We start from the raw sequence: 112,617 nt of genomic DNA, 5'->3' as shown, positions 1-112,617 counted from the left end.
CTGAAAAATGCGAGTGACATGCGTGTCCCGCAAATTGTGCGGCCTCTTAATGGTTCGACCTCGAGTTGTGGGGTGGGTCAGCGTGACAGATTCGCGCAAACAATGTCGGTGAAAAATTGTAAAATTCGGGTTCGAGTTATTGTAAATCTCTGGTATCATATTAGTTTTATAATATTGATTTCCCTTATAAAAAATGTGAAAAAAATAAAATAGTGATATATAGTAATTGCATCGACTAAAATTAGATGCCGTCTAATTTCAGTTTGAAAATTGATAAGAAGTGATCTGTAGTAATCGCATATACTAAAATTATATCCCGTCTAATATAAGACCAAAATTGCCACGAAAAACAAAACTAATTTTCACTATAATCAATTTAATATTTTGTTCAAATATATTTTTCGCCCGTTTTAATTATCTTGTACTTTAAATTTATAAATTAATACGATGTTAATACTATTTAAGAGGATCCCCTGCGCCATCTAGTTTTGAAACACCCGCCACTAGCGACACCTAGTGAGTGAGTTTGACACTTGGTATTAACGGTATTTTGTTAGAGCTAGAGCCAAGAAAATACATTTGATGGTATTATGGTATTTCCTATCGGTACAGGCGCGGTCACACTGGGGATGTGCAACAAGTAGAAATTGCCGCATAGTTTTTAATAGCGAATCGCGAACACATAACTAACGGTGCAGGATCAAAGTTCGCTGAACAATAAAACAAATAGTTATCGTAAGCAAAAAGTGACAAACCTATAACCCAATGTCGGCAACGAGATTTCTGAGTGCCGTTGGCCAAATTTCGCGACAGCAATTGCTGCAGAATAAGTGCACAAGAGGTGGGTTTATTGGAAGTTCTTCGGCTTATGAAAAGGGAAAGTGCAAATTGCAGCTAATAATTCCACATTGGAATTTGGCCCCTTGGAAATGGGCAGCACTCTAGCGGTATCTCTGTATCTGTATCTGTCTCTCTCCCCCCTTACCGTGCTCGCCGAGACTCCCCCGATGCCGCATAACTGGACTTTGCACTTTGTACTCTCTCTTGACGTATAGCTTCTGTCTCTCGCTTTCTGATTTCCGATTTCGAGTGTCCGTGAGATAATGCCCACTAATCGCTAACAACGATCTCTTAACCCCACGCAGCCCTGCCCATTTCGGCGCAGCTCCTCCAGAGTCGCCGCCTAATGTCCACGAATCCCGCACCGGTGGCCAACAAGCATCTGCACACCAAGGTGGTCAATGGCGTGCTCGTGATCAAGTTCGATTCGCCCAATGCCAAGGTGAATTCCCTGGGCTCCGAGGTGAGCGATGAGTTCGAGCGAGTGATCAAGGATCTGGAAACGAATCCTGCGGTGAACTCCGCCGTGCTCATTTCGGGCAAACCGGGCTGCTTTGTGGCCGGTGCTGATATCGGGATGCTGGAAGCGTGCCAGACGCCGGCGGAGGCCACGTTGATCTCGCACGGCGCCCAGGTGATGTTCGATCGCATGGAGCGCAGCAAGAAGCCCATTGTGGCCGCCATCAGCGGTGTCTGTCTGGGTGGCGGTCTGGAACTCGCCCTTGCCTGCCATTACCGCATTGCCACCAAGGACAGCAAGACCAAACTGGGTCTGCCCGAGGTCATGCTGGGTCTCCTGCCCGGCGGCGGTGGCACCGTGCGCCTGCCCAAGCTTACCTCCGTGCCCACAGCTCTGGATATGGAGCTGACCGGCAAACAGGTGCGCGCCGATCGCGCAAAGCGACTGGGCATTGTGGATCTGCTGGTGGATCCCCTAGGTCCTGGACTCCAGCCTGCTGAACAGAACACCATCGAGTACCTGGAGAAGACTGCTGTGCAGGTGGCCAACGATTTGGCCAGTGGCAAACTTCGCGTAAGAAGTTTTACTTCTTATTAAAGTTCCAGCCTCTTAACTTGTTTTCCACCATATTCGACACAGGTTAATCGCGAGAAGAGCGGTCTGGTCAACAAGATCCAGTCCTTCGTCATGGACACTGACTTTGTAAAGAACAAGATCTTCGACACTGCCAGGAAGCAGGTGCTCAAGGCCTCGAATGGCCTCTATCCCGCTCCCCTGAAGGTAAGATATTAACCAACTCGTACCATAATTGTAAGTTAACCTATATTTTCAAACAGATTCTTGATGTGATCCGTGCTGGCGTGGATAAGGGATCCGAAGCAGGTTACGAGGCGGAACGCAAGGGTTTTGGCGAGCTGTCGGCCACGCCTGAGTCCAAGGGCTTGATTGCCCTGTTCCGTGGACAAACGGAGTGCAAGAAGAACCGATTTGGCAAGCCCGAGCGTCCGGTTAAGACTGTGGGAGTTCTGGGAGCTGGTCTGATGGGAGCCGGAATTGTACAGGTCTCCGTCGATAAGGGATACCAGGTGGTGATGAAGGATGCTACCGATGCCGGTCTGGCTCGTGGTATTGGACAGGTGCAGAAGGGCTTGGAGACGGCTGTCAAGCGCAAGCGAATCTCTGGACTGGAGCGTGATCAGACTCTTGCCAACCTGCGCCCCACTCTTGATTACAGCGACTTCAAGAACGCAGACATCATCATCGAAGCTGTGTTCGAGGACATCAATGTTAAGCACCGTGTTATCAAGGAGTTGGAAGCAGTGGTTCCCGAGCACTGCGTCATTGCCACCAACACCAGCGCCATTCCCATCACCAAGATCGCAGCAGGAAGCTCGCGTCCCGAGAAGGTGGTCGGCATGCACTACTTCTCGCCCGTGGACAAGATGCAGCTGCTGGAAATCATCACACACCCAGGCACCTCCAAGGACACGGTCGCTCAGGCTGTGGCAGTCGGTCTCAAGCAAGGCAAGGTCGTGATCACTGTTGGTGACGGACCTGGCTTCTATACCACCCGCATCCTCTCCACCCTGCTGTCGGAAGCCATAAGGTTGGTTTGCATTCAAAAATGACCGAATCGACATCTTATTTCTATTTATATTTTCATATCAGACTGCTGCAGGAGGGCGTGGACCCCAAGGATCTGGACCAATACACGAAGAAGTTTGGTTTCCCCGTGGGTGCTGCGACCCTTGCTGATGAGGTTGGCATCGACGTGGGTTCCCACATTGCCGTTGACTTGGCGAAGGCATTCGGCGAACGCTTCAGCGGTGGAAACTTGGAGGTGATGAATGATCTGGTCCTGGCTGGTTTTCTCGGTCGCAAGTCCGGCAAGGGCATTTTCCTGTACGATGGCCAGAAGAGGGGCACTCGTCCAGTGAACAACGATGCCGTCGAGATCGTCAAGCAGAAGTACGCGTTAGTCTCAAAGGGTGCCAATACCCCCGAGGATCTGACGCTGCGCATGGTGTCCCGCTTCATCAACGAAGCTGTGCTGTGTCTGGAGGAGAAGATTCTGGACAGCCCGCTGGAGGGCGATGTCGGAGCCGTATTTGGCCTGGGCTTCCCGCCATTCTCTGGTGGTCCCTTCCGGTGGGTGGATCAGTATGGAGCAGGCAAACTGGTCAGCAAGATGCAATCCTATGCTGAGCTGTACGGAGCACCCTTCAAGCCTGCACAGACTCTGCTCGACATGGCTAAGGACCCGGCGAAGAAGTTCTACCCCAAGACTGGCTCCTCGAAGTTGTAGATCCGATCCAATCCGATCCCAGCCTCCGTAAAGCCGCCAACGAAATTTAGCTTTTAGTGCGAAGACAGGGGCAACGCGTGTCCTTGTGCATTTTTCTCAGAAAGGAAACCTTTAATGGTCCACTGCTGCCTAAAAAAAAAAATGGGGCTAGGCCCTTTAAAAATCCCTCTGATGAAGTTGTCGAGATTTAAATTAAAGTTTACCATGTAATTTTCCATACTTTATCTTGTTTATTATTTCACACAGCAGTTTGATATCGATCTATCTCTTTATCCCTCTTTGTTTTACTTAAACGGAAATTCATTTGTACACAGATTCTATAGTTTAGGCTTCAATAGCAGCATATATACAGTTTTCTTAAACTAACATAGTTTCGACCTGTACGAAGCAGCCAAATGAAAACACGGAAATCATCATTAGCATTACTAAAATCCGATAATCTTTAAATCGTAACAAAACAGTTTTCAGAGTTTCTCAACTGCTTCGTTCAGTTCTAAATGGCTTATAAGGAGGCCCCATTACTTCTTGTTCGTTGAAATGGTTTCGATTTTAAAACACTGCGTAAAATTTTGTTTTGGAATAGTTTGAAATGAAATATAAGTATTTTTTTAAATTGTCATGCAAGTACTTTCAACTCTTTGTGAATAATGTGTTTTAAATCGAAACAAATCGTGGATTTTAAGAATTTAAGGCCTTTGAAAACATCCCCACACTATTGAGTAGACACAACACATTAACAGTGAGCGGGCTGAAGTAGCTCAGATTCGAATTAGTACCCATTCCGGCTTCAGTTCCCCCTTAAGCTCCTAACTAAACTTATCCTATTCCTAGTTAAGGATTAGTGACTTTCCGCTACTCTTTCTATTCCTTCATTGCTTCCTCCAATCGCGTCCAGAGCTGCGCCTTTGATGCCTCACAGATCCCGCATTGCTGCTTCCTCCACTTCCGTTGACTACGCCCGTAACTCCTCCTCCGTTGCTGTGATCCTGGGCGGGATATCGAGTAACAACATCATCAATCAGCTCCAGGATGCCAATCTTGAACTTGCGACGCTGCTGCGGAGTGAGAGCTGCCAGATCGGGAAGAATGCTGCGGAAGAACTCCATGTCCGCCACTTCCGAGGAACTCAGTCCGCCGTAGACACTTCCTGCATTCGTCATCGTGCTGGTGGCCTCGCATTCCGTCTTGATTCTTTTCGTGCTGCCCGGTTCGAAGGACGCTGGATGGTGTTCCATGGACAAGGCCAAAGGATGCGGATGCGAGTGCGGGTGGTAGTGAAGAGGCGGTGGTGTGCCGTGTCCACCATCGCTGTAGATGAGCTGCGAACCCGTCTCCGCCAGCTGCACATCTGGAATGAAGTTCTTCATGCTGTCCGCACTGGCGGTATCGCTCCTGGCTGGTGAATTGCCTCTGCCCCCTTGATGGACGGAACTGCGAGTGGGCGTGGACGAAGTACGATGCATACCCATGGTGTTGGTCACCGCGGGATCAAAGGCGTCGATGGTCTCCTCATCGTCCTTCTCCGATATCGAGTACTTCATCTCCAAGACCTCCATACTCTCGCCGTTATTGCCGATGCTGTTATTATTATTATTGATGTTGGTGGCGCAGTATTTGTGCTCCTCGGTTGCATGGAGTGCCGGGTGGAGGAGGAAGGGCTGGTGCTGCAGGTGCTGCTGGGACAACTGGTAGAGAGTGGCCAGGCTGTTGTTCCCCTCCAGGGAGTTGCGGCTGGACTTCAGGAAGGGCAGTAGGAACGCCATGTGCTCGGTCAGGTAGTATGGCTTGTGCTGCGGCTCCGATCCGGATTGCTGCTTGATGTAGCGGGAGAGGCAGGCGCGAAGGTTTCGCCATCGCTCCTTGCAATGGATCACTGAAAGATATGAAAGTGCTGATTAGGTAAAGAATCTATAGTTATTTACTTAAGACTTACCGCTCTCTCTGGTCTCCTTTGAAATGAGCACCCAAGCCTTTTCCTGGTTATCCCTGTAAAAAAACGATTGATATCAGTTGAGAACACTATTTTAAAATAACAAAAATCCAAATGATCAGTATTAAGTGTTATTATCTCCACAAATGAGTTAATTACGACCATTTTTTAATTAAAAGTAAATATATTTTAAATGAATGTATCATTATGAATAATGAACGTTACAGTTAATTAATGAATCTGAAACGTAAGAATCTGGAAGATAGTATCTTCTGGGATTTGAAGGACTTGCGGCTCACCTGTTGCGGTACTCGGGCACCTTCTTGTCGTAGAGGCACTTGTGGGTGCGCACCAGGTTGACGAAGCGGATGTTGAAGTCCTCGTCCGCCTGCATCACTCGGTTGGTGGAGCCAATGGAAGCGCCCGGAGTTCCCGATCCCGAACCGGAACCCGTTCCCGATCCCGTTGGACTGTGGTGGTTGTAGGCAGTGGTGCCGTTGGCGGTGGCTCGCTCCTCGTGCTCGCTGCTGTGGTTGTTGCTGCTATTTGTGTTGCTGCTGCTGCGCGTTGAGGTGGTCATATTCGATGGCGGTATTGTGCCTGAAAGATACGCAGCAAATGAAGTTCATAAAGTTAATTATGTTATGAGTTATGAGGTATGTTAAAGCACGCACCGATTAGCAGTGGCTTTGGCGGCTTGCTGTCATGTTACACGTAAAGTGCCCAAGAAATGGCAACTTGAAGTTTCGTTAGCCACTCCAATATTTGATTTTTAGACTTTCCTATCTATGTATATATATACATATTCCTATTTATTTTTGAGCTGGCAAACAAAGAGCATTCTCAACGACTCTTTTTCAGCTTTTTTTTGCCTTTTCTGCTGGGGTTTTGTGTTCGGTTTCTTTTCGTTTTGTCGTGTTATTTGTTTGTGTTGGTTTCTGTTCTGTTCATTTCAGTTCTGTTCTGTTCTGTTCCGCTGTCTGTTGTTGCTGTCTCAGCAAACGAGGCATAGAGCTTTTGCTCATATATATTTCGTGAAACTTAATAAAACATTGTTGTAGCCGTAGCCGTTGTCGTCTTTGTAGTCGTAGTTGTAGTTGTAGTTGTAGTTGTAGCTTTAGTTGCCATTATTTTGAGTACAGTTTGGCGAGCTGGATAGGAATAGGAAAGCATTGCGTTACGTTGTGTTGCGTTGTGTTGATGTTGACGACAGCCAGCAACTTTGTTTACTTTTCATATTATTATAGCCACAGCAGCGACAATGGCAGCGGCCATAAAAATAACAGGCAATTTGGCTGTTTGTGCTGCTTGTTTGTGTTATTGTTGTCGTTGCCGTTGCTGTTGCTCTTGCTGCTGGCGTCGAAAGCTGAAAGCTTTTGCCTGCTCCACTGATAACAGCAGCAACAACAACAGCACAACTGAAGCAGCAACGGCAACAACAGCAACACGATGCTGCAGCAGCAGCAATTCACTGCAGCAACAGCAAACTCACTGCTGCAAGCAATGTTGTGTTGCAATATCCGAAAACATGTTGGCCAAAAACCAAATCCACTGAATAGTCACGAATATGTGTGTGCGAGTACCCACCGCACACTCACTACTCACTGCTCGCAAACGATTCGCTCTCGCACCTGCGACTACCTGTTTCGATTCTAATCAGCCCGCTCCACCTGTCCACACAGTCGACAGTCCACCACCCCCTTCTATCCTTCTATAAGCGGCGACACTTGGGCCGCTCTTAAATCTCCGACAGTTTTCCCGCCACTTTCAGCACCTTGCGGCCCACCAGTTTGGCACAGCGAAAAACGTGCGCACAGTGGGCCAGAAACCACGGTGAAAAGGCCACGTTGAAAAATGTAATAACAATTTTCACAGGGTGAAAACCCCTTTATCAGTTTTTAAATCATATAGATTTTTAGGTACTTCGGTTCAGACTGAATCCAATCACTACTCTATTCTATTTTGATATAATTAAATAGCAAGATATATCTTTTAATAAAACTCCATTTAATTCTGTAGATATTTCTTTCCACTTTTGTATCGCTTTTGTCCCACTGTGCGCTGGCAGCATTGTTGTGTTCTTTGGACAGTCATCATTATTATCAGCGAACATCATTATCAAGGCGAACGTTGTTCGCGTGTTTTGGTTTTACCCGTTGTTGTTTTTGCTGTTGTTTTTGTTAATGTTATTGTTGGATTGCTGTGTGGCGGTGTGTGCGGTGTGGGCGGTGGGTAATGGAATGGGAATGGCGACTGGAAAGGGGCAGAAAAACAAGCAACCTGGGCTATATGGCCATATTTATTGTATTACGTCTATTTAACATAAACATATCAGCATGAGCGCACTAATTCCTTGAGAAATGTTCATGTTTATCTAAGAACAACGGGGAACGGCAAAAAGTAAAGCAACGTACAAATCGAAAAACACAGAAACAGAAACTGAAACAGCAACAGCCAAACACAAAACCCAAAGAAAAACAAAAACAACAACAAGACGAATAAGAAGAAGAGAATTTATTTCTAAAGCTAACAAAACACAGACACAACTTGCAGAAATCCCCGGCACGCTCTTTGTTTCCCTCCACCAACAAAAATACATACAGTATATTGTATATTCCGTGGCCCAATGACAGCAACAACAACAACAAACGCAATAACTTTGTTAGATAGACCAACAACAACAATGCACATAATACACACACATACACATACACACACACACTCAGGCAATCGCACACAAGGAAACAATATGGCATATAGAATTTTTCATTCTGCTGCTTATCAGGCTGTTGATGTTGTTGTTGCTGTTGCTCCTCTAACTTGTGATGTTGTGCGAAGGAAGAATTCGTTACCTTTTGGAATTATATTCGTTGAAATTGGCAGTTTGTTGGATGGCCAATAACTCCTGTTGCAGAGGCGATTTCAAAACGCGACAACTCCTTGCGCACAGCGATTTCAAAACGACACGATACACGGCACACAAATAAAACGGCGCCAAAAATATTTTTGTTGCTGCTGCTGCTGCTGCTGCTACTGCTGCTGCTACTGCTACTGCTGCTGCAGCGACCGACGACTGACGTAACGTTCAAAAATGTTGAATTCGAAAACTCGCGGTCGAGTCGTCGACGGTGCACGGCGCTCGGGAATCGGCGGCGGACTGTTGGATTGTTGGCAATGTCGTATGTTTCGCGTTCCAAGCGACGAAGGCGACTAAACACACAGAGAAAAACGCACAGACACGGCCACAAATGCGACTGCTGCGCTGCGAGAGCGAGCGGTGCACTGAGAGAAATAGCCCAAGTAGTCACTTTGTAAATTAAAAAAAAAATATATAATTATTTTAAAATAGTTGTGTTTTCAGTATTTAAGCTTATTTACAATATGTTTTAGCTGGCCATAAATTTATTTACAGGAAGAACAAAATAAGCTATCTCCTGATTTTATCATTTTCAACGTAAGCGGCATTAATTATCTATGCATATAAATAGTACCAATGAAATGCGTTTTCTCTCAGTGTATCACCCAGTATCTATCGGCTACGTAGAACACTGAAGCAACAGCAACAACATGACACGAGCGGACGGCGGCGAGCAAACAGAGAACAACAGAGACCCCGCTCTCCGCCGCACACACACACAGATACTCACACGGACACACACCAGTGCGCCAATACAAACACACACAGCTGGCTGCTCAGCAGCAGGCAACTTTTTATTGTTGTTGCTGGCAACGAACAACAAATAAGACAAACAATGCACACACGCACATACACGTATGACGAGTGTTTTCGAGTCGGAGAAACGGCAACTGCGCGGTACGAAATGCAAAGATACAGATACAATACAGTTGGGTGAGGGGTGAGGAGGGGAGGGGTACGGCACAGGCAAACAAAAATTGTTGCACTGCATCACGAATGTTGCCTGTCGTCAGAGGCAAAGTCACCCCAAAAGGATCTCTCAAAGGATCATTTCAGCGTACTTCTATGTATATGTACATTCATACATACATATGTACATACTTTATTTAAATCTGTTGATTCAAATGGTTTTTCAAAAGAAAGATCAATTTCAAGATCTATTCCAATATATTCAATAGTTATATACATATATATTCATGATATTATAATATCAATTTTACAAAATGATTTTCTTTAATTAATAATTCAAATACTTACTTTTATGTATTGAATCAAATTATTTTTGTGGTAAATTATTAAATAAAAATAATAATTTATTATTGTATTGTTTCAATTTATTCTAGTAGCCACTCACTTGTATACAATATTTCCCAAAAATATGTAAGTGAACAAGTGACAGTCGCACATTGCGAGTACACATTTTTCACGCTGTAATCCTCACAAAAACAACAAAAACCTAAATAGTTTTACCTGAAAATGTACCTACGAATTTCCAGTGATCATAATCCCAGTGTACGCTGCTTTCTCTTCTTCTTCTTTGCTCTAACTCTCAGGAAACATTGAAACAACAACAGTTGCTTACTCAGCACCGCACACAAACACACACATACACTACAACAGCTGCCTCGCTCTCAGAACCAACAACAAAGCGAGCAAACAAAAATCATTTTGTTGTTGCACAAAAAGCTTTGCAGTTTCTCTGCCGCTGCCGACATCGCTGCTTTTGTTAGCTGCTGCTTTGTGCGGTTGTTGTTGCTGCCCGTGTTTCCAACAAGCTTTCCCAACAACATTTGTTTACATTTCAAATTTATTAGGCGAGCTTTGAACACGTTTCGTTGGCTTATCGCTAGGTGGCGCTTGCTACTTCCGGTACACATTTTTTAGAGTATTTTTTTGTGTTTTCAATGTTTTTTACTTTTCAGTGCCTTATTCTAGAAATAAAATAAGTTTTTATTAAATGAATCAAACGTGTATCAGATTCTTTACAACACACAATCTACTAGGACTAAATGACTTTCGGCAAAATAAATATTTTTATTTAAGCACTATTCTTTTAAAATATTTTTACCTTACTTAAGAACATACCACTTTCATTTGCCTCCGACTCTCATTTGAAATGGCATTATTCAAACACTCACATTGTGATTCACACGCGAAAAGCTCGACAAAGCTCAAAAGGACTCACTCCTTAGGCCAAAACTGTCAGTTGGACGGGTCGGCTTTTATGTGTTCCGCCTGACAGCAGACCACCAACCCAGTTATTTGCAGCACTTTAACGATTTGTTTACAACTTTGTTGCCCTGCAATTTACCGCTAGCATACGGAGCTGCCAGCCAGCCCAGCTTTTCACCCCTTTCCGTTCGCCTGGAAAAGCTTTTCGCGGCGGGCAGGATGTCTTGTCCTGCGTGTGCTCAAAAATTCAATAAAAAGGAGGCTCGTTTCAGTTGTGGCCTACATGCCACAGCAAGGACGAGCCATCGGTTCGCGAGCCGAACGCGTGCCGAGGAAAACTTGGTCACCGGGTGGGAAATGGGAAAAGGGGCGTAAAAAGGGGGCGGGTGGCGATGGTAGCAAGGAGAGAGCTTCCAAGTGCAGCGGAGCTCAGTTGCCACAGGACAGTCGAGGCGAGTGCTCGTCCTTGGTCGCAACGGTGGCTTCCGGAAAAGCGGTCCTTCGGCTCTCGAGTGTCAGGATTGTTTTGGTTACGCGACTGCCCCGCCAGTGTTGGTGACCATCTGTGTGCGCTTAAAAATATATTCGCCATGAATTATTTAGCCAAAACGCGTGCTGGAAAGTTTTGAAAAGTGCGAGGAACGACGGCAGTTGAGTCAGCGGAAAGTTTCGACTCAAAGGACACTGCAGCGGCATCAAGGATGCAGGCTCCATTGCACTGGGATGTGGAATGCATTTTCCGAAGCGCAGTATGTGACTCTTTCTTATTTCAGTGAAAAACCCCCCTACATTTCCACGCTTTGTCGCTCGCTTTCTCTCTCGCTCTCTCTCGTTCTTTCTCTGTCTGTCTCTCCCGCTCGCTCACTATTGTTTTTCTCAGAGTGTAGAGTTTCGATTTCGTTAGAAAATCGAAACAAAAGCGGGCCAGGCGCTCGAGGAATTGTGGGTGTCGTTGCTGCGGCTACCTGTAGATGCCACATGAACACACACACAAACACAGATACGCGGGCAAGGATGCGAGTGTGTGCGAGTCCTTGAACGAGGCTTTCGTTTTTCGCCCACCCACATGCCACATCCGTATCCGTATCCATGTCCATGGCTGCCTTTCACTGCCCGCTTCCGACTCTAATTAACTTATAATTCAAGGTCCAATACGCCACTGCCACTGAAGGTTAAACATGACGACCCAGCGATTTTCGGTTTGGGGTTTTCGTAGGAAACTTTTAAGCAGCCCACTGGCAGCTGTAATTGAGTGATTTCCGCGGAAGCTGCACTAAAGTTTTGCCAAGAATCGACGGGAGTCAAGTTTTTGCCGCGACGTAACTCGAAAGTGGTGTAATGCGATAGAGTGGAAACTTAACCAGGAATCAGATCATCTAGCAGTTAAGCGCACACAAGCCGTAATTTTATTTGGCTGCCAGGTCCCCAGAGACTCGTTGGCAATTAAGGCTGGCTAAACAATAAGCCACTGGTCGCAAACGCAACAGAAAAAACCCAAAAGCAATTAACGTTCCAAAGTGGAAAACCCGCATTACGCATACGCCACGTCGGCAGTCTGGCAACTTTGAGGTGCGACCTCCGCGGGCTGTTGAAAAGTGGAGGGGGGCGCCGGAAAAGCTCTTTCCCGCTGACCACCGGCGGTGCCATTACACTCTCACCTTCCCAAAAAATGCAGCAGAGAGCGGTGTCTTGTCGTTATTTTATTTTCTTTTTGGCTGCTCTGCCGAAAAAACATTTTCATTTCTCGCCTGAGCAGAAATTTCAATGATTTCCCTAGCTCAGTGTGAAACGAACCAACAACTCAAACGAAACGAACGCGAACGCGCGCGCGAGAAAAACAAACTAGAATAGAATAGAACAAATTAACCGCTCCCCCGAAAAGCAAACCACCCACCCAACCAAAAAAAGAAAAAAAAGAAAATATAAAATATAAAATAACACACGAACGCTGAGGTCGGAGGCCCTAACCCAATGCTAACTGTAAACAATAATCGAACCAACGAATTTTCAATTAACAGCGAATGAGTAATACCTGAGCGATTTATGCATGAATCTCAAGCGCTGCGAGCAACAAAGAATCCACAAGTAGCTGGCCCCACGGATAGATAAATAACTGCACAGATAATTGCTGCTCCTCGGTACTGCGATCTAAAAATAGACCCCCCCCACAAAAAAAAAAAGAAACGCGGAGACAATTGCAGGGCACTGGTGCAAAGTGGATGTGGCAGAGTCGCCGGGCGGAACCTCGAGGATCTGTGAGTAGATAGCATAATGGCCCCCAATCTCCGCATCCCGATCGCCTGGCTGCGAAATCGAAATAACAAACTTCAGTCACCTTGTGGTCTGCGTCACACACGCGGATACTTTGGGGCGCGGAATGGGAGTCGTGTGGCAGTAGAGTGAATACAGTAGAGCTTCAATCAAAATGTCTGATGTCCTAACTTAGCTACACATAATATTTGCTGTCTGCCCTTCATAGTCAAATATTATGTATTCATTAGTTGCTGTCTGCTCTTCATAGTCAAAAATTATTTATTCATTAGTTTTGTGATTAAAAAATGCATTCATATGAATTTCGTATAAAGGTCGCCATATCTTGTGAATGCAAGCTGATTAATTATTCAACAAAAATAGCTTTATAGTCCTGGTGCGAAGCTCCACTGTGTGTGTCATTTGCCGCGTTGTTACTGCTGGTACTCTGGTACCACACGGCGTATGGGTGATGGCGAGTGGGCCAGCGGTTGGATGAGTGGCGCACACTTTTTATAGCCAGCAACAGTCACACAAGCCGCACAATCAAGCGCTCGTCTCGGTGTTTATGTCAATTTGAATTTTGCATGCGGCCACCAAACTTGAATGTGTCCTTTGTGTTGCTGTTCTTGCTCGCGTCCTGAATGTCCTGAGATGTATGGTGTGGCATGAAGGGCGGGTTGGCTTGGGGATACCGGAAGCCAACTAGAACTGCGCTTCATTGCAAATTTGTGTGCGACCTTTTGGCCTGCGAGTGTCTGTTGGCAGTGGGCGGCGCACTTGTGGGGCGGAAACGGATATCCCGTGTGCTCTTTGCCTAGCTCGCCTTCGCCGCCAAGCGCGTCTCCTGTTTGTCATTTCATCAACCCTCCTCCTGGCTCCTGGCTCCTTGCTCCTGGCAGCTCCTCCTCCTGCTGGTGTCCTTGCACATTTTGCTGCGCAGGAAATTTTAAATCGAGTGAGTGCCCACGGGTTGTCTGGTTGCACTTTGCTGTTTCTGCGGCTTTCTTGTTTGCTCCGCTTTCTGGTTGAGTCTAGATTCTTCTTCTCCGATTTCGCATCCTGATGGTCACTGGGTCAGATTTGTTGGTTCACAGGCTTCACAGGAAATGCAATAAAGGCAAATAGTAATTACTGCTTCCTTTTTACTTGGAATACTTACTCAATAATAATGAAATCATAACACTGCTTTTTTTTTTTTTTTTTTTTTTTTTTTTTTATTAATTTAAAATCTGTCCATGTGGACAATAATTAAATGTTTGGGTGGGGGGGGCATTAACTTAAGGGATTACAAAGTTGTAGATAGGTCGGGGGTTCATTGTAGTGGGTTATAAGTGGGGGAGATCAAGCGGGTGTTTCCTCTGGAGGCGCCTGGTGGTTTCACTATTGTCCAGGAGGTTGATAGCCAGATGGTTTGGGTGTTTGTCTAGACGCTTGGCGTATCTCGCACTGAATCGGGAGATTTCCTCTGCTACCCACGGTATTCCTAGCTCCTTATGGATTGTCGAGTTCTCGTGGTATGGGTGAGCGTCAGAGATTAGCCTTAGGCACTTGTTTTGAAAACGCTGTATGCGGATTCGGTTAGAGACGCTTGCAGTGCCCCACAACTGAATCCCATAAGTCCAAATTGGCTTCAGGATGACTTTGTACAGGAGGAGTTTTAGGTTCTCCCTAAGTTTGGACCTTTTCCCGATGAGCCAATGGAGTTGCTTGAGGCGCAGGTCGGCCTGGTGTCGTTTGGCGATTAGGTGGGGGCGCCAAGTGAGCCTCCGGTCTAGCGTCAATCCGAGGTATTTCGGGGTGCTTGAAGATGGAATAGTTTCCCCGTTGAGCGTGACTGGGGGGCAGTCTCCTCTGCGCAGGGTGAAAGTAGTTTGGGTGGATTTGTCTGCGTTCACGGCAATGTTCCATCGCTTCAACCATGGGTCGAGGGCATCCAGCTGGCTTTGAATGATGGCTGATGCTTCTTGGGGGTCTGAGGCGGAGGCTAGGAAGGCGGTGTCATCGGCGTATGTGGCCACTGTTAGGCTTCGGGAGGGTGTGATAGGAAGGTCTGCTGTATAGAGTGTGTACAGTATTGGTCCAAGAACGCTGCCTTGGGGTACTCCGGCTCTTATCGGCCTAGGCGTGCTGGTCGCTGTTCCACAGCGAACTTGGAACTCTCTACCCTCGGTGAAGGATTTGAGGAAGGCGAAGTGGGATCCAGGAAGGTGCGACTTGATCTTGTAGTGGAGACCAGGGTGCCAGACTTTGTCGAAGGCCTGTTTGACATCCAGCATGACGGCGCAGCAGTATTGCTTCCTTTCGAAGGCCTCCAGTATTTGCTCTACAAGCCGGTGGCATTGCTCTGGTGTTCCGTGGGAGCGCCTGAAGCCAAATTGGTGATCGGGGATCAGACCAGCCTCGTCCAGTGCTGGCAACACTCTGCGCAGAAATACTCTTTCGAGTAACTGGAAAGATTCTTATAAAATTCACCATTCTGTATTCATGGATGTTTGTTGCATTGGAAATGATAGAAATGTATCTTCTAAGAGGCAGCAGAAAGTAGCAAATGCAAACACTGAGTCAGATCCGCAGTGTAGCAAAGGGAATTGTTTCTCCGGTGACTGGACTGCTCCTGTTGCACATCCTGTCTCCTGGCTCAACTTGCCACTCGGTGGCTCGTGTGTCCTCCCCTGCTGGGCCTAGTTGCTCATTCTGGTCTCTGGGCGGCACAACTTGCATATTTGCCAAGATTTATGTCTGCTGTCAGCCACACGCACTCCCATCCACACACGGACCTTATGTAACAGCGCCCAGGAGCAACCTAATTTCCGTTGCCGCTGCTGGTTAAACAAGTTACAGCCTCTCGTTGCACATCCCTCCGTGGCCCCATGTGAACTTGCCAATCGGTGTCGCCACGCAGCAGGATAACCAAGCTCTCCGGATGCCGGATTTTAAATTCCAGATTCTCGGCTAGAGAAAAAATCAGTATCAGTGAGTGCGCGTATCTGTGCCAAAGTGCTGGCCTAACTGGCAGCGGTCCTTGCCTTCGAGTTTTAGTGTTATTGTTATGCCTGGTTGCCGTTGTAATCCTTCGGCCTTCACTCACACCCACAGGCATAAATACATGGCCCTATTTGAGGGCTGCCACTGCCGCTGCCACATCCCATAAACACCTAACGTCGATGCTGATGTCGATTGCTGTTGTCTCCCCCGACTTTCTGGCTTATCGCGACCATCCAGAGGCACCGGCGCTTAGGATATCCGCACTTGGGGATAGAATAATAGTAGCGGTGGCAAGTTTAATAAGAATATCGAAACATTTCTTTAGATTCAATAGGAACTTAGATCATAGTTAGTATAAAAGTTAGTATTGGTAGCATTCAGTTGTTTGCCTTGCACCGCCGAGTACTGTTGCTCGTATTAAAATTTTCCAAGATACCGCCACTATTGTTTTACCCCGCGGTGTAGATGTATCTCGGTGTGGGGGCGACGAGCAATTTCCCTGCGTAAGAGTGTTGGCTGACTTCAAGCAGCCTCAAGTTGCTGTCGCTCGTTGTTCTCGTTATTCTTATTATGTCAACCGCCCAGCCACTCCCCCTCATAACTGCCATTTGCGTAAGTGTAAGTGCATAGTCGTGTATGAGTGTATGGGTGTATGAGTGTATGAGTGTGTGCGTGTAGGTGCATGTGTGTTGATTCTCAATCCTTTTGTATTTGCCGCAACAATGAATGTTGAACACACACACACACACTCACGAGGAAGGGGAGGGGGCAATGCGAGTAGGGCAGACTCGCCACATGTATATGAATATTTCATTATATATATCGGATTTCCAGGAGTGCCCCCTCCCCTCCCCGCCTCCTTCGATCCAATTTGGCCATTCCCCAGCTGAGAGAAGCCGTCAAGTCCTTCCCAAGTGCCTGTCGTTCGGCCTGATTTGAAGTGGAACTGCTTCTGAAACACATCAGTGCGTTTTCTCTAATTATTCAAGTGGAATTAAAATGTAATACAAGCTAAGAAGAGATAATCCTATTTGAACATGCCTCAGAGTTCTCGCCAAATAATCAGATTATGAGCAAAGATGTTCGATGATGGATGAAATGTAAAATTGTGTAAACCTGTAAAAATTAAGACAAAATAGAAAATAGAGAAAATATCAATAGTAAAGGATAATGTTCAAAGGTCAAACCTTAGAAAAATCTTTAATACGATTTTCATTTGACTTCCCTTCAATGTATTGTGCTTAAGTTACCCATTAGCATGCCGGTATCCGGCTTCTTTGATGGGGGAAATATCATCAATCAAGTCCGCTCGTGATGCGCATCATTTGCCTATCAGTGTCCGAGTTCCCCGGCAATTTGCCACCATCTCCACCGGCCGACCACAAGATTCCATCTCGGATTTGGACTGCCTGTGGATTGTTTTTTGGGCTCGGGAAAATGTTTTCATGTTTCGATTTCCGTCATTCGTCAAACTTCCAGCGGAGGTCAAGGAGAGAGTGGGTGACTCAGACAAGTATGTATTTCTGAAGCTGATTTCCGCCATCGTTCCATCGTTCCATCACCGATCTCTGTCCAGAATGGAGGAGCAATGTCTGGACGTAAAGCACGAAAGATGAAAACAAATAAAATGTCTACGAAATTGAACAGATATCGTAAATAATGGAATTCAGCAACACAACAAGAAGCACAAATATTGCTTGGCAATCAAAAACAAATTAAAAAGAACATTTTAAATTCATAATCTGCCAGCCAGGAAATTGAGATTCCTCTGCATTGGACAGCTGTTGCTAGGGGTGTGGGGTTTATGAAATTGATTTGCTTTTAGTTGGAAATCTCACTGAGGTTCAATGGCAAACGTTTAAGACAAAAGAATCCCATTTTCCATTGCCTCTTTAAGAATTTACTTTAATGAGTATTTACAAATTAAAATTTGTATAATGCTTGGTATAGAGTATGCAAACTGCTGTTTGCCAGTCCCCTGTTTGTGTTTTAATTTAGAAATTGTATAACCTGTTTACTTTGGAGCAGTACCATCATCCACTCCCTTCGGCTTCGGCTGCGTGTCTGTGTACTCCAGTTAATGGCCTGTGACGTGTACGGCAAACAGGCGAATGGAGTGGATGGGTGGGTGTTCGCACAGAAGGAGCTACTTTGCGACTGCGTTTCCCACATGCCCGAGTCAGGGGAGGATTTCCCTAAGCTCCTTGCCCAATGGGGGGGAACATGGCCAGATGTGGGGTAATTGCATTTACAGGAAAGTGGGGCACATGTGACGGTCGACTGCATATTAAGTGGCAACTGGCCAGGGCACTTCAGCTGGGTCATAAAGTGCATGCCCTGCTATTAGCTCTGTTCGGCAATAACCATGGCCGATATTATCCGCAAACCATTGTCAATTATCACCTATTAATACCAGAGTTCTTTGGAACGGAGGTCGTGAGTCAGCCGCACATTAAACGGCTGTCATTCAGCCAATTACCTGGCCCAAGGCAAACAAAGCAAAGTGAATAGAGTATACACCATTGCGATCTATAGCATCCATCTATAGACGAATAAATGGATGGACGGATGGATGGATGGGTGCATGGCAACGATCACGATTCGCGCGTTCATTCATATTTCTTTAGGCCCAAATATTGCTCATGCTGGCCAATAAGTGTATGCGGTATGTAACAGCTGTTTGGGGCCAAGAGAGCGAAAAGAAAAGATGCAGAAGCGACAGATTCTAATTCAGTTGCTGTGGTCCGCTCTCTTGGCAGCTTTTGCTAGCTTGTCGCTTTCCAGTCTCTCGAATGAATTCAGCAACGGGGATCCCTGAAATGAATTTCCAATAAAAACGCACAGAGAGAGTGAAAAGTGAATGAGCGAGTAAATTGGCTTGAATATGCCGTGGACAGTGGCGGGCATTTCTTTTCGCTTTGCAAGCGTTTGGCGTTTGGACGTGTCGCTCGAATGTCGCGTCGGAATCGCACAAGAAAGTTAGTTTAACTGGGCGTATACGCAACGGGGAGCCATCCCAGTCGCAGAGGTTTCGCATACGCCCTGTGGTGCGAACGGAGGATTAGGAGGAGGAGGAGGAGGAGCAGGCACATTGTGTGAGGGAACTCGCTTCTCCCGTCGTCGCCATCGCCGTCGTCGTGTGGCTATCGTTACTACGCGATCCCCATACCGATACCGATCTCGAACTGCTGCCAGTCGCTGCCCGCCGCTCGTGCGTTTCGTTCCGCTCGCTCTAGATATCCGCACACATCCGCACATCCGCATTCGCACATTCGCAGCCGGAGCGGAATCGGCTTCTCCAAAATACAAAAAAAAACAAACAGCTGACCGGATGAGCGTTGTTTTTGGAATTGGCTGCGTTTTCGAGGCACGAAACCGTTCAAAAACTCAAAAAACCAAACCGAACTCAACGAACCTCAGTATTTTCAAATTTCTGCTATTTTTAACGTGTGTGTGTTGGTGCGGCTAAAACACACACGCACACACACACACTCACACGCTTTTCCCATTTAACATATTTTTTTCTCAACAAAATTGCCCGAGTTGCTCTGCTTTTGTGCGTGTGTGAGTGGAAAATTTCGTTGCGTTAAATAACTTATAAAACAATATGGATTAACGAACATCACGAGCTGGTTGCAGAAGTCAATTAAGGAAATGAATTAATTGCAGCAGTTATGTCTCAAACTTCATCTTCATGTTCTTTGAACAAATTGTTGCATTTCAGTGTGTTTAAATCTGGGAAAAAACACGGTCAGCCATGTAATCGAAAGTGAAAATCCAGTGCGATCAATAGGTCAAAGAGTTAGCAGGATGTCACTGGCCATTTTTCGCCTGCCACTTGCCATTTTCGAGGAAAATGCAGACAGCGACAAAAAGAAAATGAAAATAAAGTCAACTAAAATGAAATCGTGTCAAGAGAAAAATAAAAAAGAACCGAAAGTGCAAGGGGTGGACTAACTACAGTAGTCGGGCCTGTTGGGTGTTAATACTTAATTTATGTGAACCTATAAATAATTTCAATTTAGAGAATGTGCTGCTGTTGACTGGCTCGGCCATCTTCTATATAATATAGTGCGAGTTGTACGAAAAAATATGCTAAAAATACCGAAAACTGAACGCTGCGTGTTCGCTTACGTATGTGTGAGTTGGCCACTGTGTGTGTGTGTGCGTGTGTGTGAGTGTGCCTGCAAGTGTTTGTGTGAGAGAGTGCAGTGCGAATTGATTAAAGTGCAGGCTGTCTGAACTCAGCTGAACAAAATGCAAGATGCTAAACGCATGCAACAAACATCATCATCAACAACATCGACGTCAGTCAGTGGACTATTATTTCATTTTCTATCCATCTAGCCCAAGGCAGAAATAAGGAAAATCGAAAAGAACTGAAAAGAAAAGATTCGAAATGAAAACGCGGGCGGGGACAGTTTTGCCAACTGAAAATGAAAAAACACAAAATGAAAAAAAGAAAAAAAAAATGAAATAGACTTTGGCAAGCACTGAAATACGGTTGAACAATATTACGAATATTTTCGTTGCTCGAATTCGGCGAGCATTTCAGCATTTCAGTTCATTTCAGTTCAGTTCTGTTTTGGGGGGCTGACTTTTGGTTTTTGGTTTTGCTTTCGTTTTGGCTTTGGCTTTGTTCGAAAATCTTTTAAAATAACAATGATACATGCCGCACGGTCTTCTACAAATTTGTTTTTTGGCCGCTGGCCTGGGTATAAATAAATGCTCATACGTAAATGTTCTTTATCAAAGAGTGATAATGTGGCCTGGGAATTATTTACTGAGGCATCTCAGGATCGATTGCTCTATTTGTTCTCCAAGCAATAAAGTTGCCCACCTCTTCGATTTTCCATTTTCATCTCGTGGGCAAACATTTGGCACCTGACTTAATGGCAGTGGTGGGGAAAATGGAGCTAGTTTCACCTGGAAGTATATTTATTTATAAATAAAATAAATAAATTGTTAGACTCACATTTAAAGCCTAAAGAAAATAAATAAATAATAAATATTTTATATCTCATTTGTTTAGGAGGTTTATAAATGTGGGTTATACTTATATGTTAGGATTTTTACCTTTACAGAACATATTGCAATTCTTAGAAAGTTGGAACCAAGTGGTTACATTGTCGTTCCAGGTAGACAAGAGAATAGCTTCTCCATCACTGCCACTTTCCAGCAGGTGTGCAAACATAACTCACTTGGCCATAAACACACTCCGCCTGTTGCTGCAATCCAATGCTGGCCAAATCTCTCCAGCTCGGTATCGGTTTTGTTTAGAACAATGCCCGGGATGAGGGAGAATGTTGGCCAAGAGAGGAGAAGTGAGCTCCTGGTTGCGTGTGTTTTCATCATCATAAATGTTTAAACAAAACATTGCCAGACTCCGAGAAGGGGAGAGATATATAGAGACACCCTTCTTTGTTCGCCCCGCATTTCCCATTCCCAATTTTCCGTACTTTTCTTTCCTTTTCTCGATTCCGCTCAGTGTGTGTACGCTGTCTATTAATAACAAAGCTTCTGAAGAATTCGACTCTCCTGGCGTCTTGTCTCGACCCATCTCGTTTCGAAAAACCCAAATCGTTTTGGCGTCGACCGCAAAAGAACAATAAAACCGAGTAGCAGCCAGAAGCTAATGCCAACACACATAGACCAAAGCCAAAAAATGAAATCTGAATGTTTGCTGAATACGTCGTGTTGCAAGATGATTAAAGTAAACAACACCCTAAAAGTCCCATATTTCAAACGGCAGTGATGTAGCACTATTCATTACAGTCTATTCATTGCAGCAATTCGTCTGAATTCCCGATTGAGTGGAAGGATTTTTCATGTTTGCAACTCTCGAATGGGGAATGCTGCAACATGGCGTATACGCAATGTTAATTCGCATTGAGGAATGCTGCAACATGGCGTATACGCTACTTAACTTGGCCCGTCTGTTGATTTTCATAGACATGCCTTTGGCACATTCATTCAAAAACTCACCGAAAAGCACTTTAAGAAATCATGTTGAATAATTGTGTTTTCCATTTTATTTCCACTCGTTGAAGCAGAGGAAAACTACCAAAAATATGAATTAAGTCCGTGCTGTGCAAAGACTGATATTGCTCATCGCAAAATTCCACCGGCTTCAGTTGGAAAACACATGGCCCCTGCTTAAAAATTGGGAAAAAACCCAGAAAACGTACGGAAAACCCAGTGACAACAAAAACCAAAGACGCAGACACACAAAACCATGAAGACGCTGAAAGTGCTTTTCGTGGCATTCGCCTGCTACTATGCACTTTTCGTAATTTTCTACTATTGCTATCGCGCGTACCTCTGAACATATAAATACATATTAGTGTATGTATATACATATATACATTTGAGTATATATGCCAGCGAAACAGCTGAGTGGAGCTGAGCAAACCACCACCACCCACCCACTCGAGAGGTGGTCTGCCATTGAGAATTTCGGCCTTTGACGTGGCTCGTGCACACACCAAAATTCCCATATAATACGGTCTATATGCGACGATAGAATCGCATAGAATAAAAATATAAAAACGAAACTCGGGGAGAGTGACTGAGAGTAAACTGCAATCGAATGCAATTACATCGAATCCATATTGCATCGTCACCTCACATCGTCATCCTCTCGCCCTCGTTTTGTATCCAAGGTATTTTCCAACCCCATCACCACCCACCCCCCCGCGGAAAAGCCCCCTGCATTCAACCCACTCATTTCGGATCATAAAAATCGCGTTTCGCGCGTGGCAAGAAATATTGGAAGACTTTCGGCAGATGGAAATCAATTAAAAGCGCCTTATAAATCAAACGCAATATGCATAATTCCCCAAGTCGAATAGTTCCACTTCTATGATTTATTCAGTAAAATCCAGTAAATGTTTATGCATACGACTGGATAGACTTTTATAGTCAAATGCATAATGCGCTTAATTTCCTGGAAAACCTTTTGCTTGATCTATCCGAAAATATTCAAATTTGATTTATAAACTATCTCATTTTCCCAATTGCAGATCACTCGCCGACTTCTTTTTGGTAAATGACCAAGAATGGCCTACGACATTAGCATAGAGAATCATAGCCGCAACTGTCAGAGGACATTGACATCGGACGATCGGTTTATGCAACTTTGAAATCGAGTCGAAAAACCCAAAAGGAGGACAAACAACAAATTGCAACTTTCGCGTTTCAGTGAAAAAACCAACAATTTAACCACACAACACAACACACACACATTTAATAGCCCTTAAATACCACTAGTTTAAGCAGAGCAAACGAAACCAAGCGAAACGAACTATTAGACACTAGATCACAACCAGGATCAGATGAGGCAACAGCCGGCGCAGCGGACGAGCGGAAAATCAATGAGCAGCAGGCGGCGGCACAAAAAGCCCAAGGCAACAACAGCAGTATCCACAATTTTGAAACGCCCCGAACTTTAGAAACCCCAAGTCTCGAGCATGCAACAGGCTGGCCAACTGACGCCGCAGCAGCAACAGCAACAGCAGCAGCAGCAGCAACAGCTACTGCAGCAGCAGCAGCAGAATGGCGGAGACCTGGCCGCCTACGCCGCCTCCCAGGCAGCCGGCGGTAGGCGTGGCCCCATAAACGGTGGCCGCTTCGACTTCGAGGACGGCGGCACCTACTGCGGCGGCTGGGACGAGGGCAAGGCCCATGGCCACGGCGTCTGCACGGGTCCCAAGCACCAGGGCGCCTACGCCGGAGCCTGGAACTACGGCTTCGAGGTGTCCGGATCGTACATCTGGCCCAGGTGAGTGTGACTTACTTACATACAATATCGTAGGGAAGGCTTGTGAGGGATCACGGATCACATATCAGTGTAGCACCCACTTAACTTGATAGCTCTTGACAGGGTATAAGTTTATCTCGAGGGGGAAACCTCTGCATCATAATTGGTATCGGGTTAGTGAGAATCCCGCCTTCTATTGGGCTGTATATATCTTTATATAGCATTTGAAGTATGTGTAGGTAAAAGAAGTGACTTTAAACTTGCTTTTTCGCTCACAGCGGATCACACTACGAGGGTCAGTGGCAGAATGGACGCCGCCATGGACTGGGCGTGGAGCAGATCGGCAGGCAGATCTACCGTGGCGAGTGGTCGAAGGACGGGCACAAGGGGCGCTACGGAGTGAGGGAGAGCACTGTGTCGACGGCCAAGTACGAGGGCACCTGGAACGAGGGCTACCAGGACGGGTCCGGATGCGAGACCTACGCTGATGGCGGTAAGTGATGGATGTGTTGGTTGGATGTTGGGATGATGGCGTGGGCCCTGGGGCGCCATACGCTGCGTATACGTAATGTGCATGAGATCATTTTGCGTTTGGTTTTTGGCTCACTTTCAAAATGCGCGAATATGAGTTCGTTCCCTCGCCGTTGCTTTACTTTTTGACGCTTTTGTAATCATTTCTGGGAGCGCACACACATGCCCGTGTGTCCCGCACACATCCTTACACATCCATATCCATATCCACAACCATATCCACAACTATATCCACATCCGTATCCACCGACGTAGCAGCCTGACGTCATTTTTTATTTGCCCGCGCAGTTCAATGATATTTGGCTTTGCCGCTTCGGTTTTCGCTTTTGTTACATTTCTTCTGCATGAGTGCGGCTTTTTCTGGGTAAATTCGCAGTCAGGGTAAAACACATGGCCATATGTCCAAGTGCCGCCCGCGGAGCTGGCCAACTTCTGGCATTGCCACCATTATGGAATTGTTTTGGCTGCGTCCAAAGTGCAAATGGAAATGCCGACCTTTAGCCAAACAAATTGGCCCATAACTATCAATTAGCATTAACCGAGGGCTAAGAGGCATTTCCTAATCAACTAACGTAACTTCTAATTCCACAATTAACCTGATCAGAAAAGGCACTGAGAGAATTGGAATGGTAAAACATTTACCAATCAATATATTGCATTTAACTTTATTTAACTTATATTTGTAACTTACTCAACCCAACTGCAACCGACTGACTGAATGTACAGCTTATTTCAGTTTATTCAGGTGTTGATTTACATATTTTTCCCGCATATTAAAGTGCGGTATTACTTAAGAGCCCAATGCCATCGGTCTGAAAGGAAATGGCACGTGCAGCCATTAATAGAAACCGTTGGGAAACGGATGTCATTTCACTTAGGCCAACTGCTGTCCTGTGTGAAGAAGAAAGGGGATAGTTGGCACTGCGGTCTGCGGCTGGGAGTTGCATTAGCATAACAATAGTTCGAAGTGGACTGCAGTCTTTTGATGCACTCTTTGGCATTCCAGGCAAATACCAGGGTCAGTGGCAGGAGGGGAAGCGACATGGTTACGGCATTCGCACGTCGGCGCCCTTCGGTTTGGCCTCCCATCACCGGCGCAAGAACCTCCACGCCTCCCTCAGTTCCCTGCGGAGTGGGGAGAACGGGAATGCGGCCAAGATGGTGGAGAAGGCGGAGGAGATTCGCGGCGGATTCGTCCTGACGGCCAAGTCCGATAAGCTGCCGGTGAGGCGCAACAGTTTGACGGACAAGACCGGCAAAAAGGGATTCCTGATGGTGCGTTTCAATGGGCATTACTTATCCCAATTCCTGGCACTAAGCTAATTTTTCCATACTCTGAACCTCTGAACAGAACCTGAAGATGCGCAAGCAGCGCAGCACGGGTGATCTGGAGAAGCGGGGCACCATTGCATCCGGCAGCATACGGTCCACCATGTCCTCGGCCTCCTGGATCAGCACTGGATCCGAGCAGTCCAACCTGACCACAAAGTAAGTGTCGCCAGATGTCAAGTCAAGTAAAAAACTGACCCTCATTCATTCATTCTTTACAGATCCAACCACACCGAGTCCAATGCTAGCTTCACCATGGAGGACGAGCAGCTGGATCCCACGGTGGTGGAGACGTACATGGGCGAGTGGAAGAAGGACAAGCGCTGTGGTCACGGCGTCGCGGAGCGCAGCGATGGACTCAAGTGAGTATCCAACTATATCCACATACTTGAATGACTATGTGACCACGTGAATCGCTCTCAGGTACGAGGGCGAGTGGTACAACAACCGGAAGCACGGCTACGGAGTGACTACCTTCCGCGACGGGACCGTCGAGGAGGGCAAGTACAAGAACAACATCCTGATCACCAGCCAGAAGAAGAAGCATTTGTTCCTGGCGCGTTCGCGCAAACTCCGCGACCGAATCGCGGCGGCTTTGAGTTCGGCGCAGCGTGCCCTCAAGATGGCGATGCAGCGCTCCGACATGGCCATCTCCCGCATGGCCACCGCAGCGGCGAAGGCCCAGAATGCGGATGCGGCGGCGGAGCAGGCGCGCATGGATTGCGAGAATGCGGTGCGAATGGCAAGGGAATTCGCGCCCGACTTTAAGCCGTCGGTGCTGGAGCGATTCGAGAAGTTGCGCTTCCGGGAGCGCGAGCGATTCCGTCCGGGAACAGCGGCCGCATCCGATGCAACTGTGAAAATGGGCGTGGGCATGCAGACGCAACAGCAGGTGCAGCAGCAGGGTCAGTTCTCGCCCACGAGCAGCAGCGGTTCGGATGCGTATGCCACGCAGGCGCAGCGCCAGCAGCAATATCTCAACATGCAGCAGCAACAGCAGCAGCAGCGTCGCATGTCGCAGCAGAAACATGAGGCGGAATGCCCGGTGCCATCAACGATGTACTCGCAACAGCTGCCCGTCTCACCGCAAACGGATCTCACCGGCATGGTGAGCCAGGGCCAGCCCAGTCACGCCCAGGTGATCAGCGCCATCAATCAGATGTACCACCAGCAGCAGCACCAGCAGCAACAACAGCAGTTGAACCAGCAACAGAGCAACCCGCAAATGAATCCTGCATATCAGTTCCAGCAACAGCAGCCGCCCGGCCAGGCGGCCAAGATCAATCCCAATCTCAATTCGAACCTCAAGCAGAACCAGGCAGCGAATCAAAACCAGACACAGATGCCATTTGGCGCGGGCACCAATCAAGTGCCCGTCTCCCCACAGCAACAGCAACTGCTGCAGCAGCAACAGCAACAGCAGCAGCAACAACAGCAGCAGCAGCAACAGCTCCTGCAGCAACAACAGCAGCAGCAGCAACTCCTGCAGCAGCAGCAGCTGCAACAGCAACTCCTGCAGCAGCAACATCAAGCTCTGCAGCAGCAGCCCTCGCTCCACGCCTCACCCACCCACAATGCCTCGAATCTGCTGCGCCGCGCCTCCCAGATGCAACAGCAGCAGATCCAGGAGACGGCCACCGCCGCAGCAATGGCCGCCAATGCCGCCGCCATGGCCGCTGCCCAGCAGCAGCAGCGCAGCGGCAGACCGCCCATGCTGGGCCAAATGGGCCAGCAGTCATCCATCGATCACTTCGATCACTACAAGCGGCCGCCCAGCCGCGACTCCTCCATCGATCGCTATGCCCGGGCGGCCAGTCGCTTGAGCGGCGCCTTTGCCGGTTCGCGGCAAACATCCCTGGACCGATCGGGTCTGGCCGATCCGGTGACCAATGGCGGCACCAGCACACCCGACGGACGCCCCCGGGCGGGCTCAGTATTCCGCGGATCCACCCCGCAACCTGGAGCCGGCACATCGACCATGACGGGCAACGGCACGCTGCCCTCGGGCACCGGCGGCGGTCGTCTATCGCGGGCGGGAACACCCAGTTTGGGTGCCGGTGGACGGGCGCCCAGCCAGGGCAAGGCGGAGCCGCTCTTCTCGTCGCCCAACCAGCCGTTCGAGGACGTGCTGCTGCGCCAGCGGACGCTCGGCCAGGACATCATTCCCTCGCCCTCGCAGCCCAAGCGCACGGAGAGCCTCTATCTGCCGGCCAAGCCAGCCACGCCGGTGGGCATGGCCATGGGCGGTAAAGGAGGCGGCGGCGGCGGTGGCGGCGGCAAGAAAATGAAGGTGAGTGCTTAGAAATAATAACAATTATGACGCACACTTTGATGTTTCCTGTTGCTAAGAGTTTTGTCTATCAGGGAAACTGCAAAACAATTTGTTTAAGTCCCAGGACATATCTTTCCCTATAGAACCTCCACCTAGTTTTTAGTTATCACCTCTAATCTCTAGAGAAACACACGAGAGTAAGTGAGAAACGCAGAATTCCCGGGCCGGCCGCCTGAAATATATTTCATAACACAGTTAATCCGAGCAATTAACTTAATTCGTTCTGTGCGGGGGAGAAAGCATAGTGATGGATGCTGAGAGCCAGCCGGAGACTTGGTGTTCATTTTGAACACCGTTTCTCGGCCATCTCGGGGCGAACATGTGCCCATTCTGGACTATTTATAGCCGCGGGCACGAATGCACGCCAGCCAGCCGGATCAGCCAGGTTGGAATGCATGCGTGCCGCTGAATCGCGCAGTTCTCGGAGATCCCAGAGAACTCAGCCAAATCTCTGAATTTCTCCCGCTGACTCTCCCTCGGAATGAACACTAAAAATGCTCCACAAGTGGCCATTGGAAGGCCGGCGACATGGCAATAAATAAATCCTCTCGGGAAGTGTCGCTCGCCTGCTGGTCGTTGGGTTTTTTTGTGTGGCCCCAATGGCGACGATTTGCCGAAATGTGATGGCTAGTAGCAAACGACGCGTCGGCCCCAACGGATTAACAATTGAATTTGTAGAGCAAACATCATATAATTATATATACATACATATATATATGTGCGGCATTCAAAACAAGAAGAACACATAGGAATTCTGAAAGCAATTTTGTGCGAAGAGTCAGTCGGCGACAATATCCGTTGTTGTTTTGGCTCAGTGCCGTCGCGGGGTTGTGGGACTATTTTTGGCCACGCCAACGGACGCAGTGACTCTCCGTGTCTCCGTGTATATCGACGCTCGGGTGTTCAGTAAGGGCGGAACGCCATGTCCAACTCGTTTACAAGTTGGAACCGCCTGTAGCAGAAAGATTACACAAATTGTCCAACGTTATGCAAGCGGCTAATTAGCTGTCGTTTTAGTCACAGAACTTTTTCGCCTGCAAGTAAAACCAGTTGATTGCTATAGTCGAGAATGGACTGGTATCCGGAGGAGGATGAGGAGGACCTCATGTTCTCGCCGGCCTTGTTGGCCAGACGAGCCAGCGAAAGCTGGATCGTTGAGCCGCCCGTTGAGGTGGAGAACGCCCTGCCCACCACTTGTTTGCAATGCTGAACTAATTTCCGGAACACTTCTCTTCTGCCACATTTCCATTTGCAGTCGGTGCCCATCAATGTGACGCTGCAGCGGAAGAAGTCCATGCCCGATTTCCAGGAGCTGCCGCGCGCCACGGAGGCCATGAGCCGGGAGGAGGTGTCCGCCTTGGGCTCCGCCCGCCGGGAGGCAGTGCGTCGCCAGATCGAGGTCAACGAGCGGCTCAAGGCAAATCCCTTGCTGTATTTGGTCAGTCCACAGGTTAAGGTGAGTGACACAACACCGATAGTCTAATTCGCTTGCCAAATGCTTTTGATGTTTTCGTGATTGAAATGGATTTACAATGGGTGCACTTAACTTGTAGGAATTTCTGTAAAGAAATGGCTTGCTAGGTATTTTGACGGCAATGGTGCATTTAGACATAGACATAGACCAATTAAAGATGTTCTTAATAATTCTTAATGCCTTAGCCAAGAAGTAAGAAATACTGATAGAAAGCTTTGTAAGGTAGCTTGTCGTGATCTCGGCCTAAAAGTAGGCACTTAATTAGGTCGTGCTTAAGGTCGGGAAAAATGTTAACTAGGCTGTCAGGAAGAGCATTTCTCCAACTGCAATTTTTGGAGTTCAGACTCGGGGTCCCGACCCGAAGCGGTAGCCACTGGGCATTAATTGCGTTTATACCAGCGAACGAGAAAGTGCGTCCGTGCTGTCCGAGAATTAAAGTGATCTCTCAAAAAAATACAGAAAAAATGAGAAATTCAACAAGTCAATAATTCAACCAATTCAACCAAACCCCAGTGAATCGGAAAATTTATATTTCGATTAACTTTAGTGCCAGCCCCTAGAGGGTAAGTTTTGTGCGTGTGTTGTGGTTCAGAATTTTTTTGTTAAGGCCATAAAATTACAGGTGGCACCTAGGAAAATATTTAATTTTCAAGAGAATAACTAATGCCAGTGCGACCAGTGAAGGAAACATAAATTTGCCGACCAGGAGGTCTAATTCTGGATTGCATCAGACAGCAGCCACCGTTAAGCGCAGGAAAATGATTTAATTGAATTCAATAACATTATCTACATATATACCCATTTTTACCTTACACCGCTTCACACCTGACCGACTGCTTGTTAAGCAGATCGGCAAACAGTCAAGCAGATCAGCATAAGATATTCCGATAGGAAAAAAATAAAAATTCACCTTATGTTAGGAAATTAATTTAAGTTATGTTGTAAGAGAATAGAATTCATTTAGGGCAATTCCTTCCTTTTCTTTCCTTCTCCCTTTATTCCATATTCCTTCCTCTTCCCACATGAGCGAAAGCCCGCCTAAAGTGGCGTGAGCACAAGAAGGAAGTAAAAAGAGAAGAAAGAGTACCGCAGTAGGAGAGCGGCTCAAAAGAGCAGATCAAAAAAGAAATAGCTCTCTTAGAATTAAAAGGCGGTGTAAGCTGTTTTCTCTTCCACAGGCAACCACTTGAAGCGCTTCATCGTGGGAAATGCAGAGTGAGTACTAAAGGTTTTATTTAAATGAGAAAGCAGCTGCCGGAAGAAAAATCAAACAATTAGCTACTGCGGCGCTACTTGTTTTCCAAGTTCACAAATAAATTCAAAAAAAAGAAATTTTAAAATGGAAATGAAAATTGCTCTTGTCTAAATTTTACCCTTGCCCCAATCTTCGCTTTTTTGCTTAAATCTTAAAAGAATAAAAAAAAACAAAAAATTTAAAAATTAAAATGCACATCCCTATATAACCTACTTCCCCTATTCTTAAAGCCCAGCATAAATATTCCTTTTTTTTTGTTAAGCAAACAAAAATTTTACATTTTACATATATATCTCTGGCGATAATGTCTACATGAACGCCACATTCAAAAAAAAGTCTTTTAAAAGTTAAATCTAGATGTTTAAAATTTGTAAGTTAGGGTAGTCATTTAGGATAGGTTGTATAAACCTGTTTCTGTTAAAACATTGTCAGTTTTTAAGTTTGTTGTATGTTAAAAATTAAAGTTTATAATGTTTAAATCAGAGTAAATCTCTCTAGGGGTGCCATGCGTCGACGGAAGGTGTATGAAGTGTAAAGTATAGCATACTTGTAGGGATCACCAGTTAAGTTAAATGGTTAGTGGTGGTCAAGGTGGGGTGGGCGTCGACAGCTTAACAGCTGCTGTCGTACGAGTGTGCTATGTCCTTGTTTGTCCTTAGTCCTGTCGTCCGATAGTCCTTTAGTTTTTTTTGGTGGAGATCAATTCCAAAGCACGCGAAATAAATAAGAGTGATACGAGACGAGCATGTAGTCGCGATGTTAAATATTCCCCCCTTTACTCTACCGAGAATTGGTAGCCGGAACCAGCGCGTGCTTGATCGCCCAACTACAATGTACCATCTGCTCGGGGAAGATATACTCGTAGTTCGCTACAGTATTCTTATTATTTATCATAATCTTATTTTGGCGCCCAAACGTGTGAGGCCCGATTCTGTCATGGTGACAGATCGATCCGGCGAGGCCAGATCAAAAATAAACATTTTTTCAAACCGTCAATAACATCAGACGTTCGTCCCCAAAATCTCCACAAGTTCATTAACAAAAGTATGTGGTCGAAGCATAAAACAAATCGCGATCTAGAAATCCGAAAATTGCTTAAATCAGGCAGCTGGAAAAGTATTAGTCATTTGGCTCTTACGCCGCTACTGAATCGGAACACATATTGTTTTATTATTATTATTATTATATTAAATTGTCCTATTGACTGCTGGAAGAGTTTCAGCTATTTAGCTTTAACGCCGCGTCATAATTAGTGCATTTAATGTTGTAATAATTTATTTTGTTATTTTTATTTCTTTTAATTTTGTTTTGTTCGTTAATCTTTTGTATAAAATTAAAAAAATTAAATGTATAAATTGTACAAGCCAATTGTTGTCTTTTGCCTTTTGTGTTTTGTATAATTTGTCATTTATTAATGAAATTCAAAAGGTTAATGTACATAGGATGTTAAATGTAGGACTAGTGAAAAGTTCACTAGGATTTCAAAGAATCAAGGAACCACTTGTTGCCTTTTGCCTTGTGTTGAGCCAAGATATTTGTTTTCTATGTCTAAATAAAACATCCTTTACCTTCCATTCTAGTAATTTTCTGTTTTAAATCAGTAGTGTCAATAGCGTACATTTAAACCACGTCAGGACTTTAGTAACAAGGAATTTTACACATCGATACCTGAAAACGATTGCATGGCAACCCGATTTTTATTTGTTTATTTATTTTCTTTTACCTTTTTTTTGTGCTCTCAATTATTTATTTAATAGGATAATTTTTTTTATTAATAGTCCACATTATTTATTTATTTATTTTATTATATGTTCTTGAGTGTATAGTATAGGTCAGTGTATAGCATAGGTTCATTAGAGATGCCACTAGCACACAGCACCGAAGACTTATCTAAAATTGTAGAAAATATATGCCACATCTGCGCTAGAACTATTTCTTATCCTAGCCAAATTTTAACCACCAGTTGCGGACACGAATTTCACCGAACTTGCTTTACTGCGAAATCGGGGAAAAATAAAATCTGTCCTGTCTGCTCTAGTTCCCTTTCATTACCGTCCACCGAAAACTTGTCCGGGGACCTAGAAAACCAACCGTCAGGGTCAAAACTTAAAACTCCAAGAGCACAACCGAACGTTCTGACTAGATCCAAAACCAGTCAAGAAAGGCACCAACAAAAAACGGCAATGTCCAACCCAAAAAACCAAGAACAGCCTTCACCTCCGACTGAACCCACAACCGATTTTCAGACAGCAATGGCTGAAAGCATAAAATCGGCTATCTCGGGAGCCATTACGGCAGCCTTGGCCCAACAATCAAAATGTTTTGCAGACGCTTTGGGCCAACACACAAATAGCCTGACCCAAGCGATCACTGCGGGCTTTCAAGCTCAGGCATCAAGCCTTTCGTCTAACCAAGTATTCCTAGACCCAATATACGACAGATCTAACGGAGTACCACAAGGCTCACCAAATGTAGGTCCAACCCGTAGCGTTAACCAGTCACCTGCGTCAGCAATGACCTCCTTAAGACCGGATAAGATCGCCCAGATAATGTTTAACTGGAAACTACGTTTCTCAGGAAAGGGTCCAATGGCTGTCGAGGACTTTATTTACCGAGTCGAAGCTTTAGCCGGTCAAACATTGGACGGTAATCTTCAACTCGTGGCTCAAAATGCCAGTACGTTATTCGAGGGTATTGCGAGCGATTGGTATTGGCGTTACCACAAAAGTGTAACCGTTGTGCGCTGGTATGAATTATGCGCCGCACTCAAAGGGCAATTTAAGGACGACCGAACTGACAGAAATATCAGGGCCGAGATAGACCAGAGAAAGCAACGCGGAAGCGAATCATTCGATGATTTCTACCGGGTAATAGCGACTCTTGCGGATAGACTATCGCAGCCCATGTCAGAAGGAGCTATGGTTGAAACCTTACGAGCCAATCTCCAACCCGATATTCAGCACGAAATTTTATACGAGCGTGCCGATACCGTTTCAGAATTAAGAAGGTTGGTTAGGACTCGGGAAATCTTTATGCAAAGCGTAGGGAAGCCTCAGGGGTTTCCACAACGCCAAGTACCGAGGCGACAGGTTTGCGAGGTCCAATGTCAGATCGAGTCAGAATCGGAATTCGAAGATTTAGAGGAAGATCTAGAGTTAGCGGCCATGGAATTGCAGTGCTGGAACTGCCAGGAAAAGGGTCACAGGTATCAGGAGTGCACCGCGGATAGACGTGTCTTCTGTTATGGTTGCGGTAAAGCAGATACTTATAAGCCGTCATGCAGTAAATGTACTAGTTACGCTCCAAAAAACCAGCAAGGGCGTGCCACAAGGGCACGCAGACAGATGGTTTCGAAATCAACGATGACAAACTAAACGATTTCAACCAAACTAGTAGCAGCGTATCTACAACCTTTGAGGTGGACCAGGTCCAACAAAAGCTAGAGGTCACAGATACAAGCCGATCAAAAATTCGCAGGGAGAAAAGAAAAAAACTAAGAAAGGAAGAACGGAAGCTGCTTCTTTCAGCCATGGTGGGGCAACTTCGCGACGTTAGGCCGTATGCTCAGGTGAAAATGCTTGGAAAAACAGTAGTGGGCTTATTGGATACAGGAGCATCAGTTAGCTGCATAGGTGGTAGTCTGGCCACAGAGCTGCCAGGTCTAAATATTGTATGCCAAAAATTTACCGCAGATGTTAGAACAGCCGATGGACAATCTCAGAAAATTACCGGCCGAGTAACCACTGAAGTGTCCTTCCGAAACGAGAATAAAAATATCACCTTCTACGTAGTTCCATCTTTAGCAGGGGATCTCTATTTAGGTATAGATTTTTGGAAGCACTTTCAGCTGCTACCCGAAGCTTTCTGTGGCAACAACCAAGTAGTGGCAGCCTTAGAGGAGCCTTCGGCTCGAGAGCTTACTCAAAGCCAGCAGAAAACGCTGCTTCAGGTTGTTCAACTTTTCCCGTCGTATGCCTTAAAAGGATTAGGAAGGACCCAATTGATTACCCACTCCATTGATGTTGCTCAAGCAAAGCCAGTAAAGCAAAGACACTATGCCGTATCGCCTGCAACAGAAAAACTGATGTACGCCGAGTTGGATAGGATGCTCAAGTTAGGGGTTATTGAAGAGTCATCCAGTGCTTGGTCCTCCCCAGTAGTCCTGGTGCAAAAACCAGGAAAAGTTAGGCTTTGTATTGATAGCCGAAAGTTAAATGAGGTGACGGTAAAAGATGCATACCCAATGCCCTTAATAAATGGAATATTGAGTAGACTCCCTAAAGCTGAGTTCATTACTACCTTAGACCTTAAGGATGCATTCTGGCAGATCCCGCTAGACCAAAGCTCCAAGGACAAAACAGCGTTTACCGTGCCAGGGAGACCCCTTTACCAATTTGTGGTTATGCCTTTTGGGTTATCAAATTCTCCTCAGACTATGTGCAGGCTGATGGATAAGGTGATACCCGCAGACTTGAGAAACGAAGTGTTCGTTTACCTGGACGACCTACTAATAGTCTCAGACACGTTCGAAAGGCACATAGAAGTTTTACAGGAGGTTGCCTCTTATCTACAAAAAGCCAAACTAACCATAAATGTGGAGAAGAGCAACTTTTGCATCAAAGAAGTAAAATATCTAGGACATGTGATTGGAAATGGAACTGTAGGGACGGACCCAGATAAAATATCCGCCATAGTCGAATTTCCAAGCCCGCAATCAATGAAGCAAGTTCGTCGATTTTTAGGGATGACTGGGTGGTACAATAAGTTCATAAAGAACTTCGCAGCGCTAGCCTCCCCAATTACAGATACTCTAAAAAATAAACGGAGATTTGTTTGGACCAAGGAAGCTCAGGAAGCCTTTGAGGGGCTAAAGGAAAAAATGTGCACTGCCCCAGTTTTACACAGCCCGAATTTTGACGCACCTTTTTCCATTCATTGCGATGCAAGCAATACAGGAGTTGGTGCAGTCCTGATGCAGCAAGACTCGGAAGGAAACGAGGTTCCGATCTCCTTTATGTCTCGGAAGCTGAACAGGTGCCAATCAAACTACACGGTGACCGAAAAGGAGTGTCTGGCAGCCGTGTTGGCAGTAAAAAAATTTAGGGCATATGTGGAGGGACAAGAATTTAGTATTATCACGGATCACGCTTCTTTAAAATGGCTTATGTCCCAAGGAGACCTAAGTTCCCGTCTGGCCCGCTGGTCCCTAAAATTACAAGGGTTTAAGTTTAAAATCAGCCATAGAAAAGGCAGTCAGAACGTGGTGCCAGACGCCCTGTCAAGGACCTTTACAGACGACCTATCCGCTTTCGAAGTAGCAAGTTTAGTGGATATGGAGGCCAAAGCATTCAGGGGAACGGAGTACGAAAATTTAAAGTCAGCTGTCTCTTCAGGAACACCCAGATTGTTGGATGTCAAGATCAGCAACGGGTACTTGTATCGCCGCGCGGAACGCGCTGCAGACGAAAAGGTTGGAGATGAGTCTTGCTGGAAACTTTGGCTTCCCAAAGAATTAGTTCCCGACTTGCTAAAAAGAGCTCATGAAGATCCCATGGCAGCCCACTGCGGAGTAGCTAAAATGTTGGAGAAACTAAGAAGATATTTTTATTGGCCAAATTTAGCAGCAGATGTTAAGGAATTTGTCAGCAAGTGTGCGGTGTGTAAAACTACCAAACACCCCAGTCAGATCTTAAGGCCACCCTTAGGAAATACTGGTCATTCAGACAGGATCTTCCAAAGACTTTATGTCGATTTTTTAGGACCGTATCCGCGTAGCTCAGAAGGGAATATAGGATTGTTCATAGTTGTCGATCATGCTTCAAAATTCCCATTTCTTAAAGCCGTAAAGAAGTTCACAACGGAGGCTATCCTTCCCTTCCTGGAAAAGGAAATCTTCCACTGTTTTGGCGTTCCGGAAACCATCATTTCCGACAATGGGGTACAATTTAAATCCGTGGCTTTCAATTCCCTGTTAGAAAAATATGGCGTGGCGCATTCTTATACCGCTATTTATGCACCGCAAGCCAACGCTTCAGAAAGGGTCAACAGATCTGTTTTAGCTGCTATTAAAGCTTACATAGACCCAAATCAAAAGAACTGGGATAGTAAGCTCAGTAGCATCTGTTGTGCGTTAAGATCGAGTTTACACTCAGCCATTAAAACAACTCCCTATAGAATGGTGTTTGGGCAGCACATGATTGTAGACGGGAAGTCGTATCGAGTTATTAGAGAACTAGGACTGCTGGAAGATAGAACGGTGCAGTTTGATAAAGACGACTCGAGGGATATAATCATGCGTACCGCCCAGGAGGCGATGGACGTCCAAAGGCAAAGAAACGAGCGGTCCTACAATCTGAGAAGCCGAGAGGTATCTTATAGACCTGGACAGGAAGTGTACCGACGGAACTTCCAACAAAGCAATTTTTGCAAAGGGTTTAGCTCAAAACTGGCTCCGGTCTTCATAAAATCAAGAGTTCGGAAGAAGCTAGGAACGGCTTATTACGAGATCGAGGATCTCCAAGGAAAGGTTGTAGGCAAATACCATGCTAAAGACCTACGGCAATAGAAAGTATCCGCCCGACAAGCTTGAATCTTCCTTGTGGTAATACCTTACCCCAAGTTAGATTTTGGTAGGGGGGAATTGTAAGGTAGCTTGTCGTGATCTCGGCCTAAAAGTAGGCACTTAATTAGGTCGTGCTTAAGGTCGGGAAAAATGTTAACTAGGCTGTCAGGAAGAGCATTTCTCCAACTGCAATTTTTGGAGTTCAGACTCGGGGTCCCGACCCGAAGCGGTAGCCACTGGGCATTAATTGCGTTTATACCAGCGAACGAGAAAGTGCGTCCGTGCTGTCCGAGAATTAAAGTGATCTCTCAAAAAAATACAGAAAAAATGAGAAATTCAACAAGTCAATAATTCAACCAATTCAACCAAACCCCAGTGAATCGGAAAATTTATATTTCGATTAACTTTAGTGCCAGCCCCTAGAGGGTAAGTTTTGTGCGTGTGTTGTGGTTCAGAATTTTTTTGTTAAGGCCATAAAATTACAGGTGGCACCTAGGAAAATATTTAATTTTCAAGAGAATAACTAATGCCAGTGCGACCAGTGAAGGAAACATAAATTTGCCGACCAGGAGGTCTAATTCTGGATTGCATCAGACAGCAGCCACCGTTAAGCGCAGGAAAATGATTTAATTGAATTCAATAACATTATCTACATATATACCCATTTTTACCTTACACCGCTTCACACCTGACCGACTGCTTGTTAAGCAGATCGGCAAACAGTCAAGCAGATCAGCATAAGATATTCCGATAGGAAAAAAATAAAAATTCACCTTATGTTAGGAAATTAATTTAAGTTATGTTGTAAGAGAATAGAATTCATTTAGGGCAATTCCTTCCTTTTCTTTCCTTCTCCCTTTATTCCATATTCCTTCCTCTTCCCACATGAGCGAAAGCCCGCCTAAAGTGGCGTGAGCACAAGAAGGAAGTAAAAAGAGAAGAAAGAGTACCGCAGTAGGAGAGCGGCTCAAAAGAGCAGATCAAAAAAGAAATAGCTCTCTTAGAATTAAAAGGCGGTGTAAGCTGTTTTCTCTTCCACAGGCAACCACTTGAAGCGCTTCATCGTGGGAAATGCAGAGTGAGTACTAAAGGTTTTATTTAAATGAGAAAGCAGCTGCCGGAAGAAAAATCAAACAATTAGCTACTGCGGCGCTACTTGTTTTCCAAGTTCACAAATAAATTCAAAAAAAAGAAATTTTAAAATGGAAATGAAAATTGCTCTTGTCTAAATTTTACCCTTGCCCCAATCTTCGCTTTTTTGCTTAAATCTTAAAAGAATAAAAAAAAACAAAAAATTTAAAAATTAAAATGCACATCCCTATATAACCTACTTCCCCTATTCTTAAAGCCCAGCATAAATATTCCTTTTTTTTTGTTAAGCAAACAAAAATTTTACATTTTACATATATATCTCTGGCGATAATGTCTACATGAACGCCACATTCAAAAAAAAGTCTTTTAAAAGTTAAATCTAGATGTTTAAAATTTGTAAGTTAGGGTAGTCATTTAGGATAGGTTGTATAAACCTGTTTCTGTTAAAACATTGTCAGTTTTTAAGTTTGTTGTATGTTAAAAATTAAAGTTTATAATGTTTAAATCAGAGTAAATCTCTCTAGGGGTGCCATGCGTCGACGGAAGGTGTATGAAGTGTAAAGTATAGCATACTTGTAGGGATCACCAGTTAAGTTAAATGGTTAGTGGTGGTCAAGGTGGGGTGGGCGTCGACAGCTTAACAGCTGCTGTCGTACGAGTGTGCTATGTCCTTGTTTGTCCTTAGTCCTGTCGTCCGATAGTCCTTTAGTTTTTTTTGGTGGAGATCAATTCCAAAGCACGCGAAATAAATAAGAGTGATACGAGACGAGCATGTAGTCGCGATGTTAAATATTCCCCCCTTTACTCTACCGAGAATTGGTAGCCGGAACCAGCGCGTGCTTGATCGCCCAACTACAATGTACCATCTGCTCGGGGAAGATATACTCGTAGTTCGCTACAGCTTTTATAAATTCTAAATACCTTCAGCCAAAAAGCAAGAAAAAGTAATAGATAGCTTTAATTAAATTTATTATTTCATCTTTTGACCATTGTTGAAATATTTCTTTAAGCTGTATTATAAGTGACAGAAATCTACAAATCATGTTAAATAGTTTTCGATCAAAATAATGCATCGGCCTTAGTGAAAACTTGTTTTCATATAATTCAAATAAATAACTAGTATAAATGTGCCTCATTATAAATTCTAATCGTATTTTGACTTCATACAGAAAACATTTACAATTAAATTGAAATTTTATTTCAAAACAATCTTGAACCATTAAAACCATATTCTCAATTTAATTTAACTTGAGAATATTAGATTAAACAAATAATTGTTATTATCCAGGACTGGTTTGTGCGCCAGCAGCTGATGCTGCTCGTCCTGATTTTCAACGTGGCGTTGGCGCTGCTGTTTGTCTACATGCTCACCTAGCGCCGGAGGATGCACAGGACGACGCGGGACAGGGGCGGATTCGGGTTGGGCCACTCGGGGCAGCATCAGCGACTGGCTTGGAGTGGCGACTGGCCACCCAGTGGGTTTGGCAGCCACCGATAGTTCCGGATTCGCCGTTGGACCTGGGAATTGGTTGGTCCTAATTGGTGGCCCATAATTTGCGTCGGGGTGAGAAGGGCTAATAGGTTTTTAGCATTTGCAGTAAAGAGTTGATATAATGAGGAACTTATATAAGTATCTAAAGTACCATAAATGTATATCATATGTTTAACATGAGGAAACACGCTGGAGATGGGAAAAAGAAATCGAATTACAAGTCTAGACTGCAGCCAAATAATGGATAATTAAATTAACTAAATAGCGCAGAACTGCAATGCACAAAACGTAGCAAACTAAATACATACTCGTACTTAAACCGCGTGGCTGTGCAGCCAATCATTTAATTTGTCGAGCCAATTAAACTTTGTATTTGTGGCTAACCAGGAGAGCTGGAGATGGGGAGATCGATTAACTATATGCAAATCAATTTAACGAATTTTTCTACACATTTAATGTAAAGATAAAGGCAAAAAGAAACAAAAACAAACAACAATTTCCCCTAATCAATGTTTAATCATGATAAATAAACGCGTAATATATTTAATCTACGGCTACTTAATGTAATACATAATACGAAAGCAAAACTAGGCAAATGCAAGGCATCCAAAAACCGAAAACCAAAAACAAAAACAAAAACCAAAACCAAAAACCAAGAAACTTTTCCTATTTGCAATTGAAAATGCATTAGTCAGCAATTTAATCAAAACAAAAGGCAACCGAATAATACAAGTACTCATATTTATATATTTAAAGTGTAACGATGTGACACCTATATTTGTATAATTAGCAAAATTTTGTGGGACCGAAAACAGCACCAACAACTAAAGGAGCAACAGCAAATGTATCTACAAGATATCAAGTATCTTGTGCTCCGCTCCGTTTTTGGTTTACCAGTTGAACATTTTCGAAACGAAATTGAATTCGGGAAGGTCTGAGGAGATTTATGGAATCCGAAAATAATATTCTTTAAAGCAACGGATCGAGATTGTTAATGAATGAAGCTGTATATATACATTTTAAAATATCGTATAACTATAACTATATTTTCTTCTCGATAATTTACGTTTAAATTCATAGCTGGGACGATGTCATTATTTCAAAGTGTTGCAATTTATCGTTTTTAGTTTCACTTCATTTACAAATGTACGAATATGTTCTAAATATTATGATTTAATTTTTTTATTTGTTATTTTATATGCAAACATTATTGAAAAGAAATAAAACCGCACATTCGCATCTTTGCAAGTGTACTCTGCAAATTGTTCTTATTACTCCGTTGTTACTTTGTTAAATATATCCTATCAAGTGCAATTATAGTGAACTACATATAACTTTATAACTTTCTGCTTTCATTGGCTATTTTTGTGTGTGTGTGCCTATAGCATTTTCCCAATCCTACATTCTTTCTAGATCGTGTCATTGTGAAAATGCAAATGATAAGCTCCACAAATGTAGAACCTTACCAAATGAAAGACTTGAGCTGGTGCATAAAATTTGAGAAAATACAAATACCAATTTGAAAAACAAAAACCATTTTGATTCGCCTTGATCAACGGTTATATAAGCGCTGTTTGAAAACATTCATATTGCATAAACCTATATATATTTGCATACAAAAATTAAGGATTCTAATTTGTGTATATATCTATGCTTATCAGATTGGCAAGCATAACCAAGAATTAAGCTGGCAAAAAGCGATGGAATCTTATTCAATGTTATCGACAACAAGAAGGTATATCAAACATGAACGCAAATGAAGAAAACTTTTTAAATGCGAATAATAAAATGCGTCAAAGCCGAATAATTAATGAGCGTTTTTCACAGGTAATAAACTGTCTTGTTTCCTAAATATGACTGGTTATTAATTTATTTGTAGGTTATTTTATCCGAGAATAATTTTGGGAGTCATCAAATCGGGAGATTTGTTTACCTGGGGTTGAATTTGCCTGCCGGTTGGTTTATCTGGATGTTAATTTTGGGTTTGGGTTTTCTGGAAGTTATTTTTTCTAGAGGTTAGTTTATCTAGAGCTTGGCCAAAAATCAAGCTTTCAAAAAGCGTGCTATTTCTTATTCAATATTATCGCCAACAACAAAGTATATAAAAACAAATTAAATTAAAGGTAGGAAATTGATTAATTCAAATCGAGGTACTTTTTAACTGTGTAAAGAGTATTCACACACATAGCCCAAAAATATGCAACATGTTCCAAATTTGCTTAACCAACTTCACTAGTAAGTAAATCATATTTTTAAATTTTTTTAAAATAATTTAATCATCATTTAGTCAACAGGAAAGGGGGAGTACTCAATAAATAATGGGATACCTAGAAAACATTCTAGCCTAGACTTATGCTAAAAAACAACAGATGGAACTTCAGTAGTCCGCATAGCCCCTTCCTTGGTTGCCATATCCAAAGTCCTTCAGGTAATTATCGATGGCCAGGTCGAAGGTGGACGATGGCTTATCGGCTCCAGGATCGGGACCGCCATATGGCTTGACCTCCGGTTGAGGTACGGGATAGGCCTCCGTACGGGGTTGATAGGACTCAGTTTGGCTGGGATATGACTCTGTGATGCTGGGGTGGGAGTCCTTTTGGCTGGGATAGGATTCCGTGGGACTTGGATAAATGGGAGTGTGGCTGGGATACGACTCCGTTTGGCTCTGCACAACGGGATAGATTTCTGTCTGGGGCGCCGGGTATTCCTTGGGTGCTTCAACAATCGGATACGATGTGGACCTCTCATAAATGGGCGACGGGGTGGCGACCACAATCTTCTCCTCGTAGGGAGTCTTTATCTTGGCCACCGACACGCCCGATGATGATGAAACCGCTGAGGCGGCATACTTAATGCTGGAGGCGATTTTGGGTGCTGGCGCCACTTTGCTCACGAGTGGAACCACTTGCTTTTCGTAGCTTGGAACCGGGGAGTAGTAAACGGATGGAGCTGGCTGCAGCTGAATCTGAGGACGTGGTGGAGACGGCACACTAGCCGGATAACCCTTCTTGTTGCCATAGGCGGTGCTCAGCAGTTGGGCCAGCTCTTCCAGCGTGTAATTAGGAGCCGCTATGTTTGCCACCGCTGGCGAGGAAGCCACCGAGGGAATGGAAGCCGGTGAAGCAGCAGATGCCGCAGCCGCCTGTTCGTAGACCAGTGGATAGGGCTTATAGGCCTTGGGTCCGCCCACAGGTCCTACCAATCCCGCATAGGAGTCGCCTCCATACTTGGGAAAGTATTTGCGCTGATGGACATGTGTGAACTCCACCTGACCACCAGGCGCATACTCCCCGATGGAGGAGATCTGGGTGAGCGGCTGCTTGGACTCGGAGGAGACCACCTTGCGGCAGAACTCCTTGCAGCCCAGCTTGCACTCGCAGTAGCACTTCTTGTACGCCGACGGCTGGGTGGTGTAATCCGTGGGCGTGCTTGGGCCACTGGTGGTGGTTGGGTAGACGGGTCCCGGCGTGGTGGTGGTGGTCGGTGTCCCGGGAGTAGTGCCTCCAGTCGTTGTGGGCGCCACCGTTGTGGGCACCTCGCTGCACGGCACCTGTTCCCACACCTCCTGCTCACACTCCGCACAGTATTCCGGGAAATGGGCTTGGGTCAATAGTGCCGATGCCATCAGCACGGCCACAAACAATAAACTGCAGCGTTCGAACATCTGAAGGGGGAGGGGGCGGTGGAAATATTAATATATGGATTTAATATGGGTCAGAGAACTGCATCGGAATGGGAATCGTTCCCAATCGATTGACCCCGTTAGCCTACCTTTCAACTGAATTTCTCCCTCGCTCGCGATCACTTTCCCCACAATTGCTGGAATTTCTGTCCCGGATCGCCGATGGATGGCACTTCTTACTTGTTGGCTGTTGACTGTTGGTCGGTCGCGTGCGAAACTCTTTCATGCATTTTGCTGAATAGCTCTTAAATACGCTGCGCTGGCCGAGAGCTTCTTCTTCGCGTTCTTACAGCGCCGAGCAAATGGGTCGCGGAAGCGTTGACCGCGTCACGTTCCAAACGCCCCAAATGCTGCGGAATGGGGCGTGGCCGTCCGGAATGGGCCCGGGTAATGAAGCCCGGTAAAGACAATCGCCAGATGCCGCCGCTTCCGTAATACACATTCAAGCATTTCTGCCCGCACTCGTCGATAGCATCGAGTGCTCGACAAGAGTTGTTTAATCGCGAACATATAGCAAACATATTTTTGTATGACCTTTGGGTCGCGGCATCGTGACAATAACCTTTAGGAAAAAGATCAACTGCATAATGTATTTTTCTTCTCATAAGCATGGATTGAAAATCCTATCGAAACCCTACTTTCATAATTAACCAAAACCCATTCCGAACGCAATGAGCTTTTTTTCGGTTCTGCACAACATTTTGCAGCGGTTTGGGGATTTATAATTTCTGGGTCTTGGCCTAGTTCTGATATTAACGTCTGGGTCGATTGACTTATCAATTTTTGGTTGTAATTTCGTGCAACTAAAGGTTTACACGTACCCAGTGGATAATAATACTTATGTATGCGATTGTGCTGGATACCTGAATAATCTACTTACAACTTGGGTACAAAAGCTGCACTGATTTGATAATATCTTGCCTATGGAATATTTTACAGTCTTAAAATAAGTAATTACCTGTATTAAATATACTTTTAAAATAAGAAAAGAAATAACTTTAACAAATAAAAATTGGGTACTAGAAAATTACTTTTTGTCTTAACAAATATAAGCTTAACTATTTTCTTTTCATGTTACTCATGAAATACAATTTCAAATATTAATTTTAAATATTAAAATAGCAAATAACTATATTTTATTGTAAGCTAGAAATACTTGAAAAAAGTAAAATAAAATTATAACGATTGTTCAAATTACCAGGTACAATTTATTCATTATCCAAATCACCAGAGATCACATAAAATCAAATTTCCAAATTTCTATGACGTGACTAATTTTTGGTTAATTAAGATTGGCCACACGACTTTGGAAGGGTAAACCTCGGTAAACCTGAAAATCCGAGAAGAAACTTTGCTCCATGGTTTCCTTGTGGTCACGTCTCCTTACGATGGAGCTGCGCTTCCTCAGTTTCTCCGTGCGATTTTGTTTTAGTTGTGTCTTTGGTTTAACTGTCACTTGAATTTTCGATGGTTTCTTGGATTGATTTTGATCTGAAACAGCTTGAGCTGCATCCGTGCGACTTGCCATTTCCACATCAATGGTCTCAGCTGCACTTCTGCCACTGGTAAGTCGCCTCAGCATCTCCTGGTAATGCGGTTGATCCGCAGTTATGTACTCCGGTTCGTCTTCGGGATTGAGGATCTGGTAGTTGGGGGTGCCCAGTTCGAAGGTGGTGAATTCACCGTGCTCCACTTTGTTCTTCAGATGCTGCGGCGTATATCCATACTGCTTGAGTGGGGCCATCCACTTGGCATCCGCGTCCGGAACTGCATCCTTCGAACCGCCAAGGCAAAAGCCAAGGGCCAATAGCAATGTGACCAGTAGTTGTCGTGTCTCCAGGCAGCCGACCATTTTCGCACTGATGCTCCATTGATCCGATGGCCAGAGCGTTAGCCAAATCCAATAGAATCACTATCGACGACGTCGACTGCGGCGGTAATTGGACGCCCCCAAAGTGGCAGCAGCTACGTGAGATTAGAGTCATCTATGGGCCATGTCGCGTCTGGCGGCGATAGCATTAGTTTATGCTTATCACAGTATCGCAGCCACCTGTATCATGACGCATCGTTTTATGAGACATCAATTCGCAAATGTTATGATACGACTTCACTGAGCAGCCAAACTCACAATCGAGTTGAACTAAGTGAAGCATTTCATTCAACACTTTTTTTTTAAGTTTAATAATCGCACACTTTTTGTGCCATTCTTGTGAACTGTCATAATGCGGTTATGCTTTTTCTTTACTGATCTGCAATTATATATGTACACATGTTTATAAGACAAGCTCAGTAAGAGCTAGAAGTATATATATATACTTAACACCCTATTATAACTTTTTCCCATAGTTGCCGTAATAAAAATCCAAGTTTTTTTGTGTTCCTCTGCGAACAAATTGAATGGGATGCATATATTGATAGTAGGTTAATGTAAGCTGTCTATGTACACTCAATTGTCTTATTTGTAACTAAACTACGATGTATGGCAGTGAGTTTTCCCAGGTCGAGGCGGGGATCCTAATGGGTTGATGCAGCTGAAGTCAGTCACTAGATCCTTTCAGTACTTGTACTGTGCTGTGGGTCCGGACACAGAGACATAGTTACCGGCGGACAACTCCTGCTTGATGATGGCCTTGGGAGCGGCGTAGTGGACGAGCGGCGCCACCGGCAGCACAGGAGTCAGGATCTTGGCGGCCAGGAGCTTCTTGGGTGGCTCCGGCAGCGGTATCTTGATGTCCGTGGGCTCACGCTGGACAATCGCCTCGAAGCCGTTGTGATCGTCCGCCTTGTACTGCACTATGCGGCGATAGCCATCGGAGTCGATCAGCTCGTAGACGCCCTCAACTTTGTCGTCCTTGCGGGTCTCCTTTTGGCTCTTGATGTCGCCGGTGTGGGGATCGTTCACCGACCACTGGAACTCGTAGGCCACTGGTCCGTAGTCCGGCTCCGCCTGCAATTCAATGGCCCAAACGGCGCTGGCCAGGCACAGGCACAGGCACAACAAATAGGTAGCCTAGAGGGAAGACACCACTGTATGCATTAGAATCCTTTGTATCGCCACTCTGTGCGCCACTCACTTTTCCCATCATTTTGTGTGGTATTTGGTCCTTTCAGAACTCTTTGGGTATTGAAATGCACGCGGCAAAGATCGAAATCGAAGTAATTAATCTGGGTAGTCCTAGGCTGCTTATATACAAGCCAGCCAACTGATTACCAGGCCAGAGCTACGCTTCGCTCCAACTTGGATGTGGCAATCCACCCAAAGTGTCGTGTCGCTTGGCGGCACGCGCCTCCCAAACAAGATCGCTGGCCAAGTGGAGTGCGCTCATTAGGTGAGCCCCGAAAAATTATAATTAAACAAGAAATATGCAAAATGTGGTTCGCACTAGCCTGTGCCATATGCACTGAGAAAAACTAAGAACTAAATAGGCTGTAGGTCTAATGAAAAACGAAGTCATTTTTTTCCTTTCTGTAGCAGTTAATATATTTAATATCTAAACAGAATAAACGGGGTTATACGTGTAATTAAATTTATTATTTTTAGAATATTTTTCAATCCACCAAATCCAAAAAAAAAAAAATACCCATTAAAGATTAAAAAACAAATTTTCAATAAAAATTACACTCAATTTTATGTGCTAACCATCTATAAAGACTTTTTAGAGTTTATTTTACATGTGGAACATTTTAATTTCCTTTAGCGGCACACATTCGATAAGCAACCAAGTGATTATGCCGCAAGTGGGAGAGCTTGGTGATCTTAGAGGTGTCGCGCTAGTTTGTCTGGTCCAGCCAACAAATGTGGAGATTAATTTACTTTGTCAATAATTTGCAACATTAGGCATTGGGCAACAAGGCCTCCGGACTGCATTAAGTCATAAAAATAATTGTCATGTTTTAATGGATAGTGCGCCACGCTGTTTGAAGGAGTTGGGGGCTGGAACCTTCACGGCTCAGAGGCCAGATCCTTTTGGCAGGTGATCTGTTCGCAACTCGTTTGATGGCATTAGCAAATATTTTAATTAATCGCCATTAGACGAGTTTCCTCTGCGCGCGTGCAGTCCAAGAAACCAGGTTACTCTATCTCTAACTCAAAAGTTTTGATTTAACGCAGCCGCAGAGCGTGTTTGTGGAACCTTAAAAGCAAACTCTGGTATGTGCACTTGTTAGGCGTAGTTGGCGCGGAATCTGGGTTAGTCCAGTGTGCGTAAGTCTGGTGATCAGTTTCATCAGCTTTCGTATGGCTACTTGTCATTATGATCTATTGGTTGGTATTTTATTTTTTGGCTGGCAGTTCTTATCCTAATCAGCAGGCTCGCTTTCTTTCTCCAATTTGGCTCGTATTGTTCGTTGGCAGCGGGATCTTAGCAATTCCCGTCTTAGGGCATTGCTCTCGGTTTCCACCGTTTGAATGAGCTGAAAATAAGGAACCATCAGAAGCATATCATTAAAGGCAATTACGAGTTAAGCATACACTATGCGTAAGGGCAGCTCTTTCCATGGTTTCTGCGTCGGCATCATCATCCTTTGGGTCGGATTCACTGCTTGAGGAGCAGCGACGTGCCTGCAGAGCTTTTTTATGCTGTCCGGGATAGTCTTCCTCGTATTTGGGCGGAGGATCGTCATCGTTGGGAATCGAAGCTGGAAGACTGGTCGCTCCTGCTGCTGAGTTTGCCTTAAAAGTGGCCAATTCGTCGCGTAAGCTTTGGTTTTGCATTTCCAGCAAGTCCACCTGCATATGAATCATTATTGCTTAGTTTAACTAATAAGTTTGGATCGGTCTTACGCTCTCAAGTTCAAAATCCATTTCGTCGATAATGTCGTATGACTCATCAAGGGCTCTTTGAAGTTTTTCCACTTTGGCCCTCAGCTCGTTCAATTCATTGGCATCGCTTTGAACCGATTGTCTTTTCTCCAACGCCATTCGTTGTTCTGCAAAAGAACTTATAGTATGGCAATAATTCTTAGGATAAATCAAAATCTTTAGCTGACCTGCATTTCTTTGGTCCAAAGAAGACTTCATCACCAAGCCAGTAAGTGTCTTCTGCCGCTTGAACATCTCCTCCAAGGCGCGACAGCGTTTCACCTTCTCCAGATAAGCGTCATGCAGCTTGTTGTACTTCTTCTTGTGCTTCTGCAGTGTTTCCACCAGACGATCTCGTTCCTCCTCCAACTGGAAGGCCATGATCTTGGCCTCCACATTGATGGCCGCATTGGTGCTGTGGCTGGCAGACGCGCGATTTAGTCGATGGCGCAGCAAAATGTTCTCCTCCTCCAGCTCAGCACTTCGAGACTTTGCTGCAAAGGAGCTTCAATACATTGCGTATACGCAACTTTATTGCTCATACGCACCGGCTGCCAGTTCTGCATAGAGAACCTGCATGGTAGATGTGGCCCTTTTCTCCATCGGATTGATTTGTATTACTTCAACTCGTATTGGTACAAATTACTCAGCTACTGGAAAATCTTTTGTTGCTGAAAACAGTAAAGATAAGCTATCAGCGCGTTGAATAGCGTGAATATCGAGCAGAGTTACTTTGTCAAGTTGTTCGATTGTTTACGAACATAAAATATAACATAAAATCATTCACATAACAATTTAATTTGCAACCATTTTTATTACCATTTAAAAACCTTAATTAAAAAAAAAATGTTTAATATCGGTAGCAGGAAGAGAAGTGATAAGTTATTTAGGGAGTTAAATGATACTGAAATCTGGATTTTTTTGCTCGTATTTTTGTAATAATGTTATTTTACCTTCTATTGTTAATAAAAATTATAATAAATTTAAAGAAAAATGTTATCTGTAATTGAAGTACGTTAGGTTTGAGTCTTGGCTATTACATACTAGAAAACATCATGGTCACACCATTCAAGTAGTTTCCAAATTTGAGTACCATCTAGTAGGGGCGCCACTGAGCCACAATTTCAAATAACTACAAAATTATTTATTTTAAATACTATTATTTCGAATAAAAACCAATATATTTATTTATTGCAGTTTTGGTTTATTTTGTTTTTCTTTTTAGGAGTCTCATTGTTTTCATTTCATACATTTCCTTATTTAGTTTACTTGCAATATTTCTCTAAGTAAAAATATGTATTCCTTAAACACACTTTTCGCGTAAACATATATATGATATATATATATGATTTGTTGCACCGAAGACTCACTTTCTGTAGTCCGCTTTAAAATCGCTCTTCAATAATGTATAAGTTATGTTGTACAAACACATATCCCAATACGAATTATTAGCTACGCGTAGGTACTTATTAACGTACAATTGTATACATATATATTTATTTATATGGATGTATCTATTTAGTGCTCGAGGAGCCCTCCTCTGCCTCCTTTCCTACTATATGTATGTGGCTGGCTGGTGTAAACATAGAAATAGTTGCTACTAATTAACCTAGATTGCATCACTTAGTACTACTGGGGTCTTGCACTCGGGCAGTGCGTAGGAAAACAACCGGATGGAGCGGTTGGATTCCCATTTCAGTTGAGATACTGATTTTATCCGCGTGTATATTTAATTGATATTTTTAAGGCATTATCGCATTTAAAGTACATCATTCGGTTTTAAAATCTAGGCTAGACTTGATTTTCTCGCTACAATTAAAACAGGGAATTTAGGATTTTTCGTAAAACTAATTCCAGACCTATTCTTCATTCGAACCCATCGCTTGTTTGTCCACAAAGATTCTCTAAATGATGTATTGCATAAGAATTACATTCAGCGTATTTTCACTTTCTATTCAACGTTTTCGTTAAATTTTTTGTTTTCTATACTCACAAATTGTTTCACAGCACAATTTCCATTGACAATGGTTAAATGTTCGTTCGGATTATTAAAACATTGTAATTCGCTATTCGTTTCCATTTTTCTTTCGCCAACTGATTCTCAGTCAATCGTTTAACTTCGAAACCGAGATTGCACAAAGTCGAAATAAAGCGAAACGTACGCAGCAGTTCAAACACTTAATCGACTTTTTACGGATCTACACTCCACTAAAATACAATAAAAAATATTCCTATCACAACGAACTACTCCTACCCTAAAATATGCTAGTTGCTTTCTAGGATTTCTATTCTAACGCCTGGTTACATAAATATTATCTGCAAGGATTCGTAATCGTATCTGACTCGGATTCGAATTCTGGTTGAATGTTGCATATATCAAAAGATTTCTATTTTCAGATGCCTTCTATTAGTAGATTTGAACACTCGGTCGTAAGTACAATGAGCAGCTGAGGGATGAGTCACTTCATCAGGAAACGGCTATGAACGACACACACTCAATGTACGATGAGGCAATTGCCGCCAGGAATGGAGACATTGATGATGTTGCCACAAATCGATAGTCCTAGCTTAAAGCTACATGGCTTAGCACTAAGCACACGCGGAACGCTCCTCCTCTTCATCATCATTGTCTTGAATGAGCTCGTTTCGATCGTCATCGATCTGTATCTTGTGGTGCGACGTGTTTCGCGTGTGCTGTGGATGTGCGTGCCCTGACACGGAGCTGGAGGGAGCAGACTCCGACAGCACTTGATAATTTAGATCCTTGGAGTTGGTTCGCCGATGTCGCAGCACACTTAGGCCCGTGGTGCTGGCCTCCGTTACTACCTGACCAGATGCGTTGTTTGCAGGAGTACCACTGGTAATTTTGGTGTTCAAGTCCTTCGAGTTGTTGCGGGAGTGTCCACGTGATCCAGATCCGCCAGCTTCTATTTCATTAGAATTCTTTAGCTTTCCAATATCCGAAACCACATTCTTTAAAACATTCACATTCTTCTTGGGATTATGGTGTGAATGGGGATGACGTAGAAAGTCCGCATCGAAGCGTATGTTATTGGGCATGTATATTTGGTCGTAGCTGTGGTTCCGGGAGTGCTTTTTAACGAAATGTCCGCAGCCGGTGGTCAGCTCTTCGTCATCGTCCTCTTCGGCGCAGTCCTGCGGTCGGAGCTGGTTCTGAATATATCGGATGGGTTGGCTGGAGTCCTGTAGGTCTGTCGAGTGATTGCGCGTGTGCGCTTGGAACTTTTTGAGATTCTTGTATTTTGTGCTGGCACCACCAGCATCCTGACCTGCCGCATCCGCAGGCCCGCTAGATGAGTTGTGATCCCGGGCAAAGCTCTTGATCATCTTTACGTCACAAGAGGCACTTCGGAAGTGTTTCTTGGACTTGGTCTGTGGCTGGTTGCATGTGTTTGCCGGTGTCACCACATGACCGCATTTGTCGTAGCTGTAGAAAAAGCAATTAAATAAGATCATAATACTTGAATTCAAATGCAGGATAGGTCTTACCAATAATCCATTTGCATGGTGCGTGAATCGTTGCGGGAATGACGAAGTATCTCTGTAGGTATGATCAGCTCTCCTCCACCACCAACAAAAGCAGTTGACGGCTCGGCACCCGACAGCTTTTCTTCAAATACTGAAAATGATAGAAATGATCATATATGCATATTTTGAACTAATTAGTAAATATAGAGCTAATCTTACATTTGTCTAGGCTAATGATGGATCCGATTATGGGATCGCTGGCGTTAAGCGGCTTCATTTTCTCAAGCTGCTTGCGCCTGCGCACCAGCCACCAATCCACCATAAAGATAACCAAGGCAATCAGCTTTACAGATGCACACAGTCCAACATATCTGCAAAAAAATAAAAATATATTTAAATAAAATTCATATATATATATGATGATCTATCCATACTTGTATCGGAACTTTTCAATGTCGTAGATGAGACAGCGACCGCCCTTCTCGCCGCAGGACGACTTCCAGAGAATGCATGTGGAATCGATCAGATTTCCGAACAGAATGGGAGCCGGTATGTATCCGAAAAGTCGAAAGATTACAAACTGCATGCCAAGCGCGAAGGAACGTTCCTCCTCGGATACCGATCGCAGCACGATCATGAGCAGCGGCATCTGCGTAGAGGCCACCAAAAAGGTCATGAAAAATAGCAGTATGAGGAACGGATAAATGGTGCGGCATGGCGTGGCACATGGACCGGCGGTGGCCACCGGAACCACCGTCACCTCGGCGAAGTTCTCGTTGGCGTTGAGCGCCTGGGCTTGGCTGCCACCAGCGCCACGATAAATGCTGCTCGAGATGTTGGCGCGAACACCTGTGAAATGTAAATATTATAAATATAATAATATATTATTATGGAATATTTAAATGAAACTTACAGGCGCAGTTGGTGTAGTTGGTGTTGGATGTGGATGAAAAGGCAGTGCAGCCGGCGTGGCAAGGACTAAAATAGGTGAGTCCATTGTTGCCGCACACCGGCTCCACCTCGCTGGTCAGGCACTCACAGCCAAAGTTGCAGGCGGCCGTGAGGTTCACCTGGAAGGGCTGCTCCAAGGTAGAACCATGCTTGTTGCTGGTGTAGTAGGGAATCGTGGTGCCAGCCATCTTAAGATTGTCGCAACCAAGGAAGAAGAGCATCGCGTAACAGGCCAGGCAAATGACGTTAGTGATCAGGACAAATTGGACGGCACCCTTGGGCTTCAGTTGGAATCGTTTCAAGATACAGCCGCCGAGGAAGATGCCAATACAGGCTCCTGGTACGGCGATAGAGCCAGTAAAGATGTTGGCCTGGCTCTTGCCCAGGCTGAACTGCGTCTCTAGGTACTTGGGCAGAAAGACCACGAAGCCAGAGACAATCATCAGCTCCATACAGGCTCCCAGGCAGGTCACGATGTATACGGGATTCTTCACCAGACGCAGCATCGACTGTGGAATATCCTTGATGTCCTTCCCGTAGCCCGTGTCCACCTTGGGCGGCGGCTGCGACTGGTCCTCCTTGCTGGTCACGGCCACTATCTCCAGCTTCTTCACCTTGCCCATCTCATCCGTCGCCACAGTTGCTCTAGAGTTGTTCGGCAAAACGGGTTGCACTACGCTGCTCTTCCGTATCTTTTTCTTTTCGCGCGCGAGCACTTTGGGGAATGAGAAGAAGGGCACGGCCACCACCAGCAGAATGACTCCGCATAGCAGGAAACCGCCCCACCACATTCCCACCCAGCGTCTGTCGCCGGGAGCTGCAAGATATCAAAAGGTTTAATAACATTCTTCAGTTTTACTGAAATTTGATAGATATTACTCACTGATCGATATGGTGGTGGAGGAGAGTGAGTCCATGTGGAACGACAGCAGGTAGGCGCCAAGCAGGAATCCCACCACTGGCCCAAAGGCTCCCATGCTGTACATGAAACCGATGTACATCGAGGAGCTCTCCGTTCGCACGTGATCGTCCACGTAGGTGGTGCCCAGCGTAAAGAGTGGGCTGCCTCCGCATCCGAGGAGCAGCTGGGCGAGCACAAAGAGTAGCACCGGCCCAGTGGTGGAGGCCTTGCCCTCCAGGCAGTTGTCCTCGCGCAGCGTGTGCGGCGCCAGGGGTTGATTGGACAGTCCGCTGGACAGGCGACCCAGGTCCATGTCCTGATCTCTAACCAAGGCACTCTTGCAAATGTTGTCGCTGGTCTTGTTGACGATCGCTATTCCCGGATTGGGCTCGCCCGTGAAATGCGGCACCATAAACACCAGCGAGCCGATGCCCATGATTACAGCTCCGATGCCAATCCACACGGGAATGTGACGTCGGCTGCCCAGGTAGCTAACGAAGATCACCGTGATCACGTTGCCGATCTCATAGCTGGAGGCTATCAAGCCCGAATAGCTGGAGGGGATCTCGAAGCGCTTCTCGATTGTGGTGATCACAGAGTTAATGTAGCCCGAACTGAGGGCCTGCTGCATCATCACCAGCAGCGAGAGCAGCACCACAAAGATCTTGATGCGGGCGAATCGCTGGATTCCGTAGGGTCTGCAATTGAGAATGCCGCAATCGCCCGATCGGAACTGCTCCTCGTCGAAGTCCTCCTCCGGATCAGCCGGACATTTACCCGCCGATGCCTGTCGACTGTGGCACTTCACCGTCACGCTGTCGGCCGCCACTGGTGGTCCACCTCCTGGCTGATCCCCGGCCACGTAGGATGTGGGATGGGGCTGGTTGTCCTGGTCTAGGGCCGCATCTATGCTGCTGTCGTCGCCGCTATTCGTCTCCGAGTAGAGGCCGGTCATCTGGTACATCGATTCCTGCCGCCTGCAAGTGATATTGTTTCTGTGTTCAGATCAAGAAGGATTGGACAATAGGCGCTGATTTTGTGCATTTTTTAGTGGGTTTTTGCCATACCCCAAGCCAAAACTCGTTGAAAACGTTCAATTTTAACCTAATTTCCAAACATTTTATGACAAGCCGCCTATTGGGATATTGTTGGATATGAGTGATCTATCTATGATCTATGAATTGTCTATTGATGGTGTGATATATGTACTATATGTAACTATCCTTAATCGTGTAAAAGATGTCTGTGCTCAAAGCCAAATTGTTAGTTTCCTATCACAACTTATTTGCTTCTACATAATAAATTAACTAATTAATTGAACTCGTTTCGTTTAGAGCAACGAACGCTTTGGTTTATGTGAATCCTGTATATATTGGTAAGTAATACAATCCCAAACACATGAAGAATTTCAAGCAAATTGTGATTTAATCACGCTGTTACGTCCGTTCGATGTTATATAAAAATTTGATGTGGCCCGCCTTGGCCCAGGGTATTTAAAGTTTCAGCCTTGTTGTAGTATTCAAAGTTTTTTTTTTGCCAGCCTGATCTAAGGACGGCCTAGAACTTGGCGATGGACGACGGTCCAAGGACGCCCGAGGGCGAGGACACATGGCTCACCCAATGCCAAGCTCTCTGGGCTGTTGGCCAACACAGTGGCACCCGAACGCCCTTTCCCCTATCCCCTACCCACTTGGCTTTCTTGGCCTGGCAGCTGCAACCACACACTCTGGCTATATCCTGGTACTTCGCGAGTTCAGGACTTTCCGTTCTCCGTACTCCGTGCTCCGTTCGACGGCTTTTCCGGAGTTCCATCGACTGGCAGAGCGCGCGGATGACTGCGGCGAGTCGCTAGGCGAGCCTTCAAGCTCACGTGCTCACCCTGGACTTGTTTGTCACGCTTTCCTTTTCCTTGCTGCTTGAATATTTCAAACTTGACCGACTCAACGTAATCGACTGTTATCGATTGGTTTTGACGGTATAAAGGCGCTGCAGTCTTATGAATTATTAACCCCACCCACCCACAAATCCGCCCACCCACGTGCTACTAAACGTGCCCTTAGAAGTTCTGTTTTTTTTTCCCCGCCTCATTCTGAAGCTAATTATTGATATGGGGCAAAGTATCGGCAAACAATATTGGTGTTTGTTTGCCCAAGGCAAGTGTCAATAGTAAATAGAATTTCCACAAAGGGTGGCCTAATGTCTCAAAAAATACAAATACAAATACAAAATAATAATAATAATAACAACGTATTGAAACAAGGAAGCTAGAAACTGTCAGCTGGCAGTGGCAATGGCAGCGATTTCCTCACCTGTGACCTTTGCGATTTGCCGTGCCGGCATCGTTGGCAATGTGGCCATTGCTGCTGCTGCTGATGGCGCTGCCTGCTCCCACATCTGCCACGCCCCCCACGGGCATTGGGGGAGGCGGTGGGTCGGATTCCTGCTCGAAGGAGGGATTCGTATACTGCTCGATGTGCTTGGCCGACATTGTGTAGCATTTAACCAACTGGCAGCGCAATCATTCACTCGCTCAATCGATCAGCTTTGAGGCATATCCTGGAACAGAAGGAAGTGAAATAGCGGGATAAATGACTTGGCATGGGAGTTAACTTTCAGGGTTCAGAGGTTGCACCACGCAACTGTCATTAGGGACTTTCTAACACACCCACACCCACACCCACACCCACACATAATCCCCCATGGAGTACAAGTCCCCAGTTGATGACGTCGACAATTACTTCCTGAAATGCTCGCCCTATTGCCACACTAATTGTGCCCAAGCAGAAGAGTCGCTGCAACATGCGACCAAGATGGAGTGGAAAAAGTAGGGGACAAAAGATAATTACGGAAGGCGGTGACACAGCCACCACCTCCACCCACACCACCCACCTAAGACCACCAGTTCCTCTCCCATTGGCCCACCCATGTCACTGGCCCAGACATCCGCAGGACGAGAAGGATGCTCGCTGACGCCGTCTTCTATTAAAAGCAAGCTCTGCACTCAGCCACTTGTCCATGTGAGGATGTTGACGATGTATGCCCATCCTTGGGCTGGCGGAGGATGTCCTTATTCCAGATGCAATCATGACACCATCCTGATGGCTTAAAGCTGCACAAAACTGATTCAAGGGATAGGTATGGTACCAGTTCTAACTAATATTAAAATTGGAACACATATTGAAATGTGTGCAAGCAGTTACTAAAAATGTACCTTGTTGAGATGAGCTAAATGGAATAATATGGGGACATTTTCATTACAGACCAGTAAACTTATAAGTTAAAGATGTTATGACATCCCTGTCTTGAGAAGGAATGAAGCCTGCCCATTCCACTGCAAATGCCCCATTTATGACCCATTCCCATCTCAGATAGATGCGTGACAAGACCGCACAACCCAACTGCTCAAGGAAGGGTTAATGAAACTGCTATGCCCTCGTCAAGATGCAAAAAAGATTCCAATGGCGTCGTCGTCGTCATCATCGTCATCGCAATAACCATCCGGGTGAGAGCAGTAACAGTTGCTCACTTTGTCGGCCGATTTTCCTTTCATTAATATGCGATACTGCCAAGGACCAGCTACTACTATAGCTACATATACTCGTATCAACAATAGGGGCGAAGCCACTTGAACACGCCTCCTCGCACGCATTCATTCGATGGAGGGGAAAAAAGGAAGCAAATTATCGATTGACTGAGCCTTGCAGCTCGCAAGAAATATGAAAATGAAAATCAGCAAAAAGCTAATGCCGGTGATTGTGCTCTACACACAGCTACAGCTACTTCTGCTGTGCCTCCTCCAATCTTCTCCAAGCTGGGATACCCATGCAAATGGCGACTAATTGAGGATTTACTTGGTGGCTCACCCTTTTGCTTGGATGGATGACCGCTTAAGTGTGATTTAGAGCGTTCCATTGCTACGAGGTGCTGCATTCTGGCTGGTGTGCACCACTTTATCCACTGGCCAGTTAATCAATTATCCTGATCCCACTATCGAATCTTCCCCCCCGTTGACCCACAAATACTGCCGCTTATTGCTACCATGTTCCACATTTGTAAACTCAGCTTCGTTTTAGGTTTTGCATTTTTCTAGAGGCTTTTGGTGTCACAGCTGCTGCTGCAACTGTCCCAGGATAAAAGAATGACGAAAAAGCCAACTTTTTATGTTGGCTTATTTTTTTGCTTCGCTTCTGGCCAATTGCCAAATACAAATTTTACCCTGTGCTCGTTGAGGTAGTCGAATAGTCGAATGTAGCAGGAAATGTTTACCGCCGAGATCAGCGGAGTAAACAAGCTTTAATGATGCCACTGCTGAATTACATCCATAATTGGAGCACAATCGGAAATGTTTTCATTAATCAGATCTATCACGGGAAATAAAAACATCGTGCACAATATTTGCACTTCGAGCAATAATTTATCGAATGTATGATTGTCACAAACAACTCTCACATGAATTGCGCAATGTGAGTTAATTAAGCAGCGACATGGAAGGTGAATTAACTCTTTGGGTTTTAAAGGGCATTACATAAATGGAAGTTGTCCCGAAAATTGACATCATTTATGCAATTTTTCATCTGCCAGAGGACAGGATTCGTGGAGTCGGTGGTTCGGTGAAAGCGGCCAGAAAAACCCATCAAATTGAGTAGAGTTCGCATTTTTCGAATAATAAACTTAATAAAGGACAGCAGTGACAGGTGGACTGTTGCATAATGCTCACAAAGTGGAAAAAATTAAAATGTGACATGGATTATTAAAAATGCTTTTGAAAGAAGCAGCCCTTCACAATTTAATTGAAAAGTTGGCAAATTGAATTTCCAAGCGAATGGAATTCTCATTTCCGCAAAGCAAGTTCATTTTTATTCAGAGAGCGTCGGTGATTTAATATCACCGTTTTTTTAAGTGCACATTGTGGCCTGATCTCTTGATCAATTGGCATTAGTTCCGTGCCCACGCCCTTTTTGCGGGGTATTCCCCAGACCATGAAGATGCGGATCACGCACGGGCGCCTCAGTACGCTTCTCTCATTTATTCTCTAAGTTACCCCTGAATTATTTCTATATATTTTGTGTCTGCGGCAGGACGTTGAACTTCCGAAGTCGAAGAGGCGGAGAGATGACTAACATAATTAAGAGGAACAATAAGTAATCTAGACGACATTCAGCAAAGAGGAAGATTCGGCAAGTGCAAACGCAAAGCGAGATTTATTCCATGCGTTACTTGGCCAAAATGGTAAAGGTCAGTCGGTCCGAGTTCGAGTTGTAGCCAGAAAGCCTGTCATAGCCAAATAAAGAAACTTGTTTAAACTGGGGAGATTTGGACTCTGGCTGAGTCATTCATTTACTGCTGTTCAATTGTTCAGCTCATTCAATCATTAGCCGGGCCGTCAAATTCATTTTTAGAATCCTAATGGCATTTCGCGCAGAACAATCAAAAGTAAATGGAAAGTGAATACAAGTGCATTACCATACTCGATACCCGAACTGCATATCTCTGAATTTGTATGCACAAACCAGACACACAGATACAAAGGCGATCTTATGCGATTCGCATACAGGAAGTTAAGTTTACAAAACAAGTTTATTTTTGAGCGCGGTTTCTTTTCTTGATTTTGTTTTGCTTAGTTTTTACGCTTTTCTGCTGCTTTTTTGCCCAGCCGATCTCTGTGTTAGTAGATAAAAAGATACAAAGATACTTTTTGCGGTGGAGTGTAAATTTCCCGTAGAATTGAACAGAGAGGCACAGAAACGTTTCGATCGTTAGCAACTAATTACGGAAAAATTATTTCTTTGCAGATACGAGAGGCGGAGAGATGTTGTTCATAGTTGTTATATATTTCCTGATAAGAGTCTCTACACTGCGAGAGATTTCCCCCACGAAAGTGGAAGCAAAAAACAGAGGCAGATGGGCTTTTGACATTTTTAGTCTGGAGTAATTATGGCGAAACACTTTTAACAGCAGTGCGATAAAACTGCGGACGTGTATCTCGAAACAAACAATTAGATTTCCCATGCGCACTATTACGAACATTTCTTAAGGTTGATAAATATGGCACAGCGATCTTATGAGTCTCCGGTTTATTTACGCAGCTGTTTGTGGTCAAATTTAATGGCGATTACTTTCAAGGTGATGTTCTGTGGAATTAGAACAACACATATAGCTTAAACTGACGATATAACTTAGCTTAATACATTTAATTTTTGTTATATTAGAAACAGTGTTGGGAATTATTTGAAATACTCTTTGGCTCAATTATACATAGAGATAAGGATTATTCAAACTGCATATATTACTTGGAAATTTAAAATACGAGATTGTTCATTTGCTTGAACTTCTGACCTACATTCATAGACTTTACATAATATGTTACTGATTAATACATGAATAATAGCATTATGACGTCTTTGTTCAGAATGATTTTAATCAAATTTTTTTCAGTTTTTTATTATAAATATTTACAAAGTAAAAGGTTTTCTTCATAATATACCAAAGTTAATCAAAAGTGTTTAGCTTTAACTAAAAACCAAAGTCTGAAATCATTTATTTAAACGATATTGAATATGTATAATTCATGACAGTTGCACTTTAAATTCATTTTCAAAGTCAGCCTATAATAATATCGTTGCTATTTACGTTCTTGGATCCTTCAGAGGACCCAGTAGGTTTTCCTACCGCACTTCCTTTGGAGTTTTCTCCAGAACTACCTGCAGGTTTTCCTCCAGGACTTCCAATCGGGTTTTCTCCGAGTCGTCCTTTCGATCCTTCACTATCCCCCCCAGGATTTCCTTGGGGACTTTCTATAGGTCTTCCTCCAGGACTTCCTACAGCAGCTCCGCCAGAACTACCTCCTGGTTTGCTCTCAGGACGTCCTGCTGGTTTGGCCCCAGGATTTCTTTCAGAACCTTCTACAGGCTTAACCTGAGGACTTCCCCCAGAGCCTCCGGCAGAACTACCACCCGGTTTTCCAACTGGAGGCGAACTTCCTCCAGGTTTTACTTCACGTATTCCTCCAGGCTTCTGTACAGGCCTTTGAACAGGCCTTTGTACAGGCGGGTTCCACGAACCCCCAGGTTTCAAGTATTGATCAGTATCCATGGACGGGAGACAAATCATAGACATAGCATCCCACTGCAATCCTGGCGGACAAGTCGGAGCCCTAAATTGGGCAAATGGCGCAGAAGCTGTAGAAATCGGTTCTATACCCATAATGGCACGCGTCTTGGTTACGATTGATTTGGATGGGCTTTTCCATGGCTTTATATGCCGCATCAAGTGGAATAATACCATTAACTTTCATTCCGAGCATAATTGAATGGCATTTGCTACAGTTTCAAATGTCACATGCGAAACGATATATGGATTTTGAAAATATAACAATAATTACGGATTATTTACTAACTAATTTTGAGTATAGACTTATAAAATGCTATATTTGCAATAAACGACATTCTGTCAAATTTTGATATTAAATTAAATTTTCTTTAACTTGCATAGGTCTTATTGATTCCTTTCTGTTCCCATTAGAGCTCAAATAGAGTTTGTGCTATTTTTATATATTATATATTAATAATATAATATAATATATATATATTATATTAAACCAAACACCTTGCAGCTCCATAGAAAAGGCTTCATTTGAGGGTGTCGTTTCTCAAAATGTTTCTTTGTTCCCGGTGCTCCCAAACGGTTTTGTGACTACTGAACGGGTTCTTTTGGGCCACTCGAATGCAACTCTCCAGTTTCCAAATCCCCAAAGGCTTAGCTTCGTGGTTCCCCTTTAAAGCACTCGTTGGTGCAACTCGAATGCGTTTCGTGTAATTATTTGGCTTTTGGAATTCGACAAACTCGTTTTAAGCTTTTTGTTTTAAATTACTTCGCAAGGCGTTTGGCTCGGATCGGTTTGCTGGTGTTTGGCTCGGATTGGCCCAAATGAAAGGGGCTTCCGCGAAGTATTCGAGCCACCCACCCAGATGTCTTGCCAAGCACAACAAAACACCCAAATCGGTGTGAGTTAGATGGAGTGGATCGGATTACAGGCCACAGCACACAGAGATTCAACAGCAACGGAGTGGCACATAATCCTCTTAGTCAGCTCGGCTCGAGTTGAGTTGAGTTTTGGCACGAAGAGTGAGTTTCAATGGAATATCTGTAACTAGGGCTGCAACTGCGACACATTTGCCATTGTTGTTGCTGCTCTTAATTGCACAAGTCGCCAAAAGTCACATGTCACCGAACGAGATGTGAGATGTGAGATGTGCGATGTAAGATGTGCCAAGAGTGGCGGGAAACTGTGCATTAATTTATTGCCCAAGATCTCATCCCATCGCGAGTGCCACATAAGGTGGCCCCCATCTGAATCATCGCACCTCCCACCCTGGAAACTGGAAAGTTCGCTGATCTTGCCGCTTTGTCTCCACTCACACAGAGTGCTGACCTCGATCATTGGCCAGGGTACAGTTTTGGCCTCTCTCACGGTAATTGATCGATTCACGATCTGGTCAACACTCAGACTCACACTCAGACCCACACTCAGACTCCAACAAAGACCGATTCTTTTTCATAATTACATTCCGTCCATTAATCACATTGAAAGAAATGTCAGGCAAAAATGTCAATTTGAAATTATGAAAGTAATTATTTTTACATATTTATTATTTAAAGTTGAAATGAATAGTTACCTGCAATGCTCAAATATTTTTAATCAAGCAAGAAATTATATAAAAAGAATTTGGATAAGCCCATTGAAGCCAGAAGTAATCTATTATGCCTAAAGATGTTCAAAAGTAATGAAACTTTTAACCAAAACTTGAAACCAAATACGATCATGGGATCTATGATATTGTTTTGTGTCTTGGACATTTCAGCGCTGAATGACAGCTTCTCAAGTGGGTGTGTTTCTGCAAACCGGTATCTGAATCTTTGGGTACATATAGATCTGCATCAGCTATATCGCATTGGTCATTGGTACTCGTTAGACCGGCTATGAAGGCCGTTTGCAGAAAAGTGCCACCAACTCAAGCGTAGTGACACAGATAAATCCTGAGAATTACCTAAGTCCGATAAGAATGTTATTCAATCGTTTGCTGACATTACAGTAGCCAAAGTGCCTTAACCTTGTTGCTTTGAGTGAGCTGCATTGAAATTTGTTGATCAATCAGGGCATTTAAAATTAAATCCCAGTTGTACATACATTTCTTAATGTTCCACTGCAGTTTGACGTCACAGGCTTTTGGATAATAATTCAAATTCGCAACAAAACTCAATTTTCAAGGCAAAAAAAAAGGTTCGCTTGTTTATTCAACTAAACTTTCTGCAGCTGATAAAACAAAAGACACTTGCCTGGGAAACGGGAAACTGCGATGTGGAATGGGCATAGGGGGATAGGGGGTTTTGGGTAAAGGAAATGAATATATGGCTCTGGGAAGCCAGAAGCAAACAAAAACAGTTATTAAGCCAACATTTGGCTGAAATCATTTCACGTACCCGAAGCTTGTTCCCAAAGCTTAGCCATATTCCTTTATAGTCATTCATATACGCATGTATATACAATCTGTATCTGTATATATCTGCTAGTGTTTGCATCTCGGGGGCATTTGACGCATGTTTGGGAATTATAAAGATGCGGAATAATTAAAATAGAAACAATGGAAGCCACAACAGGAGCCATGCGTCAATATGTCCGAGATAAGCAAGCTGCAGTGCCTCAATAAAATATGCCCATCTTTATATGGCTATATACTATATCATATAGTAGACTACTTTTGGTGGAATAAAGTGCATGTGTTTTATTTATAGAAAAATCTCCACAGAGACAGCTTACACAAATGTGCAAAATAAGAACTGATTATATTGATTTCCTGTCGAGAAACAAGTAACCCCCGCCATTACTGTCAAAATATGATAAAAGTGTGTGGGTGTATCTTAGTTTATAGGAGGGGAGACTACTGGTAAGATGTCAAAGGCATTCATAGAATGTGCAAAGCGTCCGATCGACTTGAGCCCATCGAACAAACGAAAATAACTCATACGCCGTGGTGCTTTCCGGCGGGTGTAACAGAGGGGGTGGGCAAAAAATGCCGTAGGAGGAGCGACTTGGCAACGCGCTGTGTGCTCGAAGATTAAAAATAAGTTTTACCACAAAAAAGCAAACACTACAAACAATCACGGCCACGTCGTCTGTTCTATGTTTACCCGAGAATCAGAAGCAAACAGTCAACGAGCTGATAATGAAGACAAATCAACAGAGCACACATGTACACATATGTACATATGTACCACCTCCCAGATCGGACACGTTTTCAGATGGGATAGATCGGATTATATTAGGCTCGCCCTTTGCCGCCCAGCATCATCACTTTCCCGAAAAGAGCTTTACATTCGCTTGTTTGTTTGTTTCTCTGTCAGTTTGTATAACTTCTTCTCGGCGGGACTTAATCTAGAGGGCGGGATTATCTAAAGGCGAACATCGACCCAAGAAACTGTGGGAGGGGCGAAGTCTATAGAAGAGTCTAACAAAGAAATGGGCGCAGTGTAACTTTGGATTCGTGAATATGTATGACTGCGGCAAAGCAGCTCATTAATTTCGGCTAAGAAGCTACCAAAAAAAAACCAGGTTCGAATGGATAAATAAAAAAGAAAGTAAACATTAAAATTCAAATCGCATAGGTAGAAGCACCAAAATGTGATTCAATCAAAATGGAAACTTTAATTGCCATTGTTTTGGAAATGAAAATCAAAAATCGGGAAAAGTGGAGAGGCATTCACTATTTGGGGTAAACTTTAATTTGCGTGTGCAGGCAGGGAGAAAAAAAAAACACAAATTGAAACTGACCTAAAAAACGGCAACATGCGACACAGTGAGACCAATCAACAGATTACAACAGGAAAAGTTGAAAAATACACACGAAAAATTAAACAAATAGGTGAATGGGTGAACAAGTGAGGGAGTGAACGAGTGAGTGAGTGAACGAGTGAGTGAGTAAACGAGTCGGTGAATGAATGAATGGATGGATGGGTGGCCCTAAATCTCTGTTCAACGCAATTTGTGAGCAGTCGAGAAAGAAAAAAAAACTAACATAAACAAAAAACAGCAGTTTCGTTGTGCTGGGCCTTTTCTCTTACAGACTTTTGGTGAATTTACTAAAATGGTTATCATTGTTGTTATTCTGCTCGACGCCACACAACACACCACCCAAATTTGTATAATTTCTGATCGCCGTTGTTTTTGCTGGCTTTGTTTAAAAAAAAGCGCTTTCTCCGCCTGAGAATGAGAAATGAAAACAAGAGTCAATGACGAATTTGAGAAATTTCGTGGACTCTTTTTATACCCGTTACTCGTAGAGTAAAAGGGTATACTAGATTCGTTGAAAAGTATGTAACAGGCAGAAGGAAGCGTTTCCGACCATATAAAGTATATATATTCTTGATCAGGATCAATAGCCGAGTCGATTTGGCCATGTCCGTCTGTCCGTCTGTCCGTCTGTCCGTCTGTCCGTCTGTCTGTCCGTATGAACGTCGAGATCTCAGGAACTACAAAAGCTAGAAAGTTGAGACTAAGCACACAGACTCCAGAGACATAGACGCAGCGCAAGTTTGTCGATTCATGTTGCCACGCCCACTCTAACGCCCACAAACCGCCCAAAACTGCGACGCCCACACTTTTGAAAAATGTTTTGATATTTTTTCATTTTTGTATTGGTATGGTAAATTTCTATCGATTTGCAATAAAACTTTTTGCCACGCCCACTCTAACGCCCACAAACCGCCCAAAACTGCCACGCCCACACTTCTGAAAAATGTTTTAATATTTTTTCATTTTTGTATTGGTCTTGAAAATTTCTATCGACTTGCAAAAAATCTTTTTGCCACGCCCACTCTTACGCCCACAAACCGCCCAAAGCTGCCACGCCCACACTTTTGAAAAATGTTTTGATATTTTTTCATTTTTGTATTAGTCTTGTAAATTTCTATCTTTTCGCGAAAAAACTTTTTGCCACGCCCACTCTAACGCCCACAAACCGCCAAAAACTGTCCTTCGCACTTACACTAGCTGAGTAACGGGTATCAGATAGTCGGGGAACTCGACTATAGCGTTCTCTCTTGTTTTTCGTCTAGTAACCCTAAAAAGTTGTTTCACTTGGCGTGACTCCTTCCTCCAAATGGGCCAGTTCCCCCAAATAAAAACTATTATATTACTGAGGTACTTTACCAATTCTTTACACATCTGGACAAATAGCTGAGTTGTAAACATTTTGCCAATATTTCTGGGGTACTTTGTGTGTTCGTTTTTTACGACTTTTTAATTGCTACTTCGAGATGAACAATTTAAGTGCCTACGGTAAACAAAAGCGACCATATTCGTGGGGGAAGTTTCCACTTTCCTTAGTCTGCCTAAATAAACATGCCTTCCCAACTTCTTCAAGTTTTCTGCCGACGTTGTGTAAAAAGTTAATTGATATTTTCGTTCCCTTTTAATTGCAGAACTATCCATTCCCTTCATCTGCGCCGTCTCACACAAAACTAATCAATTTTCAAGTACCTTAATGATGTAACAACGCCTAGCGTTGCTCTCAGATTATGAAAACATTTCCGCCGATGACTTTTCAATCAAATTATATTCAGTGCTCGCTTGAAGCCGTAATTAGACGATATGTGAAAACCCATTCGGCGCTTGCACAAAAGCCAAAGCAATCGAAGCTTAAGGAAAACTTAATCACTGGCGAAGATATAAATATACAACCAATTGTACATAAAACCAAATGCATGGCGAATCGAACGGTGGTATAAACGAATAAAGATATATGGACGGGGAATTGGGAAACTATCTGAAAAGTTAAATCGATTTTGGGTAAACGTACACAGGCATCAGCTGCATGTATGTATATTAAAACAGCGTATAAATTATTCTTTAAATCGTACTGAAATGAAATCCTTAATTAACAATAAGGAAGCCTATTTTATTAGCTACATCGTATCTGGTAGATACTTTAGATTCCTTTATTAAATGCGGTTAACCGCTAACCAACTTTCTTGGTAAAGACAGTAAACTTTTAAAGAAGAAACATACGAATCGTGTCACACATCGAATGGAATGAGATCGGAGGTCCTGATTTTCGGTTCAGGTTGAACGCCCTCGTGGGCAAAGTTTTACCGTTAGGAAGCCCTTAAGTCCTGCCAATCGCTGACGTTGCAATCGATTTTCCCACAGCCGATTTTCCAACGGTCGGAAAAGTTAGCCCTTCGCCGCACTCAACACATTCCATTAAATCGAACTGCAATTTCAGCTGTTGAAGCTTTGATTCAGCGACTTTGATTGATATTGTGTGACACACTCGGCGATTCGATTTCAATTTTCGTCACCATGGCAGTTAAGTTTCAGGGGTTTTCGGTGAAAAAGAAGTCACGTAATAAATATCGGGCCATCTGGCTCATTTGGCCCATTGCAATCAAATCAACAACAACTTGATTTCATAGGCAATTTGTGTGTGGGAAGTTGGCAAAACCCCATTGACAAACTTGTCAAAACAAGCGACACAATCGCAAAATCAAAACAAATACTTTCGTGAGGACTCACCTTCAACTTGCTTTCCTTGCGTTTCCTCCTTGCTTTCAAATTTCCCAGCGACTTTTCATTCAATTCGATTGTTCATTGAGATTCCTTTGCACATTCAATCGCTTATTTCGATTTATTTGTAAACACACATAAATCAAAGAGATTCCTCTTATTATTTCGCATTAAAATTGCACATATTTGTTTTGCTGAAAATATTGGATCATTTCGTTTACTTATTGAAAAACCACATTCGCGCGATTTATCTCAAGCTCTCTCTTTAAAGAGAGAGCGGGAGATTTAGTGAGCGCAGCTCTAACCGGTTTAATTGAGAGAGGCCAGCTTAAACACCGTTAGAAAGAGAGCGTAACGCGATCGCCCGATTATGTTTAAACCCCAATGTTGTTGGTGCTTTACCCGCCTGCTTTTGTTACGTGCGAAGATTTGGCAAGAAAACCCAGCTAATTGGGGCTACCATCTAAATAAGGGAGCGTGAGAGGGACGGGGGCGATGTACAGCAGAGGAGAGAAGAGAAGAGAAAAGAAAAGAGAGCGCCAGCCAAGCGCAAGAAATGAAACCAGACATACAAATATTGGGATCACCCAGTGAGGTGTGTAAATGCAGGAAAATCGGATAAAAACAAATATGAACACCTGTGTGAATATTGTTAAAAACGGAGCATGTGAGTGTATTCATTTTTAATGGCAACGCCATGTTCGAGAATAAACACTTCCTCTGTAAAATCATACTTTCTCACTGACGGCTAAAATAAAATAAATAAGTATTAATGTAATTAAGTTATAATAATTGAGATACGTCATCACATGTAATATTACAAGTCATGTATGTATGTAATATTCTGATAAGCAAAGAATAAGTGTGTATTCTAACATGAAAATTTGAGTTGTTAGCTAAATACATTTGTGTTTCATTCATTAGATTTGTATTTCAGATTACCGGTTCCATGGATTTCTTTTTTGAACTAATTTCAAATCCAAATATGTCACACTCGTATTTAGTTGTGCGGTGACAAATCCACCTAGCTGTGATAGGAAAACCAGTTTTTAACCAATTTTTGGGTGTTCAACTGTTAATTTTGAAGGTACTGATTCATTCTTGAGCAGTCGAAATACAGAAATCGACGTATCGGCAACCAATTGTAATATGATTTTGCCATTAGCACGGCTCTGCAAATCATTCGAAATTCACACAATCTATCTGAGATCCTATAGTATAAATGTAAACATATGCGTACTATGTGAGTACTTTATATACCCATGTACATGCGCATATATACCTTTTTGTACACATGTGTCAATTGTACTTAGCGTGCGTTTTTATTTTTTTTTCCTCGACTTATGAGTTGCTTTGGTCTGGCAATGAACGATTATGCAAAAATAAATCAATTGAAAGGCAACAACGAAGAAAACGCAAGAAAACGCCACAAAGGAAAACTCAGTGGGGGAGCTAGGGAAACCAAAAGTAGTGGGCGGGGGAAAAGGGAATCTGTAACAAGTGCTTTAAAAGGAAAACAGGGTCTCTCACTGAGAAGAAAACTATTCCATCGTACTTGTCATTTTCATATTCATTTCCACTGACATTGAATTGCTCTTCGAGCATTGAAAAATTTGTTTAGTGTTTTTGCAAAATTTTAAATTCGCATTTTGGCTACAGAAAATGGATGGAAATGTGTTCTCTGTTGTAAGTAAGAACATATGCACATACATATGTCTAATAATTTGTTGTGAAACAACTTTACAGATGTTTAAAACTGCATACATTTTTTTAATTGTGTATTCACCTACGATTATGCTTGATTGAACTGAATAACTGAGCACTCATACTTCTTGCATTTTTAGATAATCATTGCGAAGATACATATACACATTGGTGTCATCGTGATCTTAAACAATATATTTAGTTTGCAGCTCTATTGAATAATTTATTGTTGCATTATGAAAGAACAACAAACCGTTTACCACGCAGAGAGAGATGGAGAAAGAGAGCAACCCTGTAATCCCCCACACACACACACCTTTACCTGGTGGCTATGTAGAGCGAGACGAGACTAGTCTGGTCGAAAAGGGACGGAGGAAGATGGGGAGACAAAGAGACGGACGGCAACATAAGAAGACGAGACAGAACAGATGTCCGCACACACACACACAGGCACACAAACAGGTGAGGAGCACCCACACACACGCATGCAGGGCAAATAGGAGACTTTATTTTATCACTCCCTACACTCGTATTCATCAAGGACCTCTTGCGCTCTTATCACTTCTTTGTTTGGGTTACTGACCCGTAATTGCACGTTATTTATGTTTAATCACACGCACACACACACTCGCCCGCCGAAGCGATGCTGTCGCGAAAGTATCGCAAAATCAATTTAACACTTCTTCGTTTGGCTGCCACAGGAAAGCAACAAAAAAGGTGGCTCAATCACTTCGACGCGAATTCGTATAGTTCAATCTCAACCGCTCAAAATTTTACCATCCGTCGAATTTGGATTTCAAAAGGCGAATGGTGATAAAATGGATTGGGAAAAGACAGAGAGCGATTGTGCGCTGCTCTGGCTCTCATTCTAGAGATGGTACAACTGTCGATATATCGGTATTTCAGGATTTCACCTATGTAATTTTTTGAAATACGCAATATTTTCAATATAAAGAAAAGATAAAAATTACAACTATTGTTGGGACATAAAATGTTACAGCGAAAAACAGGAGTTTTATATCAGACGTCGTTCTGGCTTTCATGTTTATCATCACTATCCCAGCCTTAGCCTGGACCTAAACCAACATAGTGCTTGACATTTAGTGGGATCACAAACCGACTTGACTTGACAAACTGAAATACGTAGATTCCACTGGTAATTTAAAAAAAATAACTTTCGTACTTTATTAGGTTAATTGAAGCGGTTAATTACACTTTGCGAGGTACGTTGCAGCTGAAGGCCTCTACAAAACTGGGAATGTTGAGCAACAAATTACGCGGAGGCTTACCGACCTCTTCGCTCTGGTGAAAGTACTTATCGAGTTTATTCTGGGCGAAATGTAAGTAGAAGAGCTCTTTCAGCGTCTTATCGCTGAAGCTGGGTTGAGTCTGATCAAATTCCGATCCGGCTGAAAAATATGCATCCTGCACCAAATTCAAAATCACCAGGAGGATTTCCTTGTGGTTCCACATTTCGGTTTCGCGCGGACTAATGCAGGGAGAACGGTCATCATAATTTCCAAGATCATCGAGTGTTTCAATCAATTCATTGTACTTGTGACAACCGGTAAAGGGAAGTTTTGGATACGGAAATAGAGCCGACAGCACCTGTTCCGCAAGTTGAAATCCAAGAAGGCTGACCTACACAGAATAAATGATTACATTTGTATTTGCCAATCTCTCACCGGCGAGCATACCTTAAATACGTCGTGACCACGGATTGCAAAAAAGGGCTCCTCCAAATTGCCAAAGGGAACATCGATGGCGGTTCCACTCGGCTCGGTTAACTCTATGTTGTCCAGTTTCTGCCACCCAATTTGCATATGCGCCTTCAAGGCCTTTAAATGCATGGTTGCAAAATCATCATCCGGATTTAAATCGGCGTAGAGATCGGTTAAGTAGCCACGATCCTGCTTCCTACGTACATTGCCAACACTAACGGTCAGGGAACTCAATATGTTCTGAAGTAATGATATATTCGATGCCGTTAGATTCAAGCGGTTGGTGTCTAGCCTCAGTCTAAACTGCTTCCGAATCGCTTTAAAAACCCTTTGAACTTCCGTTTCGTACTCCTTGACTTTCTTGGGTCCCAGGACATGCTCTTCATAAAGCAGATAGCTGGCCGATTTCATTAGGTATTGTACAATATTGACGCACAAGAAATCATGCTCTCGATAGGTCTTCACATATCTCGACGATGTGGTATGATCGGCAAAGAGATTCATCATATAGATTGCTACCGTTTCTTGGTCGAAGGAGGTCATAATTTGGTTTAGTTTTATCAGAAAGTCCAGATAATCCACCAACACTACGAATTCTGGTGGAAATGGACGACCAAAAGCGATCTCGAGATATTTTCCGAGCTTAACTCCATGGTCACTTTCTAGCTCTTGCAGAGTCATACGCCTTCTTTCGTGTTTGTCAAGAGCGGGCAACTTTAATAGGTCTTTATGCAGCTGTTGCATACCTCTCATAAAAAATTCAGTCCGACTCTTGTTGAATCCCTGACGAATCAAACGAGTTTCAGCACTTTTTACAGCATCATAATATGGCGTTACTTCAAAATAATGTCTTCCAATCAATATCATGTACACGCTGGTCCCAGTTTCACCATGGTGATCTAATTCAAGATTCATTTCAATAAACGCATTCATACCATAGCGCCTCAATCGGGCGAGCGTTTCCAGCCATTGAAACTTCTCCTTGGGCCACTCAGTTCCCGATGGTGTTTGATGTGGCCAGGAAAAACTGTCAGACGGCTGCACAATGTCCAAATAGTTCAAATCCTCAAGCTCGTTCTCTTTAGCCATTTCGCAGGTCTTGTAGAATTGGAGAACCTTCTCCTCCAGACTTCCCGTTTCGAAAGTCATATATTTTAGTTGCTCGAATAACAGCAGGAACTTTAAATTCATGTGAAGGTCAAAGTGATAGTACGAATCCATACTTGGTCCGTAATTGCCTTTGGCATAATCTACAAAATTCTCACAAGGATCCCTGCGGTGGCTCATAACTTGTAGCGTTTGGTCCATCAATCTCTTGTTGGCGGAGAAAATTGTATTTTCCTTCGCCAAGGCTTCAGCTGAAGCTCCAAGTAGAAGAACGTAGCCCAACCAGACGAGTATTTGCTGCTTCATTTTCCCTGGCAAACTGATTGTTTTGCAAAGTGCGTACCGTATTTATAGTTTTTTTTTTAGTTGCCGCTGACATAAACGGTTTATCGGTTAATGCATAAAATGTCAATAAACTCAGCATGTTTGTTAGCTTGTATAAGTTTTATCCGTTATTTGTTATCTTACTACATATTTATAAATAAAATGTTTTCCTTTGATAAAAGTAACTTTTGAAATGAACACTCTGTTGACGTTTTGGTAAATATACATTTATTTCATTTAATGATTTCTTGCTTTTCAACAATGTAAATATTCAGCTAACAATTTTTGCTCTCTGGTATTCATTCTGTTAACAAACCCAGTTAATTTCGAATTGCATTTAAAGTTTATCTTATTGTATTCTTTTTGAAGAGGACTACAAGTAGATTAATTGGTTTAGTACAACTAATAGATTACAACAATCGATTACTATAACTTGTCATTGCATGGTCTCAATAAAAAAGTAAAAAATGTTCTTGTTTACACAACAAACTAAGAAACAGAAGGTGAGAAACAATTCTGTCAATACTTGAATTAATGCAACTAATGTAAAAGTCTAGATCTATAGGTTTGTGTATGTATATATATCTTATGCTTAGGTATATCCTTCATGAGTGTAGAATCACAGCCTTATCATCGAACTCGCAATGGAGTTCTGTTGTGTTTGAATTGTCAAGTATTTCTGTTAGGGTGATACATCTATTAGTCGCTAGTTTAAATAATCGTACACATAAATTAGCATTGTATTTTTTGCTTCTTTTTAACAATAGTCGGTTAGGTTGGGTTCAATTCTCGAGCATTGGCTCTCTAATTTTATACAAATAAATATGTAAACTATGACATGCATGCAATTGTGCAATTGCTTTCATTCTAGTGTTAAGGCAAACAGTTTAACTAAAATTCAAATAGATAACTCGGAACACTAAGCGCTTACTGAACGAATCATTCGCTAAACAAATTATTTCAATTGCTTACTAAGTACTTTTAAGATAAGTGGATTAACTAAACTAACGCAATATTATCAATAATCGGTGTCGAAGGCCACATATTTAGAGCGAAAGCACATGTGTACAATTTTTAGGGGTTGCTAGTCGTCTTCCTTATTTTAGTTGCCGCTGAGATAGCCGAAGAATTACATTTTGGCGCTCAATCAGGTAATCGTTGTTATAATCTGATTCTTAGACCCATAATCGGTGATTCTGCAAAACAGTATGAGTTTTGTTGGATTAGGTACGAATTACATTAAAGGTTTGCGCAACAATGTACAAATAAAAAGACACAAAATCAAAATAAACTAATACATGCTCAACAGGGTGTACTCAAATCGTGCAAATGAAAATGTTGCAACTTGCTTTCAAATCAAGTATTTTGTGCCTTTTTACCTATAGATTGATGAGGCTGACGTGGAGCGCGACCAAGTAACTAACAAACCCTCACCTCTGCTGCGCTCGCGTTTGCTTTGCAGGATAACTTTGGTGCTGTCGTCGGGACACAACGATATACGCACTGTTGTTAGGAGCAGGCTGTAAAGAAAAGACAATCAATAGGATGCTTAAAACGTAATTTAATTTCTAATTTAATTTAATTACTTACCGTGGCAGAACTGCCACCACCGTGGAGAGCATTATCACTAGCCAGTGAACAGCGGAGGCAAAGCACACAAAGATGACCCAGTATGAGGACCGGACTCCGAAGCAATTCATGCACACAGAATCGTAAACGATCGCAAAGAGGTAGAAGGAACCCAGACTAAGCACTATGGATAGGACATGCAGCACAGTCTAGAAAGGGATACACGGAATTAAAAATGATGAAATTGTATATACCTTGTTAAACAAACTCACCCAGGAACGTATTTCAATGGCACAGTGCACGAGGTTGGCGAAAAGACAGGATGCCGTAATCGTCGTACCGAACTCCCAGATTCCCACATCGCTTTCCGCATAGGCGCACAGCGCCACGAAGAATATGACCAGGCTCTGATAGAGGGCATCCAGTAGTATAAGCCAGAAGTCGTGTGGTCTATAAGCTACGCCCAGTCGACCCTTAAATAGAAGGTTTCATTATAATTAATCGATGATGATACAAGCAAGTTTGTCAACTTACATTCTTGTAGAGATATGGATTTTTTAGCAGGAGATCTTCGGCCACACGCTTGTCGTACACTCCAATGGCCAATGGCGGCAGCGAGGTGAATATTAAATTATACAGCATCAAGTACATCTGATCCATCATCACTTGTCCAGAAAATCCGCAGTACAACTGGTACCAGAATATCAGAAAGACAAAGGCCTGGAATAACGGCATATCGTTAGATTTAAGGCTTCCGTTTTATATATTCAGATCTTATTAAATACTGGGTCGAGGTTTATAATTGCAGTAACATAAAACTTACAGCATTTTTATAGAAAAAGTATAAAATCATGCGGGACAATCGATCGTAGCACCAATAGCCGTGCGCCAGAAGAAGGCGCTCCAAGTAACGAAACCGTGGTAGAGTGAAATCGGCGGCCATGACAGCCTGCATGCCTTCTTGACCAGAGATTCCAACGCCCACATCTGCCATCTGGATCATGGACACATCGTTGGCGCCATCCCCGATGGCTAGGGTTCTCAGGTTGAGCTCCTCCTTAACCACTTTGACTAGGTATGCCTTCTGCAGCGGAGTGGATCGGCAGCAGAGTACCGAAGCGCACCGCTTAGACAAGCGCAGAAAAGGCAGAATTAGTTTGGACCTGCCAGAGTAAAGCAAATTAATAAGAGAACGAAGACACCCATTTTGTGTACAACTCACTTGGGATCTAGAATAAAAGTTAAGGTCTTTCCATCCACAACCAATGCGCGTTGTTTCTTTCTTATCGGCTGGCCATAGCCCAACGAGGATGTTGTCTTGTCATTCTCCATATCAGTCAGGTAGAAATTTATGGCTGTTTCAGCAGCGTCGCGGGATCGTGCTGTTAACCTAAAACCACACGGAAATTTCAATTAGATACTCAAATGTAAAAAAAAACTTTGTGGAAATGGTCTTAATTTAAAACTTTACTTGCCTTATGAGCTCCATTTGCTGGGTAAATAGCTTTGCTGAGTAGGCAATATTAATGGCCGTTTCGGGCTTGTCACCAGTCAGAACCCAAACTGATATACCCGCGGAGAGAAGCGATGCTATCGTCTCCGGCACTCCATCCTGTAGGCGATCTTCGATTCCTGTTGCCCCCAACAGGGTTAGATTGCTCTCCAGCTTCGCAAACGAGTCGCGTAATCTTCGTTCGCGGTTCTCCAGCGACATCTCGATTTCCTGATGCCGCGCCCACCAATCCGTATAGTCGGCAGAGTTCAGCGTCCGCTTGGCCATTACTAGGATGCGCAGACCTTCGCGGGCATAGCGATCTAGCTGTTGCTGTGTCTGCTCTCGCAATATGCCTTAAACGAAGAAAATCGGTTAATATTATTGGAACAGAAAAATGAAGTATGTAATGTACCTTCGGGGCTGTTATGCGAGCAGGGCACCAAGACGGGCATGATAGAGCTATCTGCGCCCTTGGTGTACAGCACAATCTCCTGAGTGCCAATCTGGCGAACCACAATTGACATGCACTTGCGACTGGAATCAAAGGGCAGAACCTTGAGTATCTCGTACTCCCTTGTGGCCTCCGCCATTGGCATGCTGACCAAAATCTGGTTGGGACTGCGATTAAGTAGGCAGCAATCATAGCTATAAGCAGCATTCACGAGTGCCAACTCATCAGGACTCTCGGCTTCGTAGAGCGGTCGTCCATCGGCGGTTCTGTAAATCGTTCCCGTATTGGATGAACTAAAAATGATAATGGCAAACTATTAAGGTGTATCTTTAAAAATACCAATAAATGATGATACTTACGGCAACTTTAATCGCTTGCCCTGAGTTTTGGCATTCAGGAAGGTCGCAATACTGGTAATCTTGGAGTTAATGACAGCCTTTGCCCTTCCGGTGGGTGAAATGCTGTTGGAAAGGGACTTGTTTTTCATGGGCGGCGATGGTGATTCAGACTCGGAATTCGGCGACGATTCAGCTGAACTGCTGATGGGCGAAAGAGTTGGCTGATGGCTCTGAGCCGGCAACGCAAAAAGCAGATTGGGAGGTGGAGAGGGAGTCACCGATCGTGATTCAGCCAGCCGGATGTAACGATCCGCTGGGATGGACACTACCTGTTGCTGTGTCGCAGGTCCATTTAGTATAGTCGTCGTTGTGGTCGTAGTTGTGCTATTAACCAGCAGCTTCTGTCGCTGCTTGCCGTGCTTTAGGTTCGCCGGGCTGTTGCCCATTTGCTGCACTTCGATGATCCCACTGGCATTCATCATATCACGATGGGGCGCGGCACCCACGATAACCGTGTTGCAGATGGCCAGTACCACGAGGAATTCCTGGATGCGCTGCGCATGAGGCGTGAGATATGTTCCTTGTGTTAGTTGCGCCATGTCGCTATTCAGATTATCATTCGGAATCAGTGGCGGCGCGGGGGCACCTGGCTTAGAGTATATCTTTTCAAGCTCCGAAGGCGGATGATTGTAATCCGATCCATTGACAACGCATCGTCGAAAGATCATCTTGTTCTCCGTGAGAGTACCTGTTTTATCTGTAAATATATGCTGAATCTGGCCCAACTCCTCGGTTATGTTCATTGCACGGCATTCCGTTTGTTTGTTAGTCTCCGCATCGAATAAATCGACATTGTTGTGGATGTGATAGACCTGCAGGATCTTGCACAGTTCGATGGTCACGTAGAGGGACAGTGGTATCATCACCTGCAGGATGACGATGTACGTCCAGAAAATCCACATGCTCTCCATATTGGCAGTCAGTTTATTCGGGGGCAGATAGGGCACCGGGAAATGGGTAAACGAGCTCAACCACATTCTGCATCCAATAGCGCCAACAACGCACAGTATCAACAAAATTATCACACACCTGCAAGTTAATTAATTATTAACTATTAACATTTTTTCTTTATCTCCGTGTGTTACTTACCATATCACATCAATATTCATTTGCTGTTCCACCTGGGATCGCTTGTACCTTGGACCACTATTATTCAGCATAGACTTCGTTTCATGTCCCGCATAGACTACAATACCCTCGATATAGTCCGTATTCTGAAGTAAAAAACCAATTTTAATTAAAGAATGTGCATTGGAGTTAGAATTAGAGTTAACACACCTTCAGTCTGCTCTCTCTCAGCAAAAGGCACTCGGTCGATATGGGCACACGCTCCCCAGTTGGATGTATTAAGGCCCCATGGAATCTATATAGCTTCGTGGTCGGCGCATCCGCTTCCACGCGACTAACAAACTTGCTGGGCACAAAAATGCTCTGCATCTCCTCGAAGCCACGTACAACCTGCGATGGAATGCCAAATATCAGTAGAATCACGTAGAGCAAGTGGGTTAGCTAATTGCTGGGAACTCACCTCGCGTCGCTTCAGATTCGTTTCACCGTCCAAATCGCAGGTGTCTATGTAGCACACCCCTTGGGGGTCGCTTGTCCGCAATAGCAGGATGTCCGCCGGCACCGTCTCGTTGTTGGACAGGTGGACAATGTCCCCAACACGCAGCTCCTGCCATTTCACCTTCTTGTACCGCTCCGTCTCTCTGTAACAAAAAGAATGGTTCAAATTGTTGTAGATTAGCTGACAACTTTACAAAAATGATGAAGATGAATCCTTTTAAATATAAATAATAGCAGTATTTGTTAGTTATTAAGTTATTAAAGTTATTAAAAGTCTACAAAAAAGCCTATATATTACGTAGGCTAGCCAAATGTGCTAACATTCTATCTACATTATTTCTTTAAAAACATTTTTAAAGTAAATATTCGAAATGCCAAAGAATCGAGCTCCAGCTGGCTTTCAAAATGTCAACCTCTGGTCACGAAATGTCGCTCAGGCCGTCATACCTATACAGATATAAAATTTCAATGCAATATTCATGAAATGCTCGTCATAACCAAAACTCAATTATTGTCAAATGAACACATTGATGGTCCGCCACGCAAGACAATTTACATGCGAGTTAAGTTTCGCTGTTTTGGTTTGGTTTGGTTGGGTTGTGTTGTGTTGGGTTTTGGCTTGTATGGCCGGGTTATTTGGTTAGTGGTTTAGGGTAGGCTAAGGTTAGGGATTGGGATAAGTGCTGCTTGGTTAATGGAGGAGGTGTGCCAAGTGGGGAGACCAGCTGTGGCTTGGCGGTCAGGGCTCGCATGTGGGTGGGTTATTAAAGTAACTAGTAAATTGCGAAATAATGTGCCACCACTTGGCCTCGACCTTGACAGAAAGATGATGACGCTGTGGAGGCGCCGAGTGGTTGCTGGAGTTTCCACTGCGTCACCGAGAAAGTATTCCTCTCTGTGTGCTCATGGTTTTTTTTTTTTTGGTAAAATTTCATGGGTCGCATGTCAGCTCGTTTTGGGAATCATGTAGTGGCGTCATCTTTGCCCTGCTTTGATATTTATGAAAGAGTCCGCAAAGAGAGTTTGCCATTGGGAATGGGGAGTAGGAAGTGCAAGGACGTGGACAGGGACAGGGACAGACACAATTCCATTTCATTCAAGTTCAGTTCAAGTTCCGTCCGACGCGAAATTGTTATGGTTGGAAAATGTAATTTTTAACAGTCGCGTGTCCGAGCCTCTGCCCTGAACTTTCTGTCATTGTGTGGACAGTGTCCTTGCGTTGCTAGAATCCAGACTGTGCTGGCTGGCATGTCCTGTCAGCCTGCTGTGGCACACAATTACCTTAAAAAAAATAAAATAAATAGGAAAACAGGTCGGTGGTGAAAGCTTTCGCTTTAGCCATCGTTCTAATTGGGTCATTAGCAAGATTGCACATTCTAACGCAATTTGCCCACGTCCCCTTTCAGCCCCTTTGTGACCATATAATTATATTTGTTTCTTTGTTCTGTTGTGTTGTGTTGTGTTACCATTTTTGACGACCAACTCTTGTTTCTGGCCCGGTAAATGCAATTCTCTAATTGACAGCGGCTGACGGTCTGCAAGTCATTCGTTCGGTTGACAGAACTGTGTTTCCTTATATACATCACGTTCAATAACATGCCATTTCGACCAGGTTCTTCAAATGTAATCGCATTTTATTAAGCACTTCCTTCGATAAGATATTGATTCGTTCACTATGAAGTGCTTTATTTTGTATGACAAAAGCGTGCTATAAACCATTATTGTTAGGGGGTTTATTAGATCAGCTAATTCCGATTTCTTGAAATTGCCTCATTTTTCTGAGAATTGTGCTTTAAAGTTAATTGAATTGAGGTCGTGTCTAATCAATCACGGGTGATAAGATTTAAAATCGACGTAAACTTATTAACTACTTGTTCAACTATCAATTTTATCTATCTATCTATTTTTAGTACCATTTATAAACTACTTAATAATAAAATTCAATTTGGTTTTAATTCATTTAAATTCAGGTTTATTTGATATCATCATTTCCCATTTTATAAACGGAACTTGATCAAGTGTTCATAATTATTCGATGTTCTTTTTATGACCACATCCATTTGTTTTGATTTTGATTTTGCTTTCCCTCTCACTTTCCTTGCAACACCAACTTCGCCATATTTTTATGCGCACACTTTCTCTGACGATACATTTTATTTGGGTCAAGTGTTACTCACCCGCTGACCGCACAGCACAGCCCACGTCATTAATCATATTCCTATGGATACAAAACAAAAAAACCAAAAAAAACCTTCAATAGCCGGATCGAGCGGAACAACAAGTGCAAGTTATAGCAAGAAGGCGACAGCTGTTGGTCTTGTAATTATCATCATTATGGGCGTTGTCTTGCGGCGCGTGACCAACTGTTGGCCAAGTGTCAAGTCCATTAACAAGCCACCAAGTAACCAAGCCACCTAGAAACCAAGTAACCAAGCAGTGCACCCACCTCCAGGCGCGATATTCCGCTTGTATCCCTCGGGGAGGACATGCAGCCCAGCCACGCCAGGAGACACCAGTAAACACACCGCCAGAGGAGCGGATTTCGGTCTCAGTCAGACAAGTTTTTTGTGCCACCCCGTGCTTTATTGCATGTCACCTAATTGGACCCTACCCACTTTAGTCGCGGATTCATATTTACCCCTAGGGCGTCTCGGCTGTTGAATCTTTAATGCGCTTTTGGCGAAGCGCAATTACAGAGCCTGACTCGATTTATTAGGCGTTTTCCAGAAATGCAAAATTAATGCGAGTTTAACTCGACGATGAGCACGTTGATTGCTGAATTATTCGCCCCGCTCACCAAAAAAAAAAAAAAAAGAAGCCACTTGAAATAAAAGTGAAACTCACGCAACTTCGCTAACCCAAATTGAAGTTGTGTTTTCGATTTCGTTTTGCATTTGGATTGAAGAGAATGTGGGTCGAATTGGTAACGCCCTCTAGCGGCAGTTTACTCATTCTCGCGCCTTTCTCCGCGCTTCTCACACGCCCCCCTTATAGGGTGAAGTTGGTGTATTTTCTCCCCTCAGTGTGTCAATTAAAATGGTGATGGCATCGATCTAACTCGAAAGCGAAATTACATGGGTCTCTTCAAATCGAATTTTATGATGTTCATGACGGGCCAGGAACTACATTCAGCTGAGTCATGGCGATACATACGAGCCCGTATCATTCATTATTGATCTACGACCTCTTTTGTGTTGCACTTAATTAATAAAATTTAATACTCTTTATAAGAAACCCTTTTGGTGGATGTTGCATACTTTAAAAGCTCAACTAAGTTAGCTATTTATTTCAAACTTGATCGCATTTCTCAATAAATTATTATCAAGCATATTTGCAGTGAATCATTACTACAGATAAGATAAGTGCAACGCCGACTTCATGCATGTCCAAAGAATCAGTGCACGCACTGTATGTAGGCCAATTGCGTCATGGGTTTCGATATTACCTAGTGAAGAAGATCTTCGGCACTGGGAAAGTGTGTTCTCAGTGTATTGGACCGTGCATTCGATTATTTAGTGCTCCCATCTGGCCGCACTGCCTCCCTCCTGGCCTCCTTGCCATCGTATACATGGAAATTTATGTGGCCAAAGTGGGTCATGCATGTTCGTTTGAGGTAGTTATGGACCTGGAAACGTTAGGGTAATTTTCCAAAGGTTCGCATAACATGGAGACGGGCAATAGAAGTGGGCAAATGCGCATGCCCCCCTCCGTTAGCGGAGTCAATAAAGTGCTGCAACATAAACAGGAACAGGGAATGAAAATGGGAATGGGAATGGCCAGACAGCTATCCGCCTGTATGGTAAGTTCATGTAGCGACAAGGTTGTTATTTAAAAGGCACTTTCCGCAGACCCAATGTAAACATGTGGGGGCCGGCGATTAGTTAACTTACACATGCCGAGGCAGCCAAAAAGCGACTAGCAGCCTGAACAGAGAACCAAATTAGGCAAAAGCCAACGAAGCGTTAGCCAGGTTGTGTAAACATAACCAGAAGGACTCTGCCCGCAGGACCCTACTGCTCCCCCACTGTGCTGTCATAAATAATTCAGCATTTAATAAGCCCATATCCCCCGGAAAGCCCATCCACATCCCGATGAGCCCACGCAGATAAAGTTGGCCCAACATCGGACCATGGACTACGTACTCCACTGGTGGCGGCGAACTTGGATCTACGTAAATGAACACATATTTACTCGCTTTTGATATGCGCAGTATTGCCGTAGTTTCATTTAAGTGGACCGATAGATGTCGATATTGTTTGTATTGCTCCTTATTCGCAAGGGAAAAGATTGGTGACTATTGTTCTACTTTGAAGGGAACCATCAATCATTATGTTCCTCAAAAAACAGATTATCCTTTATATACCTCCTTTTGTATATGATTGACTGCTAATGATGTTTGTGAATAAATAAACGTGAGGAAGGCCATTTCCGATCTTTAAAACCACTTTTGTGAGTACTCTTTAAATGACACCAACAGTGCGCTACATTGTTTTCATCAATGAAAAGCTTGCCCACCACTTCCACGCCCACCGCCCACGCCATGAAGTCGGAACACTTTGAAGGTCGTCCTTGCAATGTCCGTCATGCTGGGTTTGGTTTTTCCGAGCTTTATTGCGCTGAGTTAATGCATTTAAGGCGCACCCACAAAAGGCAAAGCGACGTACCCATTTCCTCGACATCGAATAGGAGAAAAAAATAAAATAAAAGCCAAGTAAACAGAGCACGCAAGTGATTTTTATAATAAATTTTTAAAGTTGACCCATTCAAGCGAAGAAAGGGCGGTGGGTGGAAAAGAAACGCCCACTTGCGCACTGGCACTCAAACAGAAACAGAAACAAAAACAGTAACTGTAGCGGTGGCAGTGCCTCATTAACTTGACTAAGAGCCATCGCGCATGAATCAATCATGTAAACATTATTAAAGCACAAGTTGTGGGTGGTGGGAGGGGGGTGGGTGTAGGTGGGTTGTGGATGGTGGGCGGTGGGTGTTGGGCGGTACGTAAAGCGGTTCAGTGGAGCCGGCAGTGCCGCTAGACGGCTGTGTACTTAACCCACCTTTGGCCCACTCCGTCGCCAAGAAATGAAAAGACAGTTTGGCCATGTAATTAGCTCGTTGCACGCAACAGAGGACTTGGGCAAATGAGAAGTTCAGCTTAAGCAACATATGTGTGTGTGTTTTCAGCGGCCATCGCTCAATTGCCCGCCTAAATTAATTATTAATAAAGCTCTTTTCCCCGCGGCAAAGGAATGTGGCCGTAGGCGGGCAAAACTCATATGACAATTATCGGCCAGCACTGCAAGTACAGTAAGTAAGGTCAATTATTGGGAAAGGCCAGGCCAAACAAGAGTCAGTTTATTTGTCCAGCTATACCAACCAAACAAACAAAACTGACCGCAAATGAATGCCCAGTATCTCATACTCATATTTCATCTAAGTGGCTATCGGCATTTATCGGTGAAGCTATTCGAGTTGCCTCGCCTGAATGTTGAATGTAAATGTTTTTCTCCAAGTGGACTGCTCAAATCGTCATTTGATATCTGGGCAGTCATATCTCTGAGATTCCTCTTGTATCTGAACAGCATTTTGCACTTGCCAATCGCTTGTTGGCGGCAAAAAAAAAGAAGAGAAAAACTGGAATTACGGATGGAAATGTTGGGATATGGAATTCAAATGGGAGGAAATATCTATTCGGTTCTGAGTGTAAATATTGTAATGGGCATTACAGTGATACAAGGCAAATAAAGTCTTCCGCTTGGTCCAGTCGAATTGAAATCAAACAATCACATTCCCTGTTTACTTGCTTTTAGTTAACAATTAACGCCATTCAAATGACCTGGTGGAATTTTAGGTAATGTTTGCTAAGGGCGTCTCCGGAAATTTAGAGCTCCAATATTTGTAAACTATGTATATCTAAATAAGTAAATAAATGTTTTACATGAGCAAGAAACAAATTTAACTTATTATTGGCTTGTAGTTCTGGTACGTGCTTATATTTCTTGGGAATTTCTGATCATGATATTATATTTAGGTATGTATGTCATTGGAACTGATCAAATATTATCTCAAGTGTTTTGATAGCTACGCGGAGAACTAGTTTAAAATGTTCCCTCGACCGTAAATAAAAGCAAAAACTTGAAGATAAATGATTAATTTTCGTTTGACATATTCTGAAAAGATAACAATTTTGGTTTTTGCGTGTGGCGATTGCTCGTTTAGTTGCTGATACAATAACAGGTTAACATGTTACAAAACCTAAACCATTAGTGAACATTTTCTTTTACAATTGGCAGAGTTGTGAATTGCATCTATGTACATACGTCTGAACCCAAAGCCATCACCTGGCTGACCATATATTCCCCTTAACTTGTCCCTGAGCAAAAATCTACCCTGAGCTTTGGCTTGACTTGAACTCCACTGAGTTGGAAACAAGCCACCGGATCAGTGACACTGCAAGAAAACCACCGAAGACGGCAAACACGAATAGAAAAACTTGGCCAACAGCAAACAGCCAACAGCAAGCTCAACTGACAATTGCAGCATGGTGTTAATGGTCTCTGGGGTTTGTTAACATGGCCATTAGACGGAGAGCCGGCTTTGCAGGGGCATCAGCATCAGCAGCAGCAGCAGCAGCAGCAGCAGCATCAGGTTTTAGCCAACGCCACCGAGATTGGGAATCCGGCGGAGATAGAGATACAGCAGCAGAGTCTGTGGTTCTGTGCTAGACAAACACCGCCGTGTACAAGTCTCACAGGCTGGGACTGAGATTCAAGATTGAGACCGAGTGAGTTTGAGACAGTAAACGATGATTGCCAACCGGTTTGCTTGAATGGGGAATGGAAAACCCGTTTGTCTGTTGCTGTATTTTAGCATTTTCAATGTCATGAGTTCGGGCCTTACACTGTGTAGTGCTCGTGTGTGGCAAGCAAATCTCTGAGCCTTTTACCAAACGAGCAAACAATAAACCATAGAGCAATAAAACCCCGAAAAACGATGGAGATCAACGTAATGGCACAAGAACAGATACGAACCAGTAGAGCATAACCATTCAGAGGGGGATGTGATATTCGCATTTCGATCATCAACACCACCATCATCTAGGTGGCTTTAGAACCACATCCGACAGATACATTCGGCTGTACGGTTCTGCGGTCATATCGCGATTGCTTTTCAAGGTTAGCGTTCTCACAACGTGCCCCACACAAATTGATGTCCGTGTTTTAGATTTATATTTAATGCAGAGAGCTCAAAACCGAAATCAGATTCACAGAGCTCCGGCTGTTGTGGAATATATTCATGGAGTTTCGGTGAAAGTGCACACTTGACACCTGAGAGAATCGACAGCTGACATACCGCCCATCTCAAATGGACACACAACAATGGAACAAACCTATTCCGGCATTTTATTAAGTTTAACAATAGTGCGATTGAACGGTAAAATGAGCCCATTAAATATTAATTTAGTTCTCATATATATCAAGGCAAGTCAAGTTCAAGATCGTAAAGCAAAGTTACTTCGCATTTGGCATTAAATTTCTTAATCTCACATCTAAAACGCTACAAGTAACATTTCAATTTGCTAAAATCAACTTTTTAGAATGGCATTTAGTGCACTTACTTTATTACTACCATAAAAATTCAAATTTTATGGCACATGTTTCTCTCTGATTATTAATTTTGCTATTTTCATTGAAATCCCACTGCTCGAAATGCAATTACGCAAATTTAGGTTTTCAGCATTTACAAAATGCAATAAACAATCAAGCAGAAATCAGAAATCAGAAAGAAAATGTAAACTTTCATGCATGGCGAGCTGCAGTGAGTGGCAATTGCAGTTTACAGTTTCCGCTTGATTCCAGAAAAAAACTCGTATGATTCAGATTGCCAGATGCGCGAGTATAGTGAGTGTTGCATAATGCATTACATAAGGTAAAAGTGCTACGAATGAAGATCTTCGTTTTGGTTCTGTAAGCGAAAACCTTTGACCATATAGCAGAAAATGCAATGGGGCGACCTCGTCTTCAGAAAGTTGCTGTGTTGTCAGTCTGTCGATTGCAGACGAGTGGCACAAACTGCATTTGATTGCACATTTATTGCAAAGATCACTCTTTGCCGGGCATATCAATAACTCCAGCATCACGAAAACCCCCTGGAAAGCAACGAGCGCAAATAAAGTGGATTGAATCATTGAGTCATGCGACGGTCTCTGATTAGTTCAATAAATATTTGAGTAAGCTTAGATTTTTACATAATTTATACAAAACGACATTTTATTAATATTTTCTGGGCATGCCAATAGATGACTCACAGCGCATCCTTTTTTCCTTTTTTTTTAGCTAGTGTTTTTTTTTATTATTCAGTTAAGCTACCTTCCTTATTACGTATCTGTGACTAACTTTATTTCAAACATGGTATTAATTAAATTCTCAGACTTTTCTCACTTCAATTTGGGCTTAATCACCCAGTTAGCACCTTAAAAACGACTCGATTCGGTTGCAATTAACACGACATTTAAAGGGAAATCGTTGCAAAAGGAAAAAATTAAACGAAATCAAGATATTGCCGAAAGTGAAATATTTTCTGTTCACCTTGATCCAATAAATAGTTCACTCGTAATCACAATGATAGTACAAGATGGAGCGAGCAATTCACACTCTCATTCGAGTTTGCAAATATGATTCATGAATCATTCGGCGTTCACTGCACATGGTCTTGAATTCGATTCGTGGACAAAAATCGGGCAGGCGTGAGATGGTCAGGGCCGTTAAACTGGAAAAGCTGCCCCCCACATCCGAGAGGTAAATATGCAATCTGGTAGGCCTGCTTCTCGAACCCGCTGCCTCACTGTGCCGAGGTTTCCAGCTCCAACCGGCTGTAGTGAGTCAGTTGTCCAGTTGCCTGGTTGGTTGCTTTGTTGGCTCCAACTGCCTTATTTAGTGGGCTCCGAATGCGTGCCATTTGCATGTATCGCGATTTTGCGAACGGAATATTCCAAGTTTGATGGTGGGTAGTAGTTGGTATACGATCGTTTTCAAGCCTTTAAATAATGTTGAATTTTGAATAATTACAAAAAAATAGATCTTCCCATGCTAAATCCATTTCCGATAAGTAAACTCTTTGTTTGAGATAAGAAAGTCACTTTGGTATGAACTATTTATAAAAACTGAGTAAAAAGAGACACATTTTTTAAAAATAATTTACAAATATATTGTACCTTATCGTACTCATTTTTTAAAAAAAATGGAAATCCCTTATTAGTTATGAATTTATGTGTCACCCAAAAGCAAGTTTCCTAGTGTTTTTATACTACTGTGCTGGACAAGTTACGCGAACAATAGTGACAAACAACAAAATTGCTGTGGTTTATGAAAATTTAGCAAAGAGTGGCAAGAAAAAATAGGGAAATGCAAATATAATTAGCAACAACCATGTGTAAGTTCATTGGTCAGCACACGGCGCAAAAAATGAGGGCCTACATAGATATGCGTGTAGATACCAAAAAGTTCAGTTTTCTTGGGACCATTGTCTTTTTGTCTTTTGGCGGATTTATTGTTGCCTCATTCAAACGGGAAGCCAGCTTAACAATTGAATACCAAGTAGAGTTAAAGCCAGCGAAAAACAACAATGGATGAAAACAATTGAGTTCGAGGCTTACATTTACTTAAAACAAGCTTAACCCAAAACAAAGATATTAAAACTCCTTATATCTGGTTACATTTCTGTTTGAATAATTCAAGCATGATATGATGGATTTCAAAGAGAACCTATAGCTGTTGTGGTTCATCATCAGTAAGCAAATACACTCGAATTTCTTGCCGTGTAAGTACACGTGCAATGCAAGTAAATTGTCACTTGGTTGGAAAGTCTGGCAAAAGAAAGGTGGTGGCAGCTAAAAAGTATGCGTCAACCACGCGCAAATGTGGGACATAAACCCAAACCCAAACCCAAACCAAAAGCCAAAGCCACAGCAGAGGAGAGGAGAGGCAGAAGAAAGTGGGGGGGAAGGGGGGCAAAAGTTTAGTTCAAACAGTGAGGGAAAGTTTACCCAGCGTTATTGTTGGCATGGCTGCTTCTGCTCTCCTGGCACTTTATCGATTTCTAGATCACGTTTTAAAATATATATATGTCGAATCGCGATCACTTTCGTGTTCTGCATCGCTTTCCACTGCGTCAGCGTAACGTTTTCTGGCCGCGCGTTTAATTCGGGAGCGAGGCATGTCTAACTTCTTCGGCGATCAAAAACTTAATGTGAAGAACAAATGTTGCAATAATGCGTAGAACCCGAGTCTACACGCAATACCAACACACTTTGGAGACTTACTTCACTCCACATACATTAATACCAACACACATACTGGCAATTTTGTCTATTCCTTGCTCGTCCCGTTATTAGCGGGAATATATCTCTCTCCCTCTCGCTCACGCCCGCGACCAGACTACGTTCGGCAGAAACAGTTATTTGCCACGCTGTTGCGAAGTAGAAAATGCGTGTTCTAAGAACATGCAAAACGAAAGAGGCGAACACAAAGTAGCAGAAAACGGTCGTTATATTTGAAATTAAAAGTAAATCTGCGACACGGCCTTCCTGACCTCACACACGTCCTCGTGGGTTAATAATTCATAACGCATTTTCCTTTCTCAATTCATTTACATCATTATTATTTTCTGTTAATTCTTTAAGCAACTTAACACATTTCTTCCAAGTTTCATTTCTTAGTTTTATCATTTAATTTTAAGCCATGAGATCCGGATTACCACCAACTTTTATTCAGAACATACCATATTCATAGTGCTTCTCTGAGAGCGTTTACATTCTTAGTTCATTACATTACTTTCTTCCACTAGCGCACGGTTCATCAAACCGGCCAGTCTATACTCTTATTAGCCTAGAGCACAGCTTACAACTCGACAAACCGGCCAACATACATGGCACACGGTTGACGCAGTCTATAGGCCAGCCAAATAACCAGCACCAACAATCGTTTCCGGGATTCGAACTAATCTGCAATCAAATGGCGAACCACATTAACTCGGGCACCCATCTGAAGAGAAAGTCGTCTCCCGAATCGATCCGAAGGTTTACAAAATCTTAATCAATTTCAAGGTCCCAGCCCTCACTGGCTTGATCCTCATCACAGCCCTCACTGGCTTGATCCTCATCACAGCCCTCACTGGCTTGATTCACAGCGTCTTTTTCTGCGCCTTCATCTTCAAATTCTGTGGTAATCCCCTTCTCAGGCATACTTCGCAAAAATTCGTGAGAATATTTATAAGTTCTATTATTGTTTAATGCTTTGAGCTTATATCTATCTCCTGGTAGTACCTCGGACACCAAAAATGGGCCTCTAAACTTAGGATCTAGTTTGGTCTGGTGCCGCTCTTCATTTTTGAGTAGGACATGGTCACCAACCTTGTGTCTCACAACAGTAGCTTTATTCTTGTCAAATCTTTCTTTATCAATTTTGGCATTTTTTTCCATGTTACGTTTTGCTATTTCTCTAACTTTTTCCACATCGACAGTATTTTCATTATTTATGATAGGTGTTAGACCAAACGGCCTTGCTTCTTTGCCAATGAGTATTTCTAACGGGCTAACTTTGGTCACTCTATTGGGCGTGCTATTAAGAGCCAGTTGAATTTCACATAAAGAATCCTGCCAAGATCCCTGGCCAGTTTCAACCGCAGTTAGCATGGATTTGAGAGTACTCATAACTCGTTCTACTTGGCCATTGGCACGACTAGCACCTGTGGCGATTAAGTGCAACTCTATTTTCTGAGCAGAGCAGAAATCACGAAACCCTGAACTAGCAAAACTACGTCCTTGATCAGCGATCAATCGAGAAGGGACACCAAATAACGATATTAAAGACCTTACTGCCTTAATGCAACTTATAGTATCTAGCTTTATGGTATGGGATAAGAAGACGAATTTGGTAAATGCGTCTATTAGCACAATTATGTATTCCTTCTGATCATTTTTGCCGCTAAGTTTCCCGGTAATATCGACATGAACTGTATGCCATGGGATGTCAATCTTAGGAATGGGATGCAGTTCGGCTTGTATTTTGCCAGACGGGGGCTTTGACAACCTGCAAGTAATGCAATTGTCCACAAATTTGCGAACGTATTTGGACATTTTATCAAACCAATAAAACTCGTACATTTTCTCGAGAGTTTTCTCCCAACCAAGGTGCATGATTGACTCGTGGACATTGTTGACAGCAGACCACCTAAATGGCTTTGGGATTATAGGCAAACAACGAGACTTTCCGTTTCTTTGGATTTTCCTATACAGAGTCCCAGACCGTAGTTCGTAGCTTTTAGCCAAATCTCCGGGCAATTCATCATTACGTAATTTAGACACAATAAGAGCGGTTTCTTCGTCTCTTTGCTGTTCGGCCAACAACCAACCATCAGATATTTCTGTCAGATTGATATGCTTTTCCACTATACCTGCTGAATTCCTAACACTTTCTGGAACTGGATTCCGGGACAGAAAGTCAACATGGGCCATACGCTGTCCAGGTCTATACTCTATATCAAAATCAAAACATTGCATGTACGACCACCACCTATGAACCCTGGGAGTTAACTCTATCTTTGTACGAGAGGCCTTAAGCGAATTGCAGTCGGTGAACACAACAAAATAACGGCCATGCAAGTAATGACGGAAGTGTTTTATGGAGTTGTATACGGCAAGAGTCTCCAGTTCGTATGAATGGTAACGCGATTCTGCTGATGACGTCATCTTGCTAAAATATTCGATAACTCGAGGCTTCTTTTCAATTCGGTGCAACAAAATAGCGCCATAGCCATCGGCACTAGCATCCGTGTGAAGCTCGATATCAAATTGTGGGTCAAATATAGTGAGAACAGGTTCATTAGTTAAAATAGATATTACTTGTTGCCGGATTTGCTCATGCTCCAATTCCCACACAAATGGTTTGCTCTTTGAAGTTAAAGCGTAAAGAGGTTTGAGCAGTTGTGAAAACTTTGGTACAAATTGGCGAAAATACGAGGCGAGTCCGATAAATTGTCTCAACTGAGTGATGGACCGCGGAAGTGGCAGATTAACAAGGGCTTGAATTTTTCTAGGGTTTGGTCGAATCTCACCTTCTCTAACTTCAAAACCCAAATACTCTACACAAGACTTAAGAAACGAGCATTTTTCAATATTAAAAGAAAATCCTGCTTGAGTGAGTGTTTGCAATACTACTCGTAGCCTATCAAGCGCCTCTTCCTTTGTATGTGCAACTATCATTACGTCATCCATGTAGACAATTGCGTATGAGTGGGTAAGATCACCTAAGGCACGATTAATGGCTCTTTGGAACACAGCAGGGGCATTTTTGAGTCCGAATGGCATAGTTAAATATTCGAATTGGCCTTCTGGGGTAACGAACGCCGTCCGCTCAATTGAATTCGGGTGAATTGGGATCTGGTGAAACCCGCTTGCCATGTCTATACAACTGAAAAACCTGGCACCACTCAGCCTAGCGATCTGATCTGAAATAAGCGGCAATGGATATTTCTCCGAGACTGTATTTGCATTAAGCTCCCTATAATCCACACAGAGGCGGTTTGTACCATTTTTCTTTCGAACAAGCAACATAGGGCTCGCAAAGGGGGAATAACTAGGTCTTATAATGTTTGATTCTAACAGCTGTTGAATTAGATGCCGAACTTTTGCCTTTTCGTCTACACTCAACCTATACGGGCGTCTTTGAACCGTCTTATTTTGGTCGATCAAGCGAATTTCTAGCTGTCCTGTAGACACACGGCTTTGTGGAATTCCACTAATAAATGAACCCGAATATTCTTGCAAAATTGATAACAATTGGTCTCTATCAGATCCATGCACGTCGGTGTCAACAGTAGCCAAATCAGGATTGCATTCAGAAACTTCAATGGGTAATATAGATTTTTCGTTAAACATAGTAAGGGCCTTTGATGTAATTGTCACGCCGATTCCCTGGCTCAGAATATCTCGACCAATCAGAGCGTCATACTTGATGTAATCATTTAACACTACATGAAACAATATTTCAAATGAACGTTCACTAATCATAACATTTGCCAGTATCTGTAAAGTGCTACAAACAGTATTACTACCAATACCCTTTAAAATGACTACGCTGCTTATTCTAGTTCCGGATAGTCTCTGCGAGGCGGCTTCTTTGATGAGTGAGCATTCAGCTCCGGAATCGAAGCAGAATTGGAACGACTCACCAGATTGCGATACAGTTCCAACGGGCTCAAGGACAGTACAGATGTTGACTTCTTTTACGATATGGGTTTTGTTAGATGACGAACGCTCCTGACGATCAGGACACACAGTAGAAACGTGTCCATCTTTTCCGCACTTGTAGCAGGTCACAGAAGACCGATCTCTTCCTCCCATGTAACCAGGGCGTTGTTGGCCGGGTTGCTGGGTATAATCTGCCACTGGTTTTGAGCGACACTCCGCCTTTTTGTGGCCGGTTTTTCCGCAATTATGACACTTGATGTGAGAATAGAGCTTAGCTCGTTTTCCTGGCGGCGCTGATGTATTGTTGGAATGCTGGCTCGGTCTAGCATCAAACGAATAAGCTTTAAGTTCTTGTTGTAATTCGTTCCGAGTGTCGATATTGGTGGTAAAAACTAAACGCCTCAAACGCCTGTCAATTCCAGCTGCATGTGCCAGCGCAACGGAGACTGCAATTTGTTCCACACTCAGCGACTTCCACCTGGCCATAAGCGAAGTAACCATTCGGCTTCCGTATAATGACAGGCACTCTCCTTCCGTAGGGCATCCTTGTAGCAGATTCATAACCGCTGCAGCTAATGTCTCTGTTCCCGCAAAATGTTGCAAAAATAATTCTCGGAACTGAGTCCATGTTATGCCAGGGAAGCACGTCTGAGATAGCCAATGGGACGCGCTCCCTTCCAGCGACTTGCTGAGGGTCATCACAAGAGCGCTGCCGTCCAGTTGATTTTCGGAAAATATATAATCCACCGTTGAGCACCAGGATTGAGCGTCTGAGCCTGAGCGTTCGGGATTAAACTTTGGCAATACGACAGCATTTGAGTTTTTTGGGTCTCTTTGTGAGTTTTGCACTTGTTTTAACAGTTCAGAAAAATGGCGACTTTGCGACTCCAAAATTGTCAGTAAATTATTTTCACTATTGGAAGTAGGAGTAGGCGATCCCACTTCTGATGTCGAATCGCGATCACTTTCGTGTTCTGCATCGCTTTCCACTGCGTCAGCGTAACGTTTTCTGGCCGCGCGTTTAATTCGGGAGCGAGGCATGTCTAACTTCTTCGGCGATCAAAAACTTAATGTGAAGAACAAATGTTGCAATAATGCGTAGAACCCGAGTCTACACGCAATACCAACACACTTTGGAGACTTACTTCACTCCACATACATTAATACCAACACACATACTGGCAATTTTGTCTATTCCTTGCTCGTCCCGTTATTAGCGGGAATATATCTCTCTCCCTCTCGCTCACGCCCGCGACCAGACTACGTTCGGCAGAAACAGTTATTTGCCACGCTGTTGCGAAGTAGAAAATGCGTGTTCTAAGAACATGCAAAACGAAAGAGGCGAACACAAAGTAGCAGAAAACGGTCGTTATATTTGAAATTAAAAGTAAATCTGCGACATATATATGTATGTGTGTGGGTGTGTGTGCCAAACAAATCGCAGACGGGGCAAACAATTTCCATCAGCAACCAGTGGTCGATGGATTGGAATTGGGTTTGCTGCTTGGTTAAATGCTGTCTGTGCCGCAGGGTTCGAAATGTGGCAACCACTTTGGTATACTTTTCATCCCAAACACTTCTGCAAAGTTTTCCCAACGGGAAATTGACAAATTACCGGGTAGATTGTGAGCATAATGGACAAGGGTCCCATTATTCACAAAATTATTTATGCGTTTAAACTGGTTACTCAAATGAATAATGCGCATTATTCAATTACTTTAATTTTTGTTGGTTAAAACTAGTTTTGTATGCAAAGTCTCCTTTGCAAGTGCATTCCTTGTTTGTTTGGCTTGTATTGTATTTTCCAGTGCTCTTCTAATTTATTACGAGCATTAATCAATTTGGAATTAATCAATTTAAATTTCTTTCATCAAATTTATGACTGGGACAAGGCCTCAGTTATCTAATATCTCTTCCTCCATTATTTTCATATTTTCAATAGAACAATTACAATAGAACAATATCACACACTTAAGACTGTGGCACATATCTAATACTTTAATATATCGTACTCTCCTTTGTTTATAATTATGAATTAGTTGGTTCATTCTTAGCAGTGATATTTAAATGCATTGATGTACTCACCCATCGTAGACTCGGCAGGTGGTGTTGTTTATCCTCTTGTCGGACGCCCTTCTCCTCCGATCCTCGAAGAGATCCTTTACAGCAGTCACTCCCAGTACGAAGAGGACCGGTATCATGGCCACCTCCTTGCCAAACGCACTTATCTCCGGCACCCAATTCAGCAGGACAATGAAGATGAAGTACAAGTTGGCCACACGATGGAATTGCTCCAGCAGATTCTTGGGTATGAACGAGAGCAGCGTGTACTTCGTCGTCCGTATCTTGTTGCCCACAAACTGACCATTGGGATGATCCCTCTTTGGGGTCTTCGGTGGCACTGTGTGATTGGGAACCACCATGCGATAGCTCCGCTCCTCGAACTTGTCGCCGGTGTTGTAATTGCACAGGGTGAGGCGTTTCCACCACGGCGGCGCTTCCGTCCGCCGTAGTGTGTATATGGACTCGGAACGCGATGCTTGCCGCGAATGGCCACGCCCCCCGGTCGCTGAGGTGGGCGCCGAGGGTTCCCTTGCCGGTTCCTCCTTGTGACCCGGTGGCAGGATGAAATCGGTCTTGGAACCCACGCGACTGTGACCTCTGCCCGCGGGCGCACCACTGCCGGGTGGTGAGTCTGTGATCTGTCCCTGCGAAAAGGCTCGCTGGTGGCCCTTCATGGCCGACTTGATGGGTCGCCCGTTGGCGCCAACGATGGCTCCACCGCCATGGCTAATTGAGCGGGCATGACCCCGCGATGGGGCTGCCATCGCCACACCGGGTATGCCTTGTCCTCCACCAGGTGCGCTACCTACCACCGGATTGCCGCCTGGAAAGACATACGTACGCTCCGGTTCTCCCATGGCACTCATGGCACCCATTGTCACACCGCCCAGACCCGTGGACGTTGTCATCATCAGGCTGGTGGTGGCGGAGCCGACACTGGCATTCGGAATACCCGATGACAGTGTATCCCCGGTCAGATTGGGCGGTGCGGAGCGCTGCTGCTGCACTACTAGAAACTTTCGCCGCAAGTCTTCCGTGTTCGCTGAAGGCATCTTCGCGGGCCACAACCATCAGATTAAATTCTTCGGCCTGGCCACGATCTACGCCGGATATGTGTGGATTATGCTCTGCGCTTTAACTCAGTTCAAATGGACTTCGATTCCAATTGCAAACTACCAAGCGATCTTAAAGTTGATCCTAGCACCTGGTCACGAATGCTTGGGGTGACCCCTTAGTTGCAGAGGCCATGTTCTTCTGAAACGAATAAAAGTAAGTAAATAAGATATTGTTTGCAACTAGGTTGGTATATTTAATATTTGCTTATAGGATAGACAGCGTTACCCACAACTTTTTCGATACTTTAAACAAACAGCAGCAGTAAAAACAGAGCAATCGGAGCTATGAAAACCTAACGCGTCTGCTTAATTAATGCCCCAAAGTTTATCGAACCCGTCCGACGCACTGAAGCACCAAAAATATGAAAACGAAAAACAATAATAATAAGAAAAACACGCGCGTTTTGAGCTCGGCCTTGATTTAAGACTTGGGCCTTCCTCCGATAAGCCAAAAATCCAAACTGAAAACATCACGAAAAGAGCTGTGGCGAGCACAAAGAGCCACAAGGTCAAGCGTAACGCGGGTGCCGAGAAAATGGCCAATGGGGGCGTTTGCTACTCCAAAAGCTGCAGGTGGGTGGCACTGCGTTGTTTTCTTTGGGCTGCCCAGCTGCTTTTCAAGATTTCGATTTCTCGATCGATAGTCGCATTGATAGAAAAAAGTTCAAGGTGTTCAAGTCAACAAAAACAAAAAAAAAAAAACATTTATCACACTGGGCTTGAACTTTGATTTCTGAGCTGTCAAAAGTGTCTGACACAAGGTCAACTATAATTGGAACCTTCTTTCATATTCACATTTATATTCATATTCATATTCGCAAGTGATTGAAAAGCCATAGTGACTGGTATCTAACATATTGTTGCGTGCAATTTCCTGTTCCTTAAATAGATTCTTAAGCTTCAGTCATCATTTTATATGTTGTAGCTACTTAAATGTTTTACTCGAACTTCCGCTTGAAACGAAATATTTTGATTAGCTTGACTTCTTGAAAGGACAGTACATAACAAAGCTTAAAGTGATAATAAAGCTTTAATAAATAAAAATGTTTAATTGCTTTACATTAAATGGAAGTCTGCCGTTCTCAAGGCCTATCTTTTCGAGCATAACTTCTTTAAAACATATTTTTCTTCAATAAAATTCATAAGAATAACGCCTAATTGGCATATAATTTAACATGAAACGAACGAATAACTAATTTGTGAAGCCATTCCGATTGGCAAAGTTGCGGCAATGGCGTAATATAAATACCAAATATATACATGTGCCTATATATGTACATACATCCGATTGCGGTTTCTATATATGTACGTTATATTTGTGGAATACCCACAGAATATTCAGTGGGCACAAGAAAGCTAAAAATGAATTTGGCACACGACCGAGTTTAGCTATACGTTCTCTTTATACGATTTAAATTAGTAGAATTCAATTTGGGCAAATCATAAATCACACGGTGCAGTAAAACTTTCTATGTTGAATTTTTTGGTATTAAATTTGTTTCACTTTTTTGCAGTTCTGCTTGTAGTGTTTTTAGTCATTTGGCTTTCATTGAGTTTTTGACTTTGTCATGGCTGAGAACCATAAAAAGACGCCCCAGACAAGAATATGAAAAGAAAAAGAAAAAAAAAAAGGGAAGACAAGTGTAATAGAGAATAGAACGAAACTTTTACCATGTCTGTCTGCGACTTTTAATTTTCCTTTCTTTCCGTTTTACGAGCTACAAGAAAAGACTTTCGAGTGCCAAAACTTGATTTATTTACTGGCCAACCCGATGGGTTAAACGACCTGAAGAAGGCGGCCAGACTGATAAGTTTACTCCCTCCCCCGGCTAATTAGTGGAAGCCCCTTCAGTGGCCGACTTCAAAGTGCATTTGTATCTGGATGTGGCCGTATCCGTATCTGGCTTTTAGCTTTTGCGGCTGTCGATACTTCCACCGGCAGCGGCAGCGGCAATAACAAAATTGAAATTATTTTTAGCCACGCACATGCGAAATAAACCGAGGAGATAAACAATTCCATCAGGCCAAGCCCAAAACCGGGTGCGATTACCACAATCGGTACCAAAAAAGAGCAAAATAAAATCAAAAACAAAAACCAAAACCAAAGAGAAACGGGAGCATTAAGATACAGATAAAAATAAATGGCGACTCTGTCTGTAAAGTTCATTGGATTTTCAATAGCAACAAAACAGACGCCAGATGTCTAAGATGCCCATTTGTCATTGTTATTGAACTGGGGGTGGGGGTGGGGAAAAACGATTGAAAAGCCAATTGACGAGGTGAAAAACTCACTTAAGAATCGCCCAGTAAATAATATTTCAAATGGCCTGCACAGTTCGCTTTTTCATTTTTGTGCTCACTTTAGTTCATTCAATGGTCGACCTTGCATTGAAAACACATTTATGGCCTGGGCAATTATAAAATAATTATATATAAATACATATAAAGCGAGCAGGTAAACAATATGTTAAGTAATTATTATAATTCGAGGTTCATATCTTCTTATGGAAACAATGCAAAGCTTAAGCCTTTTAAATATAAAATGGTTTTCATCCAAGATTGCGAAATGAATACAAAACAATTAAAGTTCGAGACAAAAGAGTTCAAAGGTAACCAATTATTAAAAACTCAATGCGCAATATGAAATTGTTTACCAATTGTTTCACGCTGTACAATTATACAAATCTATCAAAACTTGAACTCAACCATTTGGCGAAAAGGTGAATTCGCACCAATTGTTTACAAACACAATGCGCAGATATTTGAAAAATGTATTTATTTTCAGAATGATTTATGTATTGAAGAACTTGCGGCAAAAGAATTCAAACCCATTCAAATTAAACTATTATTTGTTTAATCATTTCTGTGGTTTGCTCTACTTGCATATTTATCGCTCGCTCTCGTCATTAAGTTAAAAGCAAAATTAATTATTTATCGGGTGCAAAAGCACTTCGGCGTCAGCTGTTGTGCCATTTTTCCAGACGAGATATTAATGTTCGTACAACGGGGCGTATAATTGATATAGCAATCCGAGTGATGAATAATTATTTCGACCGATAAGATACATACATACATATACAACTTTAGTAACTAATTATTGTAATTGCGCACCGCAATCGTTTGCGCTTCAATTTCTGCCTTACATTTAAAACTGCAGCTCAATAAATTATTTTGTAAGTTTCAAGTGGCTTGTGGTATAAATGTTATGTAGTCAACGAGCACGACAAATAGCACACAAATCTCCCCACAAACTCTCTATAAAATCGTTCGTATGCTAATTTTGTGGACTGCTTAATTAAGGCATCTTTGTGCGACCGAACAACAATGGAGTTGAAAATAAATGTACGATGCTTTGGCATTTGACATGGGAATCTTCCAACACTCTGAGAATATTCACGCCAACTGGGCAAATTTCAGGCTGGGCAAAAACGAAACACCCATCTCCACAAAAAGGGGCAACAAGTTTCGCAACTAATTAGAAACTGTTGACGGGGGCGCCTCCACAGCTTGCTATTGCTATCTATTCAATTACATCGTCACCAGTTGACAGACAGGGTTAATTTTTCTGATGGCGGAGAGGTCGTGACGGCGAATCGCAGTTGGGTATTAAAAACAGTTTTATATACTTTAAGCAAATAGGTATGTAAGCACGAATATCTTAGGGGTATGCTAGTTTAATGTGATGAATCATTTGTAGAAAACGTTTAAAATATTACATGCTGTAGAATTTAAATTAGTTATTATTTCTTAAGGAAACCTTTGTGATGATTCATTAGTAGAAACAGTTTAAAATATTACATGCTGTAGAATTTGAATTACTTATTCATTTTTTACGAAAACCCTTGTAGGGTTAGAAACAGTAGAAAATATTACATGCTGCAGAATTTTAAATACTTATTAATTTTCTAAGAAAACTTTTGTGATAAATTATTAGTAGGAGCAATTCAAAATGTTACATCTTTTTTATAAACTTAAGTGCTATACTTTTACGGTACCTTATCAATCCTAACTTTATTATATTATCTATACGATATATCGAGTTCACGAAGCTCAGCGCTCACGCACTCATCGCTAACTAGACAACAACGGTGCACCTACACTTAATATACGTCTGATTGAAACTTTGACCTGAGCAAAGCGCCCGAGTCCAAATTAACATACTAATGTATTCAATTATTCGCATACCTCCCTAATTTACCACGGTGCCAGAGATCGATTGGCTTTCGATACCAACTAAGTAAGTAATAAAACAATGGGCACCAGCCTGTTGCCACATGCCTCCCCCTTTTACACCTGCTCAATCGCAAGCCATTAAAGTTAATGGCAAAAACTTGGGTGTATAGAAAGGCGAGCAGAAAACAAGCAAAAGTACTTCGTTTTCTATGAACCAGAAAGTGCAAGGCAGTAAAACAGTCATTTTAATAAACTTAATTTTATTCTTTAAAGTAATAAATTAGTAGGTTCATATAAGAAATACTTATGAGTACCGAAAGTCAAAAGTTGCATCATAAATAACTTAGTAAGGGATATTGAAATATATTGCACGGTATGCGATAAGCAAACTGCATTATCATCTAAAAAAAATTAAATCATATTCATGGAGTTGAAGGAGATCCATTGTTTTGTGGTCAGCATAAATGCACAATTCTATAGAGATAGACACAGATGTTCTTTTTAACTTTTTCTTTGATCTTGTTTGGCAAACACATGTGATTTCCCTTTATAATATTTTTAGAATTTGTCAACGTCTGGTGTTTGGCAATAAACAAACCTATTATATGTTTACATAACAAAGTACGTCAACTTATTTGTAAAATTGTATACTTGGGTTTTTCAAAGTAAAGTGGCGACACTCTATATTTGTCACAACAAAGAAACTGGCGAAAGATAAGAGAAACGTTATAAATTAAGTGATAACCGATAAGGCGCAAATCATAATGACAGAAGGGAGTTTTACGAGCCCTATACATGCGAATTGACTATCACCAATCGCATATTTTACTATCCATTCCATAGCCGAAAACCCAATTCGCAGTCGAACCATGAGAACGCAATGTGGAATCAATTAAGTTAGGCCAGGAATAAGAATAAACATTTAGCCTGGATTGCCAGCGATTGCTACAAATGAACCAAACGTGTGACTACGCCACTTGAATGTTCACCATGTGTGTAATGTCCACATAGTATATAGAGCTCTGACAGCTGACGTTGTGATAAGAACCCATAGCAAGAAACCCACGCGATATGGCCAAGCCACGTACTTCGTGGACCAAGATTACAAGTGATATTCGGGACGGAATTCGTTAATCAACACTGGCACGGGCATGTAAAGGGTATGTGGTAGTAGAGGCACTCGAGTTTTAAGTTCTTTTATGTAAATTCCCCCCGTGAATAAACCCAAAACGTTTTCAACAAGAACCATCAGTATTTCTAACATAAAGGTAATGAGATTTAAATCTCATATATGTATACTCGTATAAACAACAGCTATGAGTGTTTGACTTAATAACTTTGATTATTGCATGCACACATGTTGTGTGCCTATTATTTAGGCTAAACAACCATTAATTGGATGATCCTATTATCTGATAATAAGGCGGGTTTCAGTTTGGTTTGGGAAATTATTGAAATACGGAACTCACATTAGGCTGTTGTTCAGTACTACACTAATCAAATTGCACATGCACCTTTACTTATTGGAAATTCTAGATTAAATACAATTTGGTAATAATTTTATGCTATTTTAATGTGCTATCTGAATGGCGGTAGGTGTCAACTGTTTGAGACGCAAGGCAAACAGTGGGTATATTTCGGCTATAAACATCGAATAAGCACTAAGCCAACCATAATCGGCGGCGTTAAACTGTAAAAACAGGAGATAAGTCGACTGCTTCCGCTGTTTCGCTTTGTTTCTGTCTCTGATTCGTCTTTTTGCTGTTTTCGCGTCGACTGCATCGCGAATTGCGGATTGTGGACTGCGAATCGGAGTCAATTGCCTCAAGCTCTGTCTTAACGGTACCTGGAGCAAACGAGAAAGATGGAGCGTCATTGTGGGGAGGAGGGAGGAGAGTGGGGGCGTCTGAGGGAGAGAGACTAATAGATTGCATGAAGCAGAGACAAACGAGCAAACAACGCATCAACAAACAGTTAAAAGTTGTTGTTTGCTCTTTTTCTTTCTCCCTCTGCCTCTCGCTCTCCGTCTCTCAACTGCAATTAGCAAGCGAGTAACGTCAACTACCGTTGAACTCAATTGAATAGAAGATGAACGGGGAGGGGAGGTAGATGAAGAAATATCCAAAGACGTCGCACAGTGGGTAGAAATAAAACCAGAAAATTTCTTACAAATTAAATTTACAACACGAAATTAGAGTAACCCCCTTTGCCCCTTGAAATGCCATAAAAAGTACGGCTTTGTGGAATTTTAAACATGTCCCAGGTAAGAGAAATTACTTTTTTCCCGCCAGGTAAACATCGAAAATTTTTAACAGCTGCTAGCGTCTACTGAATTGCTGATCGACAACAATGTTTTTACTTTAGTCTTAACATTTCAGTTTAACTCAGCATTAAAAACATCCATACAACTAAATTATTGTCTTATAGACAAACATTTATTAACCTTGTTTTACGTGGTTAAATAGACAGCATTTTGCATTTTTGAAATGTAGTTAAGTGCGATATTGTTAGAAAAAAGCACGAAACACATTTCTCCTGGTTATATTAAATTTAACCATTTTAAGAATGATATTTTTCAAAATTGTTTACGCCAGAAATATACCTTTAATATATAAATTTAGATGTATTTTATTTTTAACCGCCTGAGCGCCAAGGAAATCAAATTTTTAGCTCGAAATAGATATTACAATGGGGAGGTCTGTTTCACCCTGCATTCCACTTGCAGTTTCTGTTCCCACTGTGCACAGTGGGGCCAAGCATCTTTACTGCATTACGATGCAATCGAATTCAAAGCCGCATAAAAACAAAAAACAAAATTAAAACCGCGACTGTTTGAATCTGTTTGCCTTTTATCAAATGCCGGTGAGACAACGAGAGAGAGACAGAGTTTTAGAGTGAGACAGAGAGAGGAGAAGAAGCCAGAACGATCGGAGGCTGTGTGTGAAGGAGTAAGCGAGATAGATGCGGGCAGGTAAAAAACCCGTCGTATTTTTTTGGGAGGATGGGGGCCGAGGGCGGTGGGCGGGGCAGTTGGTCGGTCTGCAACGCTTAACTGGTTCTTGGCAACCAACTTGTTTTTTCTGTAGATTGCCGCCGTCTGTGGCTTATTATGTTTTTTCCCTCCGACTTTTTGCCTTTGCAATTTTTAATATGGCAACTTGATTTAAACGAAAAACTTACCCAATACAAATCGTTGACGTGGATTTATTTCCTACTTTTTCGATCAATTCAAATTCCTGCGGGTATTTTATCCTTGCCTTCGTGGGGGTTTTGTTTTATATTTTTTGTTTGAAACTATTTTTACACGGGGATGAAAACAAATTTTTAGCATGGCAACAATACGAAAATGTTGCAGCACATTCAAAGCAACAACAAGAACAACAGGGAGGTAACATATGATAGCCGAGGTCAGGCAGAAAGTGTGAGCGGGACAGGAGGTTATCTTTCTTGGGTTTTTTCTTTTTTGATGTACAATTATTAATTATTTCCCAAAGACTTTAATTCACTTGGATCACCGCATGGTAATTCCCAAACCGCTCACTTTTTTCACTTGGGTTGGGTTTTTTGCCTTTTATGAACATATTTTTTGCCACGAATTCGAGGTTTGGTTTGTTGTTGCTAAGAATTTCAATACAATTATGGCCCAAATAGCATTTTCACTTTTCCACACAAACACGCAGCCACCGCACGCACACACACTCGCACTCACACAAGTACACAGTGGTTTGGCTCCGTTTTAAATGAAAATATAATCAAACATTTACATTGCCGTGTGTTTTTGCTCCACGAAAATGTATGATTATGTATGATTAGTTTTCCTTGCTCGCTGCACGCGCGAAAATCCGACGAAACAAAGAAACAAGAAACGACGCGAAGAGAACGTAACAACCTAAATAAACCCGATACAAAAATCGCGTCCGAATCCGCTCGTCGTTTCAACCAGAATCAGCAGAAAAACTTTGCAGACTTCGGGCTGGTGTGACCAGACGTGCTAACAGCTGTAAGAGGAACGCCCCTAATTGTCCGAAATTGGCTCGATTTTAGATGTACAAATTTTTGAGGTTTTTGTATTTATAATAAATTGTTTTCCATTTTGTTTTGCATGGAATTACTTTCAGAATAACATGGAATGCACAAACAAGCAGGAAATGCTGTAAACGAAGTTATCGGATAACTTCTAACTCTTAGCTATCGAGTTTAACGAACTACGGCAATTAAGTAATGTTTGCAATATTTGCTATTAACATAATTCAAATCTTTGTATTTTATATGATGTGTGAATCTTGTGTTTTGTTAGTAATGTCTCGCCTTATTGGTTCATACCAACATATTTATTTATAAAAATTCAAATAGCAACTATAAACTTGCGCGCCCAACATGCAGCCCTGAAGCACCAATAACCTAGGAATGAAACGTTGGATCACAAAATCATAATCCATTGAAAAATCTTGTCTGTAATGCTTTTGTACAATTACGCTTTTTGAGCAACTGAAAGGTCTTGCCTGTTAATTTAGTTTTACCCCATTTTCATAAACAATTAGCCGGCGATAACAACCAATTGCAATGCAGCCCTGGGCATGTACGAAACGCAACGTGACGTGACCAGCAAACGACGTGACGGCAAACGGGCAGCGCAAAGCGGACGAGCAGAAAGGCGAGCGAGTAGAGAAAAATTATTGAGCGCAGAGAAAAGTCCACCAAATCGAACGTCGCAGCAAGTGAAAAGGGCGAAAACCGGATAAATATTATATAGAAATTACTGTGATTGCAATACATAATTAAGTGCGATCCAAGATGAATGAGGAATACGATGCGATTGTGCTCGGAACGGGCCTCAAGGAGTGCATCCTCAGCGGTATGCTTTCGGTGTCCGGCAAGAAGGTGCTGCATATTGATCGGAACAAGTACTACGGCGGCGAGTCCGCATCGATAACGCCGCTGGAGGAGCTGTTCCAGCGTTATGGACTGGAGCCGCCCGGCGATCGGTTTGGGCGTGGCCGGGACTGGAACGTGGACCTGATACCCAAGTTCCTGATGGCCAACGGCCAGCTGGTCAAGCTGCTGATCCACACGGGCGTCACCCGCTATCTGGAGTTCAAGTCCATCGAGGGCAGCTACGTCTACAAGGGCGGCAAGATTGCCAAGGTGCCGGTGGACCAGAAGGAGGCCCTGGCATCCGATCTCATGGGTTCGTTAATAATGCTCTTTTAAGTCCCGTTGCCTCGAAAATTTGTGCAAATTACCAGCTGTGCTTGTGTGTGCGTGTGTGTATGTATGTATTTTCGTACTCGACTGTTATCTGCTCACCCTCTCTCGCCCGCACCGTTCTCTTTCTCTTCTCTTCTTTGTCTCTGCCTTTTCACTCGCTGGCAACGCTCTTGTTGTTGTTATTCCCTTTTTTTTTTAATGTGACACGTATGTGTGTGCCGAAAAACAGTTGTTTTCTTTGCTTGGCTAAGAATTTCTACCAAAGTTTCCCCCACGCATTTCCATTTGCACACCATGTTTGTTTGCCCAACTATTAGCGCCCAATTCCAATTGGAGTCTCAATTTGAATCGCTGTGCGCTGTGTGTGATTCATACACCTGCCTAGCGCTAATTGTTCGCCTCCATTTTACACCTGAATTTCGCTTTGTTTGAAATTTAAGTTTTTCCCTCTTCTTCGTGGCAGCAATGCAATTAGCTAAAACACGCTCTATTTATTTATGATTGGCTCTTGAATTTTTCCATTTCAATTTTAGTTAGTTTTGCAACCAGGTTTTTTGGCCAGGCGCATTGAACCCCTTCACTTTACAGTGGAGACTGCCTATCAAAGAAATCACTTCATGACTTGAAGTACTAAATTTTCCACTTTACTGATCTGGCTCATTAATCGTTAAGAGACTTAAAGTAAAAAATCAAAAGTTAATTACTAAATAAATAATATTAATAATTATTAATACTATAATAAATAGGTAGACTTTTCTATGGGATGTTTCAATTTGCTAATTGAAAGGCAAACACCTTGCCCATGCTTCACTGTGTCCGCATTACACATATGCTCGAAATGACGTCATTGGGTGGCCAAGTGGTTTCTGATTGTTGGTGGTGGGTCCTCCGCCCCCTAAATTAAAGGTTTCCAACTGTAGTCGCGTGTTGGTATCCCTGTGTGTCTGTGTGTGTGTGGCATGCAAATGAAATGGAAACGGGAAACTTGAAACCCTTGGCTGGTGCACTCCCTTTTTTATGCAGATCCTGAACCCCAAACTGACCAATATGGCATGATGGATATAGTTATATAGATATATAAATGTGACTATATTTGCAGGTATGTTCGAGAAGCGTCGCTTCCGGAACTTCCTCGTCTACGTGCAGGACTTCCGAGAAGATGACCCCAAGACCTGGAAGGACTTTGACCCCACCAAGGCCAACATGCAGGGCCTGTACGACAAGTTCGGACTGGACAAGAACACGCAGGACTTCACCGGCCACGCCCTGGCCCTCTTCCGCGACGATGAGTATCTGAACGAGCCGGCCGTGAACACCATCCGGCGCATCAAGCTCTACTCGGATTCGCTGGCGCGGTACGGCAAGTCGCCGTACCTTTATCCCATGTACGGCCTGGGTGAGCTGCCCCAGGGATTCGCCCGGCTGTCGGCCATCTACGGCGGCACCTACATGCTGGACAAGCCCATCGATGAGATCGTCCTCGGCGAGGGCGGCAAGGTGGTGGGTGTGCGCTCTGGCGACGAGGTCGCCAAGTGCAAGCAGGTCTACTGCGATCCCAGCTACGTGACCGAGAAGGTAAGATTCAAAAAAGAATTTTTTAAATATGTACTCCCAAAGCAATTGTAAATAACCATTTTGGAAAGGTTTAACAACTTGATGACTCTCTCTTTTATATCTGACAGGTGCGCAAGCGTGGCAAGGTGATTCGCTGCATTTGCATTCTGGACCATCCGGTGGCCAGCACCAAGGATGGTCTCTCCACGCAGATTATCATTCCACAAAAGCAGGTCGGCCGCAAGTCGGACATCTATGTGTCGCTTGTGAGCTCCACTCACCAGGTGGCCGCCAAGGGTTGGTTCGTGGGCATGGTCTCGACCACCGTTGAGACCGAGAACCCGGAGGTGGAGATCAAGCCTGGCTTGGACTTGCTGGAGCCGATCGCACAAAAGTTTGTTACCATTTCGGACTACTTGGAGCCGGTCGATGATGGATCCGAGTCGCAAATCTTCATTTCGGAGTCTTATGATGCGACCACGCACTTTGAGACTACTTGCCTGGATGTGTTGAACATATTCAAGCGGGGCACTGGCGAGACGTTTGACTTCTCCAAGATCAAGCACGAGTTGGGTGACGAGGAGCAGTAAACGGGGAGCGAGGCCTCATCTGGTTATGGTGCATTTGGACAGCTCAACATCAGCCACAAACATCGTAGATCGTCTCAGCGTCGTGGCCAAACCTTAAAGAAAATACCCAAGATAAGAAAAACCCAAAATAAAAGCCCTAAAAAAACTAAAGAAAACCGAAAATCCAGAAATTGTATTACGAAAATGCTTTCCATCGTGAGATGAAGTTTTAGATGTGAAACGAATTGCTTGCTTCGCGCAATATTGGATATGCCTAGAAAATATATATATATATACCAATATAACATAAATTATACAACATGCAGTCGCGTATATATGTACGTCAATATATATGTATAACTAAGTGAGTGTGTTAGGCAACTAAATCAAATTCCACAGATTCAGCTTGTGACTCGAGCAAAAGTGCTATGACTCGACAAACACTCTCCCATTTCGCCGATCGGTCAGTCAGTCAGACGATTACGCTTGGACTTTAGTTGTACGAGTATATAATAAAGTATATATATATAAAATATGACATCATATATATATATTATCTATGTATATTGCCCTTCTGCTTGGTTTTTCTTTTCCTTTTTTTTGTGATCGACACAATTTGTGTGGCTGCCAAGGCCCTCAAAAAAAAAAAAAGCATAACACATACCTATAAACACGACACAAACTCTTACACAAGCATAATGCAGCATTATAATTGTAATTGTAATCCCCCGAAGAAATCGATGGTATTGAAAATGTAAACAGTCGAAAAAGTTCATCGCAGCATACCCAACATATTGCAATTGATTGAAGAAAGCAGAACCTAAACAGTTTGTCAATGGTATAGAGAACTATGGTATTCCGCATTTTCAGAATTTACATTTTTAATAAAAATTAAAAAATATATATATTTGTGTTTTTATTGGTGCACAGAAGTTATTCAACGTTCAAATGGATTGTTATATATTTGTTTTAAGTATTTTCCTTTTCTCAAAGTCTGTAGATCTACAAAAATGGTTTCTTTTTTTTTCGGGAAGTTTTTCATGGAGCTGATCCAGCGATTCATTTGATTGGATATTTGGAGTTTCCGGTTCCGTTCAAATGGCACTGAGTTTTATATCCCTTCAGCTTTTGAAATGTCCTGGAGCTTTTCACCTCCACACAGACTCATTTAATTTGAGATTTTGGGTTCTGGTTCCGGTCAGAGTTTTGAGGTATTCAGCTTTTGTAACAGCTAAAAGGCGGTCGATTTGAACTACATCATTGTGAACGGCAGTCCAAGTAGTGACGAAGCGCACCTGGAGCGACGAAGGTGACTACTATGCATGTATTAACGAAGAAATGAAAGTCTGCTGTGTTTTTTCGACCATTTGAACTGAAAGGACTTTGGAAGATGTCTTGAAGGGATCCTGGAATGAATATGAATTCGATCAGTAAAGAATCTCGGCGGATTCTGGGTGGTGACTGATAGAGATCCCGCTTCTTGATCTGGGAAGTATCTGGGCGGAGTCTTTGAGGGGTTCAGGACTCGCCATCGAAAAGTGACGACAGTCCGGGCGTTTCCAAGTTTGTTAGCTTTGCGTCAGATTTGAATCACGTAGCCATAGGGTTGTAGTTATGACCAGGACTCCTCGTTGCCTCGTTTATGTGACACAATTACGAATTCCGCAGCAAGTGTTTGGGATGCATTTGAAATACTTGCCCACCACTCGCTCCGCACAAATCACCCCTTATGGCCGTGGTAAGTGGGAAATTCTTATTGAATTGCATGTGGCATGCCACACAAGTCGCAGGCTAGTTCCCTCACATTGGGTTCCTCGTTCTCGTTCCCGGTCTCGTTCTCGTTCTCGTCCTGCAGCCTGTCGATGGCCCCAGGAATGTGCAAAATGCTGAGAATGCCGCTCTCCATTCCTGTTAGTTTTAATGCTGTCACTGACAGTTTGTGTTCTTTTTTTTTGGTTTTTTTATCCGCACTCCACTTTACTTTACTTTGCCCCGCTTTTATTTTCCCCGCCCGCCGCCGCCGACGACGACGACGACGACCTGTCCAACAAAATGCCGCCAGTATTTTTCCAATTTCCGTTTCCCAGAAAAGGCAAAAGTGCAAAGACGTTTCGCATTATTTCGCTTTTTGCCCAGAGTCGTTGAACATTTGAACTCGTCCACGAGGCCACAAGTGTTTGGCTATTCTGGAGGTAAATTTAAGCCTAGCCATCAAAAGTAATCAAACTGAACTTGCAATTGCATTTTTATATAACTTAACTTAAGATTTACAAAACTTACTAGAAATCAAGCCTGCTGGCTTATGCATTATATCATTTGACCTGCAAATATCGGAAAATCACCTCCGCATTCCTGTCACACTTGCCATCTGCAACTTTGTAGTTGCGGCTGATTTGTCATCGCTCCAAGGAATGGGCCCTAACTACTTTCGCCATCCCAACCCCATCCATTGTGGCCGTTGTCTCTGCTCTCTGGCGATGATGATGATGATGATGATGCTGATGATGGTGATGATGGTGATGGCATGCGGCTGATGTGGCCAAAACACGTCGTCCAATGCTGGTCAAGTCTTTCACCACATTTTTGCTGCTCCTGCTTCCGACTTGACTGTGGTTTACGTTCTCTTCTATTTTCATTTTTTATTTGCAAGCTGGGCTGAAGCCACCAAAAAAAAGGAAAACAACAACAAGAAAAAAGCGAAGAAAAACCGCCGGAGAAGACCGAAATTTGTAACGGCAAATTGAAGTCAAAACTTTGGCGCTCAGCGCCGCATGCAAGTCACATACAACAGCGGGGGGCGGAGCGGGCTGGATTGGCTGTATAATGGGCGTGGCAGGCAGGCGGGGAGGGTGAAGGCAGGCATTTGGGTGAAGATAAAGCTATGATGTCGACGCAGCACTGGCAGGCATGACTAAGCTGCCAGCCCTGTCCAAGTCTGCATCTATATTCGCGTCCTTGTTGTTGCGGCTCCTGTTGGCCATGGCCAGGCTAACGAGCACAGCTCCTACACTGGCAAAATCAAAGTGAGTTAGGGGTGGGTATATCGCTAGGAAATGCTTTCGTATTGAGAAAGGACACAAGTCAACTGGTCCTTTTAGCAATATTTCCTTTCTTTTGATTGAAGCTAATTATTGTTATTGTTAATGATTCCATTAATAATATCGCAGTATCTTATATATTCCCCCTTAATTTCATAAATAAAAAAATATGAATTGGTATATATTATTATATATATGGTATACATATATTATTATTTAAATTATTTTCCATGTTTATGTCTCTCGTCCTGTGGCGAATTAGCTTGGTTTTTATAGGCGTGCAAACTGAAAGCCATACTATCGATAAAACTGATTTGTAAATTTCAACCAATATTTCTTTTCTGTGCAGCGGTCTTAATGGGTGGCAAAAGTGGCACCGCGTTGGGCTCGTAATAACAGCCAACCGCAAAGGGGCACACACAGATACAAAACACACATGCACACACACGCGCTCAGGAAACAAAAGCAACAAAAATACGCCTTTGGGGGTCAGTTGACGCTGTTGGAGCAATGATTTGGCGGCTTAAGGACTATGGACTATGGACGAAGGACGAAGGACTTTGGGCCACGGAATATGGCGGTGTGCATTGGGCTAAATTGACGCAGTGGACATGGCAAGGATAAATCTCGCACACAGATACAAGAGCATTAGGTCAAATTGAATATAATTCTTGGGCTTTCCTTACAGCGTGATGTGATTAATTATACACGTTATGAATATAATGCAGCCGACATGTTGTCTCCTTCGCTGCCATCATCGTCAGCCGTCTCATCATTATCCGCAACGACATCCTTGGCTGAAAAGCTTCAGACGACGACAGAAACGGGGGGGAGTGGGTACACTGGGGAAAACTGATTTGAGTGCAGGCTAATCGCATTAAAGGAACAAGTGTTGAAGTGTATGGTTTTGCATTGCAGCTAAGCAAGTGTTGAAATTAATTAAATAAAAATGTATATGAATATGTCATATATTTAAATAAATATTTAATATATTGAACTTTTTAATTAATTAAACAAAAATGTATGACTAAACAAAATAAAATGAATATTTACATTTTCTCAGCACACATGCATGCAAATGAGGAAATGAAATATTTTACCAAATTCACCAGCTGTTTCCTAGATTTTTGTAAGGCCCACTTTATTCTTCCAGTGGATTTTTCCTTTTGGCTGCTTTCAATTACTTGCATTTGCTATTCCCATTGTCACGGCTGCTGTTGCCTTGCATTTTCTTGCCTTTTCTGGCCCACGAGCTTGTCAACAACTCCATTATCGCTTGCGACACTGTGCAACATCATGCCACACTCCCACCTCCTCCCCCTCCTCCTACCCCTCCCCCCTACTCCTTGCCAGCGCACTATCTCTTTACTAGGCAAGCAAATTTAAATCAATTAAGTAATCTTATTGCCACTGCTGCAGCTTCTCGTGTTGCTCCTCTGAAGATGCTCTCTGCCCTTTGCCACTTCGCTGTTGCCTGCTTTTAGGCACTGCAAAGCCACTCGAACGTACACCGCAAGAAATTGCATTCTGCAAGTATCAAATTGAGGTATTTTGGAGTGAGAAAAAAGTTTTCAAATAAAGATTATAATTATAATGAAATAAATGTTCAAAAGGCAGTGATTTAAGTCACACGATTGCCAAGCTTAAGGTTTCACTGCATGCCTTGTCCAGTAAAATAAACTAGAACTCTATAGATATTTCTCTCTGTGCACAGGCGAAAAACATTAACACACGCCCACACTTTTTATGTGTCAAGCATTATAACTGTGGCCATTTCTTCACATGTGTGAACGTCTGGCTTTATGTGTGTTTATGTGTCTGTCTGCGTTTGTTGGCTGGCAAACTTTTGCTGTGTTGCATATTTTGTGCAGATTAATTAAATTGCTGGCATGAAGCCGGTAACGAAATGGTCGGGTAGGCGTTAAAGGGGGCGGGGGGAACTCTTTCGGCAAAGTATGCTCAGAGAGATTGAAGTGCATTATTAAATGTTTTTTCCTAATAATTCATGGATGAGAAAACTAAACAACAACGGCAACAACACTTTCGCCTTTTCCAACCTCGCTTGCATTTTAGGAAAAGTTCCGTTTTCGCAATTAGTTAAAAAGAGCGGCGTGGCAAAAGTTCACTCTGTTTTGTATGAACTTGGGGGAAATGCTTGTAAGTAATTGTGGTTCATTACGTAATAAAATATTAAATAACTGTTCAATTTGATGCCTTGTGTGCCTGTTTATTTGAAAAACACTTGCATCAACAGAAAACTCGATTAATTGCTAATCGCAGTGGTATGTTTAAGCTAAATGCATAAAACATATGAGCAACTGCATACGTTTTGTATTCGCAGGACAAGGAAATGCAATTCGCAAAACTTCTACATGCCAGTATTGTTCAAGAGTTGAGATGCATTTGGGCATATAGTATCTTTGATACTTTTATTTGTAATTTCATAACAAGAAAATTCTTTTTATATTTTTATGATTTTATTTGCAGTCAGATTACCGCAGAAAATAATGTTAATACAATGTAAATATAATGTTAATGTTATTGCCTAACAGACAAAACAAAAGAGTTAAATATGATTTTGATTCTTTGCAGGCTAGACTTTATAAACTACTTTAACATTATTTTATTTGCCATTTTAACGTTCTGTTGTTTCAACGCAGAAGGTTTCGCTGTTTCCATATTACTTTCCATACTGTATGAGTAGCACTCACGTACATATCTTAGCAGTTTTTCACTTTTAACATTCTTTAGTAATCTTATAGTGTCTTAGAGTATCTTAGTATAGTCCCTACAGAAGACAATATCTAGAGCATGAGTTAAATGGATTAATATCTATTAAACTAGTTCGTTGAAACAATCATGATCATTTCTAATTTTTTTTGTTTCGTTGACAAAGATGATCATTTAAAACCTCTTGAAGTGGCAAACCAAACAAAAAGTACGTGGTAAATTTACCCCTTCAAACAGAAGCACTAAGACAACAAAGAGCTTTAACCCCACGCTGTTAAGTGCCAGCAAAATGTCCTTTACTGCAAACGAAGGGAAATTTACCCGCAAACAGCGAAAGAGAATTTTATGTTAAAGCGTAACATATGTTACGAACAGTAAGGATAAAAGCTGTAAAACTGTAAACAGTTTTACATTGGCTGATAAGTTGTTCTTACCACTTTGAGTTCCTTAAAGTTAATGGAAACATATTGGATTATCCCTTTCGTCTTTAATCGTCCGAGTCGAACGTAAAGT

At 43.1% G+C, this 112,617-nt stretch overlaps 12 protein-coding genes and 1 long non-coding RNA gene across 22 annotated transcripts; 4 read left to right on the top strand and 9 right to left on the bottom strand.

Annotated features, from left to right (window-relative positions):
• Window positions 1–615: 615 nt before the first annotated feature.
• On the top strand, window positions 616–3,824 carry LOC6527872 (trifunctional enzyme subunit alpha, mitochondrial). Its single transcript, XM_002088908.3, has 5 exons — window positions 616–841; window positions 1,146–1,873; window positions 1,940–2,080; window positions 2,137–2,906; window positions 2,969–3,824. The coding sequence occupies exons 1-5, from the start codon at window positions 766–768 to the stop codon at window positions 3,603–3,605; spliced, it is 2,352 nt and encodes a 783-aa protein (XP_002088944.1). The 5' UTR covers window positions 616–765; the 3' UTR covers window positions 3,606–3,824.
• On the bottom strand, window positions 3,798–10,559 carry LOC6527871. 3 transcript variants are annotated; one of them, XM_039370327.2, is made up of 4 exons: window positions 10,538–10,559; window positions 5,835–6,135; window positions 5,539–5,591; window positions 3,798–5,478 (listed from the first exon to the last, which is right to left on the bottom strand). In XM_039370327.2, the coding sequence occupies exons 2-4, from the start codon at window positions 6,113–6,115 to the stop codon at window positions 4,475–4,477; spliced, it is 1,338 nt and encodes a 445-aa protein (XP_039226261.1). In that variant the 5' UTR covers window positions 6,116–6,135; window positions 10,538–10,559; the 3' UTR covers window positions 3,798–4,474. The 3 variants fall into 3 exon arrangements, with proteins under 3 accessions (XP_039226261.1, XP_015053838.1, XP_002088943.1); XM_015198352.3 differs by lacking the exon at window positions 10,538–10,559 and adding an exon at window positions 8,388–8,753; XM_002088907.4 differs by lacking the exon at window positions 10,538–10,559 and adding an exon at window positions 6,210–6,662.
• A 497-nt stretch (window positions 10,560–11,056) lies between these two features.
• LOC6527870 (junctophilin-1) lies at window positions 11,057–40,941 on the top strand. Of its 4 annotated transcripts, none has more exons than XM_015197512.3 (9): window positions 11,057–11,373; window positions 22,885–23,642; window positions 23,900–24,114; window positions 25,159–25,427; window positions 25,504–25,640; window positions 25,703–25,843; window positions 25,905–27,771; window positions 29,069–29,269; window positions 39,485–40,941. In XM_015197512.3, the coding sequence occupies exons 2-9, from the start codon at window positions 23,332–23,334 to the stop codon at window positions 39,569–39,571; spliced, it is 3,228 nt and encodes a 1,075-aa protein (XP_015052998.1). In that variant the 5' UTR covers window positions 11,057–11,373; window positions 22,885–23,331; the 3' UTR covers window positions 39,572–40,941. The 4 variants fall into 4 exon arrangements, with proteins under 4 accessions (XP_015052998.1, XP_015052994.1, XP_015052997.1 ...); XM_015197508.3 differs by lacking the exon at window positions 11,057–11,373 and adding an exon at window positions 12,403–12,879; XM_015197511.3 differs by lacking the exon at window positions 11,057–11,373 and adding an exon at window positions 18,856–18,957.
• On the top strand, window positions 29,276–37,936 carry LOC120320521. The gene is made up of 2 exons (XR_005560014.1): window positions 29,276–29,509; window positions 37,190–37,936. It is a non-coding gene; the product is annotated as an uncharacterized LOC120320521 (long non-coding RNA).
• Window positions 40,570–43,598, bottom strand: LOC6527869 (adhesive plaque matrix protein). Its single transcript, XM_002088905.4, has 2 exons — window positions 43,460–43,598; window positions 40,570–43,352 (listed from the first exon to the last, which is right to left on the bottom strand). Exon 2 carries the CDS (start codon window positions 43,350–43,352, stop codon window positions 42,066–42,068), a length of 1,287 nt encoding a protein of 428 aa, XP_002088941.1. The 5' UTR covers window positions 43,460–43,598; the 3' UTR covers window positions 40,570–42,065.
• A 960-nt stretch (window positions 43,599–44,558) lies between these two features.
• On the bottom strand, window positions 44,559–45,222 carry LOC6527868. Its single transcript, XM_002088904.4, has one exon. The coding sequence runs from the start codon at window positions 45,220–45,222 to the stop codon at window positions 44,653–44,655; it is 570 nt and encodes a 189-aa protein (XP_002088940.1). The 3' UTR covers window positions 44,559–44,652.
• Window positions 45,064–46,882, bottom strand: LOC6527867 (cuticle protein 7). Its single transcript, XM_002088903.4, has 2 exons — window positions 46,445–46,882; window positions 45,064–46,380 (listed from the first exon to the last, which is right to left on the bottom strand). The coding sequence occupies exons 1-2, from the start codon at window positions 46,454–46,456 to the stop codon at window positions 45,925–45,927; spliced, it is 468 nt and encodes a 155-aa protein (XP_002088939.1). The 5' UTR covers window positions 46,457–46,882; the 3' UTR covers window positions 45,064–45,924.
• Window positions 46,883–46,996: 114 nt separating this feature from the next.
• On the bottom strand, window positions 46,997–48,853 carry LOC6527866 (protein Daple). Its single transcript, XM_002088902.4, has 5 exons — window positions 48,720–48,853; window positions 48,360–48,665; window positions 48,154–48,299; window positions 47,842–48,099; window positions 46,997–47,783 (listed from the first exon to the last, which is right to left on the bottom strand). Exons 1-5 carry the CDS (start codon window positions 48,772–48,774, stop codon window positions 47,670–47,672), a joined length of 879 nt encoding a protein of 292 aa, XP_002088938.1. The 5' UTR covers window positions 48,775–48,853; the 3' UTR covers window positions 46,997–47,669.
• A 1,678-nt stretch (window positions 48,854–50,531) lies between these two features.
• On the bottom strand, window positions 50,532–69,551 carry LOC6527865 (solute carrier organic anion transporter family member 5A1). Of its 2 annotated transcripts, XM_002088901.4 has the most exons (9): window positions 69,361–69,551; window positions 67,083–67,267; window positions 55,822–56,068; window positions 53,495–54,489; window positions 52,574–53,428; window positions 52,095–52,509; window positions 51,880–52,031; window positions 51,682–51,811; window positions 50,532–51,619 (listed from the first exon to the last, which is right to left on the bottom strand). In XM_002088901.4, the coding sequence occupies exons 3-9, from the start codon at window positions 55,998–56,000 to the stop codon at window positions 50,761–50,763; spliced, it is 3,585 nt and encodes a 1,194-aa protein (XP_002088937.1). In that variant the 5' UTR covers window positions 56,001–56,068; window positions 67,083–67,267; window positions 69,361–69,551; the 3' UTR covers window positions 50,532–50,760. The 2 variants fall into 2 exon arrangements, with proteins under 2 accessions (XP_002088937.1, XP_015053837.1); XM_015198351.3 differs by lacking the exons at window positions 55,822–56,068; window positions 67,083–67,267; window positions 69,361–69,551 and adding an exon at window positions 54,580–54,675.
• On the bottom strand, window positions 60,015–60,753 carry LOC6527864 (endo-1,4-beta-xylanase B). Its single transcript, XM_002088900.3, has one exon. The coding sequence runs from the start codon at window positions 60,713–60,715 to the stop codon at window positions 60,113–60,115; it is 603 nt and encodes a 200-aa protein (XP_002088936.3). The 5' UTR covers window positions 60,716–60,753; the 3' UTR covers window positions 60,015–60,112.
• A 386-nt stretch (window positions 69,552–69,937) lies between the features above and the next one.
• Window positions 69,938–72,497, bottom strand: LOC122319453. The gene is made up of 2 exons (XM_043206771.1): window positions 70,475–72,497; window positions 69,938–70,418 (listed from the first exon to the last, which is right to left on the bottom strand). The coding sequence occupies exons 1-2, from the start codon at window positions 71,909–71,911 to the stop codon at window positions 69,987–69,989; spliced, it is 1,869 nt and encodes a 622-aa protein (XP_043062706.1). The 5' UTR covers window positions 71,912–72,497; the 3' UTR covers window positions 69,938–69,986.
• A 142-nt stretch (window positions 72,498–72,639) lies between these two features.
• On the bottom strand, window positions 72,640–102,956 carry LOC6527862 (phospholipid-transporting ATPase VA). Of its 4 annotated transcripts, none has more exons than XM_015198346.3 (16): window positions 102,715–102,956; window positions 102,186–102,299; window positions 93,739–94,971; window positions 77,371–77,551; window positions 77,121–77,300; window positions 76,932–77,056; window positions 75,804–76,871; window positions 75,406–75,737; window positions 74,974–75,346; window positions 74,721–74,888; window positions 74,322–74,661; window positions 74,033–74,218; window positions 73,771–73,971; window positions 73,520–73,707; window positions 73,309–73,449; window positions 72,640–73,125 (listed from the first exon to the last, which is right to left on the bottom strand). In XM_015198346.3, the coding sequence occupies exons 3-16, from the start codon at window positions 94,767–94,769 to the stop codon at window positions 73,077–73,079; spliced, it is 4,563 nt and encodes a 1,520-aa protein (XP_015053832.1). In that variant the 5' UTR covers window positions 94,770–94,971; window positions 102,186–102,299; window positions 102,715–102,956; the 3' UTR covers window positions 72,640–73,076. The 4 variants fall into 4 exon arrangements, with proteins under 4 accessions (XP_015053832.1, XP_015053833.1, XP_039226258.1 ...); XM_015198347.3 differs by having other exon boundaries at window positions 102,770–102,956; XM_039370324.2 differs by having other exon boundaries at window positions 93,739–94,968; window positions 102,770–102,956.
• A 694-nt stretch (window positions 102,957–103,650) lies between these two features.
• LOC6527861 (rab GDP dissociation inhibitor alpha) lies at window positions 103,651–107,239 on the top strand. Its single transcript, XM_002088897.4, has 3 exons — window positions 103,651–104,193; window positions 105,313–105,788; window positions 105,896–107,239. Exons 1-3 carry the CDS (start codon window positions 103,800–103,802, stop codon window positions 106,355–106,357), a joined length of 1,332 nt encoding a protein of 443 aa, XP_002088933.1. The 5' UTR covers window positions 103,651–103,799; the 3' UTR covers window positions 106,358–107,239.
• Window positions 107,240–112,617: the final 5,378 nt, after the last annotated feature.

The sequence above is a fragment of the Drosophila yakuba genome, chromosome 2L (genome assembly GCF_016746365.2).
Source record: "Drosophila yakuba strain Tai18E2 chromosome 2L, Prin_Dyak_Tai18E2_2.1, whole genome shotgun sequence".
NCBI lineage: Eukaryota > Metazoa > Arthropoda > Insecta > Diptera > Drosophilidae > Drosophila > Drosophila yakuba.
Note: the sequence above shows the minus strand (reverse complement) of the source record. Positions and strands in the feature narration are given on the sequence as shown.

Excerpts from the sequence above, each read along its gene's own strand:
- LOC6527871 (XM_039370327.2), bottom strand. The coding sequence starts at position 6,115 with ATGACCACCTCAACGCGCAGCAGCAGCAACACAAATAGCAGCAACAAC. Across the intron at positions 5,592-5,834 it reads GTGCCCGAGTACCGCAACAG|GGATAACCAGGAAAAGGCTT; the intron begins GTGAGCCGCAAG and ends GTTTTTTTACAG. Across the intron at positions 5,479-5,538 it reads AAAGGAGACCAGAGAGAGCG|TGATCCATTGCAAGGAGCGA; the intron begins GTAAGTCTTAAG and ends CATATCTTTCAG.
- LOC6527868 (XM_002088904.4), bottom strand. The coding sequence starts at position 45,222 with ATGGTCGGCTGCCTGGAGACACGACAACTACTGGTCACATTGCTATTG.
- LOC6527865 (XM_002088901.4), bottom strand. The coding sequence starts at position 56,000 with ATGTCGGCCAAGCACATCGAGCAGTATACGAATCCCTCCTTCGAGCAG. Across the intron at positions 52,510-52,573 it reads CAACTACACCAACTGCGCCT|GTGTTCGCGCCAACATCTCG; the intron begins GTAAGTTTCATT and ends TACATTTCACAG. Across the intron at positions 52,032-52,094 it reads ATTGAAAAGTTCCGATACAA|ATATGTTGGACTGTGTGCAT; the intron begins GTATGGATAGAT and ends ATTTTTTTGCAG.
- LOC6527864 (XM_002088900.3), bottom strand. The coding sequence starts at position 60,715 with ATGGGTATAGAACCGATTTCTACAGCTTCTGCGCCATTTGCCCAATTT.
- LOC6527866 (XM_002088902.4), bottom strand. The coding sequence starts at position 48,774 with ATGGAGAAAAGGGCCACATCTACCATGCAGGTTCTCTATGCAGAACTG. Across the intron at positions 48,300-48,359 it reads TTTGGACCAAAGAAATGCAG|AACAACGAATGGCGTTGGAG; the intron begins GTCAGCTAAAGA and ends GTTCTTTTGCAG. Across the intron at positions 47,784-47,841 it reads GAGCTGCCCTTACGCATAGT|CTCATTCAAACGGTGGAAAC; the intron begins GTATGCTTAACT and ends CCTTATTTTCAG.
- LOC6527870 (XM_015197512.3), top strand. The coding sequence starts at position 23,332 with ATGCAACAGGCTGGCCAACTGACGCCGCAGCAGCAACAGCAACAGCAG. Across the intron at positions 25,428-25,503 it reads GCAAAAAGGGATTCCTGATG|AACCTGAAGATGCGCAAGCA; the intron begins GTGCGTTTCAAT and ends ACCTCTGAACAG. Across the intron at positions 29,270-39,484 it reads TGGTCAGTCCACAGGTTAAG|GACTGGTTTGTGCGCCAGCA; the intron begins GTGAGTGACACA and ends GTTATTATCCAG.
- LOC6527872 (XM_002088908.3), top strand. The coding sequence starts at position 766 with ATGTCGGCAACGAGATTTCTGAGTGCCGTTGGCCAAATTTCGCGACAG. Across the intron at positions 1,874-1,939 it reads TGGCCAGTGGCAAACTTCGC|GTTAATCGCGAGAAGAGCGG; the intron begins GTAAGAAGTTTT and ends TATTCGACACAG. Across the intron at positions 2,907-2,968 it reads CTGCTGTCGGAAGCCATAAG|ACTGCTGCAGGAGGGCGTGG; the intron begins GTTGGTTTGCAT and ends TTTTCATATCAG.
- LOC122319453 (XM_043206771.1), bottom strand. The coding sequence starts at position 71,911 with ATGAAGCAGCAAATACTCGTCTGGTTGGGCTACGTTCTTCTACTTGGA. Across the intron at positions 70,419-70,474 it reads GTGGTCACGACGTATTTAAG|GTCAGCCTTCTTGGATTTCA; the intron begins GTATGCTCGCCG and ends TATTCTGTGTAG.
- LOC6527862 (XM_015198346.3), bottom strand. The coding sequence starts at position 94,769 with ATGCCTTCAGCGAACACGGAAGACTTGCGGCGAAAGTTTCTAGTAGTG. Across the intron at positions 77,552-93,738 it reads ACCTGCCGAGTCTACGATGG|AGAGACGGAGCGGTACAAGA; the intron begins GTGAGTACATCA and ends TTTTTGTTACAG. Across the intron at positions 73,708-73,770 it reads CCATTGAAATACGTTCCTGG|ACTGTGCTGCATGTCCTATC; the intron begins GTGAGTTTGTTT and ends ATCCCTTTCTAG.
- LOC6527861 (XM_002088897.4), top strand. The coding sequence starts at position 103,800 with ATGAATGAGGAATACGATGCGATTGTGCTCGGAACGGGCCTCAAGGAG. Across the intron at positions 104,194-105,312 it reads CCTGGCATCCGATCTCATGG|GTATGTTCGAGAAGCGTCGC; the intron begins GTTCGTTAATAA and ends CTATATTTGCAG. Across the intron at positions 105,789-105,895 it reads CCAGCTACGTGACCGAGAAG|GTGCGCAAGCGTGGCAAGGT; the intron begins GTAAGATTCAAA and ends TATATCTGACAG.
- LOC6527869 (XM_002088905.4), bottom strand. The coding sequence starts at position 43,352 with ATGTTCGAACGCTGCAGTTTATTGTTTGTGGCCGTGCTGATGGCATCG.